This window comes from Nelumbo nucifera, chromosome 1 (genome assembly GCF_055504915.1).
Source record: "Nelumbo nucifera cultivar China Antique chromosome 1, China Antique-T2T, whole genome shotgun sequence".
Lineage (NCBI taxonomy): Eukaryota > Viridiplantae > Streptophyta > Magnoliopsida > Proteales > Nelumbonaceae > Nelumbo > Nelumbo nucifera.
Window position 1 is genome coordinate 20,393,383 of NC_142649.1, and position 144,179 is coordinate 20,537,561.

The window sequence follows — 144,179 nt, forward strand, 5'->3', positions numbered from 1 at the left end:
TCCGCGGCAGGTTCTGATCGCTGCGAAATCTTGGTCACCGGGAGGTGACCCCTGCTATTACCGTTGAAGTCCAGTGGTGGCTCTATCCGCTGCCATTACCGCTGCAACTCTGGCAGTGGATTTATTAGAACTATCAACCCCACCGCGGACCCCGGGTGGTGGCTACTATTACTGTCGTTGCAACCCCACTGTGGACCCCGGGTGGTTGGCTACTATTACTGTCGTTGCAAGACCGACAGGTGCTCTGCTACAATCTCACCGCCCCATCGTGGTCGACGGTGCTACTACCGCTACAACCCGTTGATAATCATGTTTGATTCGGAAACCTCAGATCCGTTTGGAGAACAACGGCCTAATCCTACTCGCACTGAATTGACCACCAGAATGACTGAACTCCTGCACAGACCGATCTCAACTGCAGAAACCTCCGCCACTCAGATCGGTATCAAGTTGGACGGCACCAACTATGCCCTTTGGTCCCAAGTTGTTGAGATGTATATATCTGGCAGAGACAAACTGGGATATATTAATGGAGAACTTCCTTAGCCTCCACAAACTGACCCAACCTTTCGAAGGCGGCGCACCGACAACGCTATTGTCAAAGGTTGGTTAATTAACTCCATGGATGTATCCTTGATTGGTAACTTTATTCGATTCCCTACAGCAAAGATGGTGTGGGATTCTGTGGCTACCACGTACTCTTATGGCAGTGATACCTCGCAAGTATACGATCTCCGGCGCCGTGTGACCCACTTGCGCCAGTCTGGAGGGTCTCTTGAAAAGTACTATAATGATCTCCAGGGATTGTGGAGAGAAATTGATTTTCGTCATCCGAATCCGATGGAGTGTGCGGTGGATATTCAATGGTACAATACTCTCCTTCAAGAGGAGAGAGTGTATATTTTCCTGGATGGCCTTGATGACAGACTAGACAAGATTCGGGCAGATGTACTCCAAATGCATCCGTTTCCCACTATTGAACAGGCTTACGCACATGTTCGAAGAGAATCTATCCGACAGAGGGTCATGATAACTGGCAACCATATTGAAACTCCAAGAGCAGTTTTGGCCTCTAAAGGTGTTAAGATTGGGCAACCTACGCCCTCTTCAACGAGCTCTCTGCCTACAAGCAGTGAAAAATCTGGTACGTCCTCTAAATCTCAAGCATCTTCTGGTGGTACTAAATGCTCTCATTGTGGCAACTCAAAGCATACCCGGGAGAACTGCTTCAAGCTACATGGCTAACCCGACTGGTGGCATGAACTCCATGTTCGGAAACGCCAAGACAAGGCTGAAACTAGTGGTAAGGCTGCAACAGTTACAACAGAATCTCAACTCTCATTCGCACCACAGGGAAAAGTTCACCTCTCGGATTCAGGTAACAATCTTCCCAACAAGACCATTGACAACAAGGCATGGATACTTGACTCAAGAGCCACTGACCACATGACCTATGATGCTACTGATTTTTCAAAGACTTCACCACCAAGATGGACTATAATTGCTAATGCCAATGGGGCAATCTCTCAAGTCACAAGAGCAACCACTGTGACCTTGTCACCTGCTATATCCTTGAAAAACACCTTGCTTGTTCCCTCGCTCTCCCACAAATTACTATCTGTTAGTCAAATCTCCTCTGATCTGAATTGTGTTGTGCTCATTTATCCCACTTTCTGTCTTCTTCATGATATTCTCACCAAGGTGATAATTGGGCATGGTACTAGGCGAGGGGGGCTCTACTACATGGATGATCTTAGCACGGGTCAAGCGCATCATATACATCATCAAGGTAACACCAATGAACAACAGATTTGGATTTGGCATCGCCGGTTAGGACATCCATCATTCAGTTATATGAGACATTTATTTCCGGAGTTATTTTCAGATATACAGCCGCATGTTTTTCAATGTAACACTTGCATCCTAGCTAAGAGTCATAGAACAATCTATACCTTAAGTATGAATAAAAGTCAAGTTCCATTTGCTTTGATTCACTCGGACGTGTGGGGACCATCCCCGATGACTACAGTCTCTAGATTCCGATGGTTTGTAATATTTGTTGATGATTGCACTCGCATGACATGGTTATATCTGCTGAAACATAAAGATGGCGTGCTGACTGTCTTTCAATCCTTCCATATAATGGTGAAGACTCAATTCAAATCATAGATTCAGGTACTCCGGTCTGATAACGGTGGGGAATACATGAATCAACGGTTCCAAGATTATTTTCGGGTCCATGGATTACTTCATGAGACTTCATGCCCCCAAACTCCACAGCAGAATGGCATTGCTGAAAGGAAGAATCGACACATACTCGAAACTGCCCACGCCTTGTTACTTGGAGCACATGTACCTAACCGACATTGGGTTGATGTTGTTGCTACCGCCGTGCACCTCCTTAACCGAATGCCTCACGGGTCTTACAGTTTAAAACACCATTACAAGCTCTTCCATCTCATGTCTCATTGCCCTTTGTTTTGATGATTCCACCTCGAGTTTTTGGCTGTGTGGCGTTCGTACATCTACATCCAAATCAACGTACAAAACTGGATCCACGGGCAGCTCGATGTATATTCTTGGGGTATGCGCTACACCAGAAAGGGTACCGATGTTATGACCCAGTCACCCATCGTACCAATGTTACCATGGATGTCACCTTTCTGGAATCTGAAACCTTCTACTCTCGTTCTACAACCAATTCTTCTCTTTAGGGGGAGAGTCAGAGTGAAGAACAGAACTGGTTTTTACCCGACTGGCCGAATACGAGTGCTTCAACAGAAATGGTGGTCAATGAAGCAACCGGTAAGGCACCTACAGAGACTACACCAGAAGTATCTACAGAGACCTCAACATCGGCATCGCCTCTACCAGCAGAAGAAGTAGAGACCCCAACCTCGCCAGTACTGGAAAGCCCACCTCCTAAGGATATCCCAGAAGCATGTGAAAGCATCCCTGAGGTAACCTCCCCTACTACTCCTTCAAGCTCTAACGATACTTCGGCTGGCTACACCTTACCTTTCAGGCATAATCGTGGCAAACCGCCAAACAGATATTCTCCAGATGTTGAGGATAGGAGGACAAAGTATCCAATTGCCAACTATGTATCAATGAAGAGACTCACCAAACCTCTAAAATCATTTGTGCAAGAATTGTCTTCTAATCATATTCCCACTAGTGTCTAAGAAGCTTTGACAAACCCAAAATGGACTCGGGCCATACAAGAAGAGATGGAGGCACTACTGAAGAACAAGACATGGACTCTAGTCACCTTGCCTGAAGGGAAAAGACCAATAGGGTGTAAATGGGTATTTTCCGTCAAATACAATGCAGACGGGGCAGTCGAGAGATACAAAGCAAGGCTGGTCGCAAAAGGATATACCCAGACATAAGGCGTAGATTATCAAGAGACTTTCTCCCCAGTAGCCAAGCTGAATACGATCAGAGTCTTATTATCTCTTGCCGCAAATCTTGATTGGCCACTACACCAGTTCGATGTGAAGAACGCCTTCCTCCATGGTGATCTTGAAGAGGAGGTATACGTGGACATCCCGCCTGGTTATATAGCGAACTCCAAGAACCAAATTGTGTGTAAGCTATAGCGAGCACTATATGGACTAAAGCAATCTCCACGGGCATGGTTTGGGAGGTTCAGTCTTGCGATGAAAAAATATGGCTTCCAGCAAAGCAATTCAGATCATACACTATTCTTAAAGCACCAACGAGGAAAGGTGGCAGCCCTAATAACATACGTGGATGACATGATTATCACAGGGAATGATTCGGGAGAAATAGCAACACTGCAGAAGCAATTGGCATCCAAGTTCGAGATGAAGAACTTAGGTGGGCTAAAGTACTTTCTAGGGATTGAAGTTGCTAGATCAAAGGAAGGCATATTTCTGTCCCAATGGAAGTACAGCTTGGACTTACTCTCCGAAGTGGGACAGTTGGAGTGCAAACCGGCAGACACACCTATCGTTCAGAACCATAGACTTGGAGAATACCCAGACCAAGTACCTACCAATAAGGAGAGATACCAAAGGCTGGTGGGTAAACTCATTTACCTTTCCCATACTCGCCCAGACATCGCCTACGCCGTCAGCGTAGTGAGTCAGTTCATGCACTGCCCAAGCGAAGATCACATGAATGTTGTAATGCGGATTCTTCAATACTTGAAGTCCTCACCCGGAAAAGGATTCATGTTCTCAAAAAATGATCATCTAAAGATAGAAGGGTACACAGATGCAGACTGGGCCGGAAATGTCTCAAATAGAAAATCCACCTCAGGGTACTTTACATTTGTCGAAGGAAATCTGGTCACATGGAGGAGTAAGAAACAGAAGGTCGTGGCCCTATCAAGTGCTGAAGCTGAGTTTCGAGGAATGGCTAAAGGGCTATGCGAGCTACTCTGGTTGAGAAGACTGATGACTGAAATTGGTTTTCCCCCAACCTTTGCAATGGACCTATTCTGCGACAACCAGGCTGCCATTGACATCTCGCAGAATCCCGTCCAACATGATCGAACAAAGCATGTGGAGGTGGACCGACATTTCATCAAACAAAATATCGAAGACAGAACCATTCGATTTCCCTTTGTCAAATCTAAAGACCAGTTGGCAGATATACTTACAAAGGTTGTATCCAGTAAAAACTTCTACAGCTCACTTGGCAAGTTGGGCATCCAAGATTTGTACGCACCAACGTGAGGGGGAGTATTGGCGTGAACTGTAAAACTAGGGGATATCCCTTGAATTCAAGGATAAATCTCATCCTAAGTTGTATGTAACTAGGAGAGGTAGAACCAGAATTTATGTATAATTAGGAGATGTTTGTATTATGAGTATATATATTTCTCAACCCCTACAAAGGACGAAATAAGAAAAACAGAGGAAGAGTTTCTCATTCAGTTTCTCATTCAATTTCTCATTCTACTTGAGTTATCACAATGAAATTAAAGATTTTTTTCTCTTTCCCATCCTCTTTGTAATGGGATTTATGAGTAGGGGTGCAAATGGTTCGAGTCATGATCTGATCTGATCCTATTAATTTGATCGAATTCGGATCACCCCTTGTCGGATCTTCGGATCGGATTTGGATCACCCCCTATCCGGCCTGATGTGTTATATATTTATAAACATATTATTTATATTGTATTCTTATAAATTTGTTATATTATTTATTTTTTTATAGAAAACATGTATATATATGATGAAAATAATTAAAAAATACTTGTATTTTTTGCTTTTTCATTGTTTAAATTGATATATATATATTTTTAAAGAAAACTAAATCAGATCAAATCAGATCCAAAGATCCAAAGGTCTGATAGGATTCAAATTCAGATTGAATCCTATCAGATTGGATCCGACCTGACATGAATAATGTTGGATCGGATTCGAATCCGATCCGTTTGCATCCCTATTAATGAGATCCTTAACCCACCTTATCTGAGAAGCATTCACCCTAGGGACCAAGGATTTGAAGTCAGGTCACTTATCTATTCAGGGGTCGTCCCAAATGCTAATCGATGAGCCGATTGCAATTTTCCAGTAGGCCCCATTTTTGAGTATCTCTCAACCTGCTAACAAAGTCTAAAACCCTAGGAGCATCTTCTGGGATTTCAGTTTGTATTCTGCTTTCAGTTGTAGTTTTGTGTCAACTTGATCGAAGGATTTATATCGAGTTATATCGGGTCCTTGGCTATGTTGCTGAAATTGGATTAGTTGAATGCTTTGGCTGTTCAGCAAGTTGTGGAACCGATCACGTCCTCAAGCCCTATGCCTTCCCAGTACTACAGCTTCACTTTCAGAATCCATATTTACCTAGATCATCCGCACCTAAATTTCTCTGATTGATTCATTCGGTTCTTGTTGTTTACAAACTGTAAGGAGGGAAGTTGTTAGAGAAAAAATGTGGGTGAGATACTCCGAGAAGGGTTTAAGACATGATTCAAGTCATAACATTTCGAAACCTCCAATGAACTCCTTGTTGGTGAGTTTTATTGTCCAAAAACTCACTTTCAGTTAGGCCACCATTGGTGAGCATTAATAGAAGTTGTCAATGTAAGCATCTAAATATTTTACATGACCAAACTATCCCTAAAATGATCAATCAACCTTATCAAATATTTTTATGATAAATTCTATTAATATATATTAAAACAACGATGGCCTGATGGCCACACCAGATGGCCTCTTCTTATTCCTTTACTCCAATCCTGCAATTCTAGAGGGTCTCCTTTATTCCCAATCACGTCTTTCTATATCCAAATTTTTCTCCATCCTTTCACATTGAAATTATTTCTCTTGTTATTTCCATTGTCCCTTAGTTCCCACTGTTCCTCATTGTTTTTTCCATTGGAGGAAATAAACAACATTTACTCTTTATATTCCTCTTCTCTCATCTTCCTTCACCATTTTGGACGAAAAAAAAATAGGGCGGATATGTTCACCATGAAGCAAGGGCGGAGCTGGTTCACTCACGTTTCAACACCTTGGTCTCCTCTCTTAATTATTAAGAAAAAACAAACCGTGAGGTATTCCTTTGCACCAATTTACAATCGTTCTGATGAAAATAATGACCAAACCATTATTTGGGTATATTTGGCAGCCAAGTTACAATGAAAAACGACCACTGTAGCCGAACAAAATTGTGTATAAAACTTGATATTTCAGGCTTTCTTCATGAAAATATTGGCCAACACATCCTTTGGACTTTGGGACTTGGGAGCCAAAACATTGTAAACAAATGGGTTTTTCTGCTAAAAACACAAGTTTGTTTTGCTATTGTGATCGCCTTGTCCAGTAATCACTATAGCTAAAAAGCGAGCGAGGAGGATGTTGTGTCTGGTTTAGACGATTCAAACTGGACCCGAAATCCATATCCATTTTTATATTAGTTATACTCGGTCTAGCCAAGCCCATTGGTTTGGACTGTTTTCTAGGCCCAAACAGCTCAGGCCCGAACAACCTGTCATTTTATCAACTCAGGCCCAATTAACAGTGGCTTAACCAAATCTATCATCTTAGGCCTAGTTAATTGTGGCCCAACAAACCCAAATTAGTATTTATAATTAATAACTAGCGGATGGGCCCTACTTCAAAGGGGCTGGAATGGAACCGTCGATCCGTTGTATCGGTTCCTGGCTAAAAATCGTTGAATCAGTTAACGACCCATTGCCCCAAGCGGTCGAACCGTCAACTCGTTGACCCGTTTAATGGTTTTTGATTGTTTTTTTAATTGGGAAAAAATTGTTGAATCGGTCAATGACCCATTGACCTAGGTGATCGAACCGTTGACCCATTCAATGGTTTTTGGTCATTTTTTATTAACTTTTGTTGTTAGAACAGGCCATCCGTTCGAACCGAATAGTCGAATTGTCGACCCGAAAACGAATGGCTAGAACAGTTTCGTTTTCAGGTCATATGAGTCACACACTCAAATGACATAACACGTATGGGAACCGTCCCTGGCCTGTAATTTTTTTTGTCAAAACAGGTTGTTTGTGTTTTTATTTATTTTTAATTGGGAACCATCCAAGCAACCAGTTCCGTTTTACTCCAACCCCGATCCCTAGCTAAAAACCATTGAATCGGTCAACGACCCAATGACCCGAGTGGTTGAACCGTTAACCCATTCAATGGTTTTTGGCCATTTTTGTTTTTTTAATTTTTGTTGTCAGAATGGGTCGTCCGTTCGAACTGGGTGGTCAAACCATTAAACTGAAAATCGGTGACCATAACGGTTCCATTTTCGGGTCGTATGAGTCACATGCTCGAATGACATAACACGTATGATAGTACTTAATAGACCCCACAAACTCAATTTTTTGCCTATAATTTTTGTTGTCAGAATAGAGTGTCCGTTTGAACTAGATGATTGAACCGTTGACCCAAAAATTGGTGGCCATAATGGTTCCGTAATTTTTTGCTTGTAATTTTTGTTGTCAGAACGGCCATCCATTTGAACCGAACGGTCAAATTGTTGATTGTCAGAATGTTATTAACAACACTTATCAATAATAGTAAGTAATTATACTATTTAATTAAATAATCATTAATGATGGTTTTAATAATATTATTTAGTTATATTTAATATAATAGTAAATATTAAATTTATGAATAAGATTTATTATCAGTATTTATTAGATTAATAATTACCAAAATTAAATTAAATTAACAATAATTATTAGTAATAGTTAGTAATTATAATATTTTATTAAATAATTAATAACAATACTTTTAATAACATTTTTAATTGTTTTTAATATAACAACAATTACTAAATTTATTAACATTATTTATTAATAACAATATTTCTAATTTTAATTTAAAGTAAATATCTATTTATTAACAATATTTATAACAACAGTAATTTATTAACAGTATCTTTTTAATAACAATATTTATAATTTTAAAGTAAATATCTAGTTATTAACAATATTTATAACAACAATAATTATTAATTATAATCACTAATTATATATTTATTAAATTACAATAATTAATTACTATAATAATCTGTAATGACTATTATTTATATGACAGTAATTACTGGGTTGCTCTCACGTGGGAATCTACTCGCACGATGAGTAGATTTCATTTCCTGCACGAAGAGAGCACCCCTATCCTATTGATATATATATAAGATTCTAGAAATACTATTAATAATTATCAAAAATTGTTAACATGAATGATTTACCATCATTTTTGAATAATATTTAGAAAAATGTTATTAACAAAACCATTATTATATAACTTTCTATAAATTATGGTAAATTACCCATACTAATTGTTTAATTAATTAATAAATATAAAAATCATCAAAACATGTGCGGCCATAAAGATTTGATCTCCATCACATGTGCGGCCCAAAAATTCAAGAAAAATTCACATAACAATTCTATAAATTTTAGAGAATAATAAAGATTTATTTTCCAGATCATTTGCCCATATCTGGGAACCAATTCCCAGAAAAAAGCGCTAACTGTGCAAATCGGGTAGAACGCCTTCTACCCATTTGCGCAGATCCAGATATATTCTAATTTGGTTCAAGACTTAAACCTGGCTCTGATACCACTGAAGGGATGGGAGATTCATCATATGGATGGCCGGACCCTACAGGAAGGTTGGGCAAAATTTCAAAAATTTCTTCTCCCATCCGGGAATCCTATTCCCAATTTAAAAAACTGCAATTTCAAGGTTCGCTCTTATAACCAAACTGAATTCACTACTGAATGCAATGAACCCCTGAGTCCATCGCTATGGGCTCATAATGAGCCCAACATTTACACTAAAAGGTCATTGGGTCCAACCATCTTATGAAGGACCAAGGACTGTGGGCAGATTCTAGATTAGCCCATCAGGTATAATCCTCAATGTTCTTACACTTAACCTCTTAGCCCATAATGATCAAACACTGCTTGACAAGAGAGGACCTCTCCCTCGGTTGCAAAGTGCAGTGCTACACTCTCTACTCACATGGATCCCAGGAATTAAAACCTTTTGCAAACATATGTATATCTCTATATATAAATATATTTTGCAAAACAAATTTCAACAGTTGAAATCAACTGCCGGCAATTTAGGTTTCCATCAGAGAGAGTGCATCCCCGATCATTCACTTTGTCCGGCAAATGGGCTGATCTTATCATTACGATCACCCAATCAGATGAATTCTTGGACTGTCCCAACATACCCAAGTTTTGACCCCCTCTAAGGATATCACTGATTGACTTATCAAAGACAACCCAATCCGACATATAGTACAGTATCATAATTGAGTCTAGGGATCAGGTGTAACATTCCAGTTTTTCCCATCTATCTCCAAGGTCCAGGGCAATATTGGAATTTAGGTCCGGTTCAGGGTTTCATGAATATCACATTGCATGTACCTCAGGTCTCACCCTAGCAGTTGAGACAAGCCACACCAACCAAGTTGGTGGTACATCAGTGTCAGCCTTGGCAGGATAAATCTCCCCAAATCTATTCAATAGTTGTGAAGATTCTAAACTAACACGAGTCTCATAAGTGTCCAGTTTAAGGTTTTACATAGAAACACACTATAATAACATGAATCAAATATGTACTTTATTCATTTACAATAAATGCCATAATGTACATAATGTTGATTGGAGCTAAGGGCATACACTGTCTAACACTTTTAAAGTGCGATAAATAATTATTCTAAACTTTCAAAATGAACACAAGTGTGACCGTTAGCATTTCATTAGTTATTTGTCTAGGGATGCAATTTCTACCATGGGTATTCGTCCTTACCATCTTCAATTGGTGGGTTTTTTTTTCTTGGCTTAAAAAATGGATTTTGTGGAGTAGATGGGTTTTGGCACAGGTATAGATACAGATAGGGTATTGTATTAGGCTAAACCCAAACCTTCTCGACTAGTATATTATTATAAGGTATATGAACTTATGTATTGGGTGTTGAATATAATAATGTTTTGAATTTTATGTGAAATTAATTAATTTGTGTTTTCTACATGTTTAAATCAAATAATTGGAAATTTGATGTTTGCTCATGCCATTTTACTTGTTTAGTGTTTATATATAAGAAGAAATTAGATGTGGGTTGTAGACCCAACTCAACAATCCGGCCCACCCCACCCATGAATGTGGGGAGGGTGGAGGGTAGGGTCAGGAAGGGTTTTGCATTTTCATGTGTGAGGAGGGTTTAGACTCTAAAAATCCAACCTACTATAGGTTTTGGGGAGAGAAAGGTCTAGAATTTTGAAAAAAAAAATCTCCCCAAACCTACCTTGATTTCTACCCTAGCAATATGTGATGTCATGTGCCACCTTTAAACATTTCAAAATCCTAAAACTACCCTTCACATGTTTCATAAGACTGTTTCATGAGGGGGCTCTTTCGAGTTCTACCAGAGTGACCTTGCACAAAATCTAACCATTCCTTGAAACTAGCTCAATAAATTCATTATCTAAACTGCATAAACAAATTAAATTAGGTAGTTTGGTAATTTTACCACTTAACATAATGCCCATTAATTAACAATGTTGGGCTTAAGTGTTGTTTTTGACTGCTTAAAATAGTTGGTTATTGCAATTGAAAATTGAAGCCCTTTAGTATCATTACCCCCAAAGTATGAATTTGGATTGGCTCCCCACATAGCCCATCCCATAACACATCCCAACTATGCATTGTGAACATCTCCCTTATGCACATTGAGATGCGCAGAGCCTGTGGTGTGCACTTTTGTTAGCCACTCATCCTAAGAGGGCATGGGTCAGGTTTACAAGTTTGAAATTTGGAGGTAGTAGAGTACAATTTGGCCCAATGCCACATCTATTTGGACTCTTGGAGGTCCAAGGCTCCTTGGTGCTATGAGATGAATGGTTATGGGCTTCATTGCACTAGTTGCAATTTTAGTTGGAGGTGGATCAAATTCATTAAAATAAATGGATTATTGCTTAAGAAAAAGGCATTCTATGAATAATGCCTCCATGCAAGTGATGGAACCAATTATGGGCCCAAGTTTTCAAAGTAAAATTAATTAAGCATGGAGAGTCCTTTTGGAATATGCACAAGAGAGACTCTATGTCTAGTATTTGTGCTACCATACTGGAATGCAGATATCTAGTTACAAGCAAGGATCTTCTTGACTTGTGGGGTCAGATTGGAACATTGATATAACCCATTTGTTAATTTGCCGGTAATTTAGTGGGGGTTGAGTTGGTTAACTAGTAGGTTAACTACAATACCTGCGTTTATTTGTTGCTATATTGAATCTCATGAAACTTCAGGATATCTGAGAATATTAGCTACCCGATCGAGTAACCGATACCCTCTTACAAGGTGGATAAACAATTTATCCACCTCCTTGTTAAAGCCGATAAGCGCTCTCTTCTTCTCACCTCTCTTTTACCTAACTAACTAATATCATACAAGAATTCTAGAAACTTGCTTATTTTGGCTAGTTTATATGAAAAACACTTGACTTGGGTAAACGTACTTAGTCATGTAGGTAAAAACTTGTATACGATGTTGAGCAATGATTAGTTGATTGAGGTACAGGCCGAACACACAATCATAGTGGATTGAACTCGGCCAGACCATAACGGGCCAAGGTTGCACATAGATCTTATACCAATTGTTATTACTTATTAGTATTAGACCTGGCAAAAAGTTGACCCAACCTGCAAACCTGCAAATCCGACCCAACCCGAAAAAACAGGGTTAGGGTCTCATATTTAGTTACCCGAATGTGAAAATGACATGACCCGACCCAACCCGGAAAAAACTGGGTTGGGTTGGGTCATGGGTCAATCCGCTTATCCAATTGTCAAGTCAAATTGGGATTATTTATGCATTATTAGAATTTTTCACTCTTTAGTTTTTCAATTTAATCTTTACATTTTATTGTTTACTCTTTAAATTGTTAAATGTTCAAGTTTTTTATTTTATATTTGAAATTTTAAGGTTAATTCTTTTTAATTTTGATATTTTTCATGTATTTTTTTTATTTTTTTAAATTTCAATTATTTTTTGAATGATCCAAATTGACCTATGGGTCAACCCTAACCTGAACATTTAGAATTAGGGTCTAGCATTTAACAACCCAGCCCGAAATTCAACCCGACCTGAAATCAACCTGAAATACCTTGACCCAACCCGAACCCGATCCATCCAACCCAATTGCCAGGTGTAATTAGTATGGGCATGGGCTACCCAAAACCTGAATAGAAATTCTCTTGGATGCAAAATGGGTTAGATAAAAGAATGGACTAATTGGATCAATTACTTCTAGAAGTTGTTGCCAACGCCAAGAAGGATTACCCCAATTAATGGACTAATTGACCTCGAAACGTTTCTTTCCGCAATTCTACTCAACAACCAATCTCTCTCTTTATAAATATATGTAGCTATAATACACGAAACTTTGTTAGTGTTAGCAATGGTATGCATGGGTTGATGATCAGAGTTGTAGGAAGCGAGGAAGGCCATGATGTTGAAGAGAGTGGGGAACAAAATTCCTATTCATCTCTACACCGTCATCGTCCTCCTCGCTTTCTACTCCTCTGGTATATTGTAAAGCTTGCCGGAAGTCCAGCCGGATGCATCAGCATTCATCAAGAAGAGAATAGGAGATAATACAGAGTAAGCAAATTAATTATCTTTTCTTTTTTTATGTCTCGTGTTCTTGCCTTTTCTTGGCTTACCGGAAACAGCTAACTCATCTTTTTCTTTACAGAGATTGCAAATTAACTAAAGAAAATTAACAGATTTCTTTTCTTTTTCTTTTGCAGGATGATTGCCATCACCGACGCTACAAGAACCTCTAACTCGAAACGATTACTAGTACTTCAGGTTTGCTTCGGATATACGTACGTTGATCTTACTTTGCTCCGTATCTGTCGAATCTCAAACTCATTTTAATAGAGTTTTTTTTTTTCCCGTTCATCTTTAGCGATATCCTTTTGTCGTTCCGGTTCCAATCTCAAATTTTAAATTGACAAAGTCTAATTGTAACTTCTTCAATCTTTCTAACCAAAAGCTTCAATGGACCGGGATCAATTTGCATCAGTTGGATGGACCAATAAGAAATATTGAATTGGACCAGAATGACTTTTTGGTAAATTACAAAATCTTTAAAAGCTCATCACCAACCAATATGGAATGCTGAAAAAGGATCAATTCTTACAAAGAACTTGATCACAATCAATAGGGTTTCAGACTAATAGGGTTTTAAAAAAACTAAAGAAAACCCTAAAAAAATTCAGGAGAAATCAGAAAAAAGCAACCGCTCCTCCCAGATCACTTTGATCAATTCTTGATTGGAGTCGATCTCAAGAAAAGATTGAAACTTGCCCAGAAAACACTAGATGCCACTTTCAATCCTTAGTTTGAACCCTAATCTTGAGTTTCTTTTCTTCTCTTTGATTCTTCTTGATCACCAGACTCTGTCCAATACCGCAAATAGTTCTTGAAAAGGTGTTGCACTCTGCCAATGATTTTCAAGAACCAGCCGATTACCAAATCTTACTAAAACTCTCAACCCTAGAAAGTTCTCATACAGTCAACTTGATTAGACTCTCACGAGAAACGGCTCTGATACCAACTTGTCTAGTAGAGACTGGGATCAGCTCTACTCTAGATGAGAATTCAAAATAGAGAATGGATTAGTGAGAGAGAGAAGAGAGAAGACGAAGAAAAAGATACCTTAGACGAGAGTGAAATAGGCTTGCCGCCTCACTCGGTTATATATATAATAACTTAAAAGAAGTACACTTACAATATTGCCCCTACTAACTAAACATGTCAGCAACTTAAAATAACAACAAAAATAACTAACTTAACTTACTTACCCTAACAACAATGACATTAACAACAATATAAATAAAATAAAGACATTACTGCCCTACAACTCTACAAGTTCGTTAGAATCATAGGCTAACAAATTAAATGGAAATGATGCCAAGTGGATTGAAGATTGTGGAGTTCTTAAAATGGAGATGCGTGACATCAATGATAAGGTATTCTGATAACTTTGGGCAACAAATGTTTGGGCTTAAGTGGGAGAAAGGATTTGTTCAAATGAATTTGAACGAATTCAGCTGGGGATCCCCTCTTTTATTAGAATGAGAGTGGTTTGACGGTTATGGTTGTAGCTACTAGTTAGGGCTTTTTCGTCAGCAAAAATGAGGGAAATTGGGAGATGTTGCTCGATTGAGGGCAAATATGGTATTTTATGATTTCTTTTGTAGGGAAAATTCCCAATTAGTATCTTATACTTTGGGTCTAGTGCCACTATGGTTCCCGTACTTTAAAATGCAACAATTCAATACCCAAACTTTCAAAATGTGTCAATCCAGTACTTGTCATTCACCAATTCGTTAATTAGCCATTAAGTGACATTTGAAAAGACACAAATACCCTTTGATTGTCATCTAATTTTTTTATCAACCATCTATATGTTGATAAAAAATGAATAGTCTCAAATCCTTGCCTCTTCTATTCATAAATATTGGGGTTACGTCTAAATGGACATTCTGGTGACCCCAACTTTCTTGAACAGAAGAGGTAAGGACTTGAGACCATTATTTTTTTGTCAACATTTGGATGGTAGATAAAGAGAATTAGATGACACTTGAAGGGTATTTATGTCTTTTATAATATCATTTAATGGCTGATTAACGGGTTTGTTAATGGCAGGTACTCGATTGGCACGTTTTAAAAATTTGAGTACTAAATTATCACATTTTAAAGTTTGAAGACCAAAGTGGCACTAGACCCAAAGTACGAAAGGTTTTTATAATTGTCAGAAATTTCAGGGAGGTTTTTATATTTTACCCATTTTTTTTAACAAAATCAAACTGACCTGGGAACAACTTAACAAGAGGATCCCAACCAGTCAGAGCCAGAGGCCTCATCAAATGGTAGAAGATCCGAACTCATAAAATGGACATCCAAATTTCAAATCCGAATAAAGCGGGGAAACGAGAAAACCCCATCTGACCCATTACCCCAAAACCAAAACGCAACAGCTACACAAAAGAAGTTGAGAACCTACACCTTTCTTACACACTACGTTTCCATTTCTTCTGTCGCTTTGGCGCAGTGGATCCTCCCGCTACAATGGCGGAGAAGAAACCTCTGAGTCTCAACGAGCGACACAACCGCCTCCTCGAAGATATGTACCCCCAGAGCCGATCAGCCAAAACTTCTTCACTCCCAGAGCAGCCGCGCAAGGTCAAGCTAGAAGGTCGACGCCGTCTCTGCAAGCTCTCGTCCGGAGACGACGACGATGTCGCCGGATTCGATGCCCCTAGTTACTCGGGAATCACTGATTTTGTTTCTCCACCTTCAAAGGACTCCATCGATAGCGTCTTCGGCGGTGGTAACGAAATTGCGGACTTCAATTCTCCACCTGCAAAGCCTGTCATCGAGAGCGTTGCCAGTGGAGGTAACGAGATAAGGGATATACTTAACGAGTTAAGCTCGAGACTCGAATATTTATCCATCGAGAAGAGAAGACCAGTCCCTAAAACGGTTGAGCCAATTGAAGGGTGTACTCCGCTGTTTACAGATGAAGTGCCCAAGAAACAGGTTGCTCCCGTTCCTGAATATGCCAGTGCTTCTTCCTCCTTTTCTCTCTCATCGGATCCCTCTAGTTCCTCTTCGGACTCTGCAACTCAGTTTAAGGACGCCGAGGATGTTGAGATCAATGCGGAGAAACACATAGAGAATCCGAGTAAGTCATTGGATATACGAAGTGAATGTGAAGGTGATAACTTTGGTGGGGTAAAATTTGTAGAAAATGCTAGTAAAGGACATGGGTACAATGATGCGAAGACAAACAACGCTGTTTCAGTGCGACATTCTGTAGTTCCCTATGGTGACGGTGACGACGATGACAGTGTAGCTTTAAGCAGTAACGAGGCCAGTAAAAGTGTAAAGCATGAATCTCGTAATGTTGTAGAAGAAGTTCGTAATGCCGTCTCCGAAAATTATACCGATGATTCGGTTGAGGATGATGAGAAGGATACAATTACTTTGAATGGGCCCATGTCGAACTACAAATTGCCTGGTAAAATTGCAAAAATGCTTTACCCGCATCAGCGTGATGGGTTGAAATGGTTGTGGTCTCTTCATTGTCGTCGTACCGGAGGAATTTTAGGGGATGACATGGGTTTGGGCAAAACAATGCAGGTTTGTGGAAATTGTTTACACTGACTATTATTGCTTTCCTTTTGGTGATTTATTTGGTTAGATTTATTTTTTGGGTTTTCCATAACGCTTCATAGAATATATAACATTAGTTTTGGTTTGAACTTGGAAATAAGTGGCATGTTATAAATCATGAAATAGCCTCTACATTTCTTTTATTTTAGATCAGTTTTTTAAAGCTGAAAAAGAAAAAAAAGGAAATGGTACAGAACTACCATTGATCTGGTTATTACACCAGAAAAAAAAAAGACTACACAGGAACTCGGTTTTAAATTTTAGAAAATTTGTCCTTTCCCGACCTTTGATCCAAAATGGAAGCTTTTGTAATCTTGGAATATCAAATGCTTTTTTTGATGATTTTAAATGTTTGAATTATTTTATCAATGTTTTATATTGTTTCATAGTATTTTATACATTATTTGTTTTTTCATTATCTTTAGTAGTATATCTGATAGTTTGGGCAAAATTAGTTTCCATCGTCCTGAAATATTGGATGAAGTTTTGAATTTTGGACTGAAATGATTCCCTCTAATATATTTTCATATTATCTTTTGGTTGATGTGTCTGAAACTGAAGTTTTGCAAAATTCACAAACATGTAAAACTATGCTCAGGAAGGGATGGGCTACAATAGAATCATTATTGTCTATATCACTCTCAGGTCTCAGCCAACAGATATGCTAGCTGACTGGCTAATCCCATAACCCCAGCAAAACAAGATGTTTCTGCTAGCACCTAAGCTCTTGCCTTCCTTAAAACATACTGGAAGCGTCAAGAACTATATGCAAATATGCTTTCCACTGTGAATACATATTGCCATTACCTTTTCAAACAGGGATTTTTAATTAAATTTTGCATGGCGAGGTGCCCACCTAGGTGACTAGGTGACAAGGTGCCCCCTGTTGCCAAGCCTCACCTTGACGCCTTGATAACTATGCACAGACATTTTAAAATTTCAATTATTTAATGACTTGAGTGGTTTCATGAAACCAGGACTGGTTCACCGGTTCTCTGGTAAATTGGCCAGTCAGCTGGTTTTCCCTGGGTTTTTCACAATTATTGTTCTTGGGGTGTAACCAAACCGGCCAAGATCCCGGTCACGGTTCAATCGGTTCAACTGACCAGTCTGGTTCGATTTCCTAAACAGTGTTATTGCAAGGTGGTAGTAAGCTAGTTTCAATCAAAGACTGAATGTCCTTGGACTCTATGACATTGAATAGGAGAAGCTTTGAATTCAGTAACAAATCTTAATTTCTCTTTCATATAGATACCGGGGGAAACCAACAACAATATGCTGAGAGTCCAGCCAAGTGGTGGTGAATAAGAGGGATATGAAATGGGGCATTCCAGGCCCTGGGGCAGAACCCAGAGAAGTGTATTATATTGCATTTTGATTAGGGTCAGATGCAACTGAATCTTGAATGTCCACTTTTTTTGTTTGGAGTATGGGCATTATGTACTTTTTTTTTGATACTACATTATGTACTTCACTACCTGATTCTGATAATGCATTAAATTAATCTATTTGTTATGTATTGTTAAATTATAAGTGCTGGTCATAGGGGTAATTTTTTTGATAAGTGATCATAGGGGTATTTTAACTGTTAGCATAGGGGTATTTCTGTCTTTATACCTAGATTAATGTTGCTGATCTGTAATGTTGTGTTGGAACCAGTGCTCCTAATTTAAATAAGGGCACATATTGTCTTTTCAATTAATTTTAATAATATAAATACTGCTTGGCCGACTGGGAGATGTTATGTTGAGTCTTCCGGTTCAAACCAGAATTTCTTCCTTCTCTCTTTCTCTCTTTCTTCCACCTTTCTCTTTCTACATAACTGATCTCAGACAGACAGAACTCTAAGGCAGAACCGAATCATAACATGGTATCAGAGCAACTTGAATCTGCCTATATTTCTGCTTGCGTAGGTTTCTATTCTCTACGCACCCTATCTAGGGTTTTTCCTTTTTTTTCTGCATTCGATTGGAGGTAAGGGAAAGGGCTGAAAATGAGTGATCGCCCTCTTCCCTTGGAGGTTTCTATGCCTCCAGTCAGGTTGTATGTGGTCGGTTGCTGTGGTTTCTGAGATTGCCCTCTCTTGGTAGAGGAAGAATAGAGGGCCGAACTGTGTGTGCAGTGGCTGTCGTGTGTGGACTGATTTCTTGCTCGTATGGTTGTTACTTCAGTGATAAGGTAAGAGATCTCAGTGCATGATATCTGTTATGGATTAAATAGGAAGTGTGTTTCAGACCACATGCTAGGGTTTCAGACAGTAATGTGCTAGGGTTTATGCTGGTTTCTTTGTGCATTTCGAAGGAAGAGATATGATCATATAGTGGTGAGATTTCAGGTAGTTGTAGGAGTAGGGTTTGTAGTGTAAAGAGCACACTTTTCAGCAACAAGTGCTGAAATCAGTGTGATAGGTGTGATCTAGGGTTTGTGGTGTAAAGAGCAAACATTTCAGCAACAATAAGTGCTGCAATCAGTGTGACAGGTGTGACCTAGTGGTGTGCAGTGCAGATCTCAGTGGTAATAGAATTCAGCAAGTGTGCAGAATCGGTGATAACATAATGGGGGATAATAGTGATTATAAACCTAGTGTGATGGTGCCTACAGAATACCTGAATGTTCAGATGACCTCCATTAAAGTAAATGGAGAGAATTATGTGCCTTGGGCTAAATCCGTTGAAGTCTTTCTGAAGGCAAAGAAGAAGGTAAAACACATAAGAGAGGAGAAACCCTCATCTGACTTTCACGAGTATGAAGACTAGGAGCAAGAGGATGCTCAGATCATCACATGGTTGTGGAATAGTATGGAACCCAGGATTAGTGTGAACTTCATGTTTCTTGATACTGCCAAAGATGTGTGAGACCATGCGAAGAAATTGTATTCGGGGCAGGACAATACAATCAGAGTTTATCAACTGTATCAAGAGTACTTTAACCTACAACAGGGCAATCATAGTCTTGAGGAGTATTATGCCAACATGAGAAACATACGTAATGAGTTGAATGTCTATCATCCTCTCACTTCTATGTCAAGATTCAGCAACAACAGAGAGAACAACTTGATGTAACTAGATTTTTGGTGGGACTAAAGTCTGAATATGAACCAGTACGGGCTCAGATATTAGGAGGATTAGCTCTTCCCTCCTTAGAAAAGGTATTTGCTCGACTTCGGAGGATTTCTATCGGATATACTGAGAACTCTAATATCTCAGATTGATCTGCCTTTGCTGTATCGAGAGGCTGTGGTGCTAGAGGTGGAGCTAGGGGAGCTCAGTTTGGCCGTGGTGGTGGTAGTGGTTCTGCGTATGGCCGAAGTGGCAATGGTGGGCCTACTCATAATCGTGGTGGTGGTCGTACTGGGGGCAGAGATTCAGGGGGAGCCCGTGGTAGAGGACGTGGCTCAAGCCCGAGGAAGTGCACTCATTGTGGTATGGATGGACATAACATCAATTGTTGTTATGATCTACATGGTCCACCCTCAACCTGGGCTAATCATGCCGCGACCGGTGACTCAAGTTCTAGCTTTAGACAGGAGAATCATTCATCTGATCAGATGCCTCCTACACAGCAGAAGGAGATGATGAGTGTTCCCCGTGATGAATATGAGAGGTTTATCCAATCACAGCAGAACACGGCGACTTTTGCTCACTCAGGTATGGCTTGTCTGGCATCCACATCCAATCCCTGGATCATTGACTCTGGAGCCTCCGATCACATGACTGGAACTCCAGGTGTGTTTTCCTCCTTATCTCATTACTCAACATCACAATCTGTCACCCTTGCTAATGGTTTCACATCCTCAATTTGTGGTGTTGGTAATGTTGACCTAGATCCTGTATCCCTCTCCTCAGTTTTGTATGTTCCTAAATTGCCTTTTAATCTTATAGTAAGCTGACCAAATCACTTAACTGCTTCATTACCTTTTATCCTTCTATGTGTGTTTTTCAGGATCTCAAGACGGGGATGAAGATTGGTGGAGGGCATGAAGCAGGTGGACTGTATTAGCTTGACGGTGGTGGTGGTAGAACTTCAACAGCTCTCCAGTCATCCCTTTCTCCTCTCCAGTGGCACTGTCGATTTGGTCATCCGTCGCTAAAAGTCTTGAAGTCCTTGGTTCTGTCCTTGAGTCAGCTTTCTGTTTTGGATTGTGAGTCGTGTCAGTTTGGGAAACACCATCGTGTTCCCTTTAGTTCTAGGGTTGATAACCGTGTGTCGAGTCCTTTTTTTTTAGTTCATTCAGATGTTTGGGGTCCCTATAAAGTTATGTCATATAATGGATACAGATATTTTGTCATTTTTGTGGATGATTTTTCAAGGATGACGTGGCTCTATTTAATGAAAGAAAGAAGTGAATTGTTTACCATTTTTCATAAATTTTATGCTGAGATTCGTAACCAATTTGGTACCTACATCAAAGTTTTCCGTTTTGATAATGGCCGCGAATATTTATCCTCATCATTTTAGGAATACCTGGACCAACACGGCATTATACATCAGACCTCGTGTACCTACACCCCACAACAAAACGGGGTGGCTGAGAGAAAGAATCGCCATCTCCTTGAAACAACAAGATCCCTCATGCATCACATGCATGTTCCCAAACCTTTTTGGAGTGATGCAGTGCTTACCTCTTGTTTTCTGATTAATCGGATGCCCACGTTCATCCTTGATGGTCATTCTCCGTTTCAGGTCTTGTTTCCCACTTTGTCTCCGTTTCCTCTTACGCCGAGAGTTTTTTGGTGTGTCTGCTTCGTCCATAATCTGGGTCCTGGGAATGACAAGTTTGATGCCCGTTCTCTCAAATGCATCTTCCTTGGCTACTCTCGGACCCAAAAAGGTATAGGTGTTACCATCCTGGTTCTCGATGGTCCTTTGTGTGTGCTGATGTCACCTTCTTTGAGTCTACTCCGTTCTTTTTGGGGTTCGGTGATTCTTTTTCCTCATCATCACCTCCTCTTCCACTTCCCGTTATTGACCCTCCTTCCTTTGTTCCAGTCGTGGCCAAACCTTTGCCTCCGGTGCCACCACCTGTTGAACGCCCACCTATCCGTCATGTGTATACACATCGCTCGCGCGCACTAGTTATTACTCCTCCGGCTACATCTCCGTCGACGGATCTGGCACCAGACCCGCACTCAACACCTGAGCTTGATCTACCCATTGCTTTGTGGAAAGGTAAACGTACTTGCACCCTTCATCCCATTTCTAATTATGTTTCTCTTACTGACCTTTCCGCTTCCCATCGCCAGTTTGTCACCCTGTTATCATTAGTTGTTGTCCCTAAGGATGTCCAGGAAGCCCTTGCCTCTCTAGGGTGGTGCCGAGCCATGGAAGAAGAACTCTCAGAATCATACTTGGGACCTCACTGCTCTTCCTCCTGGGAAGCAAGTTGTTGGTTGTAAATGGGTTTATACGGTTAAGTATCTGCCTGATGGTAGTGTTGAACGCCTGAAAGTGCGGTTGGTTGCTAAAGGGTACTCCCAAACCTATGGTATTGACTACACAGAGACCTTCTCACCGGTTGCTAAGATAGGGTCAGTTCGTGTTGTGATCTCTCTTGCAGCCATGTATGAGTGGCCACCATATCAGCTTGATATCAAGAATGCCTTTCTACATTGTGACTTACTCGAGGAGGTCTACATGGAGCAACCAACAGGGTTTGTTGCTCAGGGGGAGGATGGTAAGGTGTGCAGACTAAGGAAGGCTATATATGGGCTTAAACAGTCTCCTCGAGCATGGTTTGGTAGGTTCAGTGAGGTGGTAAAGAAGTTTGGTATGAAACAGTGCAAAGTTGACCATTCTATATTTAGTCATGACTCTTCGGAAGGAAAAATACTGTTGGTGGTGTATGTAGATGATATCGTTATTACTAGGAATGATAACATGGGTATTGACAGGCTAAAGACTTATCTGCAGGATCATTTTCAGACAAAGGATCTTGGTAAGCTGAAATATTTCTTGGGGATAGAGGTAGCGAGATCCAAGTATGGTATTAACCTGTGCCAGAGAAAATATGTGCTTGATTTGCTGGAGGAAACAGGCTTGTTGGGTGCTAAACCAACTGAGACACCCATGGACACAAATACCAAGCTAAGCAGTGATATGGGTGAAGTGTTTGAAGACCCTGGCAGATACCGATGACTTGTGGGTAAACTGAACTACCTAACCATTACCAGACTAGACATCTCTTTTGCGGTTAGTGTGGTAAGCCAGTTCATGCAGAAACCTCTGATTCCTCATTGGAATGCAGTTTTGAGAATTGTGAGGTATCTAAAAGGGGGTCTGGGTCGCGGTTTGATATACAAGAGTGGCGGAAAACTTGAAATAGAAGGGTATTCTGATGCTGACTGGGCTGGTTCTATGTCTGATAGGCAGTCTACTACAGGCTATTGCACGTTTCTGGGAGGTAACCTGGTGACATGGAAAAGTAAGAAGCAGACGGTTGTGGCAAGGTGCTGAATGGAGAGCTAGACTGTAGTTCATATCTCCTCTAATCCAGTGTTTCATGAAAGAACCAAGCACATTGAGGTTGACTGTCACTTTGTGAGGGAGAAGGTGCTGAATGGAGAGCTAGACACTACACATGTTAATACAGGAAATCAGTGGGCTGACTTATTTACAAAATGCTTGAGTTGGGGAAGAGTGGACTACATAAGGGCACATGTCTGTCTTTATACCTAGATTAATGTTGAGGGGGAGTGTTAGCATAGGGGTATTTCTGTCTTTATACCTAGATTAATGTTGCTGATCTGTAATGTTGTGTTGGAACCAGTGCTCCTAACTTAAACAAGGGCACATATGTCTTTTCAATTAATTTTAATAATATAAATACTGCCTGGCTGACTGGGAGATGTTATGTTGAGTCTTCCAGTTCGAACCTGAATTTCTTCCTTCTCTCTTTCTCTCTTTCTTCCACCTTTCTCTTTTTACATAACTGATCTCAGATAGACAGAACTCTAAGGCAGAACCAAATCATAACATTAACAATAAAAAATAAAAAAACAACTCACTTCCAGACCAGAAAACCACCAAAAAATGAGTTCGTAATAGTCAGAGCGCACCAACAGGATAGACACAAACTATGAAAAAGCATAATAAATACCTTTTAACATCTAGCCAATCCGATCAACATGAATTGCAGATAAAAACCTCACACTTACACACTATTTCCACCCACCCTTTCAGTAGAAACAAGAAGAAAACATAATACTAACATGTACGATTTACCATCAAACCCTCTTTGAACTGCCAATTAGATGGAAACTAGAATACCACTGAAACCACCATAAACACTGCAATCTGAGGCATGAAGGCCTCCTGTAGTGGGCGATTAGTCCTTTTTGGTCACCTTTTCCCTTTGTCAAACTATGTGAGAGAAAAAACAAGTTGACCTCCGCTATAGTGTCCTTTCCTTGCTCTGATACCATGTTATTAGGACAAGAATAAATGAATAAAGATGGTAAAAACCTTAACAACAGTCCAGATTCAATCCAAACTGAAGTAGGAGAGAAGTTGAAGAATAAAGGCATGAAGCAAGCTGAAGTTGAACTAGAACTAATCTCAAATTGCCGCCCCACTTTTCTTTAATTACAATTGAACTAAAATTACATTATTACCCCTGAATTAAAAAGACAAATAAATAACAAAGATAAATAAATGGGAAAAATACTAAAATACCCTATGACCTACACTTGTAATTTAACAAGAGTGTTGTTCGAGATATAGTATATCTGTCCATGAATTGCAATGTGAAGCTTGTCAGCTTAGTAAACATCACCATGTCTCTTTTGTTCCAAGGGAAAACAATAGAGTTTCAAGTCTTTTTGAACTTATGCATTCAGATGTTTGGGGTCTTTGTCCACTTGAGTCTTAAAATGGTTTAAGTACTTCTTCATTTGTTGATGATTTCTCAAGAAAGACTTGGATTTATTTGATGAAGCCTCGTACATAAGTATTTGGTATCTTTTTTTTTCCTTTTATGCTGAAATCAAGAATTAATTTGGTGTTTTGATTTTTTTTCAATCTTATAATGCAAAAGAGTATTTTCAATGCCTGTTTCATACTTTCTTTGAGTCACATGGCATTATTATACATCAGTCTTCTTTACTCCACGGAAAAATGGGGTGGTTGAGTTGAAGAACATGCATCTACTTGACACTGCTCAGTCACTTTTGAATCAAATGCCCGTTCCTAAGAAATATTAGAGTGATGTTGTTCTTACTTCTTGCTTCCTCATTAATTGTATGCCCTCATCAGTTCTCTGTTCTCTATTGTTTTTTCTTCTTAGCTTTTGTTTCCTTTGCTTCCTTGGGTATTTGGCTGTGTATGTTTTGTTCATGGTTTGGGTTTGGGGTTGGATAATTTGGATTCTCGTGCTCTTAGATGTGTATTTTTGGGATATTTCAAGACCTAGAAGGGATGCAAGTGTTATCATCCTACTCTTTGCCACTCCTTTGTACTTCCAGATGTGTCATTTTTTGAGAATGTTCCTTATTTTTCTTTGGTTGAGTTGTTTTCTACTAGTTGGTGTCTTTACTAGCTCCTACTGTTGAGGAGCCCATGCGACCATCAATTCATGGAGCGTACACTTATGGTCCTCATCTAGTAATATTTTCAGCCTACTCTGGCTTCTCTTCAGCCATCTCTGGCTCCACCGTTGATGGGTCCTTTAGACCTAGACCCCTGTTGCTATTTGCAAAGGTAAACATGCTTGTATTGAACACCTATTTCTTGGTTTGTTTCTTTGTTCATTTATCTCCTTCCTTCATATCGGAACTTTGTGTCTTTTCTTTCATTTGTGACTGTTCTCAGGTTGGTTCATGATGCAGTTCTCTTACCAGAGTGGAAGAAGGTAATAGATGTTGAAATTCATGCTTTTCAGTCTAACTACACTTGGGACCTTACTTCTCTTCCTCCAGGGAAGAAAGTGGTTGGTTGTCCATGGGTTTATATTGTAAAACACTAAACAGATGGCAGTGTAGAGAGGTATAAGGCATTTTGGTGGTAGAAGGGTATACTTATTGAGTTTGACTATACTGATACCTTCTCACCTGTAGATAATATGGGTTTGGTTTGTATAATCATTTCTTTGGTTGCTTACTTTGAATGGCTGTTGTTCTAGTTGGATGAGAAAAATGCTTTCCTCCATGATGCCCTCAAAGAGGAAGGTGTGCAGATTAAGGAAAGCAATTTATGGGTTGAAACAATCTCCGAGAGCTTGGTTTGGAAGATTTAGTAGCGTTCTACAATAGTTCAGGATGAAACAATGTAGTGTTGATCACTCATTGTTTAATATGCATACTACTTCAAGGAAGATTTTTTTGGTGGTTTATGTTGATGACATTATTATTACCAAAAGTGATAAACAAGGTATTGAAGAGTTGAAACAATTTTTATAGAGCTAGTTTCAAACTAAGGACTTGGGGCACTTAAAAAGTATTTTTTGGGCATTGAAGTAGCATGGTTAAAGTGGGGAATCTCTCTCTCTCTCTCTCATACACACACACAAAGGAAATATGTGCTTGATTTGTTGGAAGAAACATGTCTATTGGAGGCAAACAATACACACCCCTGTAGATCTGAATATAAGGATATCTGATAGTGAGGGGGAGTTTTTAGCTGATCTTGGAGTACAGGAGGTTAGTAAGGAAATTAATTTATCTTACAAATATAAGATTAGATATCTCCTTTAGTGTTGGATTCAAGGTTTAAAATGTTGATGTCAGTGGAAATGTCGGTCATCCAAATATAAGAAACATGTCAGAAATGTTGAAAATATTGTAAAAATTATAGACATGGTGGAAACATTATAAAATATGCAAAATATAAAATGATAAAAGAAGCATAAACAACACCTTTTTAAATTATTATCTTGTTCCAAATCATTAATAAAAGCTAAGAAACTAAGGTTATAGACAAATGAATACGTTATGAAGTTGCCCTATAAACCTTAAGTTTCAGAGCTTCATGATAGAATGAGTTAAAGCAAAATTTCAACTCATAGAAAGTGTAAATAGTTATAATAGATCAACCAAATAATCTATTACACAAACAAAAACTAATATTTAACTTCATTTTTGAAATGAATATTGAGCTAGCTCAAAGTGGTAATCATGTAAGTTAGGTGGACAATAACATTGTTACTTCACATATCTACAATATCGTCACCAACTTATGTTATAAAACCATCTCTTGTACTCCACATATTACTAGTAGTGTTCATTGGGGAATATGTTCCAGTAAAATTTCATGTCGCTACCCATGGAAGTGGAAATGGAAATATAGAAATTATCTCTTGTATTCCACAGTGCTAGTAGTGTTCATTGGGGAAATGTTGATTCTGGTAAAATTTCGTGTCGCTACCCATGGAAATGGAAATATTTTGTGGAAATATTAGGAACATTAGGGACATTTTAAACTATGGTTGGATTGTTGAGCTAGTTTATGTAGAATCCGTGGTCGACCCAGGAATATCATTATAATGTTACGTTATTTAAAGGGAGCTCTAGGTGAAGGATTGTTTTTTTTTTCTTTTTTTTTGATGAATGCTCTAGGTCAAGGATTGTTGTATAAGAAAGGAGGAGAACTCTCTTTAGAGGGCTATACAGATGGGTCAGATGCTGATTGGGTAGGATCAATCACAGATTTGTAAGAAGCAGAGTGTAGTTGCTTGGATTAGTGTTGAGACAGTGAATAATGCCATGACTCATACTACTTGTGAGTTGATGTGGCTAAAACAACTATTACAAGAGATAGTATTAGCTGTTTTAACTCCCGTTAAGTTGTTTTGTGATAATCAAGCAACTATTTGCATTTCCTCCAATCTAGTGTTTCACGAGACAAATAATGGATCAAATTCTTATTGCCAATGAATGTGTAGAGTTTAGAAGGGAAAATCAAAAGGGATGTTCTATAAGTTGGATTTAGAAAAGGCTTATGACATGGTTGATTGGGAGTTCCTTATAGAAATTCTCAATCGAAGGGGCATTGGAGCAAGATGGTATAAATGGGTGAAGGGTTGCATCTCCTCTTGTCACTTTTCAATTTTGGTGAATGGAGTAGCAAGGGAGTTTTTTCCTGCTAAGAAAGAGATCCCTTGTTCTCCTTTCTCTTTACTTTAGTGGCCAATGTTTTGAGTGATATATTGTACAGGCAGATGTTAATAGTTTGCTTAGAGGTTGGAGAGTTGGGAGGAAGTGGTGGTCACACACCTACAATTTACAAATGACATTATTTTATTTTGTGAAGGAAAAAAAGAAGAGCTTGTAAACTTAAAGAGGCTTGTGAATAAATTTGAAAGAATTTCCAACCTTAAAGTGAATTGGGGCAAGAGCTGTGTGGCAGGGGTGGAATCTAGGGAGTGAAGAGGTGGATCTTCTAGTTAGGCTTTTGGGATTGTGTAGTGGGGGAATGGCCATTGCAATATTTGAGGCTACCATTGGGAGGGAATCCAAACTCAAATAGCTTTTGGTACCTAGTGATTGAAAGATTTACCAAACGAATGGCGAATTGGAAGAGAAACTACATTTCATTGGGGGTAGGATAACTCATGAAGTCAACATTGGCCAATTTACTAGTGTATTTCCTTTCTACCTTTAGAATACTAGTGAAAGTGGCAAACCAATTAAAGAGGATTACAAGGAATTTCTTATGGGAACCAAGGGGCATTAAGAAGGATCACCTAGTGAAGTGGGAGGTGGTTTCTAAAAGTAGAGATGAAGGAGGACTAGGAATAAGAAATGCCAAATTAAGAAATAAAGCACTCTAAAAGTGGACTAGAAGGTCAGCTTATGGACTAGCTCATACTTTAGCTAAACGGGGGACAATGAGGGAGAATCTATTCTGGGCAGAATTGTAAAAAGGATTATTGTGGGTTTAGCACCTTATTTCAGGGGCTTACAGTTGTATATGATATTTCTTTTAAGTTGCTTTAATGAAGTTACCATTTCCAGTAAGACTCCGGATCTCCTGCCCACGAGAACTCTGCCCATGCCTGCCCACAATACACTTCCCCCCGTGAATTGGGAACATCTCCCCCTGCATAATGCAGAGGATGAGATGTTCTCCATGTGTAGCTGCGATAAACGTGGGCAGAGTTCTCGTGGGCAGGAGATCTGGACTCTTCCAATAAAAAAATCTAGTGTTTCACGAGATGACCAAACGTATAGAAGTGGATTGTCACTTTGCAAGGGAGAAAGATGTTAGTGGAGAAATAGTTACACCCTACGTGAAGTCTGAAGATTAGCTAGCTGACCTCTTCACTAGGGCTGTACACGGGTCGGTTCAGTTCAGGTTCACTTAATTGTGTCTACTGAACCGATACTATTGGGTTGACCAGTGGGCCAACTGAAACTGACTGACAAGCACTAAGAACTGATGTTGGGATTTGTTTTGCATTTTGGTTGGTTTCATTGGTTAACAGAACCGAAATGATTCTTTGCAACAATAAAATTGTCATGAATGGCAAAAATCAAAAGAAAACATGTTTTAATTTCAATTTTCTTAAACTGGATGAAATTTTCATGCCACTTTTTTGTATTATATCCAATAAAAAGAAAAGGAACAAAATAATTTATCACACAAACAAATTTCATAGGTGGTATATCACCACCACAAGATATAATCCATCACATAAACAAGAAAATATGAGCAACATAACAAAAACAAAATATACAAATTGTTATTTTTATTTTATTATTTTTGATCAGCAAAGAAAAATTAATTTTATTAAGCAGCCAACCCCTTTCTTCAAGCCTCTAGCACCCAACTCCTGCCACCAAGACTTAATTTCTCCACAAAGGTGGTGGGATCTTCTAGCCACATATTTCGAACCTGAACAAATGGTCATTTTTATTCTAAAATTGTTTTAAAAAACCTAATAGACTAATAGTAATAACCTCAGTTAATGGCAATTAGAAAAAGAAAAAAAAAAGATGTGAAGGGGGTGCATCTTATGGAGGTGTTTGCAAGGACTGAGACATAAGGAGAAATCCCCATTTTCTCAAACCCCCATCGCCATTACTGCACCTAAAGGAAGGAAATGCAAGAAAACCTGATTCGTTTCCCCTTTTTCTTGGAATGAAATAAAAATAAAAATCATTGGAAACCAGAACAGATACCTGGTATGCTGGTAGAGTATAAGGAGATGGAAGCTTCGACCTTTAAACATGAGTTGTTGAGAGTTAAGCTGATCTCTGATGAGTTTTTGCTGTTGCTCAAGAAGGTCAAGGACGAAAGCAAATAAAGAGAATAAGGTTAGGGTTGTGGGGTTATATTTAGTCAGGGGTAGTTTGGGAATTGAAGTATTATAATATATATATTTTGATTCAGGTCAGTTTCGGTTTGGATACACAATCATAACTCGAGAACCGAACAGATTAATCGGGTTCTATACTTTTCTAAACAGAAACCGACCAACCTCTTTGAGAAACTGACCAACTCAGGTCAAGTCAGATCAGTTTGGTTGGTTTCTAAGGTTTTATGAACAGCCCTTCTCTTCACCAAAGGGTTAAATTAGGCATGGATGAAATACATTTATAACAAGTTGGAACTTTATGATGTATATGTGAAAATTTGAGAGAAAAATGAATTGATTGTATTGTCTTGGAAGGAGCATATGCACAACTTTATATAGAATTACAGAGCTAATTTACAGGGTGATAAAATAGGAAACTAACTTTTCCTAAAAAACTAATTTCTATATCAGTGGGATTCTCCAATTAATATCCCATGATTCTAGGATATCCCATGATTCTAGGAAATTAAGTTTCCTAAACTGATGGACCTAAAATTATGGAGAATCAATCAGAGTCAATCTTCTACTTTCCAACACTCCCCCACAAGCTGGTGAATATGCATCTTTCATTCCCAGCTTGGAGATAAGTCCTTGGAATGCCACACTGCAAAGCCCTTTTGTCAGCACATCTGCCAGTTGACCATTCGTTGAGACGTATGGAGTGCAAATTAATCCGCTATCCAGCTTTTCCTTTATGAAATGCCTATCTATCTCAATGTGCTTTGTCCTGTCATGTTGGACGGGATTGTGAGCAATGTTAATAGCTGACTGGTTGTCATAGAATAATCTCATTGGACCTTCCCATCTGATATTTAGGTCTTCCAAAATTATCTTGAGCCATAGTAATTCACATACTCCCTGAGCCATTGCCCTGAATTCTGCCTCCGCACTTGATCTAGCTACCACATTCTGCTTCTTACTCCTCCATGTCACAAGATTTCCTCCAAGGAACGTACAGTAACCTGTAGTGGACCGCCTATCCATGGGAGAGCCTACATAATCTGCATTGGTGTATACCTCTAGGGTTAATCCAGTATTTCTTTTAAACAAGATTCCTTTGCCAGGAGTAGCCTTTAGGTAATGTAGTATCCTATAGACCGCCTGTAGGTGAACCTCTTTCAGGTTGTGCATAAACTGGCTAGCCACGCTCACGGCATATGCTATGTCTGGCCTTGTATGGGCAAGATATATAAGTTTTCCTACTAATCTTTGGTACATTTCCCTATTCACGGCTGGATCTTCATTTGCTTCTCCCAATTTGTGATTTGGCTCAATCGGTGTGGAGGATGGTTTGCATGCTAACTTTCCTATCTCTCTTAAAATATCTGTTACATATTTCTATTGTGAGATAAAGATGCCTTCTCTGGAATGAGCTACTTCAATCCCTAGAAAATACTTCAATCTCCCAAGTTCTTTTATTTCGAATTCTTTGACTAGGCATCTTCTCAAGGCTTCCTTCTCCTTTTCATCATTTCCTGTCACAATTATGTCATCGACATATACCAGAAGAGCCGTGACTCCCCCTGCATCCGAATGCTTTATAAAGAGTGTGTGATCTCCCTGACTTTGTTTGTATCTGATGGCAAGCATAACTTTAGTAAATCTTCCAAACCACGCCCTAGGTGATTGTTTGAGACCATATAGTGCTTTCTTCAACCTGCAAACTTTATTTTCTTTTAGATTTCCTTTGAAGCCTGGAGGAATATCCATGTATATCTCCTCCTCTAAATTACCATGAAGAAAAGCATTCTTTACATCAAATTGGTCCAAGTACCAGTCGAAGTTAGCTGCTAGTGACAACAAAATTCTTACCGTATTCATCTTAGCCACTGAAGCGAATGTTTCCTGATAGTCAACACCATAGGTTTGTGTATATCCTTTTGCCACGAGTCTTGCCTTGTATCTTTCTAGAGAGCCGTCTGACTTGTACTTTACTGTGAAAATCCACTTGCAGCCCACGGGTTTCTTTCCTAGTGGTAGGTCAACAATTTCCCATGTTTGATTTTTATCTAGAGCCTGCATCTCTTCTCTCATAGCATCTTTCCATTTCTCATCAGATAATGCCTCAGATAAAGTATTAGGAATATGAATGGTGTTTAGACTAACTAGGAAACTCCTATGTGATGGTGAGAATTTTTTAAAGGACACAAAATTTGCTAAGGGATATAAGGGATGTTTAGTGCATTCTCTTGTGCCTTTCCTAAGAGCAATAGGAAGATCTTGGTCAGATGCTAATTTAGAAGAAATTTCTGGAACTGTATTTACCTCATTCTCAGGATTAGGAGTTGAATCTTGAACCTGCACAAGATTAGGATCCTGATTTCTTCTTCTTGAATATACCTGCAATCTCATAGAGTCACAAAGTTCATCATTCTCTGTCATGGGTCTGGTATGAATGGGTGAAGAAGTTGGTTTGGTTTGAGGTGGTTCGATAGGTGCAGATACGGATTGAACTGGTATAGATGCTGAGTTTGGGTGTTGAGAAACTGTAGGTAGACCAAGCGGGAACAATTCTCTGTCCTTATCTTCAATGAATGACAAAGACTCCCCCTGAAGATAAGGTTGAGTGAAATATGGTGTTTTTTCTTCAAAAGTGACATCAATAGAGACAAAATTTTTTAGTAGGTGGGTGGTAACACTTATAACCCTTTTGGGTGGACAAATAACCCACAAAAATACACTTGATGGCTCTTGGATCTAACTTCCCTCTATTATGGGTATGAACATGGACAAAAGCAGTGCATCCAAAGATTCTTGGGGTGAGATTATTTGTTGTACGTAGATCGGGATAAAATTGAGAAAGTGTTTGCATTGGTGTTTTAAATCCCAACACCCTCGAAGGTAATCAATTTATAATGTCTGCGGCTGTAAGCACAGCTTCCCCCCAATAGATTTTTGGAACATGCTGGTGGAAAAGTAAGGCTCGGGTTGCAGCTAGTAGATGACCATTCTTCCTTTCTGCTACTCCGTTTTGTTGTGGAGTATTAATGCAGGAGGATTCATGGATAATCCCTTCTTTTTGAAAATATGGGGATAAAGTTTGGTTGAAATAATCCCATGCATTATCCGATCTAAATCTTTGATTCTGACCCCAAACTGATTTTGGATCATGTTATGGAAATTTGGGAGTACACTACTTACATCTGATTTAGATTTAAGAAGAAAGATCCAAGAGACCCTAGTGGAATCATCAATAAAAGAAACGAACCATCGTGAGCCAGACACATTTGGAACTGTGGAAGGTCCCCATATATCACTATGGATCAAAAAGAATGGGACTGAACTTCTCTTGTTACTGATTGGAAAGGCCACACGCTTGTGTTTTGCAAATTCACACACATCACAATGAAAATATTCAACACTCAATCCTTTAAACAAGGAGGGAAACATAGTTTTCAGAATTCCAAAAGATGAATGTCCTAGTCTAAAGTGATGAAGCCAAATGGTGTCTTTGTTGGATGATGAAAGGAATGACAGAGATAACTTATCCTGGACAATATTTGATTTGCATGATTCTTCAAGATAGTAGAGTCCATTCTTCTCCTTAGCAAGTCCAATCCTCTTCCCCGAATCCTGGTCCTGAAATATACAGTAAGAAGGATAGAAAAGCACATTACAGTTCATGTCATGGGTGAGTTTTTGGATGGATATCAGGTTAGTGGACAATTTTGGAACATGAAGGAACCGTCTGCAATGGCTATTTTTCGATTGCTACGGTAGTAAGGGAACCGTCTGCAATGGCTATTTTTCGATTGCTTGGGCAGGGGGTGTAAGTGCTAAAATGTAGTGAGGAGTGAGTCATGTGATCTGTGGCTCCTGAGTCAATAACCCATAAATCCCTAATAGGTTCATCTGAGACATTTAGTCCGTGAGGAATAGAAAACTTACCTGAGATTGCAAGAGAGCCTGTACCACTAGGTTTCTCCAACGATCCCAGAAGCCCCCTTAACTTTTCGATCTCCTCCTTATTGAACTCGGTCTTGTCCGGAGGCTTTTCTTGGCTCGACTGGTTTGTGGTGAAGTTAGCTTGACTTCGACTCTTCTGTTGTCCTCCTCGGTAGCCCCATTCCCTATTCAATGGTTTACCATTCAGCTTCCAACTCTTCTCCTTGGTGTGCCTTGGTTTCTTGCAATAGGTACACCAAAGAGACTCCTTGTTGTCCCGTGCAGAGGACAAATCTGTCTTCATTCCTTCCAGTATTTTCGGTTGTTCCATCCTTGTAGTCATGGCTGAACCTTCTAGTACTTGGGGTTCAAGCATAACCCCCCTACGGCTTTCTTTAGCACGAATCAGAGAAATAGTCTCATTTAGAGATGGTACCTCTTCTTTGCCGAGAATCTGGACCCTAACTTGATCAAATTCTGTGTTGAGTCCTACAAGAAAGTCATAAACGCGATCTTTTTCGATAAAACTCTTTAGGATTGCTGCATCCGCTGCACATTTAGTCTCAATGCACCGATAATGATCGAGTTCTTGCCACAGGTTTTGCAGTAAATTTGCATACTCGGTAACTGTCTTGCTGCCTTGTTTAGTTGCTCCAGTCTTGACTTTGATTTCAACACTTGTGCTGCATCACGTGCTTTTGAATATGTTTGTCGGACGGCGTCCCAGATCTCTTTAGCTGTGGATAAAAACATACACGTGTCGCTGATTTCAGGGTTCATTGAATTCCATAACCATGACATGATCATAGAGTCAGCTTTGTTCCATGCATCAAATCTTGGATCTCCTTCCTTCGGTCCCGTCCCTAAGAGATGGCTAAGCTTTCCTTTTCCATTTAAATATGTTCGAACAAATTGAGACCACTTCAAATAATTTTTCCCGTTCAACCTATATGCTGCCTGAATGTTTTGCAGGTCGCCAGATGCTTGATGTGAGGAAACTTCTTCCGATTGTGCAGTGGTATTTGATACGGTGGCTTTTGACATATTGGGTGGGCTTCAAGAAAGAGAGAAAAACAAACAATGAAGGTTTGAAAAACTTAGTAAGGGTTGGCGATGAAGGCCTAAAGAATCATTCAGCCAATGTAAAAAAAAAGGTAACTGTAATGCTCCACCAAACTGAAGAGTGGATCGAAACCACTCAAAATCAAAACTGATCCAAATGAAACCAAAGGGATTCAGTAAATCTGCTCTGGGCAACACCAGATCTAAGATTTCAGACTGATCTGATGTCTCTACAAAGAGATCCAAGAAAAAAGGATGAATCCGATGGCGCAACAGTCCAGAAGAAGCAAAAATGTAGAGTTCAGATCTGTAAAAATGTAGAGTTCAGATCTGTAGCCGATCTCGAAGAAGAATCAAGGACACTCAAGAACCTCCCAAATACTGTTTGAGAGTTCTTGAACCAGCAGCAGAGATGACCAAAGAGATACTATGTGTGGATTAGGTCGTAACCTGGCTTTGATACCATGTGAAAATTTGAGAGAAAAATGATATTGTCTTGGAAGGAGCATATACACAACTTTATATAGAATTACAGAGCTAATTTACAGGGTGATAAAATAGGAAACTAACTTTTCTTAAAAAACTAATTTCTATATCAGTGGGATTCTCCAATTAATATCCCATGATTCTAGGATATCCCATGATTCTAGGAAATTAAGATTCCTAAACTGATGGACCTAAAATTATGGGGAATCAATCAGAGAGTCAATCTTTTACTTTCCAACAGTATATGCTCTAACTTGAGGGGGAGAGTTAAATTATAAGTGCTGGTCATAGGGGTATTTTAGCCTTTCTCCATTAATTTTTATTTGTTATTTATTTGCCTTTTTAATTCAAGGGTAATAATGTAATTTTAGTTCAATTATAATTAAAGAAAAGTGGAGCGGCAGTTTGAAATTGGTTCTAGTTCAATCTCAGCTTACTTCGTGCCTTCGCTCTTCAACTTCTTCTCTACTTCTCTCCTACTTCAGTCTAGATTGAATCTGGACTGTTTCTAGGTTTTCTACCATCTTTATTTATTTATTCTTATTCTGATAACATCTGTAATCATTCATGGAGAGAGAGAGACGAGAGAGAGAAAGAGAAGAAGAGGAAGATATGATTGAAAGAAAAAGAAAAACCACTTCTGGCTGCCGCCAGTTCATTATTTAATTAACTTAATATAAAAAGAATGGAGATTACAAGTATGCCCCTGGCGGCACTCCCTAGAAACAAACTATTAAGAAAGAAAGAAAATAACTAACTGACAACATCTTAAGCTAACAACCCACTAACAACAACAATAAAATAACAATTAAATGATCCTCACAACACTCCCCCTCAAGTTGGGCTGAATATGTCTATCATGCCTAGCTTGTCACATAACTCATTGTGCCGCAAGTATGGAAGCCCTTTTTTGAGGACATCAGCGAGTTGTTCCTTGGAGTTGACATAAGGGATGCAAATTTCCCTTTTTTCCAATTTTTCCCTTATGAAGTGTTTGTCCACCTCAATGTGCTTCGTCCTCTCATGTAGGACAGGGTTGCTAGCGATGTTTATGGCTGCTTTGTTGTCACAGTAAAGAGACATAGGATTATGAACAACAACTCCAAGCTCCCCTAGAAGATTTTTTAGCCAAAGGACTTCAGCCACCCCATGTGCCAGAGCTCTATATTTAGCTTCAACACTTGACCTTGCTACCACACTTTGTTTCTTGCTTTTCCAGGTCACTAGGTTTCCTCCCACAAATGTGCAATACCCACTCGTGGATTTTCTGTCATCCACAACACCTGCCCAATCAGCATCTGTAAAGACTTCCACCTTTAGGTGATTATGTTTACTGAATAGTAGACCTGTTCCGGGATACTTTTTCAAGTATCTAAGAACTCTCTCTACTGCCTCCATGTGTGGTTTCTTAGGAGAGTGCATGAATTGGCTTAGAACCCCAACTAAATAGGCAATGTCTGGATGGGTCATGGAAAAATAAATCAGTTTTCCCACTAACCTTTGGAACTGTTTCACATCTTTCAGAGGTTCACTATCACAGTCACCCAACTTGTGGTCAACATCCATGGGAGTATCTGCTGGCCTTGCACCTAATTTGCTTGTCCTGTAATAGATCAAGGGTGTATTTCCTTGAGAAATGAAGATACCTTTTTCTGAGCGGGCGACTTCAATTCCACGGAAGTACTTCAGGGGACCTAAATTTTTCACTTCAAATTTAGATGCAAGGAATTGTTTCAATTTTTGTATTTCTGAACTCCAATTTTCTGTAATGATGATATCATTCACATACACTATCAATACAACAACCTGTTCCTAACATCTCTTCACAAAGAGTGTATGATTAGACTGACATTGTTTGAAACCCACCTGCCGAACTACCATGTGAAACTTACTGAACCAAGCTCTGGGAGATTGTTTTAAACCATAAGGAGACTTTCTCAGCTTGCACACATTATTTTCACTTCCCTTGGCACATAATCCAGGGGGTTGAACCATGTATACTTCTTTCTCTAAGTCACCATTCAAAAAAGCATTCTTTATGTCCAGTTGATGCAATTCCTAGTCAAAGTTAGCAGCTAATGACAGGAGAACCCTAATTAAGTTAATCTTAGCTACTGGAGCAAAAGTCTCATCATAGTCAACCCCGTACACTTGAGTGTACCCTTTGGCTACTAATCTTGCTTTATACCTTTCAACTGTTCTGTCTGCCTTGTGTTTAACTGTAAACACCCACTTACACCCCACGGGGTCTTTCCCCTTTGGAAGATCCACCAATTCCCAAGTTTGATTTTTATGAAGAGCATTAATCTCCTCCTTCATGGCATCTGTCCATTTGGGGCATTTTAAGGCTTCTGCAACATTTCTGGGAACAGGGATGCAATCAACTACGGATAGAAAGGCTCGGTATGAGGGGGAAATGTGATCATAGGAGACAAACTGGGTAATGGGGTGTTTGGTAGTGCATGACCTAACTCCCTTTCTTTGAGCAATAGGAATGTCAAGGTCATCCACAGTAGGAGTAGGGGTATCAGTAGGTGCAACAGGGATTGGACTTACCTCCTGGGAGTCTAATGGTGTCGGTTGCTCAATGTTTGGCTGCTCCACATCTCTATCACATTGCTTATCTCTACGACGTGTATGTTGGAAGACACGAAAGGGAGCAAGGTTTGGAATAGAAGGAAGAGAGACTTGGCGGACCTGAACCTGCTTCTCCTCTTCCACACTATTACTCTCCCCCTAAGGAGAAGCAGGGAAGAATGGCTCAAACTCAAAGAAGGACACATCCATAGACACAAAAAACTTATGACTAACGGGATCAAAGCACCGATACCCTTTTTGAGAGGAGGGATACCCCAGGAAGATACAAGGAATGGACCAAGGGTCTAACTTATCTCGAGACGGAGACAAATCATGGACAAAGGCATGACAACCAAAAACTCTCATGGGAATGGAAAATAAAGGGGACTGAGGGAACAACAACTGATGAGGGGCCATGTAGTTCAGCACTTTGGAGGGCATGTGATTGATGACATAAGCAGCTGCAAGTATAGCATCCATCCAAAACCTTTTGGAACATTCATGTGTAACATCATCCCGCGAGCTACCTCAAGGAGGTGTCCGTTTTTTCTTTCTGTAACACCATTTTGTTGTGGTGTTCTGGTGCATGAGTTCTTATGAATAGATCCGTGAGAGGCAAAGAACTCATTGTGCTCACCATGGAAGTATTCTTTTGCATTGTCGGATCAGAAGATCTGTATTTCAACATGGAATTGCGTAAATACCATCCTTTGGAAGTCTTTCACAATCTTTGGAACTTCGTCTCTACTACGCATAGGGAATACCCATGTATAGCGAGAGTAGTCATCGATCAATGTGATAAAATACTTATATCCGCCCTCAGAGATTAAAGTAGTAGGCCTCCATACATCAGAATACACAACATGAAAAGGAACACTTGATCTTTTATTATTTGAGTGAAAAGTTGTTCTACATTGTTTGCTCAATTGACACGTTTGACATTGGAACTCTGACACTGAACATGACTTATATAAAACCGGTAACAAAGACTTTACTATTTCAAAAGATACATGACCTAACCGACTATGCCACAAAAAAATTTGACTCTTATTTGACTGACTATGTGACTCTGAGGATGACACCAAGAGACCAGCTTTGTTGTCGAGAATGTAGAGACCATCCACTAGGCTCCCTCTACCAATCGTCCTCCCAGAAGTTAGATCCTGAAAAACACATGAACTAGGGAAAAAGGTTACACTACAGTTTAAAGAGCTTGTGATACTACTAATTGAAAGCAAATTTATAGGAAGTTGAGGGATATGCAATACACAATTCAGGTTAAGGCCATGGGGAAGAGATATTGATCCTTGGCCTACAATGGAGGGGAATGAGCCATCTGCAAGCCTCACTTTATTCCTTCCTGACAAAAGACTATAGGTCTGAAACAAGTTCGGCTTATCGGTCATGTGGTTAGAGGCCCCTGAGTCAATGATCCAAGGGGAACCAGTGGGAGTGACATGGAATGTAGAAGCCATATTACCTGATGTAGATGCAAATGAAGTAGGAGTACCAGTGATTGAGCTATCCATCTTTCGCAAAGCCCTACCATATGACTCCAAGTGGTCTCTGAAGGAATTCATTATATCTTCCTTGGGGTCAGAATTATTAAGGTGGTCCCAGGTAGTACCGGCAACCTGAGTATCTTGGGTTGCCACATGTGCTGCATTATGTGCTGTGTTCATCTTTTTCTGACCTTGCCCTTTACCCTGTTCTTGGTTCTTCACTGTCCACTTGGGTTTCTCGTGAATGTCCCAACATGTGTCACGTGTATGCCATGAGCGTCGACAGTGGGTACAAAACAACTTGTCTTTATCATCAGCCTTCTTGGTGTCACTTTTCTTCCCCATGTTGTTATTACTCATTGCAGCCAAAGCAACTTGTTGCTCCCCCTCGGTTGTAACCATCACACTCCGCCTACTTTCTTCCGATTGAACAAGGGAGTATGCCTCGTGAACCGACGACAACTCTTTGCTTCCTAAGATCTGAACTTTCAAGGGTTCATAAGCAGGGTTTAGTCTCAACAAGAAGGCAAACACACGCTGCTGAGAAATCAGCTTCTTGTAGGCCTTAGCATCGTCGTCATGTTTCCACTATATAGCTTGATAATGATCCAATTCTTTCCATATGGAAGTAAGGGCTGAATAATAGGAAGACAAACTATGATTTCCCTGTTTACAAGTTGAGGATTCAGCTTGCAACTGGTAAACCTTGGCACAATGCCTTTGCTCGGAATAGGTAGTTTTTCCTTGTTCCCAGATCTCACTTGCGGTGTCTGCCCACATAAAGTTCTTCTTCACATTCGGTTCCATGTCTGCAAGGAGCCAAGACATCTCCATACTGTTTTCTTGGTCCCACCTATCATGTTCAGCTGTCTCACTCTTGGGTTCTTTCACCCTTCCATTTATGTAACCAGCTTTTCCCCTTGCTGTTATATAAAGTTTTACACTTTTAGCCCACTCCAGGTAGTTTAGACCATTTAAAGGGGTAATGGGCATGGGAAACATCATGTTTTCACCTCCCATACCAGCTGTGCTGCGGGTCGGTGTAACCCCCGATGAAGTTGAATCATAGTTTGCCATAGAGTACTGCTGAAATCAGACCAAATCCCACACTACTACACAACAACCACAAACAGAATACCAACCCTCAAGAAATTTACTTCTGGGATGTGGAAAAGAAAACAAAAAAATTGCTGAAATCAACTCTGTGATGGTTCAGTCATTATAACAGCTCAGTAATTAGTCCAACACCATCCAAGGCAAACTTTAGAGTAGTATACTATCAATCCGACTACAACCCATACAGTCTAACAATCCAGCATCCAAACGAATGTATAGAACCAAGGAATAAGGCCTTCACACCATTGGCCAAAAAACAAAAAAAAACAAGAACACATACCCTGTCCAGCACCTGTACGAAGGTGCCAACCAGAAACTGACTTCACAGCATCAAACAGAGAAGAAAGGGAGTCTCTTTTTGCATCGCCCTTCTTCGACTAGGGTTTCCTTGATATTACGACCAAGGAAGAACCCAAAGGAAGAGCTGCAAGTAGTTTGCTAGGGTTTCTCTGTCTTCCACGTCCAAGAAATCAAAGAAGGAAAAGAGGACGAAGCAGGTTCAAATAGGAGAGACCGACATTCTTTTATAGCCCAAAACCACTTCTGGCTGCCGCCGGTTCATTATTTATATTAACTTAATATAAAAAGAATGGAGATTACAAGTATGTCCCTGGCGGCACTCCCTAGAAACAAACTAATAAGAAAGAAAGAAAATAACTAACTGACAGCATCTTAAGCTGACAACCCACTAACAGCAACTATAAAATAGCAATTAAATGATCCTCACAACAACATCTATCAAAAAAATTTGTAAGGTGCCAGCCAGCTGGTTGATAAGGTCTCTTGCTGGTCATAGCGGAGACTTGGGATCAAATCCCGCCTGCACCTGGGTTGGGGGGGGGGGCGGAGTTATGGGTTGGGGGATGGGCTACCCCCCGTTATGTAGCCCTTTCAAATGATACAAAAAAAAACTTAAAAAAAACAAAAAAAGTTGTTGCATTAGTGTTTTATGAGACCTTTGGTGGGCCGCTTTGTTTTGGCAATTTTTTTGGATAAACTTCATTCATTGGTAACCATGTGCTAACTTGTTTTCTGTTTGATGGTTGTATTGGAATATTGACATGATGACTTCTGTACATAGCCACACAAGTTCCACCCATGGTTGTGTGGAGAAGCCATCTTGAATAATTTGTGGTTTGATAATAGATGGTTGGATTATGTATTGTATTCTTAAATTCCACAATGTTCCATATATAAATCTAATTGTTTTCTCTCTCTCTCTCTAATTACTCAGAACCTTCTCAGATATGCAGCTTTTTGGCTGGACTTTTTTACTCGTGCTTGATTAAGAGGGTGTTGGTTGTAGCTCCCAAAACACTTCTCTCTCATTGGATCAAAGAGCTATCATCTGTGGGGCTTGCTCAGAAAACAAGAGAGTAATGCTATTTTACTTTAACTTGTCTTCCTCTTGCTGATATATATTGCTAGATCTTATAGAATTTTTTCTATCATCTGTATTCATTTATTGATTGCTTGCCCTTTTCATGCAGGTACTTTGGAGCTTGTGCAAAGCTGCGTGAATACGAGCTTCAATATATACTGCAGGTTTTAATTTTCTTCCTAGCAGACTCAAAGATAAAAGTTGATAAATAATAATAGCATCAAGTCATCTCTGCCATAGTCCTAACTTTGGGATCGGCTACATGAATCCATTCCTGCCTTTGTATCCTATACATGAGAATAGTAAAGTACTTGTGAAAATATGTGCTATTGTCTCTTTTATATCCTGTGGAAGGCTAACTGTTGCTTGTGCAAGTGATTCTACTTATGCTGTTGGCGTCATTTATTCTGCATGCTTGTATGAATTTAATGTTAAGCATGCTATTTTGATTTTCAATTCCTTGTATCATGCTTGTTAATTTCTCCAGTCCAATTTTAGGATGACACTCACCAAATCTGCTTGCCTCTCTTATAGGACAAAGGTGTTCTTCTGACAACATATGATATTGTGAGGAATAATACAAAATCCTTAATTGGGGACAACCACTTTCATGATGACAGAAGTGAGGACAACATTACATGGGACTACATTATACTTGATGAGGTAGCTACCAGATGTATGTGGCAGTTTGGTAGCCAGCCATAGTCACATGCTCTATTTTTTTATCTAATTTCTTTACTTTTGCATATCTTGAGTAACTATTTCTATATGTACAACAAGGTTCAAAATTTTGATATGATACACCCTATATCAGGCGTATCTTATTGTATCTCCAATACACCTATTTAAAGATGTTTTTACTAAACTGTGTTTTTTTAATGATTAAAAATATAAAGTTTCTTCACTAGGGCCATTCACTGGTTGAGAACAGTGGACTTCTTTCATACTTTTTCCTTTGATGATATTTGGAGAAACTGGATAGCAGTGGCTAACAGCCATACAAGGAAGGACAGGGAATCTGCAATGTGGATCCCTCTGCCTGAAGGATGGGTAAAGCTGAACTTTGATGGCAGCAGCCAAGGAAACCCAGGCCCATCGGGGATAGGAGGGGTGCTGAGAGATACGGAGAGAAACATCTTAGCCTTGTTTTCAGGCCCTGTGGGAATAGGAGACTCTAATAGAGCTGAGATTTTAGCGGCGGAACAAGGTATTCAGATTGCAGAAGAACTAGGAGTTCAGCAATTGGTAGTTGAAGGAGACTGTAAGATTGTCGTGGGATGGCTGACAGACCCAGCTTCAGCTATGTGGTGACACAAATTTATTGAGGAAAGTCAACTGGCTCACAAGAAACATGACTGTTACCTCTCTTTGGGTGGGAAGATCAGCAAATACCTTAGTGGATGGGTTAGCTAAGCAGGGGGCTTCAAGGGAACATTTATTTTGGTCTGCTCTGTAATTTTACTTCGGGCTATTTCTGTTTTAATTTGATGTAATACTTTATTAGAAGAGGTAACAGCTCGTGCCTCTTTCTGGGTTTCCTGTATTGCCTTATTATTTCTGGTTTAATAATTTGTTTTCATGTATAAAAAAATGATTAAAAATATAAAATAGGTGAAATCCTGAATTTTTGAAAGAAGACCAATAAAAAATACAAGGTTCATAGTGTCAATACACCCTTTCTGCCATGTTGGGGTGTATCGATATTTTGAACTTCGATGTAGACAACTTTATCTACTTTTTGCCTTTTTTAGTATATAATACAATAAGTGGTTGTATATGCCAATGAACTTTTTATTCTCTATCCTTGTTAGGTTGTCATGGTGGTCAATGGAGGTTTTTTATAATTGTGTTTCAGTTTCACTTTTACATTCTAATATCATTGGAATTTTTTCATCTACGTCTAGGTGAATATTTGGAAGGACCATAATTTTCTTTTATATTTAATCAAATGAAACTTTATTGGTTATTTTTATTGATTTGATTTTCCCTTCTCCTTGATTTATTTACCACATAAGGGACATCTGATAAAGAACCCCAGTACCCAAAGGGCCAGAAGTTTGCTTGAGATACCTAGTGCTCACCGTATCATTATTAGTGGGACACCGCTGCAAAACAATCTGAAGGTGCTTTTATTTTTACACTTTTATATTATGATTTATGAAACCCATATATACAATGCTACAGATTCTTTGATGCTTTTTATTGCTATCAAGTAGGAACTTTGGGCTTTGTTCAACTTCTGTTGCCCTGAACTTTTGGGTGATAAGAAAGAGTAAGTTCTATATCATGCTTGGTTATCTTTTGCTGACATAGTACTTTCATGGCATTGAATTTTGAAGTCTTTTCAGGTTTAAGGAAAGATATGAACAAAAAATTCTTCGTGGGAATGAAAAAAATGCTTCTAGTAGGGAAAAACGTATTGGTTCTACAGTTGCAAAGGTATTGATTTATTATTAGGAAGTTGGCTTATTTGGAGCTGGGTGGCATGATATTGTGTTAATGAATTTGTTGATCAACAGTTTCTTCTGTTTTGTTTGTATTTATTAAGGTGGTGTTTGGAACTGTAGTATTGCACTCCCATTTTGACTCAATGTAAATGCAACATAGGTGATTTGACTTAAAGTATGAAATATGCATTTGGTTGGGCAGATTTAACTTCAAATGGTTACACCACATTTTGCACTGGGTTATGTGCATGGGCAATAGGAATGGCATCGGGGTGGGGATCATGCTACCGGTCCCCGATCCTGATTTTGAAATAAATCCTCGTCCATGACCCCGATCCCTGACGGGGATAAAAGTTGTCCTCCATCCTCATCCCCAATGGAGATGGGTTCCTCGTGGGGACCTAAATCCCCCAAAATTGTTAATTAACAGTATTTTTTGAAAAATAAATTTACTTACAATAAAGGAAAATTTTAAAATATAAATAATATTCTAAATTTATTTCGATATATATATGTATATATATATATATATAATATAAATAATATCATATATAAAGAAATAAATAATATATATCGGGGTTAAGCTGAGGCAAGGGCTTCATTCCCCCTCCCCAACCCCAACCCCGGCTGGGGATCCCTATTAATTCCCATCCGCAACCCCATTGGGCTGGGGAAGTCGGGTACACAACGAGGATGGGGAAAATTGCCATTGCTAATGGGCAAGTGGGGGAAAACGTTAGAAAGATATTTCTAGTATTTGGGGGGCATTCCCACTTCATCCTATCCTATGTGGTGCCTAATTGTCACAAGTGACTCCCTCACTGCACCAACAAGCACCTTCCACTAGGGGTGTCAATTGGATTGGATTTGGTCCAATCTGATCCAAGTCCAATGTGAGTCCATTACAAATGGACCAGGTCCAATCCAATCCATTGAATTATTTTGGACCATTTTGAACCGGTTCAATTCAATGTCTAGACTGTCCAATTTGTTCAAATTCGTTTTAATTTAGATTGGTTTCAACCCAAACCCAGTCCATTGACACCTATAATCTTATATTATATCAATGGATTGGATATTGGCTCAATCCAACCAAATCCAATATAAATTTATTATGGACCGACCAAGTCCACTCCAATCTAATAAATATTTTGGATTGGATTGGTCCATCCAATGTCTTATTGGTCCGCCCAATCCGTCTCCATCCAAATTGATTTTTGACTGGACGGAGTCCAATCCAAAACTGGTCCATTGACACCCTTACCTTCCACCGTGCCCTCAACATGCCTTCGGAGTGTCATCATGTGTGTCATGGGTGGACTATGCATGTATTTTGTATGAGAGGAATGGTAATGGCATTATTATAATTATCCAATATGATTTTTCACCATTTTGATGTTTCCTTCTGTCACTCCCCCAAAAGCTTAACTTGCTCTTTGAGGGGTAGGTAGTTGAGTGGTGCCAAGACTGTCTAAAGGTTAAGCACAAGGTTCCTTCAACACAAATTTGTGTGCTTGTCCTTGCCATTTTAATGCAATATAAAGTGCCTTTTTGACTAATTGGTGCACCTCCTTGTTGCCTTTTGTGTGGTGTTGCTTACTTTCATAGGCTTACTCGATCCAATTAGCGATGCACGGGGTATTGAAGCACATATTACAGTCAAGAATGGGAAAATGGAAAAAGATTCAAAGAAAAGTGGGGTAAAAAGGAGGGTGGAAAGCCTACAGGTTGAGACAAAACAAAATGAAGTCACAAAGGATGATGAAGACGTAAGATTTGATGCAAGCAACAAAGTGCTGAAGATGTGGGTGGAACATTTTAAAGACTGAAGGGATGAGAGATCCAACATATGGCGAAATTTCAAAAATTTCTCTCCCATGTGGGAATCACATTCAGAAAACTGCATTTTCAATGATCAATCTTGAACCCTAAACCAGACCAGATCTGAAACCAAAAGGTAGGAGAGGGATATACCTAATACAAAGTAGTAGTAACTCCCAATGAAGGTGTTCACGCCCAAGGAGATCTCCAAAGACTGCTCCCACTGAAGATGACACAATGTAGGGTGGAGCAGAATCAGCAGGGTGGTCCTTTAGCAAGAACCTGATTCTTCACCAAGAATCTGATGGAGGGCGAGTGAGCACGACTTCAGATAAGTTTTTCTCCAAAAACTAATATCAAGAACCTTTCTTGATCGCTCCTACAGGTGGAGATTGAACTGGCCATGGCGGCAGCAACAAGAGAAGGCAAGAGCAGAAGATGGTGTCAGTCCAACTGTAGCTGTCTTCTCTCTTGTATCAGTAATCTGATTGGGTGAATTGGGGTTCACCCTCCTCTATTTATAGCCATTAAGAGAGGTTCTCCTAATCCCATTAGGAGTTTCCTAATCCAAATCTTGTATTTGGATCTGGACTCTCTTTAAGAGATAAGGATAAACCCTTATCTTATTTGCAGATAAAGATCAACCCTCCTAATCTTATTACGAGTTTCCTAATCCAAATCTTTATTTGGATCTAGACTCTCTGAGTGGATAGGGATAACTCCTTATCCTATCTGCTGATCTAAATCCCAGAACCACCCATTCTTTAGTTAATCATATTAAATAAGTTCGAATTGGGCTTTAGGCCCATTAAGTCCATGTGCTCACCTATCCTCCAAATTGCTGCCTAGTTGGGTATCCTTGTATGGCGTGGGACCCAAACATTGATCTACACATCAGCCACATGGGTTCAGCCTAGCCTCTGTTACAAGGCCTGGCCGAATTCATTGTAGGAAACATTGAACCCCTAAGTCCATCACCATAGGGTCTTAATGGGCCCAACATTTACACTAAATGGTTCTTGGGTCAAGCCACCTTATAAAAACCCAAGGACTGTGGGCAGATGCAAGATTAACCCATCAGGTATTACCCTCAATGGTCTTACACTTAACCTCTCGGCCCATAATGATCAAACACTACCCGACAAGAGATGACCTCTTCCTCGGTTGCAAGGTACAATGCTGCACTATCTATTCACATGGATCTCGGGAATTAAAACCTTTTGCAAACATTTTGAAACCATAATATATATGTATATCTCTATATAAATATATTTTGCAATACAAATTTCAACGGTTGAAATCGGTTGCCGATAACTTTGGTTTCCATAAGAGAAAGTGCATCCCTGGTCATTCACTTTGTCCGACAAAGGGGCTGATCCTGTCATTATGATCACCTACTCAGATGAATTCTCGGATTGTCCCAACATACCCAGGTTTTGACCCCCTCTAAGGATCTCACCGATTGGCATATGAAAGACAGCCCAATCCGACACCTAGTGCAGTATCATAATCGAGTCTAGGGGTCAGGTGTAACATTCCAGTTTTGCCCATCTATCTCCAAGGTCCAGGGCAATATTGGAATTCTGGTCCGGTTCAGGGTTTCAAGAAAACCCACAGTGCATGTACCTCAGGTCTCACCCTGGTAACTGAGACAAGGTAGGTCAAACTGAACCGGATCCAATCCCAAAAAGAACGACCCAGGCCCATACCGACTCACTCAGAATGCTCTTGGGTGGTAAGAAGGACACACCTGCTCGTGACTATTCAAGTAACCACGTGACCTTAGAGAAGAGGGGCAAGCTAGTGGGTCGAACTTGTGGTCTATCATCTTCAAGTTCGCTCCCTCCTATTCTATTGAGAAGGAAACAAGTTTCAGGGGAGCAAACTTCATCTTTGCAGTGGCGACCTTGAAAAGACTATAGTGCGTCCAATGGTGACAGACCAAATCCTAGGTACTCTAGGGATAAAGTGGAAGATTCTGACGTTGAAGACGAAGGATGGGTTGACTACAGTGGTTCAGACGATGGAGACTCCATCGAAAATTCTTCGATAGGTAGTATTAATGACTACCAAAGAGAAAGGGGTGTGGTTTCAGAGGACCTGAACACAGGCATACTATTTTTGGAGGAAGAAGGCTCCAGAGATACAGATGGTTATGCACAGGGAAATTTCGGTGGTGAAGACATTGTAGACCTATGAGGAGAGAGTGTAGAAGTAGGAGAGAAAGCCTTTAACTTCATTAAAGGAAATCCAAACCTAAACCCACAACTCGAACAAGTGTTAAATGAAGGAATTGCCAAGTGTATCTGTAAGTTTGCTAAGACTACTCCAGTTGAGGAAGGGCTAAAAGGAATCCCTAGCGGTCAAAGAAAACAAAATGGTATTATAGCACCCATTGGCCACAATACGTCTATGAGAGTAGGCTTAAACCTACACTCTGAGCAGGAAAATATTGCTTCAGAAAAGCCTTTCACCTTGTTTCAACCCTTCCACTCCCCCCCCAAGTATGACAGTCAATTTGGTTTTTGATACTAATAAGGTGTCTGTGCCTTTAGCAGGTGTTCAAGCGTCCAACATCGGAACCGAGCCAAGAGCCTGTGTATATGACAATCAATTTGGTTTTTTATACTAATAAGGTGTCTGTGCCTTTAGTAGGTGTTCAAGCGTCCAACATCGGAACCGAGCCAAGAGCCTGTGTAAGCAAAGTTGGGGCAGTAGTAGATGATAAGGTAATTGTAAATGCTGTAGGAGAAGATGAGGAAGAGCAAGAGAGGCTAAGAGGAGAGATAATCTGGGAGCAAATAAGTGCTAGTTTTGAGCAGCTAAAGAGGAAGGAGGAACAACTGCCGCTAGGTATAGGGGAGGACAAAGAAAATGGAGAGGAAGGAAAGGGTAAGGAGTTACCAGACTTGGAACAAGAATACAGGAAGGAGATCCAAGATATAACAGGAGAAAAGATAGAAACCGTAGCATGATTTGTGGAGAAATTAGGCTGCAAACTGAAAAACCTGAATGTTCTAAAGGCCCTCATTAGAAATTCAGATGGTCCTAAAAAAACTAGAAAGAAAAAAAATTAAATGAATTTGAGAGACTGAAACTAGATGTGAAGGGGGATAAGGAATTTAGTGAGAGGGGGGAGAGAAGAAAAGGTAATAAGTAAGGTCTTCCAGCTTGGGCTTAATTTGAGGTGATTTCAAATGAAAATTCTGAGCTGGAATGTTAAAGGCTTGGGGAGTGCGAGGAAAAGAGTAGTAATAAAGGAGGTCATTAGGAAAGAAAACCTTGACATAGTAATAATACAGGAATCTAAGTTGGCAGAATTTGATAATAAATGGGCTAGAAGTCTTTGGAGATCTAGAGGTCTGAGTTGGGCCTGGTCACCCTCATGGGGAGCTTCAGGAGGGATTATAATTTTGTGGAGAAATGAGGTAGTACAAGGCAAGGAGGAACTAATAGGCAGATTCACAACTTCAATTAAATTCTGATAAGTAGAGGATGACTTTGAATGGGTCTTGACAAATGTCTATGGACCAAATGGCTATAGGGAAAGAAATGAGATGTGGGAAGAATTAGGTGACATAAGAGGGGTTATGGGAAGGGCCCTGGTGTATTGGAGGAGATTTTAATGTAATAAGATTCATAGGAGAGACAAATAACCAGAGACAGAGAATTAATACTAGCATGAGGAAGTTTAACCAATTTATCAATACCTTTGAGCTTAAGGAAATTCCTCTAGTACACCATAACTTCACCTAGTCCAATTTGCAAGTAAACCCAATTTGTTCTAAACTAGATAGATTCTTGTTTACCTTGGATTGGGAAGAACATTGGGGAGGACTAGTGTCCCGAGCATTACCTAGACTCACCTCTGACCACTGGCCAATTACCATCTGTAAGGAAGGAAGCTTCAGCCTAGGACCTACACCCTTTAGTTTTGAGAACATGTGGTTGTCCCATCCAGGGTTCCTAAAAAATGTGGAGGAGTAGTGGAGAGAAGGTAGGCCTAGAGCCAATTGGAAAGGAATGAGAGTACATAGGAAGTTATAGATACTAAAAGGAAAAATTAAGGAGTGGAACTTGACAGAGTTTGGGAGAATAGAAGAGAAGAAACAAGAAATGATTGATAGAATTGAAGGGCTAGATGAGAAGGAAACTCAAGGCACTTTGGAGGAGAGAGGCAGAGGACAGAGATGGGAGCTAAAAAAGCAGTTGGAAGACATTTTGTACAAAGAAGAAGTCAATTGGAGACAAAAATCCCGACACAAATGGATTAGAGAAGGGGATGGGAACACAATTTTTTCATGCCCTAGCTAATGGGAGAAGAAGCAAGGATCTTTGCAAATTGGAAATCGGAGGGGAAGTTATAGAGGATCAAAGAGAGATTGCAAGGAACTTTGCAGAGCACTTCAGAGTTGTGTTTCAAAGACCCCAAGGTGATAGAAGGATTGGACTGGCCAACCATTTGAGATGATTGCAAGAATTGGTTAGAAAGGAGGTTCGTTGGTTAGAAGGGGGCAGTGTTTTCTATGGATAGAACAAAAGCATCGGGGCGAGATGGATTCACCATGGCATTTTATCAGGACTGTTGGGACATATTAGAAGATGACCTTAAAGAAGTTTTCGATGAATTTTTTGACAGAGGAGTAATAAATCCTAGTATGAATGCCACATTCATTGCATTGGTGCCAAAAAGAGTTGGAGTGGTCCATCCAAAGGACTTCAGACCCATAAGCTTGGTGAATAGTCTGTATAAAGTCATAGCTAAGGTGTTATCTTTGAGGATAAAGAAATTGCTCCCTTCCATCATCTCTTCTAACCAAGGGGCTTTTGTTCAAAATAGACAAATAACAAATCAAGTTTTGATAGCAAATGAGTGCCTTGAAGAAATGAAAAGAATTGGAAGAAAGGGCATAGTTTGTAAATTGGATCTAAAAAAAGCCTATGATTTGGTGGATTGTTCCTTTTTGATGGAGGTTTTAAGTCACTTTGGATTCGGGGAGAGGTGGTGCAAATGGATCTGGGGTTGTATCCAAACATGTCATTACTCGATGCTCGTAAATGGATCGGTGGTGGATTTTTTTGAAGCAGAGCGTGGTATTAGACAAGGAGACCCTTTTTCTCCCTTTCTCTTCACCCTCATTGCAAATGTCTTGAGTAGTTTAATAACAAAAGCTGATACAAGTTAGCTACTAAGAGGTTGGAGAGTGGGGAGGGATAGGGTGTCGGTTACCCATTTACAATTTGCAGATGACACCCTTCTGTTTTGTGAAGGGGATGATGTGACATGGATTAGGAACCTAAAGTAGACAGTGCAGCTCTTTGCAAATTTATCCAACTTAAAAGTGAATTTCGAGAAGAGTTGCATTGCTGGTGTAAACATGGAGGATAGAGTTAGAAGTTTGTGCTGAAATCCTGGGATGCAATATCTCTCAATGGCCCTTAAGCTACCTAGGATTACCCTTAGGAGCCAACCCGAAGGACTCAAGCTTTTGGAATCCAGTTGTAGAAAAGGTGTCAAAGAAACTGGCATGTTGGAAAAAGGGCTACATCTCCCTAGGAGTAGGAGGTAGGATCGCCCTAATAAAGTCAACCCTAGCAAACCTCCCTGTGTACTATTATATGCCAGTTTTCAAGATGCCGGTGGGAGTAAGCAGGAGCATTGAGAAATTAATACGGGATTTCTTGTGGGAGCTAGGTGAAGAGAAAAGAGATCATAAGGTGTGCTGGGAGATAGTTAGTAGAGATATAAAGTATGGGGGTCTTGGAATAGGAAATATCCAAAAAAGAAATTTATCTCTACCAGGGAACTGGTTATGGAGAATGCCGAAAGAAGAGAAACTCTGGGCAAGGGTGGTGGTGAGCATACACGGGCTATTGGACAATGGATGGGATGCTGGTTCACTGCAACGGGCTACCAGAACTTCACCTTGGAAGGCCATACAAGCGATTCTACCTTGTTTCTTGCCTCTTGTAAGGTATGAACTCAATTCTGGCAACCTAATCAAATTCTGGGATCAAATTTGGTATGGGAATTCCCCTTTGAAGGACTTACCTCTTTGTATTCTTTATCATGTTTCAAGAATGAGCCCATTTCTACTTTCTTAGTCCCTTCTAACTCAACCAATGGCTCTGATTGGAACCTTGGCTTTAGAAGGGGATTAAGGGATTCAGAAATTGATAGTGTGCTCTCTTTAATCCAAAACCTTGAAGGAATTTTCTTTGATCCTGATAAGTTTGATGAAAGAATTTGGACACCTTCCTCTTTGGGTTTGTTCTCCTGTAACTCTTTCTTCAAAGTTTTAACCCAACCTCCCCTTAGTCCCCTTCAATCTTTTCCTGTTAAGGAGGTACGGTGCAAGCCTATCCCACCTAGGATTGTAGCTTTTTGTTGGGAAGTTATTCACAAAAGAAGAAATACTTTTGACTAGCTACGAAGGAAGAGGAAAAAGTGGTGCCTGACCCCACATTGGTGTGTTCTTTGTAAGGCTAATAGTGAGACTTGCTTTTATTTATTTATTGCTTGTTCATTTGTTGTTGGCATTTGGGAATGGCTTTTTTCCTTATTTGAATGCAGGTGGACACCTCCGGCTGACATTAAAAGTCTCTTTGACTCAACTTCCTGTCCATGCCTGAGGAAGATAGGTAACATAATGTGGAAGAGTGCTAGGGCGGCAATAATCTAGGTAGTGTGGGAAGAAAGAAACACAAGAATTTTTAGAGAAAAGGAAAGAACAAAAGAGGCATTGATTGAATCAATTCTGATTAGAGTGGCTCAATGGCTGAAATCCTTAGAAAGCTTTTCATATATATATCCATTGATGACATCATTAGAAACTGGACTCAAGGTAGTGGAAGACTCAAATGTCAACAAGCAGCCTGTTATTCCTATCTGGGCCCCTCCTGAAAGAGGATTCATAAAGCTTAACTTTGACAGAAGTAGCATGGGAAATCCAGGAAGGTCAGGAATTGGAGGTGTATTTAGGGATGAGGAGGGTAAAATGTGCGCATTATTCTCAGGCCCAGCAGGTGAAGGAGACTCACTAAGAGCGGAAGTAAGGGCAGTTATGGAAGGGGTGCAAAGGGCTAGAACCATGAATGTTAGAAAGCTAATCATTGAAGGAGATTCCAAACTGGTAGTGGCTTGGCTACTGGATGAGGAAAGTAGCATGTGGAAATACAATAATGAGAAGAAAAAATTCAGATGGATCACAAAGGACATGGAACTGAGAATACAATGGGTGAAAAGAACAGCTAATTCGATGGCTGATGCACTAGCCAAGCAAGGGGTTGGGAGAATTCAAACATTTTGGGTACAAATGTAATTTTTAATTATAATTAAAGTCTAAAGGGAGAGATAAGAGGGATTGTCTCTTTCCCACTTTGTCTTGTACACTTTCTTTTAAATTCAATGAAGTAATCAGTTATTCATAAAAAAAAATGAAGCACAACATGGGCTTGCCCATGCCCAGGAGACCAATGAAGCACTAGGCGATGAAACCATCGTAGAGAAAGCCCCGAAGAGCTGCACATCCAAATCAAGCAAGCATGACAAGTCGGTTGACAAGCTTGCTGCTTGCTACACGCATTCTTCGTTGCAAGGTAACAATTAGGGAGATGCATGATCGAGCGGAAGAGATCCATCTTAATGTTGAAACCATCGAGAGCTCCATGGTGGAGCTAGAAGCCTGCTTGAATGTCATCTTGAATGATGTCTAAGACGTCCTAAATGACATCATCAAGGAAGTCCTTGGCATGTCACCCTGGCAAGAGGGGAGCTCCTATCGATCTAACATACAAGACCAGGTTGACAAGATGAGAGCCGAGTGGTCAACATGGAAGAGAGCCATGCCTATGCTCATAGCCATTTAAGCATCAAGAGAGAGTGGATGGCCATGAAAGCTGCTATGGCCACCCCTACAGATATACAAGCAGAACTAGACGACATGAGAGGAGATATGATCCTTCTAAAGAGAGCAATGGCCAGCACACCTAGCCCTTCCACATCATTTGCCCCTGCTTGTGTGAAGGTTCGGGAGCCTACACCTTATGTCGACTCCTGAGATGTTTGAGAACCTGACAACTTCTTGTGGTAAATGGAGCAATATTGCCTTGTTGCTGGCATTGATGACACAACTCATGTTCGCATTGCAACTAGAGGTGTAAAATGGGCCGTGATGGGCCGGCACGACACGGCTTGCCTGCAACCCGCGCAAAGTGTGGGCCGTGCTGGGTCGGGCCACAGGTTCGACCTCGGGCGTGGGCCGAACCGGGCCAGACTTTTTTTTTTGTTTTGTTGTTTTTTTTGACATTTTTGAATTTTTTTTTATATTTCTTTTCTAAGTAAAACTAAAATATTTAACTTTCCTTTGGGAACTATTTGAAAAAATAAGAAATCTAACAAAGAAATGAAAAACATACTTAACCAAATAAGAAGTCAAAGAGACAGACTCAAAGTGAATAACAAATTGGAAAAATAGGAATTTTATTTCAATTAAATTTGAATGATACAAAGCATACAATGGTTGGATGAATGAAATATGAAAATTGGAGAATAGAATAAATTAATAAAATATAAAAAATACAATATAGTTACAAATTGAAAATAAAAAATTGTTATTAAAAATATCAAATAAATTAAATAAAATTAAAACAATATTTATAATAATTTGAAAAAATGCTATACAACTATCAAGTATACAAAAATATTGACTTCATCATTTTCTCCTATTCTTCTTGACTTTGATCATCTCTTTCAGGTGAAACATTAGGTGTAGTGTCATGCCTTCCTTTGTCTTGTAATCTATCTTCCGCATCTAGCCAATCTTTAAAGTAGATACACATCTCTAGACTTTCATCATTCATACAACTTCTCTTGTCGTTCAATACCCTAGTACCTACACCAAAACAAGAATTCGATGAATTGCAAACATTGGAGGGGTTATTAGATCACATGCCATGGTGGCGAGAATTGGATAATTTTTTGCCTGTTCACTCCACTAGGCTAAAATATCAAAATTATTTGTTCCCTCCGAAGTGAAGGAAGAATCACCTAAAGTAGAAAAATTTGCTTATAAATAAAAATTAAGTTCAGTAAATGAACTTGTTGTTGAGGCAATGGATTTCTACCTCTTATTAAATAAAAAAGTTTTTCTCTTCCACTACTGGACTCAAGTTAAGAAGTGGAAGATGCAGCTGTACAAGTTGTACAATTTTTATTATTCCCTGTTACTTCAAATTCATATAAATTATTCATTTCAAATAATAAATTATTAATTTCTTCTTTTTTATATCCAATTTTAATATTCATATTTTCACAATATGTTTCAAGTAAAATATCTAAACCATCTTTTCTAATCCTAGGATCTAATATTGTAACTAAGCAATAAAGAGGAGAAATATTCTCCCAATATTTTTTAAATTTATTTTCCATTATTTCAACAATACTTTTAAATTGTGGATTCTTTCTATATTTTGCAAAACAATCACTAATCATCATTAATTGATAAGTTCAATTGAACAACTAGTTGGGTAATAAATACCCGATAATTCATTAGTTGCATCATAAAAATGTTTTAAAAAACCTCTTATACAAATTGCCATTTCATGGTCTTCCTCAAATATAATATTAGGAGGCATTTTTTGCATTATAAAAATCACTAAGAATTTGTTTGTAAGAAATACAACTTTCTAATATAGCATAGGTAGAATTCCATCTATGTTTAACATCTAATATAAAATGTTTATATTTTAAACCATAATTTTAACATAAATATTTAAATTCTTGTTTTCTTGCTTCAGATAATACAATTTCTAATTTTAGAAATATGAGTAGAAGTAATATTTAAAGCCATCCTGAATACATAAATTTAAGATGTGACATGCACATCTGTTATGAAATAATTTACCATTTAAACATGGTTTTAATTGAGATTTTAAGATAATTATTGTTGAATCATTATTACTAGCATTATCAAAACTAATAGAAAATAATTTATTGTCAATTCTATAGGCATGTAAAGTATTTAAAATACTTGTAGCAAGTGCTGGGCCAGTATGTTGCCATTGAATCCTAGTAAAACTTAAAATTCTTTTATTTAAAAGCCAATTTTCATTAATAAAATGACTGGTAAACAAATATAATTTATGTTAAATTTATAAGTTCAAATATCAGAAGTAATTGCAACTTTAGAATTAAGATTTGATAATATATAAATTAAATTTTATTCATACGAATAAAAAATTTTTAAAGCATTTGATGTAATATTATTCCTAGAAACTTTTTTAAATTGTGGATTTATAGAATTACGTAACCGTTTTTCATGTTTAGTATCTTCAGTTTACAAAAATGGTTGTTCAACATGTACAATGTATTTTGCTAATTCTTACCTCATTTTTTCTCAAGAATAATTAAAAGTACCAAAACCCCCTGCCCAATTTGTGTGTGTGTTGTTTCACTCCCTTCTTCTTCTTCTTCTTCTTCTTTTCTTCTTTCTCATGGCTACGCAAATGTCTGCCCAAATGGCTAGTACCACCCTTGTTATAATAGCTAAAGTCTTTTCTACATTTTTGGAAAACAACTCTTTTTCCCTTGCCCTGAACCTTTTCTACTTCAAATATTTTCCAAATTGGGCTAATCAACTTAGTGACCTTCTTTTTCTTTCCCTTAGTATCAGTATTAGGGGTGGAAGTTCCATCAATATCAATAGCATCCATATCGATGCTAACACTATCATACTGTGACTGAATATCGTTGACATTGAACATGTTGGGGAATTGGTTTCAAGAGGAGCCAACCATTTTTTTTTAAATTCTAGAAAAAAATAAAGATTTATTTAATTGCACTTAACCTAGGTTGCCAGTTCGAAATCCTAACTTGATTTCAATGGTTGAAGCCTTTCAACTCCAAGAGTCCAAGCCTCCCAAATTGCTAACTTGAAATAGTTGAGCTGTTGAGCAAGCCTTCCTGTTGAAACTTCAATAAAGTTGAGAATTGGAGAATCAATGAATGTATGGGAGATTGAGAGATTGAGAGTTGAGAGAGTATGAGAACTAGAGAAGAGATTAAAGAGAGTTGTTGAACTGGTGTGATGAGAATGGTGGGGGATAGAGAGCTTTTTATAGTAATTGAAAATAATTCAATTGCCCAAAATAGCCTAAAAACTAGCCATTTTTTAGTTGTTGGGAGGGGTAATTTGGTCATTGTAAAGTTATTTATCACTTTACCCAAAATGCCCCCCAAACTAGCTATTATATAGCTGTTGGGGGGCATTTGTGTCATTCTTTCTCCCCCCAAAACCAAAATACATAAATGCCTCCTATATAGTTGTTTATACCCCCCCCAAAAAAAGAAAAAAAGCTGAATCGGGTGGGCCGAGTGTGGCTGTAGGCTGTGTTGCAGGCGACATGACATGTGCCGTGCCGTGTCGGCTCGTGGACCTGGAACCCTAGGCATAGCATGACCCAAACCATTGTGTCGAGCCTGGCATGGCCCATGTGTCATGCCGTACCGTGCTGTGCTGGGTTGCGGGCGGCACAACCTGATTTACACCTCTAATTGCAACCATGTATTTGACTGATATTGCTATACTATGGTGGTGTAGGCGATACCAAGACATGGAATGAGGCATGTGCACCATTAGCACATGGGCTGATTTCAAGAGAGAACTGAAGCGACAATTCTATTCGGAGAACGTGGAATACCTAGCCCAAAAAAAGTTGAAGTGACTCAACCACGGAGACTCACTCCCTGGAGATCTCGGACATGTTTGACAAGGAATTACTATTCAACTTCATGGATGGACTGAATTGGAGCTCCAATGCCGCAATGTGCTAGACCTTGCCATGGCAATGGCAGTGGCAAAGCAATTCACTGAGACAAGCTTGTCAGATTTAGAACCCCCAAGCCAATCAGCCCATGTGCCTCAAATTTGAGTGGGGGAGCAAATCAATCATGCCTTCCTTATGATTGCATGCCCAAGGAAGGATCCAAAGACTGCTCCCACTGAAGATGGCGCAGTGCAGGATGGAGCAAAATCAGCAGTGTTCTTCTCCAAGAACTCTGTCCTTCGCAAGAAACAACAGGATGGCACGTGAGCACAGCTTCCTATCAATTCTTTCTCAAAGAACTGATGTCAAGATCGAATCTTGACATCTACCACAACTGGAGATCGAACTGGCAAACAGGGCGGCAAGAACAAGGAGGCGGCAAGAAAGAATTCTGCAGGGTTGCTTAATTCTTTCATCCGTGATTTCAGCACTAAAGAGGATGTGAATATCTCATACTAAAGGCTGCTGCCTCCTTCCTTCTTTTGTAAACCCAAAGGATCAGCTCCTAATCCAATTAGGAGCTGCTTATCCAAATCATATTTGGATCAGATCTCTCTTTAGGTGATAAGGATAAACCCTTATCTTATCTGCAGATTAGATTAGCTTTCTCCTAATCTCATTAGGAGGATTCTAGATCTGAATGTGATTCAGATCTGGATTCTCTGAGTGGATTGGGTCAAGACCCTATCCTATCTGCTAATCCATCCCAAAATTCGCCCCATAATTAACTAACTAAATAGCCCAGTTCGAAATGGGTTTTAGGCCCATTAAGCTTATGTGCTCACTTAACCTTCCTAAATGCTGCCTAGTTGGGTTTCCTTGTATGGTGTGGGACCCAAGCATTGATCTACACATCAGCCACATGGGTTCGGCCCAACCTTTGTTACAAGGCCTGGCCGAATACACTGTTATAGACAGTGCACCCCCTAAAACCCATCAAATGGGCTCTATGGGCCCAACACTTTCCCTAAGTGGTTCCTGGGCCAAGCCACCTTGTAACACCTAGGGACTGTGGGCAGATGCAAGATTAGCCCATCAGGCATTATCCTCAATGGTCTTACACTTAACCTTTCAGCCCATAATGACCATACACTGCCCGACAAGAGAGGACCTCTCCCTCGGCTGCAAGGAACAGTGTTGCACTCTCTGCTTATATGGATCCTGGGAATTAAAACCTTTTTGCAAACCTTTTAGAAACCATAATATATATACTTTTATATCTTATATAAAATATATTTTGCAAAACAAATCTCAACGATTGAAATCGGCTGCCGGCAGTCTTGGTTTCCATTAGTAAGTGCATCCCCGAACATTACCTTTGTCCGACAAAGGGGCTGATCCTGTCATTATGATCACCCACTCAGATGAATTCTCAGACTGTCCCAACATACCCAAGTTTTGACCCCCGCTAAGGATTTCACTGATTGGTACATCAAAGACAACCCAATCCAACACCTAGTGTAGTATCATAATCGAGTCTAGGGGTCGGGTGTAACATTCCAGTTTTGCCCATTAATCTCCAAGGTCCAGGGCAATACTAGAAATCTGGTCCAGTTCAAAGATTCAATTTATCCTACACTGTATGTGCCTAAGGTCTCACCCTGACAGCTGAGACAGGCCACCCCAACCGACTTGGTGGCAACATAGTGTCAGCCGTATCAGGATAGGTCTCCCCAGACCGACCCACTGGTGTGAACATTCTAAACTAACACGAGTCTCTGTAAGTGTCCAGTTTAAGGGTATTACACAGAAACATACCAAGGGAACATGAATCAAATATGTACTTTTATTCATTTACAATAAACTCATAAAGTACATCATTCTGATTGAAGCTAAGGGCATACAAAACTGTCTAACAGACGCCGGCATGAAGCAACTACCCATCAAGCCGTCCTTAGCATTCCAGTAGCAACGGTCATTGTGCCTACCATCAACACTTAAGCAAAGTAGAAGACCCAAGGCTCTCTCCAACTACAACCACACCTACTACCTTAGCCATCGGGAGAGCAAGTGCCACCCAATCCATGTAGGGACCACTTTCACATCTTTCCTCAAGCCAAACCCTTGGGCAAAAATGCATTGGAACAAATCCCCCAACAATCCAAAACAACATTTTGACCTTGACTTGGCTCGAACCTTGCCCACAACCAAGCTGAATCATCCATTGTCATACTTAGAAGCAGCTAGGAAAGGACCTAGCCATAGGACTCCCCAACCTAACAAGCCATTTCAACCATACCACCCAAGTATACCCCCAGGACTTGGATGACAACATGTTTGTGGAATAGCTGAAGAATCCTCCTTCTGTTTCAGTAGCTCCAAGGGACCAGTCGAAGCCGATCTCCGAGGATGCAGATCGAATTGAGTGGGGGAGATGTCACAAGTGACTCCTTCATCGCACCAACAAGCACCTTCAACCATGCCTTCGGAGTGTCATCATGTGTCATGGGTGGGCTATATATGTATTTTGTATGGGGGCAATGCCAATGGTTTTATTGTAATTAGTCAGTATAATTTTTTGCCATTTTGATGTTTCCTTCTATCACTCCCCCAAAAGCTTAACTTACTTTTTGAGGGGAGGTAGGTAGTTGAGTGGTGCCAAGACTGTGTAAAGGTTAAGCACGAGGTTCCCTCGACACAAACTTGTGGGCTTGTGCTTGCCATCTTAATGCAATATAAAGTTCCTTTTTGATCAATTCGTGTGCCTTTTTGTTGCTTTTTGTGTGTTGCTTGCTTTCGTAGGCTTACTCAATCTAATCGAGCACTGTACGGGGCTCATCGACTAGCCCCATGAGGCCATGACATAATGGCGCCTACATGTTTGAAACTATAATAACATATTTTGTTGTGTTTTCTAGCAAAATATCTTACTGCTCCGATTCCCAATGTGATTTAAGTTAAACCATTGAGATTGGTATTTTTAAAACCTACTTGGAAATAGCGCCACTTATCTATCTAGGTGATGGGTTATTTGTTCAATCATTTGGCTCAAATGGGTCAACTCATTATGTCATAATTAACTAATAACTATAAAAAATAAAAAATACAAAAATTCCATAAATGCAAATAAAGTTGTTTAAAAAGTGGGCATTATCTCTAATGTAATGCATTCATCATATTAAAGGAAAATAAGTGGGATAAATGGGATTCATTTTTATTGGTGGACATGGATAAAAATACAAAAATAGAAGAAAGATAATTAAAGTTTGACCTGTGATCTATTGACTTGGTCCAATGGTTTGGCATTGGGTTGTTAATTGAGTTAATGGTTTTTGCAGGCAAGCGGTTCTGTAGTGAAACAAACTCAAAATTTTGCTGGGTGATAGGTTGACTGGTCTGATTAACTGCTTTGACCTTGGGTTGAAAACAGTAGTTGCGAGTTAACCTTGTACCAACTACTGTTCTTGTGCTCCATGTTACCCAAACATTGGATTACCTATCCATGTTATATGCTTTAAATTGTAATATAAGTTTTTTATAAAAAATTGTAATATAAATTATATATCCATGCACTGTGCTTTCTATATTTTGAGAACAAGTTTGTGCTCGACATGCAATTTTATTAGAATCTACAACAATTGTAAATAGAAAGAAGATTAGGTTTTAGGAAACCTTTGTTTGGGAGACTATCCTTTGGAAGATTGTTATTGTTCCTTTTACGTCTCTCTTGAAAAACCAATCAATCTCCTTTGTGGTCTCCATCTAGCTTTGAGGTGTCTTGGAATCTTTGTTAAAGAAGAGGCTCAAGGGATTTAGAGTATGATGAAGTTCTCAACCTCCTGTCCTCCTTGGATGATGTTTACCATTGACAAGTTTATTCCTGACTCTGATTGTTCTATCTCTTCTTTAGGTTCATTTTCTTGTGCTTCCTTTTTTGATTTGGGTTAGCCTTTCCTCTCCCTCTTTAGGTCTTTATATTCAAGTCCATTTGGTTGAGACCTACCCCTCCTAAAAATTAGAGTTCTTTGTTGGGAAGTCTATCATCTGAAAATCAAAGACCAAAATGTTGCTTGTCATAAATGTTTTCATTTTGATTTAAGTGGGGAATCTACGTTTTTTTTTTTGATAATTGAAGTATAATTGCATTAATGAGAGAATTAAGGTGTTACAAATATCCCTTGGAGAGGTGCGAGGTGCAGCCTCTCCTAGATTTACAGTGAAACAAGAAAAACCAGAAAAAAGGTACATACTTGCCCAAAATAGCTCTTCCCTAGATACCCGTTGTTTGGCAAGGGAGTCAATGAAAGCATTTGCTGACCTGCCCACCCAGTGGACTCTATTTATCATGTGTCTTGTTAAGTTGTTAACCATTTAATTTTTTTTTTCATGTGATCCCTGTATCTCCAAGTAGCTGAATCAGGGTTCTGCAACCAATCCACAATCACCTTAGAGTTCCCTTCAATTAGTAATTTCTCTATCCCAAGTTGGTTGGCAATCTGAATTCCTTGTACAATGGCCAACAACTCAGCCCCTGTAGAATACCTACTCCCATTGGGCCTGAAAACAGAGATAAGATCTTGCTTTCCTCAGTTATCAAGACTCCTCCAATCCCTAACAAATCTAGATTGCCTCGATTGCTCCTGTCAAAATTCAGTTTAATAAAACCTTCCGGAGGAGGTACCAAACTGTTGCAGAGTTGTTTTTCTGAGAGGTCATGTTAGCTATTACAACTCAGTTCTCCAAAAGTCATCAAAGGAAAAAGGAGTAAAGGAGTCTAGGGTTCTCAACCAGTGTAGAAGCTCTTGTTAATATACACTCCATTGCTGGAAGAGTTCTCTCATTGTCTAGAAAGATTCTAGAATTCCTTTCTTCCCAAATAGTCCACAGTGTAGTTGCTCTAATGCATCTCCACATGCGTTTCCCGTTTTTTGTTGGCCAAACAAGGGTAGATGAGCTAAACAACAATTTTACTTCTGATGGCAAAATCCACCTGCAACCAAACAAATCAGAAATCCATTCCTACAGAGCTGTAGCAAAGGGGCGGGAAATCAGTAAGTGGTAGTAGTCCTCACTATGGGTTTTGCACAATATACACCAATTTGGGGATGGACACAGAAAAGGTCTTTTCTTTTGCAAGTTTTCCAAAGTATTAATCTTACCATGGTACACTTCCTAGCAAAAGACAACTAGTTTAGGGGGAATAGGCTTGGTCCAAACTTCTCGCACAGGGAAAGACCCAGGCACATTATTAGAACACTTGAAATTAAAGAAAGAAAGCACAAGAAAAAGAGCCTTGGGGAGCAGGGGCCCACACTCTCTTTTCAAAAGAAGGGTCCAAACAAACTTTACCAAGAGAAGAAAGCAACTCAATGATGCAAGGAAGTTCAACCTCCCGCAAACCTCTGCGAAATCCGAAGTTCCAGTTCAAAGAAAGAGGGAGGACTAGAGGGGAGAGAAACGAGGAAATAAGCTCTTTTTTTATAAAGGGAAAGAGAGTAAAGGGAGGGGGAAAGGTCTTTGAGAGGCAAGGTACCCACCCAAGAATCTTTCCAAAAAAGAACAAGATTGCCTACACAAACATCATACCTTACACATTGGATAAATTTGGGAGGAATGACATGTATTGCCTTCTAAGGTGTTGATAGGGTAGCCTGACGAGATACTTTGGCATAACCTAAATCAGAACAGTGATGAATATTATCAACCACCATATGCTACAAAATCTCTCTCTCTCTCCATCGGCCATCTCCACGGCCATTTTCCCAACAAGGTTCATTTTTAAGAACTGAATTCCCTAAACCGAGTCCCCTCTCTTTACTGTGGTTAACAATCTCCCAACTAATTAAATCATCCTTTTTTTCACCCCCTAGTTCCCACAGAAAACCCCTCATCGACTTTTCCAAATTTCTAGCCTCCCTAGAGGGATCTTGAAAACAGAAAGGAAGTACACCGGGAGATTGGTAAGCCTGGCCCTGATCAAAGTTACTCATCCCCTCAAGGAGATGTAATTCTTTTTCCATGTTGCCAATCTATTTTCAAATTTCTCCACAATTGGATTCCAGAAACTGCTTTCCTTAGGATTCCCACCCAAAGGTAAAACCCAAATAAGTTAAATGTCAGGAGGCAATAGAGCATCCCAAGTAAGCTGCAATAGACTCAACCTCACTATCCTCCAGATGAACACCTACCACACAACTCTTTTCAACTAATTTCCTGCAATTTGCATCTTGTGTTTGAGATTGGTTTTGTGGTTTTTTTATAAGGTGCATTTTATAAAACTGTAATATTAGGTAATAAACGGGCATGAGTATGTCATAAACTGATGGCTACTATTTGGTATCTAATGTTGTAGCTGCTATACCAATCTAGAGGTGTGCTATCCATATGAAATAGTCTCAATGTGTTTCAATTATATGATGTTTAGAGATGGATTGCATTTATTAGTCAAAATAAGTGTATCTTATAGATTGTTGGCAAAAGAACAATCTGTTGGAGTTGAATGGGAGAATGAAGATTCTCCTATACCTCTGGTATTGTCTGTTCACAACAACTCTCCATTAATGTACCTTTCTTTTCTTTTTGATATGTAATGGTAAACTGAATTAATTAATGCAAAGTATGCATAGTGTAAAGAGACTGGGACGAATGGGCCCTAATAGCCTCTCTTGTAATATTTTTTATTTTATGTTGATGGGCCACACTTACTGGGCCTGTTATTTATTCTTGTTTTATTTTTCTTTATGTAACTGCCAAGCTGGCCGCCCACTTAAGGGCATTCTTGTCATCATCAAGTTTTTAGATCTTAATAAAATAGTGTTAGAGGAGAATGGAGAATTATTCGACTCCTTCTCTTACCTCTTCTCTTCGCCATCTTCTTCTCTTGTATAGTTATTCAGACCTGTTTTATTTTGCTAATCACTAAGTTTAATCTTGATATTAAAGGACTGATTTACATTTTGGTATCAGAGCGGGTTTAGTTCCTCTTCCTTCTTTTTCTTCGTTCCTGTACACTCTAAAATCAAGAGAGTGTATGGAGAGATAGGTTCTCTATAGTGTAGAGAATCACTTGCCTAGTTGGTGGAAGGGTTTGGAGAGTTTAGTTCTTGCTAGATTTTGCCAAGAAGTGATGTTGTTCTGCTGCTGCCCGAAACCCTAGCCGACTAGAGATTTTCGAGGTTACCAGGAAAGGTGAAGCTCGGGTGCGGCGCTCTATGCTTGGAAGGTGTCTTGTGACTTTTAAAGGAGGGAGGTTCAGGTTTGGAAGAGTTTGGGTTAGTCTGGTAGGTGCGACAACATCTTCTCTCTTCCTTCCATCTGCTGGATGGAGCAAGACCCTAGTTTTTCAAGCACCCGAGTTCTAGTTTGACTTCAAGTAAGTTTACATAGTCAAAATTTCTGTTCTTTGATTTCCATTTGATTAATGGAGACATAGGGAAGTGAGTTCAAGCAAGTGCCGGTTTCTGGACCTGCCTTAGTAGATTCCGTTTTGAACCCGAAGAGACAAACCCTGAATTTGAAAAATGGATGCAAGAGAACTATATTGTTATAGGATGGTTTGTCAACTCTATGCAACCCAATATAAGCCAACACTATCTCTGGATGTCTTCGGCTAAGGAGATATGGGACAGTGTAATTGAGACTTATTCACAGAAACTGAATGTAGCTAGAGCGTACAAATTGAAAAGTGATGTGAAAAACCTGAGATAGGGGGAGAAGAGTGTAGCAATCTACTACTCTATACTAAAATCCCTATGGTAGGAAATTGATGTTATGGAGACAGTGGTATGGGAGAGTAAAAATGATGTTGAAATGTATAGAAAGCTAGTGGAGAGAAATAAGGTGTTTGAGTTTCTCAATGGACTCAACCATGAGTTTGATATTATCAGACAATATTTTGGCCAGGGATGAGGTTTCTCTTTCATAGGCATATGCTATGATAAGTAGTGAGGAGAGTAGGCGGCAGGTTCAGTTGCAAAGTCCACCTATAGAACATTTTGCACATGCGGGAATGAAACCAAAGGGCCCTACTGAGAAAAGAGAGTAGGTGTGTGAATATTGCAAGAAACCACGACATACAAAGGACACTTGCTGGAAGCTTCATCCTGGACTTCTCCCTGATAGATTTAAGAACAATAATAACCCTAAGAAGGGCAGTCAGGTGGGAAAACCCAAGACTGCTGATGCTGCTACAGTATCTGAAGGGGGAAGTAAGGAGAGTGAAGAGAAATCAACCATTGAGCAGTTGGCTGCAATGAAGCTGGATTTTGAGAAGTAAGGGAGGCTTCTAAATCATGTGGAAGCTACAGTTTCTTCAGCTCACACTTCCAATAGTACATCATTTTCATCGGCTTTTGCTCACTCAGGTACTCGTGCTTCTGCAAATCATGCTTCAATTTTAGGTAATCATAAAATCCCTTGGATTATCGATTCTGGTGCATCAGACCATATGACCAGTCTATTTAACCTTTTTTGCTCATATCACCTTCTATCTGGGAAAGAGAAAATATCCCTTGCCGATGGGTCCCTTGCCCCCATCTCTGGTAAAGGTGATATAAAGACCTCTGACACCCTGTTCTTATCTTCTGTTCTTCATGTCCCGAAGCTTAACACAAACCTCTTATCTGTTAGTAGCTTTACAAAGTCCATGAATTGTAGCATAACCTTCTTTCCCACTCATTGTGTTTTTTAGGACCTGCAGTCTCGGAGGATGATTGGGAGTGGCCGTGAGGCGAACGGAATATACTTGCTGGACACACCAGATCAAGCCTTGGGACCACCTCATGGAGTTGCCTTAGAGTCAGTCGTGTCAGAGTCTGTTAACAAAATTTTATTATGTCTTTTTCGGTTTGGTCACTTGTCTTTTTCTGCTTTGAGTCATCTGTTCCTAGATATGTTTAAAGGAGTGTCTTTATTGAGTCTTCATTGTGAATCATGTGACCTAGCAAAGCATTGTAGACATTCCTATTCAATTAGCAATAAAAGATCACTTTCTCCTTTCCATATTGTTCACTTTGATGTGTGGGGGCCATATCACATGCCAACCTTTGGGGGTTATAGGTACTTTATCCTTTTTATTGATGATTATTCGCGTTACACTTGGATTTATCTCATGAAATCCAGGGATGAAGTACCAGCTATTGTGAAAAATTTTCATGAACTCATCCTCACCCAGTTTAATACTCGTATCATAATATTCCGCTCTGACAATACTAAGGAGTATTTTAAGAGAACCCTCTCCACCTATCTTGAAACTTTTGGGGTTATTCATCAAAGTTCTTGTTTCTACACTCCACAACAAAACGGGTGGCGGAAAGAAAGAACAGGCATGTGGTTGAGGTTGCCAGATCCCTTTTGTTTGCATCCCATGTTCCTGTAAAGTTTTGGGGAGATGCTGTTCTTACTGCTACCTTTCTGATCACTCGTATGCCCTCCCGGGTCCTTGGCTTTAAAACTCCTTTTAGTCTTCTCTTCCCGGATGAGGATCTCTTTTCTCTTCCTCTCCGTGTGTTTGGATGTACTTGCTATGTGCATATTCATAGTCACCAAAGGCACAAGTTTGAACCTAAGGCTCATAAGTGTGTTTCTGGGATATGCTTCCACATAGAAGGTTTATTGCTGTTTTGATCCAGTTCATGGCACCCGCTTTGTATCTCGCGATGTCACCTTTGCCGAGTTGACTCATTTCTTTAGTATTCCTCCTAAGGGGGAGAAATCTGGTGAGCCCTTTGCTATGTCTCCAGCTGTTCCTCTTCCCATCCCTAGTGAGTCCGATCATGGGGTGTCCACCTCTTCCACTGGACCTACCTCTGATATCCCTGCTCCTCCTTCTGCTCCTGCTCTCCAAAGGTGGTACCAAAGGTAGAGATTCAAACATGTGCAGGTTGTTTTCACTCCTTCAGAAGAGCATCTTGCCACTCCCATCATTCCTGAGGAAACAGGTCAGCCCTCTACTAACCCATCTCTGACTGTCCCAGTGAAGGGATGAGAGATCCATTGTATGGACGCCTAAATCTTGCAGAATAAGGTGGGCGAATTTCAAAAAAATTTCCCTCCCTTTCAATTGGGAATCAAATTCCCTATTTAGAAAATCATATTTTCAAGGATCAATCTTGAATCATAATCTGAACCAGATCTGAACCAAAAGGAGTAGGAGAGGATTATACCTGATACGGAGAAATAATATCTTCCAACGAAGGTGTTCACGCCCAAGGAAGGATCCAAAGACTGCTCCCACTGAAGATGGCGTAGTGCAGGATGGAGCAGAATCAACAGTTTTCTTCTCCAAGAACTCTGTCCTTCGCAAGAAACAGCAGGATGGCACGTGAGCATAGCTTCCTATCAATTCTTTCTCAAAGAACTGATGTCAAGATCGAATCTTGACTCTCCCACTGAACTGGAGATCGAACTGGCAAGGTAGGTGGCAAGAAGAATGAGGCGGCAAGAAAGAATTCTGCAGGGTTGCTTAATTCCTTCTTCTGTGATTTCAGCTCTAAAGAGGATGTGAATATGTGTCTTCTAAAGGCTGCCGCCCCTTCCTTCTTTTGTAACCCTAAAGGATCAGCTCCCAATCCAATTGGGTGTTGCTGATCCAAATCATATTTGGATCAGACATCCCTTTAGGTGATAAGGATAAACCCTTATCTTATTGCAGATTAGATCAGCCTTCTCCTAATCTCATTAGGAGGTTTCTAGATTTGAATCACATTCAGATCTGGACTCTCTGAGTGGATAGGGTTAAGACCCAATCTTATCTGCTAATCCAATCTCAGAATTTGCCCTTTATTTAACTGATCAAATCAGCCCAGTTCAAAATGGGCTTTAGGCCCAATAAGTTATGTGCTCACTTAGCCTTCCTAACTGCTGCCCAATTGGGCTTCCTTGTATGGCGTGGGACCCAAGCATTGATCTACACATCAGCCACATGGGTTCAGCCCGACCTTTGTTACAAGGCTTGGTCGAATACACTGTTATGGACAGTGCACCCCCTGAAACCCATCAAATGGGCTCTATGGGCCCAACACTTACCCTAAGTGGTCCCTGGGCCAAGCCACCTTTTAACACCCAGGGACTGTGGGCAGATGCAAGATTAGCCCATCAGGTATTATCCTCAATGGTCTTACACTCAACCTCTCAGCCCATAATGATCAAACACTACCCGACAAGAGAGGACTTCTCCCTCGGCTGCAAGGAACAGTGTTGCACTCTCTGCTTATATGGATCCCGGGAATTAAAACCTTTTGCAAACATTTCAGAAACCATAATATATATACTTTTATATCTCATATAAAATATATTTTGCAAAACAAATCTCAACAATTGAAATCGGCTGTCGGCAGTCTTGGTTTCCATTAGAGAGAGTGCATCTTCGATCATTACCTTTGTCCGAGAAAGGGGCTGATCCTGTCACTATGATCACCCACTCAGATGAATTCTCAGACTGTCCCAATATACCCAGGTTTTGACCCCCACTAAGGATCTCACTGATTGGTACATCAAAGACAGCCCAATCCGACACCTAGTGCAGTATCATAATCGAGTCTAGGGGTCGGGTGTAACATTCCAGTTTTGTCCATTAATCTCCAAGGTCCAGGGCAATACTGGAAATCTGGTCCAGTTCAAAGATTCAATTAATCCTACACTGTATGTGCCTAGGGTCTCACCCTGGCAGCTGAGATAGGCCACCCCAACCGACTTGGTGGCACAACAGTGTCAGCCTTATCAGGATAGGTCTCCCCAGACCGACCCACTGGCTGTGAACATTCTAAACTAACACGAGTCTCGTTAAGTGTCCAGTTTTAGGGTATTACATAGAAACATACCAAGGGAAATGAATCAAATATGTACTTTTATTCATTTACAATAAACTCATAATGTACATTCTGATTGAAGCTAAGGGTATACAAAACTGTCTAACACCCAGACCTTGACCTTCCTATTGCTCTTCGCAAGGGCAAGCAGAAGTGTACAATGCACTATATCTCCAAACACTTCTCTTACAGTCTTCTCTCCCCTTCTTACTACTTTCTTGCATCTGTTTCTTCCCATGTGATACCCAGGTCTGTACCGGAAGCATTATCTCAAGCTGAATGGAGGTATTGCATAAGAACCATACCTGGGATATTGTGGACTTGCCGGAAGGGAAGGAACTAGTGGGTTGTAAATGGGTGTTTAACATTAAGTATCAATCTGATGGCTCTGTTGAGAGGTTCAACCCAAATGTATGGCATTGACTATCTTGAGACATTTGCTCTTGTAGCTAAAATGACTTTAGTCAGGGTTTTACTATCTCTAGCAGCTACTTTTGATTGGCCCCTACACCAGTTTGACGTTAAAAATGCCTTCTTGAATAGAGACCTGCATGAAGAGGTCTATATGTCTCTACCTTTAGGAGTGTATGGGAAAGAAATGAAAGGCAAGGTGTGTAAACTACACAAATCTATTTATGGTCTCAAACAATCTCCTCGGGCTTGATTTTGAGAGATTTCGAGCTGCTCTTGTCTCCTTTGGCTACATTCAAACACAATCTGATCATACACTGTTCTTGAAGAGAAATGACTCTCTGGTGACCTTCTTGATCGTTTATGTTGATGACATTATGGTCATGGGTAATGGCATTGAAGAGGCCAGTAAACTAAAAGGATTTCTCAACTCTGAATTTGAAATCAAAGACTTGGGAGATCTTTGGTATTTCTTGGGCATTGAAGTTGTTCGGTCTATGGATGGTATCTTCATATCTCAACGCAAATATGTCCTTGATCTTCTTGCTGAAACTGGTAAACTTGGAGCTAAACCTATCTCCAATCCCATTGATCCTAATCGTAAGCTTTCTGCCACAGATGGTGAACCTTTGTTTGATAAGGGAGTGTTTCAGAGACTTCTTGGGAAGTTGTTATACCTTTGCATGACTCGGCCAGATATTTCCTATGTAGTAATTGTTATTAGTTAGTTTATGCATTCTCCCAGAGATACTCATCTAGCTGCTACAGAAAGGGTTCTGTGCTACTTGAAAGGTACTCCAGGGAAAGGTATTCTATTTTCTAAGCATGGTCACATGAAGCTGGAAGCCTTAACTGATGCAGATTGGGCAGGATGTATTGATGACAGAAGGTCCACCTCTGGTTATTGTGCTCTGGTTGCTGGGAATATTGTGTCTTCGAGGAGTAAGAAACAATCAGTAGTTGCTAGATCCTCAGCTGAAGCAGAATACAGGGCAATGGCTCATGGTGTGTCAGAATTACTATGGCTACGGTCCCTTCTAGAGGAATTGAGGGTGGACTACGAGAAACCAATGATGCTCTATTGTGACAACCAAGCTGCTATCAACATTGCACATAATCCTGTTCAACATGACAGAACTAAGCACATTGAGGTTGATAGGCATTTCATAAGGGAAAGAGTCTCTTCAGGAGAAGTTTGCTTACCATTCATCACATCAGAAGAGCAAGTGGCTGATATCTTGACCAAGGGAGTTCCAAGGGGGAAATTGACACACTATATAAGCAAGTTGGGCATGATTGACATCTATGCTCAGCTTGAGGGGGAGTGTAAAGTATGGCATATTTCCTTTCTTTTCTTTTTGATATGTAATGGTAAACTGAATTAATTAATGCAAAGTATGCATAGTGTAAAGAGACTGGCCGAATGGGCCCTAATAGCCTCTCTTGTAATATCTTTTATTTTATGTTGATGGGCCACACTTATTGGGCCTATTATTTATTCTTGTTTTATTTTTCTTTATGTAACTGCCAAGCTGGCCGCCCACTTAAGGGCATTCTTGTCATCATCAAATTTTTAGATCTTAATAAAATAGGGTTAGAGGAGAATGGAGAATTATTCGACTCCTTCTTCTCTTACCTCTTCTCTTCGCCATCTTCTTCTCTTGTACAGTTATTCAGACCTGTTTTATTCTGCTAATCACTAAGTTTAATCTTGGTATTAAAGGACTGATTTACATCTCATAGTAGTAATTACATAGATTACATCCATTATATTTTCTTTTCTTTTTCAATCAATCCATTCTTTACTTTGCTCGTTGTTCATTGTTTAATTTCTTATTTCAATTATTTGTCTATTCAACTGTTCATTTATTTTGATTTTTATTTGTCTTAACATGAAAGCTTGTTTTGAACTTTTTGCATTTAGCTTTGATTCGCATTCATCTCAATCACTATCAGATAGTACTCCAAGATTCTAGAACGTGAAGTACAAGTCTGAATTTTTTTTCAGGAGCTAAGAGAACGCATTGAACCATATTTCTTGCGTCGTTTAAAAAGTGAAGTTTTTTGTGAAAATGAAGCATCGACAAGTGCCAAGCTTTCTAAAAAAGCTGAGCTCATTGTGTGGTTGAGATTAGCCCCTTGCCAGGTTTTGGTCTAATTTTTTGACAGTTAACTTATTCCATCTTAACACCTTAACTTTGAATTGATGTGATAATTTCATAACTGTTCTTTCACTTGTGTAGAGACAACTATATGAAGCTTTCTTGAACAGTGAGCTGGTTCTTTCATCATTTGATGGGTCACCATTGGCTGCATTGATGGTACTGATATGTTCAATGTCTGTTATCTCTTTGATTGCTTTTAATGTATATGAATGGAAGTATCTACTTTTAGAATTTTCTATTATAAATGCACCAATATCTGTACATGCATACATATATCCATACATATGGTATTTTAACTATATATAGTTGTTGATACTTGGTGTCATTACTTAAATGTAATGAGTTTTGATTAATGAAAAATCTATATTGAGGTTAATTAGAATACCACTTGTTGAGTTTGATTTCTTTATTTGTATGAAGAAATTTTATACAAAATAATACACTCAATTAAATTATAGAGTTTTTGTTATTTTGTGTAAGACCCATTTGTGGTATTCTATGGATGGCCCCCTTAATTACATTTTTGCAATTTGTTGAGAAAATGTTTTGATTCTGACTTGAAGCAATAGATGAACTGAATTAAAACCAATATATATATATATGTGTGTGTGTGTGTGTGTCAACAATAAAAGAATTCTTTTGATTGGATCATTGGATACCAGTTGTATTTCTTTCAATATCTGAATTTTACAAAATTGAGAAATACAAGTAGGGGCCTGATCTCAGAAGGGGCTGCCAAATCTCTTATCTCCTAAATCATTAGTTGGAATGTAAGGGGGCTGGGGAGTGCTAGGAAAAGAAGGCTAATTGAGGAGTTACTTTGATTGGCAGCTTGCCTTTATACTTCTTGTCAGCTTGGAAAAATTCCAAGCTTGGAAGAGAAACTATATGTCCAAGGGGGGTAGAGTTACTTTGGTTAAAGCAACTTTAGCCAATTTGCCTTTATACTTCTTGTCAGACTTTAGAATTCCTAAAAGGGAGGCAAAGAGGTTGGAAAAACTGATGAGGGATTTCTTATGGGAACCTGGTGAAGAGAAAAAAGATCACTTGATTAGGTGGGAGGTGGTGTGTCGAAGCAAAGAAGGAGGCCTAGGCTTAGGGAATGTGGTGAGTAAGAATGAGGCTCTTTTAGGTAAGTGGCTTTGGAGGTGGCCCCTGGAGAGGGAGAGGTTGTGGCATGAAGTAGTAAAAAGAGTCTAGTCCCTAACCCCGGTTGGCTCATTCACTTGTGCTTCTTTCTTTAAAGCCCTTTGCTCCAACCCCTCCTCTCAGGTCTTCCCTGTTAAAGAGGTTTGGTCAAAGCCAATTCCCCCCAAAATAGCAATGTTCTGTTGGGAAGCCTATTATGGTAAGATCAATACTGTGGAAAACTTGCAAAAGAAGAAACCTTTTATGTGTTTGTCCCCTAATTGGTGCTTTCTGTGTAAAGTGAAGGGTGAGGATTGTAACCATTTGTTGAGATCATGCTCCTTTGCTGCCAATATTTGGAACTGGGTTGTTTCATTATTTGGGTGCAGGTGGAACTTGCCCTCTGAAGTAAAGCTGCTGTTCACTCCAGCTGCTTTTGGGAGATTGACAAAAAGAGGGAAGCTAATGTGGAAATGTATCAAAGCTGCTATGTTGTGGACTGTATGGGAGGAGAGAAATGCTAGAATGTTTCAAGAATAGGAAAGAAGTCTTGTTGAAATCAAGGAATGCATATTGACAAGGACTATCTCATGGTTAAAATCTTCACACTTGTTGGCAGATTACTCCTTTGATGACTTAAGGAGAAATTGGGCTGCAGTGGCTTCTACAGTCTCCACCAAGATCAATTCACAAGTTGAATGGAAATCCCCACCAGATGGTGTGGTAAAATTGAAATTTGATGGAACCTGCCAAGGTAATCTAGGGCCATCCGGAATTGGTGGGATTCTGAGAGACAAAGACAGCAATATGTTGTCTCTATTTTCAGGACCAGTGGGTGAAGGTGATTCAGTAAAGGCAGAGCTACTAGCAGCGGTACAAGGTATACAGATGGCTAGTCAAATTGGAGTGAACAACCTGTTAGTAGAAGGGGATTCCAAGGTAGTAGTAGGCTGGCTGATTAGCCTAGAAACAGCTTGTTGGGGCTATAGGGATCTGTTAAAGAAAGTTAAATGGAGGACAAGGAATGTTAGGGACTGCCTAACTCAGGGACTCTTTCGAGGGAGCCTGCCTCTTGAATGAGAGAGAGAGAGAGAGAAAGAAAGAGAGATTGTATTCCCCTCCTAACTTCCTTTCCTTATTTATATACTGCTGTTACAATTCTGTTATACCAACCTCTCCACTTGTCCAGTCCACTTGTCTAGTTTGTTATTTAGTTTGTTCTAGTGGTTGGCTCTTAGTTACATTCTTTAAAGGCTGGCGTGGCCTTTTCTTGTACACTTGTATTCCCTTTATTTGTGTCTCAACAGTCCCTCCTCCCTTGAAAGCGAAGATGTGGGAATCTATTCTGTAAATTCAAGTAAGGTTCCCAAGTTGCATCCTCAATTGGGAGACCTGACCATACCACCAATGCCTCTGGTTCGATGTGATTCTCTTTGCGTATCCACCTAAAATCTGTTATCCGAGTGGGCTCAGTTTGAGCTTGGCCATCTTCCGAGAATGATGGGAGGTTGGTTGTTGTTATTGCTCCTATTTTTGGCCATTTCTTCAATAGGGATACATGGAATACAGGGTGTAATTTTGATGTTGCTGGGAGGTCAAGCCTGTATGCCACTGACCCAATGCGTTCCACAATCCGAAATGGGCCGAAGTACCTAGGGCTCAGTTTGTTCCACCGGTGGCCTGCTACTGAAACTTGCTTGTATGGTTGTAATTTAAGGAAGACTTGCTCCCCAATCTGGTGCTGGACAGGCCTATGCCTTCTGTTGTAGGAGTCTGCCATCCATTGTTGGGCTCGATGGAGGTGGGATTTGAGATCTTGTAACACCCTATCTCGCTGGAGGAGTTGGTCTTCTGCTGCTGCTACTGCTGTAGACCCTTTCTCATATGGGAGTAGGGGAGGTGGGTCCCGTCCATATAGAGTCCGGAAGGGAGTCATTCCTACTGCACTATGATACGTGGTATTGTACCGTCATTCTGCCCAATGAAGCCACTTGAACCACAGACGTGGCCTATCCCTTGCATAGCACCTTAGATAGGATTCCAAACTCCGGTTGACCACCTCAGTCTGCCCATCTGTTTGAGGGTGGTAGCTGGTAGATTTGAAGAGTTTTACTCTTTGTAGTCGAAAAAGTTCTGCCCAGAAACGACTCATAAAAAAGGGGTTGCGGTCTGAGACAATAGAGTTAGGGGTACCATGCAGTCATGCCACCTCCTTAGTAAAAATCTCAGCCACCATGGAGGCTGTAAAGGGGTGGTCCGGTTCAAGGATTCAAGTAATCCCATACTGCATGTGCCTTGGGTCTTACCCTGGTGGCCGAGACAGGCCATCCCAACAGTTTAACAGCCAATGCAGCGGTGGATGAACACCTCACTACTTGTGATGCTATTCTTAATGTACTATTTGGAGCGGGCCTAGCAATACATGAAACATTATTATGATTAGAAGCATCGGCCCTTGGAATTCCAAGCATGCAAACTTTAAACACTCTCGTAGGTATTTCGGTCTCTACAAGGTCTTACAACGCATTGGCCTATTGGCATATAAACTAGAACTGCCAACCTCATCACGTCTTCACCCCATATTTCATGTATCTTTTCTCAAGAAATCAGTAGGGTCCCAATCTTTCAGATTACAATGTCACCATCATTACCAGATTTTACAGAAGATGGGTTAGTCTACCTCCAACCAAAGGAAATTGTGGATACTTGTTGGATCAAATCAGGCCAGAAATTTATTAAGGAAGTCCTTGTTCGGTGAGATGGGCTGGCAAGTGAGGAAGCTACTCAGAAACCTCACATTGAACTGATACGGTAGTTTCCATACCCTGTCCTTGACAACAAGGTCCAACTTGATGAGGAGGGAGCTGTTAGGGACTCTTTAGGGAGCCAACCTAAGCCGGTGGTAAACACCTATTTCAGGAAGGGGAAAAAGAGGCCATGTGAGAAGCCATCAACCGAAGAAGATTCTGGAACCAAGAACTTAACCAAGGATGCAAGTTGTAACAATCTGTTGCAAATCTGTTATAGTGTAGTCATAAAAGTATAAAAGGATTGTAAGAGATTACCTGAAGCTGAAGGAATAAGAAAAATCTTGTTTCTCATTCTCTAACTCCCAAATTTTTTGTTGGAGGAACTTTCCCTCAAAGAAGAGTCTGAGTTGGGCAGAATCCCAACGGTGCCCAAAATTCAAAAGATCTCTTTTTGATTGGGAAATATGGAAATTTTTGTGGAATTATTCTCAAAACTACAATCAGCTGAAGTACAAGCGGAAAGAAAAGATTCGAGATGGTGGAAAGAATCCAGAAATGGTTTATTTTCTGTTAAATCTTTCTAGAAAGCTTTGCTAAGGAATGAAGGAGAAAAATCTGAGTTAAAGGGGATTTGGGGAAATCCTGTTCCTCCAAGGGTAGAAGCTTTTGCATGGTTAGTGGTGTTGGACAGCATTCTGACTTTATACCATATTCAAAGTAGAGGCTTTCACTTGGCTGGTAGATGCAATTTACGTGAGAATGCAGAGGAGAATGTTCTTCACTTGTTCATTGGCTGTGCCTACAGTAGATTTGTTAGGGGTTTCTTCTTTGGTCTCTTTAACACTAGTTGGATGGAACCTAGATTGACAGAAGAAATTTTTGCTCGATAGCCAACTATGAGAGGAAATATCAAGGCAAAGATTGCTTGGAGCTGCATCCCTTTTGTTGTTTGCTTTGAAATTTGGAAAGAAAGAAATATGAGAGTTTTCAGAAATAAGTCTCGTTCAAGAGACCGAATTACTCTTATTTGCTGGAGAAGGATCATGGTCTAGATCTTTTGTATTTCTTCTTTTTGTGTTTTTTTCCTCTTCTTGTGCATCTCTTTTGAGGTGCTTTCTTCCTTTAATAGTGACCTCTCATCACCTTTCAGTTGTACCTTCCTCTTTTAGTAATAATATTTTTCTTTTTTATTTATTACAAAAAAAGTGAGGGTGGGCTTTGGTGCAATGGTTAGGTTGCTTCATTGCGACCTGGGTGATCAATTCAGGATCTGTTCTTCCCCAGACGCCGAATTGGTGGGAGCATTGTGCACTGCACTGCCTTCATTTATTATTAAAAAAGGTCTCATCCTGACTATATGGGGTTGGCTGCATGATTCCTGTTTTGCTATTTCGATCTGTTTATTCCATATCCATTATTAAATTATGAGTTATTAAATCATTTCATACTGCTTCAACCCAAGTCCTATTTGGTTGGCCCCTAGCCCTTCTAGCCCTTGATGTATCTTATAACTTTCATTTTCAACACCATTGTATGCCATATGGATCCTGATTGTTGGAATTAGTTTTCGTGCATAATGAGTTTGCTTTTTCTATGCATGGTAGATGTTTGGGGCAGGACCATTTGATCTATTCAATTTTGAGACTGTGTACACCAAGTATGGCAATGGACTAGTTTGTTAAAAACAAATGCAGAACAAATTCACATATTTGAGGGGAAAAGGGGAAAAGGAATGCAGCTTTTTTGGGTGATGGGGGAGACAGACGGGGAAAAAGACAGGAAGAGAGGGAGGATCCTTGGATTCTGTTTGTTCTGGATCTTAAACTCTTAATTCTTGTACACAGAACCCTGACTCAGTTGTCGGTTATTTGCTTTATTTTATTTTTTGAGCTTATTATTATTTGAGTAGTCCTTCAATCCCATATAGCCTTGTTCAATTAGATTTACTTCCAGTTAGTAAGTTCATCATATCTGATTATATTCAACGACTAGCTACTAATGTACAATGTTGTCTCATATGTTACTGTTTGGTGCTCTAACAATATTCTCTGGTAAAGTAATTTGCTATTTTAAAATTTGAAGATGTTATTTTGGTTGGTTCTTGTTGCTCATTTGAACTTCTCAAATTCTTTGAATGCATTGATGCTTTGTTGAGCATTATTTCTTCCTAAACATGGTCTTAATTGAAACTATATTTATTTGAATCAGATCATGAAAAAAATATGTGATCATCCATTTCTTTTGACAAAAAGAGCTGCTGAAGATGTATTAGAGGGGATGGATTCAATGCTTAACCAGGAAGAACTTGGTGTGGTGAAAAGAATGTCATTACATTTAGAAAAAGTCACTGAAAATGGCAATTCTCAAAATATGCATTACAACGTCTCATGCAAGATAACTTTTATATTATCTTTATTGGTTTGATATCCAGACCTTTTCATATTGATTCTCTTGGTGCTTCATTTGACAAATTGAATTTGATATTTGTAATACTTTGTTGTAGGATAACTTGATTCCTGAAGGGCATGATGTATTGATCTTTTCTCAGACTCGCAAGATGCTAAACCTTATTCAGGTAATCTTGGATGCCTTTGTTTTTTCTTGTTTTATTAGAATTATTACGTTTCTGGTTCTGTTTTGATTTTCACTGGCCTTACTGTGTATTTTACTTACCACATATGCATTAGTGCATTCTCTTTGTATCCCTTATTTCTCTAACTTTATGATTATCGGCATTTACTTATCAAAGAAAATGTACCGGTATTTCCAATTAAGAAAAGAAGTTAATTGTTGCAACTAATCTAACTAAGGTAGGTTATGTTTTCTTTGAAAGCACACTGGAAGCATTAAATTAAGCTTATTGGGCCTAGATTAATCATTAAATTAAGGGGCTATTGCTTGGTGTGATGGTAAAATCTCAGGATAAGTGTAAAAACACTGGTTCGAGTCTGAGAGTGGTCAGAATGTCACTTTGTGCAAAAAATGCCAAAGTTTGGTCTTTATCAAATCCATCCCTCCCAATACACTAGATAGCTGGATATGTGAAATGGTATATTTTAACAAAATATGCTATTAAGATATGCACATCTTAGAAATTTAATTAAACTTGGCTAGACACAAGTCTCAAGAAATGATATAATATGCATTATAAGCTTATTATATGGGATTAGGGCTGTCAATTGATTCCAAAAGTCTGAAACCTGATGTGACATCTGATCTGATTAAGTTCCAACTATGATTAAATTATGTATATAATATTATATTATAGAATTTATAATAATAAATTGAACATTTCATATTTATTTAAATTTATATAATATACGAGGTTTAAAATGTCGGTGTTGGTGGAAATGTTGGTCATCCAAAAATAGGAAACATGTCAGAAATGTTAGAAATTTCAAATATGCAAACGTATAGAATGATATTTTGTGAAATGATAAAAGAAATGTAGGCACACCTTTTAAAATTATTATCTTGTTCCAAATAATTTAACAATGCTAAGAAACTAAGTTGTAGACAAAATAATATGTTGTGAAGTTGTCCGGTAAACCTTAAGAGTCAAAAGTACATGATAGAATGAGGTCAAACAAAATTTAAATTTATAGAAAATGCAAATAGTTCTAATAGATCAACCAAAAATCTTTCAGACTAACAAAAATCAATATTATCTTCATGTTTGGCAAGAATATCAAGCTGGCTCAAAGTGGTAATCATGTCCATTAGGTGGGCAATAAGATTGCTACTCCATGTGTTTACAATATTGTCACCAATATACATTATAATACTATCTCTTGTACTCCACTTAGTTCCAATAGTATTCATTGGGAAATATGTCGATTTTAGTAAAATTTTGTGTTTGTACCCGTGGAAAAATATGCCGTGGAAATAGTAGGAAATTTTTGGACATTTTAAACCATGATTATATTATAAGGTAAAAATAATTTCATTTTTTAAAGCTTTTTCTTTATTTTAAAGAAATACAAAGTGGACTTGTATTAAATGAACACAATCCGAGTTCCCTAGATCTGATTGGATTTGTAATTCAATGTCCAGTTGTCAGATTGGATTTGGATTTTGGATGTGGTCAGATACAATCTGAATCCAGCCCAATTACAGCACTACATGGGATACCCTGTGTCCCTACCCATATCTATGTCAAGGATTTTAAGAAATGGAGACTTGTATCCCCATTTCCTATATCCATGCATGTGTGCCATATACTTATCTGGGCTTAATAGTTGTACTGCACTATGGAGCATAGTAATGGTATACCTGAGATCCCTTCAGGTGTTTTTAGGTCACTTATAGTTACAGCTATTCTGCATTGCTTGTAATTTGACTAGTTCATGCGAAAATGTCCCATGTCTAAATAGGAATATACTTTTTTTTTATCAATTAAATATGAATATACTTTGTTTTATATCATTATATGTATTAAAAGCATCCTGTGCATGTTTGAGGATGAGTAATTATTTTTTTTGTTATTAGGCTCCGGTTTATTAGTTTCACTACATCAAAGATTCAAATAATGGTATTCATTTTATAATTGAAATGTTGCTTCAATATTCTTAGTTGATGAAGTTAGTTCTTAGACATACACATTTTAAACTTGTTTTGTATGCTTTGACCTTTTCAATTGTCCTGGTTTGATATGAAAAAATGTTCTTCTATGGTTGTTTTCTTTTTCCAGGAATCCATAACATCAAAGGGTTACAGGTTCTTACGCATTGATGGGACCACAAAAGCTAGTGATCGAGAGAAGATTGTGAATGTTAGTTATCTGTAACTTAACTAGGGAGCAGTTTGCTTATTTTTCTCTTGGAACTTTCTTTCTTATTTGTGCCATTCATGTACAGGATTTCCAAGAAGGTAAAGGTGCTCCTATTTTTTTGTTGACATCTCAAGTTGGTGATCTTGGTCTTACACTTACAAAAGCTGACCGTGTCATTGTGGTTGATCCAGCATGGAATCCAAGGTAATATTGATGCAAATAGTGTAGTTTCTTATCTTTACTTGTTTGTTTTCCTTTTTTTTAATTATTTCTTCAAGCATTTGTTTGATATAGAGTGGATGTTGTGAAGTACTCTTTCCTTTTTTTCTTGAACCTGAAATTGTTTGTTGTTATCAACACAAGTTATTCTGTACCAGTTTTTGATGTGAATCAAAGAGCAAGAATAGTAATTGATTATAAAGGAAAGGAAGAGACAAATATATTTGCATCCTCAGTCCCTTACTAAAGGTGAGAATGTAACTTTGGTTGTTTGGGACAAGCAGCTACTGTTTTTAGGGACAATACAAATCCAAAATTTACTTTGTTATTAAAAGGAAACAAATCCTTTCATGCTGTATTGCTGCTACAATTACAATATTATGTGAACTGCTTTGAAGCTTTAATCATATTTTGGTACTATGCTCTCCTTACCTTTCACATAGTATTGCATTGGTAGAGATTTAGACTATGTCTTTGAGCGAATCTGGAATCCCAAGTCTTCTGATGTTTGAAAAAGCCAGCTTGGAGGGATCATAACTTATATTGGTACACGGAAATGCAAACAACTAGGTATCTTCATCACTCTGTCCCTTTTTCATGATCTTGGGCCTTTCTCAACTCAATATACTCATTGTACAGTTGTCTTTTAAGTACCCCACAAATCAAACTTATTCCCATAATAAACTTCTAGCCCTTGGAACACTTTAGATTAAATGAACCCCAAATACATATTAAATTTAAAATTTAAACTTTTGCAAATTCCACTTTGTGGAAACATGTTTTGCAGTTCTGATACTAAGAAGGCACTGTTGGATGTAAATGTTGCATGTATGAGACTGTAATATTTAAGTGTACTATGGCCATATGTTTTTTAGTGAGTGAATCTAAACCTTCACTGCCCTATTGAAGAGCTCGTTCAGGTGGATCATGGTCAGCTCATGCTCTTGCTGATGCTCTAGCTAGAGTGGTGGCAAGAGAACCCATGCGGAGTTCCTGATCCAAGGGGACAGCAGTGTGTGTATCCTACCACAGCAGGGCTTTTCCTTCCTTTTACAGAAAATGGTCATTAACCAATGTTGGTCCTGGCTACCTGAGAAATCAGATCTATTATAACTGTGGGAAATTTTTTGTTCCAATGGATTAGGACATTGGAAAAAGAGGTTGTGGACTCCTAGCATGAGGAGTCCAAAGGGAAGGGCTATACTTGAATTCAACATTGCCACCTTAGAGGTGAGATGTGTATGAGGGACTGTTGTATGCAGTCCAGGTGTCTTGGGAAGGGTGGACTGAATGCAGACCTAACTTTTGGAATTTCTTGCAAAAAAGTGGTTGTTTTCAGACTGAAACCTGGATTCCCATGCTTGCCAGTCTGGGATTTTTCTATTGCAGCAAGAAATTGCTCCTGGTCTTCCTTTTTCATCTTTTAGTAAAATTCATTTGGTTGTTACTGATAAAAAAATCATGTTCCAATCTTCCATTGTGATATTTATCTTTACCATAAAATATTTTTCCCTGTAAATGCAAGTAAGTTATGGGGCAGGCATCAAATCATAATCATTTGTTTGATGACGATGGCTTTGGCCTTTCAGTCTGTGTTGCACGGATATGACACAAACCAGAATTTGATGCTTTTCAAGGAGTTTGACCTGGCAAGATGAAGACACAAATACTTTGATGTGGTTCAGCCCTCAAGAGCAATAGAAATTACAGAAAATCAAATTGTAGAGAGATTTGATCATACCAAAGTTACTACACCCCTGTTTGGGAACACTTAAAATGAGTACTTATTCGAATAATTACTTTTTTGAAGTGCTGGGACCACACAATTAGTGGAAAATAAGTACTCATTTGTGTTTGGCAAATAAGTGCTTATTTTGAAAATAAACACTTAAAAAGTAAACCAGAGTTGGGTGGCTTTTTTTTTAAGTGCTTATTCAATAAGCACTTGTTTCTTTTTTTTGGGAAAAGTCTGTCCCCAATGTTATGTTTGTTTTCTAGGGGCTGGCCATCTTCAGAAGGCCGATAGAATCCTATCTTTTTCTCTTCCTCAAATGTTAACTTGCAGTGGCAGTGACATTATTTTCTCTACATCATGTCAATATATTATCCATAAATATCAAATCAATGTTTTAAAATGCGGAGGCGTTCCACTACCTAGAGGCATGAGGCATAGTTTAGAATGTAAGAGGCATATGCCTCCTTAAGAGGAGGGGGGGGATGAGGAGGAAGAAGAATCTCATTTTTCTTTATTTTTTATAAAAATCTTTTATATTAAGAAGAATGAAGATGCATAGCACTATTTGAAGGGGGGGGGGGGGTGTCTTTCCCCCGGCCCACTTTCTTTCCCCCTATTTTTTCTTCCCTTCCCTTTTCCTTTCCTTGTCTTTTCTTTCTTTTTTCTCTTTTTTTTTTTCTTCTCTTTCATTCTTTTTACATGAGGCGCATGAGGTGTACGCCTCTAGCACGCCTCATGAAAAAAGCGTCTGAGGCGTACGCCTCAGAGGTGTCAGTGCCTCTGGCATATGCATCTGGGCATTTTCGGGGCGCCTCACCTGTATCAAATAAATGTGTGTGTATGTTAAGTTAGGGCTATAATTTCTATTTCTGCAAATATAAGTACTTATGGGATAAGCAACACAAATGAGTACTTAAAACAAGTGTAAGCAGTTTGAGAAAAGATCTCCCAAACACTATAAGTACTCAATAGTAAGAACTTGTTGAATAAGTACTTATTCAAATGGGCACTTATTTCCCAAAGATAGTCCAAAACATGTGAGAGCAGGAACCAATGGTTGCACCCAGATTTAGAAGCTGCAGCAGCTTCTAAATTTGTAACTTCTATTTTTTAACCAGCTGTTATTTTTGGGGGTGTCCTATATTTTTTTAGATCTGCGATTAGTAGTTTCCTTTTTTTTGTTTAGGGAACTATTAGTTTAAGTCAACTATTATTTTTCTGTGCTTTTCTGAGTTTCTATTTCTGAATTTTCTAGTCTTATCAGCTTCTAGGATTCTAATTAGAACTCAGCTGCAGTTTTAATGTATACCAAATTTCTCAGGGTGAGGAGTTCTATATATACATGTAAATTTGTCCAGAACAGCAGAATTGAATGAGAGTTGAGTGAGTTAATCTCATTTCTTCTCTATAACTGCTTTTCTTCACCTTTTGAAATCAGTGTTGGAGAAACATGTAATTTTTTTAATGAAAATTTCAGTTATTGATCAGAAAAAAAAGAAACATGTAATCTTTTTTTTTGTTATTTTCTATTAGTTCTCTGCTATCAGAAGAAAACCAACTACGATTCCCTGGATTTTCTCCTAGATTGAAAGCCTACTTTGTTGAAATTTGAAGCAAGGCATTGACCCTGCATTCTATCTACCAGCTCCTACGTTGCCCAATGTTGGTCCCAGCTATCTGGGGTTTTGGGTTCTCTGCTATTAGAAAAAAATTTCTCTTGATTTTCTCCTAGATTCAGGGCTCTACTTTGTTGAAGTTTGAAAGCAAGGGCTCAAGGCTACCCACTAACCTTGCATTCTCTCAACCAGCTCCTACGTTATACTTGTAGACACAAATATAAACTATTTAAGTCTTTTTCTGAATTCTTGCATTATATCCATACTATATATAAAAGTGTGGATATAGTGTGAAACTTTCTTTCAGACTAAAATTATCCTCTATTTCTTTGTTTCAGAAAGGGTATAAAAGTCATTTTATTATAGCTTTAATGTCAGCTTTAATGGATACTAAAATGCCCATATTTATGTATTTAGTCCATCTCTAATTGTAAGGGTAAAAAATGTAACTTTAATTATTACTTTCCACCTCATTTAATCCCTTCTCATTAAGTCTTATACTTAAGGTATTAAATCCCATTTTCTTTTATTAAATCCTATATTTAAGTTATTTTTCACTAATAAATGCTACTATTTAGATCTATGTCAATATTTTTAACAATATAAACCAATATATTTTAAAACAGGCTCAAAAACAAAACCACTATTTATCCAAGTGGTGGCTAAGAAATTCAACCATCCAAATCAAATTGATCAAGCTATGGAGTTATAGTTAGGTAATAGTTTTTTTAAACAAATTCATCAAAAAATAATAATTTTTTAAACAGAAATAAATATAAAAAATTAAAAAATATAGAAAAAATTAGGCACATTTATGATATTTTTATTAATCAAATTGAAAAATAAGTGTAATAAACAAGAATTCTTTTATTGATAATGAAAATAAAATACATAATTTAGAACTTGTCATAAATGAAATATAAAAATTAATAATAAATAGTTCAACTTTTGGGTTAAATGTGTTAACCTTTAATGTCATAAATAAATAAGAAAAAATAATAAAATATAGAAATAAAAAAACATAAATATTGCAAAAAAGCATTCAAGCACATGCATAATAGCATATATTTATCATATTAAACAAAAAGTAAGTGCTACATATCAGAATTATTTTTACACACAAAAATAGAAAAAGATTATAAAAAAATTGAACACATTTATAATTCTATATTAACACTACTATTAAAAATATGATTAAGATTGTGGAACTTTCTTTTGACTAAAATACTCATTTTTGAATTTAGTTCCCTCTATTGCTTTTCACTTCATTTTTAAATTGTAACTTGAACTATAACTTTTCACCTCATTCATATCCCTCTATTAAATCTTACATTTTTTTGATAAATGAACGAAAAAAAAAGAGATACACCAAAAAGATAAAACATTATAAAAAGAAGAGTCTAGCCGAGCAGATAGGCCTGTCAATGATACTTGAAACTTCACAACATGATCTGATTATCACATATTTGGATGAGGTGTTTATGTAATTAGATTTAGATTTTGCAATCAGCACCCAATTAGTAATAAAAAACAAAAAATAGAAAATACATAAAATTTATAGAAAATTTGGGTATATTATTACTATCATTATCATCATCTAGAATTGCCACGTGCAAAGCACGTGCCCACTTACTAGTACCTCAAAAAGAGTTAACAATTTATTCTATCTTTTTTGCAAAATGGCATTTATTGTGTACATTAGCTCTGAAATAGGCAAAGAGAGAATGGAGCATCTTACCTTGGAAGTATCCCTCAAAAGTCAATGGGGTGTTAGAATTTGATTCGTGTCTGATATGGACACTTGGTTCAAATGGGAGGGTCTGAGCAACACTGCTTCTAGGATTAGAGCTGAGGTTGCATGGCAGTAGTTGTTTGGACAGTCTGGGAGGAAAGAAACTCTAGAATTTTTGGGGAAAAGGAAAGAACAAAGGAAGCATTGATTGAGGCCATAACCCTTCGAGTGGATAATTGGGTTAAGTCCTTGAGCTTGTTCTCATTTCAGATTGATGATTTCTTCATTGCTTAGGGGATTATAGTTGCTTCATCTTCTAGAAGACAAGTTGAAACAGTGGTCTGGTCTCCTCCGCCTGGTGGCTGGTTCAAATTGAACTTTGGTGGGAGCAGTGTGGGCAATCCAGGCCCTACAGGTATTGGAGGAGCTATCAGGGAAGGCAACATTTGTGCCTTATTCTCGGGTCCAGCTGGGCATAGTGATGTGGCATCTATAGAGTTCTTAGTTGCTATATTTGGGTTTGAGAAAGCTAAGGAATTAGGCCTGGAAAGGCTAGTTATTGAAGGTGAGTCCAAAACAGTTGTGGACTGGTTAAGGGAAGGAGAAAGAGTCTCTTGGCACCTAAGGAATGGCCTTAGGAGATTCAAATGGCTCTCAAGGGATATGCTGATTCAACTTAATTGGGTTAGAAGATCAGCCAACACTTTAGCAGATAGTTTGGCTAAACAAGGGGTACAAAGGTAGTCTATGTTTTGGGTCTATATGTAATTTTAGGGGGTTTGGACATTCGGTGCCCTCTTTGTTTCCTTCATAACTTCTGGTTGTACTGCTTTATTTAATTCTAATGAAATCGATTTCCTGAGTTATTGATAAAAAAATGATGTGTCAGTGAGTTTGATGCAGCAAGGTGAAAAAGCATAGATTTAGGGGCATTTTCAAAATCAGTATTCATATTAAAGAATTTCCATATCTTGTGAATAGACCTATTCAGCTCGTTGGGCTCAGATCTACACTGCTTCAGGCTTGGTCTTTGGGTTGAGCCTATTTAAATTTTGGCAAAACCTGAGCCTGGCCCATGAACAGGTATACTTGTGAATTCTGTCATCATTTACCTATATATACTTTGTATGAGAATCTTGAATTTAAAACTATTGAATGGCTAATAGACAGCACATGACAAAGGGATAGATGGCCCACGTCTTTTATGAATTATTTAGTAGTACCAATCTTTGCAAATGAATCCACACTAGAATTGCAGATGAGCAGTTCTTGGCCTCCATTTGGTTTTGATTGGTGGTATTACAGAATTCAAAACAATTTAAGAAAGAATGGTTAGATTTGTGTTGGTTATTCAGGATAATCCTTATTTTTTTGTAAAGGTGGTGGGGGGGAGTGGGGGTGAACATTGAGGGAATTAGACCATGGAATACAGGAATAGGAGTATTCTCCCAGTCTCCCACTATTTGCCCACTCACAATTTAACAATTTCCCTCTACCCATGTTGCACCTAGTGACAGTCAAGCATAAATGGTGTGTTCTACCTATCTACTTTCCTTGAACATCTAGCTGAAAAATGTTTAGCAATCTGTGAATCCTAAGTCCCAAGTCCCAACTGTCTAAATGCAGCTTGTACTTATGACAGATCAGTAGTGGAAAACATGAAGACTCCCTTGGGCATAGGCATATACATTTGGTGAGGAAAAACAATATTTCTTCTCCTTGTATCCTCCTAAACCTGCACTTCTATTGACACTGAGTTTTCCAAGCAATACCCTTGCAATAATATTATCTTTCGTGGCACTCCCTGTTTCCAAGAAAATTTCCTCTTGGTCTGCCCAGTCATGTAGGTAATCTCTAACAGAATATATTAATATCAGGCGGATTTATGTTGGTATTTTCTAACCTAACATGTGTACTCTTTGTGGCAAGTTTTAGGATCTACAGACATGTAATTTATTTGCATGTAAATTTTATTGATCTTTTCCCTTGATATAAGTACAATGCCCTTTGTTTGAATAAGTTGTTTTTAAATTTATAAGAAATGTAGAACATAATTCCAGTTGAAATTTACTATTAGTTGTTTATCTGGACATGGTTTTGGTATATGTAACACTGCATTACCACTGTTTCTTACATATAGTTTCTTTCAACTAGTCAATTCTCTTGTACAAGGAAAAGAGAATAATCCATCTGTTTGTGGCTTATTTTGTAGTACGGATAACCAAAGTGTTGACCGTGCATATCGAATTGGGCAAAAGAAGGATGTTATTATTTATCGATTGATGACATGTGGTACTATTGAAGAGAAGATTTATAAAATGCAGGTTGACACTTTTTCTCAACAAAAATCTAGTCATGTGGTCCTAGATATCATTTTCCTACATGTGATCCATTATTCTTGCTATTTTTGTATTTTCTTACTATGAGTTAATTTGTGTGCTATAAATCATGCATTCACATATATATTACAGCATCAATTTTTAAGGCAGGCATGCTTGCCTGCAGAGAGGCCTTGCATCTATTTATCATTAATTAGGAATCAAGTGTCCTGGTGGACTTTGGAAGTTAATATAAATTCTGCCATTATGCTTTCTGCTTGTGATCCAGGTATTTAAGGGAGGCTTGTTTAAATCTGCAACTGAGCACAAAGAGCAAACACGGTACTTTAGCCAGCAGGTATATATACCTATGACCAGTGTGTATGTGTAATTGTTGCCTGACCTGCGAAGTTTGTAAATATTTATAGACTTTTATTAGGGATCAACATGGGTTAGCCTGTGCTGAGCTAAGGGTGGTCATTGTTGGCTGGGCCAGGTGCAGAACTGTCAATGGGTCGGGTCAGATCGATAGAACTCAACTGACCGAACCAATTATTATTGGTTCTGGTTCTGAGTTGTCTTGATTATAATTGGGTTGGACCAGTTTTGGCTGTTCTGAACTGATTAAGACCCAAACTGATTATGTAATTTATAGTATGTAAAGGCCTCCTATTTTGGTAATTTTTTGTTATATTTTGTCTAAATGTATAGATTCCTTTTACCAAAAGGGTATATTTCATAGACAGTATATAAGACAATATTGGTTATAAACACTGTTTTATTGACATATAAACGGCTTACTATTTATTGCCTTTTTCATCAAGGTTATATTATCAAAATGAAGTTCAAGTTGTTATTATCACAGGTAATTATAGATGTCAAGTATGATTGGTTCAGACCTGATTAATAATTTGTTAAGTTCTGGGTCTACTTGATAGAACTGATCAGTAATTGGTTTGGGACTGCCCAACTCTTTGACAGCTCTAGCCATGTCAGGGCCAGGCTTAATATGATAAGGGCTGTAGCCTGGGCCTATGGCTATGAATATCAACTATTAAACATACAGGTGTATTTGAGAGAGCCGAGTGAAAGTATTGGGCCCAGGCCCATCCTGTCCCAGAAAATTCTTGGCCTGATGTGGGCTCGGTCCCAGGAAAGGGTACAAATGATCATCCCTCGGGTGAGCATTCATTAGAATTTGAAGGGGCCTGGGGCCAATGCATTGTAAATTCTTCAAGTTGGCTACTCAGTTTGCATCCCTAGCTTTTATCCTTTATTGGACTTGGCTTTAAGTATTTCATGGTTACTTTTTAGGACATTATGTCAAGGATTTCTATTGTTAACTTCCCAAATCTTTCAGGATCTACGGGAACTTTTCAGTCTCCCTAAACAAGGATTTGATGTTTCGCTCACTCAACAACAATTACACGAGGAGCATGATCAGCAGTACACTATGTAATGTCTCTATACCATTCAAGTTATTTATTTACAAATTGCTTTCACAGAACTAGGTCATGACTCATGCTTGTAACTTCATGTTGAGGTTGACACAAATTCCATGCATACATCTTTAGGAAAGTGGGGTGAATTTGTTTCTCATTGGGATTTTATGGTTGTGCAGCCTTGCTATTTAGTCTTCAGGTTGGTTTAAAAGATTGTATGGCTGTGCATCGGTGATGTTTAATCTTCAGGGCTGCTTTGAAATGTGCAATGCTTCTTAAAATGGAAGGTTAACATCTAAAATCAATGATACCTGGATATGGATACGGATATGCACATGGATATGGGAAATGGTGATATAGACCCTCCACTTCCTATCTTGGACATGGGTATGGGTATCCCATGTAATATGCTTGTATTATGTGTTTATATCTATTTTTTTGCTAAATTCCATTTCTCAAGACTTTATGCCTTGCCAAATTTAATTAAGACTTTAACTTATGTAGATATTTCATAGTATAAAATTAGTGATGTAGGATGGGGTAAGGGCTCTACAAATTCCAGATCTGGTGGTGGGCTTTATTGGGTGAAGGAGGCTTTGGTTGATTAAGGATGAAGAACATGGATGGAAAAGCCATTAGATGGCTTGCTGTGCACCATAGAATGAGTAAGAAATTAGAAAGAAAGTGCACCAAAGAATGAGTTCAGATGTCTCTTTACAGACTCGAATTTAGACTAGGAAACTGACAAATCAACTTCTAATTGCTTTATAACTAAGACAAATCCATAGGGAACCTGTAAGAATACTCAAACAAAGTCTCTTAACTCCTAAACAACTCTTATAACAATTTACCAATACCACTGAAACTAGTTAATGTAAAGACCCCATAGATCACTACTAATTAGTTGTTGCATTTTCTCATAAATGGTATAGGCATTATTTTACATGGTAAATTCAAAAATTACCATAACTAGTAATTTTGAAATAACAGTAAATTTCTAGAAAATTTATAACCCTATTCTTAAGAGTTAAGACTTAAGACACTAATGACTAGAAAATAAATTTAAGAAACTCGAGCAATACCAAATTAGTAATATCCTATTTGAAACTGGTATAGGCAGTAGAAATTGGGAAAATGATGTACTTCCTCATAAATTCTTTCCTTGCTTCAGTTATGCATCAAATAGTCAGACTGTCTAAAACCAAAAACATTCCTGTTGATACAAAACATCTATATTTGGTGTTCATTTTGTTTCTGTCTGCGCCAGCTGAGAAATGTAGGTAAAGGAAAATTATCTAATTTTTTTTATGCTATTCCACTGACTATTGAGTTATATGCCTCCATTATACTTTAACCAGTGTTCTAAAAGTGCAAGGCGCCAAAAAAGCGCAAGCGACAATTTGCGCCTGAGGTGCCTTTTTGAAGCAAGGTGCAAAAATGCAAAAAAAAAAATTTAAAAGTAAAAAAAAAACTAAAATAATATTAATTAAAATTATAAATTTAAAATAAATGTTATTTGGACCCAGCCATTTTGTTTTTGTAAGGTTGGCAGGGAAGGAGCAATCAGAACTATTTCTTGTAAAGATTTGATGTACATGGTTATACTTGTAATGGCCTTTTTTGAATGAATACAATCAATACTTTACCTTTACTTCAAAAAAATTTAAAATAGTTTTAAAAAAACCTATTATCTAAAAATTAAAATACATAAACATATTGTGTAAAACATATTCAAATGAAAATTTAAAAATAAAATCAAATATATAAAACAGTTTTCTTGTTCTAATAGTTAATGTGATGTAAAACACCTTCAATCTCTTTTTTTACCCAACTGCATTACTTCAAATAGCTAATGTGATGTAAAACAGTTTTCTTGTTCTATGAGTCGCCTTTGTACCAAGCCCCTTGTGGCAAGGCCAAAAAAGTCCATGTTAGGGTCTTAAGTTCTTAATCTGTACACAAAATGATATTTTATTAGGAAAAATGAATGAACAATATTAGCAAATAGGGGGTTCTACTCCACTCTAGTGAACGGCAATTAAAATTATAAAATCATTTTCTTTTGTGTAGTGATTAAGAATTTAAGACCCTAACTGGGGTTTTGGGAGCGGAGCCCCCGGCTGATCTTCTAGGTTGAAAAAAGGACAAAAAGCACAAAAAATAAAAAAGGTCATGACTGAGCTGATGCACAAGGTGCACTAGGCGCACCAGGTGTGTGCTTTTTGAAAGTGCTGTGCTTGGGGCCTAGGCGAGGTACATACCTTAAAATGTGCCTCGCCTTTTGAAAGTGCTGCACCTAGGACCTAGGTGAGGTACATTGTCAAGACTGCTGGAACAGACCAACAAAAGGCAGTTAAGCAGTTTTACAAGAGGAAGCCACGTCAGCACAACTAACCATCCACTTGTAACAACTGCCATCCACTTGTAACAACTTCCTTGTAACAACTGTAACAATCAAGATTGTAAAACTATAAGTACTAGAGCAGGAAAGGGATTAGGACATTGATTCTTTCAGCATTAAACCCTCTCTCTCTCTCTCTCTCTTTCTCTCTTTCTTTCTCTCTCTTCTTCCAAGAATTCAGGAGGTTGGCCCCTCGAAGAGCCCTGAGTTAGGCAAGTTCCTAACAATTTGGTATCAGAGCCAACATGACCAACATAAGAAACACGTCAGTAGACACCCGAATGGATCAGATGGAGGTAGAAATCCATTGAATGTCTTCAGATCTTAAAGAAATGAAGGAAGGCTTCACTGCTCTCCTCCTTCGACTGGAGCAGGGGGCAACGAACACTGATAGAGGAAGCCAAGAAGAATGCAGCAATGAAAACAGCCGCAGAACAGGGGCGGCAACAAGAATAGCCAAAATCGACTTCCCCATCTTCTCAGGCGGCAACCCAACTCCCTGGATTCTTAGAGCCGAAAGGTATTTCGATTACCATGAAACACCGGGGCAAGATAGGGTAGCTCTGGCTTCTGCGCGTCTTGAAGGGGAAGCTATCCTCTGGTTTCAATGGTACAGAAGGAGGCACCCTCCTCAAACCTGGGCAGACTTCATGGACGCCATGACTGTCCGTTTTGGATCATCTGGATTCGAAGATCTTGATGAAAATTTGGCAAAGCTGCGGCAGGTGGGATCAATAAAAGAATACCAGATGGAGTTCGAAAGGCTAGCCGTGAGAGTCCAAGGGTGGACGGAGAAGGCATTGGTGGGAAGCTTCGTCAGCGGCCTAAATGAAGAACTGCGACTGGAAGTGAAAGCGATGCAGCCCACTTCGGTCATCAGTGCGGCAGCACTAGCCAGATTGTACGAGGACAAGTTCAGTCGAGAAAGAAAGGTGCAGCGACCATGGGGTCCCGGAGCAGGAAGGGAGCAAGAAAGGACGACAACACCAAACAAGGAGGAAGAAGTATTGGGCCCAGGCCCACTGGTTTCTTTCAAATGGCTGACCTGGGCAGAGATGCAAGCCCACAGAGACAAAGGTCTCTGTTACAACTGCGAAGAGAAATTTGGGCTGGGACATCGCTGCAAGAAACAACAAGCGTTTCTCCTCCAAACAGATGCCGAAGAGGAAGACGACATCACCGGTTGCGGAGAGTCTAACCCAGGGTGGGAAATACAATCCAATGGCATGCCTGAAATATCCTTACAAGCCCTTACGGGACTTGCGTCCCCTCAGACAATGAGAGTTGCAGGGCTGATCCTAGGACGCCAAGTGTCAATCCTCATAGACAGTGGCAACTCCCTTCATAACTCAAGTCTTGGTGGATAAAATGGGACTTCCGGTTCAACCCACAACGGCCTTTACGGTTCATGTGGCCAACGGTAACAACCTATCTTGCAATAGCATTTGCATGGGCCTACCACTAAAGATTCAAGGTCATCAGTTTGCGGTGGACCTATATTCTCTCCATCTCAGTGGAGCAGACGTGGTGCTAGGCATTCAATGGTTAAGACAACTAGGACCCATGGTCTGTGACTGGGCCCGTCTCACCATGGACTTCACATCAGGAAACTCTACAGTCCATCTACAAGGGAAAACATGCAAGGGCCCAAGGCCCATCAGTCTTGCAACACTGACAAAGCAAAGAGGAGATCCAGATCAGCCCATATTCATGCACATGGACTCAAATTGGACCAGGCCATCCTTAGCTAACAGCAGCCCAGATGGGCCTAGAGACTTCCAAAGCCGCCTACAACAACTCCTTCAACACTATGGCAACATGTTCAGAGAACCCCAAGGACTGCCACCATGCCGGGAGCATGACCACTGCATCCCCCTCATGCCGGGATCAGCCCCGACCAATGTAAGACCCTACCGATACCCTTACTTTCAGAAATTTGAAATTGAGAAGCAAGTTCAAGATATGCTTAAGCAAGGGATAATACAGCCCAGTCACAGCCCATTCTCGTCATCGGTACTATTAGTCAAGAAAAAGGATGGGACGTGGCGGTTTTTGTATTGATTACAGAGCCCTTAACAGCATCACCATTAAAGACCGATTCCCGATACCAGTCATTGATGAGCTGCTTGATGAACTCAGTCAAGCCACCATATTCTCAAAACTGGATTTACGAGCGGGGTATCATCAAATAAGGGTACATAGGGAGGATGTTCAGAAAACGGCTTTCAGGACACATGATGGCCACTATGAGTTCCGGGTCATGCCATTTGGACTGATCAATGCTCCAGCCACATTTCAAGCCTTGATGAATTACATATTCCGGCCATATTTACGTAATTTCATCCTTGTTTTCTTTGACGACATATTGGTCTACAGCCCCAATTGGGAGGAACATCTGAACCATCTACAGGTCACCCTTGCAACACTTGAGGCCCACCAGCTGTTCACTAAAGAGCCCAAGTGCTCCTTTGGACAAAACCAAGTTCACTACTTGGGACATGTAGAAAAGGGGACTGTAACGGCTGACCCAGATGAAATCTCCAGTATACTGGGCTGGCCGCAACCCAAATGTGTGAAAGAATTGAGGGCCTTCTTGGGACTGTCCGGGTACTACCGCCACTTCATCAAAAACTACGACCTAATACACTCCTGGATCGAGTGGCAGATGCCCTCTCACGGCACCCACAGTCATTTCAGTTACTAGTATCTTCCCCAACTTCTCCACTCCTGGATCTACTGCGAAAAGAAGCCCAATCCCATAAGGAGTTACAGTAGTTGAAGGCCCAAGTATTGGCAAATCCCTCACTGCACCCCGGGTACACAATTAAGAATGATCTACTCTTCTTCAAAGGACGCCTGGAAATCCCGGCAGCCTCTTCTCATCTCAGAAAGCTCCTGGAATTATTCCATGCCTCACCCACGGGTGGCCACTCTGGCATCCTACGAACACAAAAGCGCATCGCCACACAATTTCATAGGAAAGGCATGCGTACATCTATCCATAACTTCATAGTCGAGTGTGCAGTATGCCAACAAAACAAGTCAGCCACTACAACACCAGCAGGCCTCTTGCAACCACTCCCAATACCAACCCGTTTCTGCCGGGTTGCCCGTTTCTGCCGGCAAAACAGTTATCCTTGTGGTAGTAGATAGACTGACAAAATACAGTCATTTCCTACCTCTGTTACACCCATTTACAGCAGCCACAGTTGCTGTATTATTCCTCCGGGAAATTGCGCACCTACATGGGCTCCCCAACTCAATTGTATCAGACAGGGACCCTATCTTTATGAGCCGTTTCTGGGCTGAACTTTTCCGCCTACATGGAGTTAAACTATTCAAGTCAACTAGCTACCACCCCCAATCTAATGGACAGACAGAGGCGGTTAACAAGAGTCCCGAAACATATCTGAGATGCTTCGCGGGAGATCGACCAAGACAATGGGTGAAGTGGATCCACTGGGCCGAATGGTGGTACAACACCACTTTCCATAGCGCCGCGGGGATGACACCCTTCAGAGCTTTATATGGTTGGGACCCTCCCCCTCTACTTCCTTATGAAAAAGGAACCACCACAGTAGCGGCCGTTGAAGAACAGCTAACGCAACGGGATGAGGTGCTAAGGGAACTGAGACATCATCTCTTACAGGCACAGCAATGGATGAAGCACACCTATGATAAACACCACAAGAATGTCCAATATGAAGTAGGTGATTGGGTGTTTCTCAAATTACAACCCTTTAGGCAGATTTCGGTTGCAAGCCGACAGCGGAACAAACTCAGCCCGCGCTATTTTGGCCCATTTAAAATCCTGGAGAGAATAGGATCAGTGGCCTACAAACTGGACCTTCTGGAAACATCCAAACTGCACCCTGTATTCCATATCTCCTTACTGAAGAAGGGGCCGAAGTCAGGAGTCATTACAAGTGCGATCCTTCCCATATTTTCAGAAGGACAAGTGCAGACTGAACCAGCCCGCATCATTGATTTCAAATGGGTGCGCCAGGGAGGCAAAGTCATACCAGAGGCATTAGTTGTTTGGTCTAGCCTTCCGGAAGAGGATGCAACCTGGGAATCCTACTTATATCTGCAATCTAATTTGGGGGATTGTCAAGACTGCTGGAACAGACCAACAGAAGGCAGTTAAGCAGTTTTACAAGAGGAGGCCACGTCAGCACAACTAACCATCCACTTGTAACAACTTCCTTGTAACAACTGTAACAATCAAGATTGTAAAACTATAAGTAGTAGAGCAGGAAAGGGAATAGGACATTGATTCTTTCAGCATTAAACTCTCTCTCTCTCTCTCTCTCTCTTTCTTTCTCTCTCCTTCCAAGAATTCAGGAGGTTGGCCCCTCGAAGAGCCCTGAGTTAGGCAGGTTCATGACATACATACCTTAAATGGGATTTAACTGGGATTTAACTTATATAAACAAGTGGGAAGAGATGGGCTTCGCATTTGGTATTATTAGTTAGAAAAGATAAGAGTTTCACTTTATGTAGATTTCCTGTATGCGCTCTCCCATCAGTGTTATGGGGTACCTGTTTTATATAGTAAAATATTAATGCTGGCATTCTATTGTTAATTTGTGATATTTATTGTTTTTTTTTTAATTTTTGGTTGAAATCCTGAATGTCTTCTTTTACAATAGGGATGACTCTTTAAGAGACCATATAAAGTTTTTGGAACATCAAGGTATAGCAGGGGTCAGTCATCACAGTTTGCTCTTCTCCAAAACAGAACCTGTACCATTAGTAGAAGACGATGAAGGAACATTACGGTGAGAACTCAATTTTAACCATCAATGATATTTAGATGTTAAAATTCATGATTGTATATACATGGGTGGTTTTCCTAACATAAAGAAAACTTTTCATTTTCCTGTTGATCTAGATATATCAAACCTTTTTATTTGAACTATAATTCCATTCCATCAATGGTTTCACAGGAACTTGTGATTGAACATGGCTGGGCTGCTCATTCTTGTTATGTATGACCAACCACTTAGGTTGCAATATGAATATTAACATTAAAAGATCTAGTTATATATGTAATATTTTGAAAACAAAAGAAGTATATTAGGTGAGGAGAAAAATGTCCGTAAAGCAGCACAAGATGAAAAAATCTAGCGATGTACAAAAAACAAATGATTGCTTTTGCACGTAAAAACCTATTTGAATATACAAGGAGAGAAACAATTAGATCTTGAATAAAATCAAGATGGAAATTACTTCAATTTTATGAAGTTGCTTCTTGGTATTGCTGCCCCAATAATGTGGGACATTGTAGCTTTTCTTTCAACAAGATTAAATTTGAGGAATTCTAGTATGTGTTTATGCAACTTTTGGATAACTTGCCCCATTCATGATGAGACTTTTGGAAAGGTGTGGTACAAAACAAAATTAGGCACTGGTCCCATGTTATCTGTAGCATGCAGTAATGAGGAGTTCCATAAACATATTGTTTACTAGCATTCATCATTATATTTTGTTCATGTTTTGACTTCACAAAATGTTAGACTGCCCCATGGATCATCCGGATTGTTTCCTAAAGTTGGTTACATTGGAGTTATTTATTTTGGAAAAGAAACATAACTTTCATAATTTATGATAAAATAGATCGAGTACAAAGGCTGGAAAAGTCCAGTCATCTATACAATACAGCTCCATTACAATTTAACTGAAGATAATAATCTTTTTTGTTGACACTGAGCAGAAGAAAGCAAATTACTTTTGTGGGAAGATCATCTTCAAGATATTCAGTTGAACCCAATGTTGATGGGTGAGGCCCCTGAATAACATATCAATGATGTTCTCTGTAATCTCATATCTTGCAGTGGTAAAACAATATAGAATATATACCTTACAATTGACATCTATCGCAGGGCTCAGTATGCATTCAAACCAAAAGATGTCAGCATACACAGAAAAAGTGCTGCCTCTGGTGGTCCTGGCAAACTAAAAGTTGCAGATATAAAAGAGAGAATTGAACGGCTCTCTCATATTTTGGCAAACAAGGTATTGTGACACTTCAAAACTTAAGTTCAAAGAGTAAAGGCCTGGCAAGTTCACTTGATCTACTTTTATAGTTGGGTAAAGTTTATGGTCGAGAACTCCATAGTTTTTTTTTCCTTTTTAAGTATTTATACATATCGGATCATACAGGCAGATACATATTGTTTTTAAGGTTATTGGTATGTGGCATTGGTGGAATGGAAGAAACTCAACTTTATTCCACCTGTATCCACAGTATCAACTGATACTTTCATGGTATGATCTGTACCTGATCCATATTAGCCAACAGGGCCCAATATTATTGATATATTGGCCAAGATGTTCCACTTTTTTTAATATATCATGTCCTCACTCTGATGATTACTCATTAACTCCTAAATTCAAGCCTTATCTCATAATGAACTCCTGTATTTAAGGCAACTATTCAAATTCCAATTTGGTTGGTTGACTTTCTCACACGCAATTAAATTCCCCTAATTACTTTAGTTCATTTTCCCTGGGTATGAAAACTACAAGTATGAAGATTTTAACCTTGCTCTTTAAGTTGAAAGACAACAAATCTTACACTATGCTCTGCTATGATTACTTGTCATATTTACATTTATTTTGAATCTTAACATTTAGACATCCTCTTCTTACTAGATGCTTTTCAATAAAAGTTAAAAAATTGATAATGGAAATTTATATATATATATATATATATAAGTATAAACACTATTCTATTTATTTTTCTGAAAATTGAGATTCACTCGTATATTTATATTTATATTTATATTTCAGTTCTTCCATCAATTATACTGTTTACCAAGTTGGTCCAAATTGTTCAACCTCACACTTCACACTTCACATAAACTATTAAAGTACATGTTTCTTATTTGTATTTAGCTTATTTATAGTCAAATAAAACTTACATTTAATGTTATTGATATATTTTTTGGGATTTGTTTAAGCTTTTCTAGTGTATCCATGAACATCTTAATTTTTTCATCATATCCATGTGTATCTAATGCACATTGTGATATATTGCTTAAAATTGCTTTTCCAATAATCTTTGTGCTTTTGATACTTAGAATTTTGGTTTCGTCACATTATATCCTCAAAAAAAAATATTTGAATTAATCATTTGTTGCATTTTTTGGATGAAGACGCAGCTAGCCAAATGTTGAACTTGCTACAACTAACATGTTGCTGAAAATGTATATTTGGTCTGGTCTAAAAATAACCCAAATAAGATGATCTCCAAATCACATAATTTAATTTTGTTAATATTTCTCCAAATAACATGATCTGTTGTATTTGAAACAATGTGTTTCAGACCACAATTTCAAGGTTACCAGATAAGGGAGAGAGAATTCGAAGGCAAATTGCTGAACTAAATTTAGAGCTTGATCAGCTTAATATGATGGAAGAGAGAACTGAGAAAGAAGTTGATTTGGATGACATCTCTGGGGACCTTCAGCGGGTGTTGACTGTATAAAGTTTGTTCCTTTTTTTTCCCTGTATAGCAACTCTTGTTGTCATCAATATTAAAGTGAAGTATCTTATTGAACCAAGTAGCTTTGTAAGAATGTTAGTTTGCTCTGGACTTGTTTGTGACACGAGATCTTGTTAGAACCATGTCAACATCAAGTGCAAGTCCATTGTGGATGATGAATGTATGCTCTTAAGTGCTAACAATTTACAAAAGTAGAATTGAAGTCGTTTACAGTTTCAAGAGATGAATACCATTTATACTTTATTAACATCCAATAATTGGTCTCTTGATGCCTTAATTCTAGTTGTGACTTACTCCATGGCCTGCCCTGAACCAAGTAGTGAAGAACTTGAAAGGGTAGATTTCAAAACCACTAAGCCTCCATGCCATTGACCCAACCTGTTTTCTGTATACAGATCCGGCCCAAATATGAACTTTGATAGTTGTTTCTTGCGCGTGTGTGTATCTTGTGCTGCAAGCTATTTATCTTGGGCACCAACAAAATAAAAAGAGCGTGGGAGTGTTGAGACAATTGAGAGAGTGCTTTAGGAGTATTGGAAGGTAGGGTTTAGTTCTCTATTCTATTATTTCTATAGTGGATTTCTTCTTTGATGCCCATGGATGTAAGTCATAAGCCAAATCAGGTAAACTTTTGTTATTGTTCTTTATTGTTATTGTTATTGTTCTTTGATGTTCACCTGCTTTATTGTTATTGTTCTTTCTCCTGCTCTGTTTATTTATCCTTGGGTTATGAATTGCAATTCTGTGCTTTTTAATTGGGGCATTGTGATTTTAGTGTTCTTGAAGGATTTGCATTGTGATTTTGGGATTCACTACAATAATTGATTGGTATTACTAATGAGTTTATGCATTCAAATGCCAAGAAACTCAAAATGAGATGATTGAAGTGTGTATAAGAATGGTTTCATATACAACAAGCTGATAATGAATGACATTTTTAAATCCTACAACCATCATAATCCATATTGCCTGATACCCAGGTTGGTGTTCAGTGTTGAATGAATGTGATGAAACAATATAATGTAGTTTTGCTTAGATTTGTTTCATGCATTTGTGAACTCTATTTATGAATTGTCACATTTAAGGTGTACTCTAATTATGAATTGTCACTGACAAAAAACATATTATTGAATTTTTGGTTTTAGAAACATGTTTTTTGAGATTTGTTTGTTTGATTGATTACATAATTGTATACATACACCTTTTTTGACTTTGAAAAAGCTTTTTTTTTCACAATAAGGCATTTATATTCCTTAAAAAGTATGGAGAGGAGAGTAGAGATACACTATTACATAATGCATATGCACGTGTGAAACAATGATGTACTTTAAGAGGCACACTTGTTCATACATTGTGTGCATCCGCATAGGGCCGTTATAAGTATTCTTCGATTTCCATAATAGTGGTGTTAATCTATGTTCAATTCTAATTATGGTTTTGGTTGTGAAGCTAGATTTAAATGTGAATCTGGTGTCGACTTTATGGGTTTTGATGATAATAAATACATTAAGAGTACTAATGGTGTATTTAAGTGTACAACATCTTTAATGAGTTTTTCTGTTCTTAATTGGTATGCAAAGATAGAATGCTACATATGATCAAGTAGAAGCTCTACTAAATAGCTATATATGCTTCAATGTGAATTTACACCACCATCATCTTTTCTCCAACTAAAGAAGTTCAAAGAAATCAAGCATCAAAGTTGTTTAAGAACTTGAAAGGCTTGGAGCTAGTGAAGATTGATCTACTACAACAATTCATTAAAGAGTCAAGATTTATACATCAAGTTGTATTTATTTGTTTTTTATCTTTTCTAGAAATGATGTAAATTAGTTGCATGATATACTTTATAGACGTTGAACAAGATTGGACTCTCTTAGATATCATGATCTTTTTAGGTTTGATTCCTTGGCTTTCTTGAGCATGAACAAGTGTTTGGGCTATTTATTAGGCAAATTAGACTTGACAGTGAGAAGTAGTCAACTAAGATAAATGCATTGTCTAACTATGATAACCGAGGCATCCAAATTGCCCAACTTGAGATGTATCGACTACTTAGTAAACATGTGTTAACTACACGTACTGATTGAATTCACAAGCTTACCAGTTGACTGTTAAGGAGGAACCAGTCAACTAAAGAAGAAAAAGAAATTTCTCCCTTTGCGTTGTAGTTGGCAATCAGAGCAGTGTAGTCGTCCACCACAGAAAATTTTACCATTTGTAGGCTCCAACGACTATTATTAAATATGGAAATCTTCTCTAGCGGTTCTCATTATTATTACTGTACTTAATTGTTGACTGCCACTCCTACAACTCCTACTACTATCTTGTTATAGCTATAGGTTTCTTAGTTCAGTAGTTTGTTTGCTTCAAATGTATCATCTTGAATAACTGTTGAACCTAATTGACAAAGCCTTCAATATTTTGCTGCACGTTATATGTTGTAAAGCTTAGATTCAATCTGAGGCGAAGGATCCTAAGCTTGATTGTCCAGAGTCCATGAATTCAGATTGAATTCCAACATAATTAGAGTTTTTAAAGCTCTACCCAATTCACCCTTTCTTGGGTAAGGCCATCGGTCCCAACATCTAGGTGGGGATCCTACTACAATTTTCACAATAGAATTTGCAAAAATTTGTGTAGAAATTATATGCAACATCATGCGGTGGTTGAATTATGACCATTGATGCTTAATTTTTAATGTAATGATGTTGACTTGATTGGGTGTGATCAAGAGACTTCATATATATGTTTAACATTTATTAACTATTAGCTAATTGTGAATAGTCACTTCATTTAAATTCGTGACTATACAGAGAGCCTCTTCAAATAGACTTGAAACTTTCCATGTGATTTTTCAAAATTAGTAAAATGACTATAAGTCAAGCCGTTTTTACACATGGTTTATTACATAGAATTTTTGTCTCTCCAAATGTTTCATATTGTTGTTTTTACACATGATTTTTCAATTTTTGGTTATGGTTTATCATCCGAGGCTCTATTGTATCTTAGAAACAAAATTGCCTACAATCAAACGATAAGCTAAGTCAATTAAGTGGGGACAAATAACATTTCCAGCAATGTTTTGATCTTGTTATTTAATATTAGGTTCAATGAATCACATAATTTTTACACTATTTTTTTTGTTTTAAATACCATTATTTTGATGGTTACAAAATCATGTATTGTTTTTTGAAACAAAACCAACTTGTTTCTCTTTGAAAACATAAGTCTGTTTAAAAACATGTCTTTTTCCCTGCTAATGTGGCAAGTTCAAAAACAAATGAAAACAAAAGCATTCATGTTGTAGAAAACCTCCTCAAGGCTCAGTTTGGAAAGAGTACAAGTACAAATATGTACAGTGCAAATACATAGAAAAATAATACAAAATACAAAGTTTTGTATTCTATATATTTGTATTTATACTCCTTCCAAATTGCCTAATGTTTTAAATACTAATAAGCATTGTATTGGTTTTAAAGCTGGTGTGGTATTAGGGGTGCAACTTGAACGGGCCCAACCTGAGCTTGAGCAGGCCCAGCCCACAATTTTACACAAGGTGGGCTTAAATTTTCGGTCCTTCGGCTGGGCCTGGTTCCAAAAGTTCAGACTCTTAAATTTTTTAGGCTAAGTTTGGGCCTAGCCTGAGACTGGCCTGAGACTAATTAGACCTTATCCCAACCCAATTATATACATGTATATATGTGCATAAGTAGATGCATATTTGCATACATGTATATGTGCATGCATACATGTATGCATGTATATGTGCATAAGTAGATGCATATTTGCATGCATACATGCACATATTTTAGCCCTTGGTTGCCCAAACCTGGCCTGAGACTAATTAGACCTTATCCCAACCCAATTATATACATGTATATGTGCATAAGTAGATGCATATTAACATGCACATATTTTTAATAAACTATACATATATGCATACATGCATGCATATACACACATGTATATCAATTTTTAGTGTGGGCTAATTGACCAATCTTAACCTGACCCGGGTTCAATCCCAACTCAAATTCATCAATTTTAGTGTGGGCTGAGTTCAGGCTGAATAATTGGAACTTGACCTCGAGCACAGGCTTTAGACCCAATTCTTAGGGTTGGACTTGGGTTGAGCTAAAACCTGACCTAGCCCACCCGACTTGCACCTCTAGGTGGTATGCGTGGAACGCCCCAACTTTTGAGTCATCACGCCTATACTTTTTGGTAGGCTCATTTATCATTGAATTTGATTTTTTGAATTTCGATATTTCTTGTCTAACCAATTTGAATTTTAGTTGTTCATTTGGTCTAATTATGGTGCATTTTAAATATTTTCTCCATGAATCAAATTTTAAGCAATCATGTTAAAATTTCTCTAGATCTCTTTACTTTTCTTTGGCTCACGTTTCACAAAGAAGGGATGAGAAGAACTTTCAAAATGAAAGCCAACTGAACACCAAACCAAACTGGGAAAGAGGTTACTGAAATAAATTAAAAAGTGCTCAAGGGTTTCATCATTTTGTTCACACACCCGACACTAAATGCCATTAAGCCCATTCAAAGCTTATAAATAAGACGCCTATTCAAAGGCCATTTAAAGCATTATATATATATATATATATATTAATTATTAAAAACACTTCTATAGTCCTTTTTTAAAGTTGTCTATAAAATTATATTATATGTATTCTACATCCATCCTAATATTTTTTTTGAAGGCTAAAGGAGGGCTACAATTGAATCAAGTTTTAATCGAATAGTTTGGGCTTGAGTTTAATTAGGCTCGGTTCAAGTTAGAATTGATTTTAAATTTCAAGACAAGCTTGATTAGTTATTCAAACATGATTTCAACTAATAAAAAATTTGGCTCAAAAGCTCATGAATCTGGCTAAATGAGAATACACACACATATATATACCTTTTCGAGCTTAATAATATTTTAGTTAAACAGAGCCAAGACATAGAGAAATTTGACTCAGCTTGGCATGACTGCACCTCTAGGCCAAAGGCTGGAAAATTCATTCAATAACCAAATTTTAATGAAATTTGATGAAATTTCAATCACATAATATTTAATTTAATGCTTATTAAGACATCTAAATAAATAACAATAGTTCTAAATTTTAACGTTTCTAATCACTTTTTTTAATGAAATTTCTCTTGTCGACATAATATCATCGACTACAAAATTAAAAATAAAGAAAATAATCAATTTATCACTAAATGTAGTTTTCTTAAATATTAATGATATGCAAAATAAAAATATTTTAAATGTTGATGAGATTTATTTTGGTTTTGTAAAATGTAAAGTATACATGCATGTTTTAATTCTTTTACGAAATTCCAAGTGTTACTTAAGTAGGTCCACTGATAATACCACGATAGCTAAGATGGTCATTCCATGTGCCACAGAATATGGAGGTTCAGGACCGAAAGGCTCTCTGTGGTAAGACCAATGGACTTCATGGCTTATGTGTGCACCTTGCTCTATCGCCATGTAATGTGTAACATGTAATGCATGGGAGTGCAAGTAGGTGGTTTATTTGTGTTTCAGATAAGTAAAATAGGAAATAAAATGCTATGGTCTTAACATATATGCAAATAATGAAAGTAGAAGGGTTATTTGTTTGGGAGTGAGCTAAGAAGAAAGATGATATATATGGTCTTGCCTTTATATGAGATAGAATTGAGATAGGAGGAAGGTAATGCAGTAGTGCAAATTTAGGCTCAGTTTGGAAGGAGTACAAATTGTACAAATAATGTATTTGTACTCCTTCCAAACTGAGCCTTAGCATCAATCTATGAGATGAAAATTTTACACCACTAGTTAGTACAAATCTATACTATATATAAAAGTCTTGATGTAGAGTGGAAACTTGTTTTGGACTAAAATAACTCTATATTTCTTTGTGTGAGAAAGTGTATAAAAGTCATTTTATTACAATTTTAATGACAGCTTTAATGGATACTAAAATGCCTATATTCGTGTATTTAATCAATCTCTAATTGTAAGGGTTGAAAGTGTAACTTCAATTATTAATTTCCACATCATTTAATCCCCTCTCATTGAGTCTTGTATTTAAGGTATTAACTCCCATTTTCTCTTATTAAATCTTATATTTAAGTTACTTTACACTAATAAATGCTATTGATTAGATCTATGCCAATATAGTTAATAATATAAACTCATATATTTTAAAAATGACTAAAAAACAAAACCATTCTTTATCCAAGTGGTGGTTAAACTATTCAACAATCATAATCAAATTGATCAATCTAAGAAGTCATAGTTAGGTAATAAAATTTTTAAAATAGAAGTAAATATATAAAATTATAAAAATGAAGAAAAAATAGACATATGATATTTTTATTAATCAAATTAAAAATAAGTGTAATAAACAAGAATTATTTTTATCAATACTAAAAATAATGAAGTCATAGTTAGGTAATAAAATTTTTAAAATAGAAGTAAATATATAAAATTACAAAAATGAAGAAAAAATAGACACATTTATGATATTTTTATTAATCAAATTAAAAAATAAGTGTAATAAACAAGAATTATTTTTATTGATACTGAAAATGAAATACATAATTTAGAACTGACCAAAAATGAAAATATTTTACTATTTGGCAAAGACCAATAGTTCAAGTTTTGGGTCAAATGTGTTAACATTTAATGTCATATATAAATAATAAAAATTAATATAATATAAAAAAACAAAAAATGAAAAAATTACATAAATTTTACAAAACAAATTAATGTAGATGTATAATATCATATAATTATAATATTATACAAAAAGTAAGTGTAACTTATCAAGATTATTTTTACACACAAAAACACAAATATATATATAGAAAAAATTGAACGCATATAATTCTATAATTACACTACTATTAAAAAATATGTATAAGATTGTGGAATTTTCTTTTGACTAAAATACTCATTTTTGAACGTACTCCATATTTAATTGTGAGGTTTAAATTGTACATTAAACTACTACTTCTCACCTCATTTAATTATCTCTATTTAAATCTTACATTTCTTTGATAAATGAACAAAAAAACATACACCAAGAAGATAAAACATTACAAAAATAAGAACCTAACCAAATAGGTAGGCCTGTTAATGATACTTGAAGCTTCACAACTCGATCTGATTATCACATATTTGGATGAAGTGTTTATATAATTTGCAACATATGACTAATACCAAAAAACAAAAAAAAATGCATATTTATAAAAATTTTTGGATACATTATTACTATCATTATCATAATCTAGAATTGCCATGTGCAAAGTATGTGCATGCTTACTAACGAGACAAAAAGTACAAATTTTATCAGGTAGGAGTGCAAATCATAATCACAAACAAGTAGGTGCAAAACTGAATTCAGTGCAAAATTTGCATTTAATTAAGATTTACACCACAATCAAACGCAGCCTTAAGATTTAATTTGTATTCAGATCATTTGCATCCATGCATATTTGAAGCATTTGGCAATATGTATCCTAAAATCAACTTACCAATACACTTCATTGTGATACCAATGTTTCGAACCTTGGTCACAATTCATGTATGTGTGTTTGTGAAAAGTAGTGATAAAAGGAAGAGATCGTAAGAGATTTACAATCTCTAGTAAATAGTTTGAAAGAGTTTCACTTGTTTTGTTTGATACTTCTTGTTATAGTTCTAGTTCGTTGGGAGAGAAGGCAACAGGGTTGTCCATAAGCAATCAAGTTTGATGAGGGGTGATTTGGCCCGACCTAATGAGTAAGGGATACGTAGATGCGACCTGTCAGCCAGATGACAGGTCAACGTGTGGTGCCACGATAGCAAATCGTAGGACATCGGGAACCAGAGCACTTCGAAACTGGGGCACCTTGGTACCCACGCGCGCCAAGGTGGCACATAATCGAACCTAGAAGTTTGCCAGTCATCTCCAAACTTCTTGGAATCACGCCATGTAACTATAGGCCTTATCCTCATCCCACCCGAATCGGAAGGAAACGGTGAGCCTTAATAATTGGTATGTCACCCACCTCCAAAGTGGAATGGATCCCTACGTTACGAGCTGAAGATTCTAAGAGCATTTCGTGAGACCCACAGCGTCCTAGCTATATAAGGGCATCAACCCCCAAGACTCAACTACGCGCGATTATTTGCTCACTAGTATTCTAGCACTCAAGCTTTCAACTCGTAACCATAATACAGTACTGACTTAAGCATCGAAGCGACCTCACCGAGTTAGACGCCCCGAGTTCTCTAATCCTCTGTCTTGCAGCTTGGTCTAGCTCGCCACACGACTAAGGTCTAGGTCATCTTCCATCTAGGAGCTTCCAGATCGCGCACAATCAATTGGCGCCATCTGTGGGAAACAATCAAAAGGTCAGCACTACATTTCATCAATGGCTTCTTCCAGCAACACTGGTAAGGGCATTGACATGAATGTCACTGGGGGACAGCATCACCAAACGTCACTCCCTCAAGGCCTCTCAATGACTATTGGGCAGTTTACTATTCCCCTAACTGCTTCAGGGATCCCCTCTCCATCAGTGCTTCAGACAACTCAGCAAATGAATGTCTCGTTGCCCCAAGTGAACACCACCTTTTCAGAGCCTTTGGTGATTCCTCCTGGGGTTGGACATTCTCAGTTTGGCGACCTGATTCAGAGTGTCAGGACAATGCAGATCCAGATGCAGCAGATCCACCAATTTCAGTAGTTCTAATAGTATTATTTTTACCAACAATACCAATAGCAATTCCCACCACTGTAGCCAAGCCAACAGCAGATTCCACCCCAGCATACAAGATAGTACCAAGGATAGAACCAGAACCAAAACCAGCACAGGGCCAATCAGAATGTCCACCGATCTCCCCATTGGGGTGAAGGTACCTCGCAGGTATCGGTCCCTCCTAGGGGTCGGACCCCACCTCGGGGTAGGATGGACAAATAGCACACCTCCCAGCCTCTCAAAGGGGGAACCTGAAGGATAGGCCTGAAGTCAGCCAGCCCGAGAAGGCTAGTCAGCAACAACATTCACGGTCGGAGAACAATGGATCACGATGCGATGATCGTTAGCTTGGGGCCCGAGGTGCGGGCTCAAGACAAGACCCCTTGGCCGCAACTGTCAACACTAGTCTCGAGCCCAAGAAGAAGCAGTAGAAAGGAACATTGATCCACCTCACGACAGTGTTCAGGAGCGAGAGCGGACTAGAATTGAAGTGCTTGACCATATAGAAGTCAACAGCACAAACGTTGAGCCAGTAAAGAAGCAACAGCGGTAGTGTCTCAAGACTTGTTGTTCCTCAGCCAGGAATAGCCTGCCAGCGAAGAATAACTAACCGTTGGAACAAAGCAAGGAAAGGGAAGAGGTAAGTTCGGTAGCTATAAGAATGCCCCGGCTCTATTGAGTCGACCATCCCCCTATCACCCTAGCTACTAGCGGTTCCAATGCCGAAGGTTTTCAAGGTACCTCCGCTGGACAAGTACGATGGATCCTACGACCCCAGCGATCATGTAGACATGTTCTAGTCTCAAATGCATCTCGCCGAGGCAGACGAAGCATGCATGTGTATAGCTTTTTCCACCACTTTCAAAGGATTGGCCCAGGCTTGGTATAGGAACCTCGCGCCAGGCTCCATCAGAAGTTGGGGACAGTTCGTGGACATGTTCACAACCCACTTCATCACTAATAAGAACTGTCCAAAGTCACAAGAGAGCCTTCTGAACATGATGCAAAGAGAAGGCGAGTCGATCCGGAGCTACATCAAACACTTCAATGAAACGTGCTTATAGATATTGGAGCTCGACCCAGTAGTACGCCTCACTGCAGCTCGAAAAGGAGTTACACACAAGGATTTCAAGTGGAATGTCGAAGTGAATCGACCGAAGACCATTACAGAGTTTCTCGTGTTAGCCGAGAGATTCACAAGCACCAAAGAAGAGCTCAGTCAAAAATCGAAAAACCAACAAGGCAAGAAGAGAAAGAGAAGAAGAAGGTATGAACAGCAAACACAAAAGGAAGAAGAGCAAGTCACCAAGGAGAAGAAGTAAGCCACCTCGCTCGAGGAGTAACTCCCCCTCTTGAAGCTACAGGTCAGGTCAGCGATCCAAGACCCCTCCTCTAGAAAGAACCAACTACACCCCCCTCAATGCAAAGCAAGGAGAGATCTTGATGACAATTAAGGATGACTCCTTTGTCAAATGGCCACCCGAACTATGTGGAGACCCAACGACCAGAAACCCGAATGTGTACTCTGTCACTTTCATCGGGACCATGGCCACAACACAGAGAACTACTAGAACCTTCACGACGAAATCGAAGAGCTCATTCGCCATGGATACCTGAAGAACTACATCTTGCGTGAAGAGAAAGGACAGGGAGACTGGAAAGGAAATCAAAGGAGAGACACTCCAAAGTCAAGCAAATAGAATGAGCAACCACCTCGGCAACTACCAGAAGAAAAATCGATCCGTGGGTGATCAACATGATCATCAATGGGTCCATTGTAGCGAGGTGCACTTCAGCAGCGGGGAAGACCTCAGTCAGAGAACTGGAGCATGAAGCAGAAAATCCACTAAAATGAGCTTGGGTAGAAGAGCTCATTTACTTCACCGAGGACAATGCACGTGGGATACAATATCCTTATGATGATACCCTTGTTGTGAAGCTCATCATCAACGACTTCGAAGTGAAGCGAATCTTGGTGGACTCAGGCAGTTCGGCTGACATCCTATTCAGAGGAACCTTCGACAGGCTATAGCTACAACAAAGCGAATTGAAACCGGCAGATGCGCCCTTGGTGGGGGTTCAACGGTGAAGAAGTTAGATCTCTTGGTCGGGTCACAGTACCAGTTGAGGCAGGCACATGGCCAAACATCATGCAATTCGAGCACACCTTTCTGGTGGTCGCGACTCCATGCCCCTACAATGCGATCATAGGTCGGTCCATCACGCACGTCTTACGTGCAATAGTATCAATGCACTATCTAGCAATGAAGTTCTCAACAGATTATGGAGTAGGAGTTGTGCGGGGCGATCATCTCGAGTCGTGTAAGTGCTACGTGGCTGCCTTGAAAGGAAAGACAAAACTGGTGGAAAACGTCGAGCTAGAGCAACCAGCGGACTACACCAAGGAGCGAGCAACCCCGATGGAGGAGACAATCCACATATCGGTTTCCAAGACCGAGCTGACTAAGACTCCAGATCGGTACCCTAATAAGTGAACCACTTCGAACACAACTAGTAAGTTTCCTACTTAATAATTTAGATGTTTTTTCCTGTTCTGTGGCAGAAATGCCCGACATTGACCCTAATGTGATTACTCACAAATTAAATGTGGACCCTTTAGTCAGGCCAATTAGACAAAGAAAACGCAACCTTGCCCTGGAGCAGTGGAGGGTAGTCGATGATGAGGTCGAGAAGCTCCTCGCCACAGACTTCGTCAGGGAGCTCCATTACCCAAGCTGGGTCGCCAACCCCGTGCTGGTGAAGAAGGCCAACGGTAAGTGGCGCATGTGCGTCGACTACACCGACCTAAACAGAGTCTGATCAAAGGATTGCTTCCCCCTTCCCAGAATAGACCACCTGGTAGACGTGACCTCAGGGTATGAGTTGCTGAACTTCATGGATGCCTACTCTGGCTATAACCAGATTAGGATGGGCATAGCCAATCAGGAAAAGACTGCCTTTGTAACTGAGCTCGGGTTGTACTTTTATAAAGTCATGCCCTTTGGTTTAAAGAATGCTGAAGCAACTTTCCAGTGACTTGTAAATAAAATTTTTGAGCCTTTGATTGGTAATAAAATAGAGTGCTATGTTGAAGACATGGTCGTGAAGACCCAGTTCTTTAATTGATGATTTAAATACGGTTTTTCAAATTCAAGGAAATTTAATGTGAAACTTAACCCAAACAAGTGTGTCTTCAGGGTCATGTTGGGCAAGTTCCTCGGTTACATAGTAAACCGACCTGGCATCGAAGCCAACCCAGATAAAATTAAGGCCATTTTAGATATAAGACCCCCCCAAAAAATAAAGGAGGTTCAAAGACTCACTGGCCGGGTAACCACTCTCAGCCGGTTTATGTCTAAATCGGCGGGTCGGTGCCTGCCTTTCTTTAAGGCAATAAAAAAGAATGAAGACTTTGCATGGACCGAAGAGTGTCAGCTCGTATTTGATGAGCTGAAAAAGTACCTAAGTACCGCCTCAATTTTGACCCAACCTGAAGAAGGAGACGAACTAAAGTTGTACCTCTCCGCAAGTGACGAGGTGGTCAGCTCGGTACTAATCAGAGAAGTACATTGGGTTCAACGACCAATCTACTACGTAAGTAAAGTTTTGTAGGACGCGAAAACCAGATATCCCAACATTGAGAAACTAGCGTATGCGCTAGTAGTAGCATCCCGGAAACTACGTCCATACTTCCATGCCCACACCATTGTCATCCTCACCAACAAACCTCTGAGGCACATTTTGCTTAAGCCCGAGGTGTTAGGGAGGCTGACGAAATGGTCCATTGAGTTGAGCGAATACGACATCCGGTTCGAGCCACGTCTAGCGATCAAAGCTCAAGTCTTGGCGGACTTTGTAGCAGAGTGTACGTTCATCACGCTGGCCCCTGAACTGATTGAGCCCGCTAACACGTCAGAGGCGTCAACCAGCGCGGCACCGGTCCCAGTCAGGGTAGGACCAACTTGAGATGAGGAGCCATGGATCCTCCACGTAGACAGCTTGTCTAACTAGCGAGGAAGTGGTGTTGGACTGATACTGTACGGCCCGAGCGAGGTAAAGTTGGAGTATGCACTCTAGTTCGGATTCAAGGCATCAAAAAATGAGGTGAAGTATGAGGCACTAATTCTCGGGCTAAACTTAGCGAAGGAAATGGGTGTCAAACACCTCGTCGTGTGCAACGACTCTCAGTTTGTAGTAAACTAAGTCAACGGTGACTACGAAGTTCGCGATTCAATCATGGTAGCTTACCTGGCCAAGGTCAGAGAAATCCTACCAGGCTTTCGTTCTTGCTTCATCAGGCAGATACTAAGGTTCGAGAACACTAAGGCCGATGCCCTATTACGCTTAGCAAGTACCAGCGACAACACAATGCGAATTGTATATATAGAAGGCCTGCCTCGGCCCGGCATCCTTAGGGGGCAGAAGATATCGCTCCCATGTTGCAAGTGGAACCGAGCTGCATTGACCTGCTTGTTGATTATCTGCTCCACGGGACCCTACCAGTAGAACGCAATGCAACTCGAAGGGTAGAGTGTCAACTAGCTCGGTACGTCCTTGTAGACGAACGGTTGTATAGGAGGTCCTTCACGCTCCCCTACATACCTTTAGAAGCCAAACTAGTACTTCGCGACATCCATGAAGGACTATGCAGAGGACACTTGGGGGGCAAAGCACTCGCCCAAAAAACACTAAGGCAAGGTTACTACTAGCTTACTATGAAGGCGAACGCACTCGAGTTCGTCAAGAAATGCGGTAAATGTCAGAGGCACACTAACATCCTTCATCAACCTGCTACTGATCTGAAGTACCTAACCAGCCCGTGGCCCTTCGCGCAATGGGGGATCGACATCCTTGGTCCATTTCCACCAGCAACCAGGTAGAGGAAATTCTTGGTCATAGCAGTAGACTTCTTCGCAAAGCGGGTGGAGGCCAAACCATTGGTGAACATTACAGCTCGAAACGTGCAAAACTTCTTCCGGAAGAACATTGTGTGCAGTTTCGGACTACCCAAGGTGTTGATATCGGACAACAGAAAGCAGTTCAAAGACATCAAATTCCAAAATTGGTGTGCCGAGATAGGGATTCAACAAAATTTCCCTTCGGTGGGACAACCACAAGGGAATGGATAGGTTGAAGAGACGAATAGGGCTATCCTCCGTGGACTGAAAGCTCGCCTGGCGTGAGCTAAAGGGTTGTGGGTGGACGAGTTGCCCAGTGTCCTTTGGACCTATAGGACGACCATCAAGACTTCGACCAATGAAATGCCCTTCAACCTCACGTATGGAACAGAGGTCGTGATTTCGGCAGAGATCGAAGTACCAACGTTGCGGCTTGAAGCATACAATGAAAAGGCAAACAACGATGAGCTTCAGACTAACTTGGATCTAATCGAAGAAGTATGAGACCTGGCTTATATCCGGATTGCAACTTACCAACAGTGAGTAGCTCAGTACTACAATGCTCGGGTTAAGAAACAGCAGTTTCGAGTCGGTGACTTGGTGCTCCGCAAAGTAATGGTACCTGAGCCTGGCGTGGGTTAACTCGGACCAAATTGGGAAGGTCCATACCGAGTGAGACGAGTGTTTGAAAAAGGCACTGAAGGGATGAGAAATCCATCCTATGGACGCCCAAAGATTGCGGAATAAGGGGCGAATTTCAAAAATTTTTCTCTCCCTTCAACTGGGAATCGTATTCCCTATTTAGAAAATCATATTTTCAAGGATCAATCTTGAACCATAAACTGAACCAGATCTGAACCAAAAGGAGTGGGAGAGGATTATACCTGATACGGAGAAATACTTTCTCCCAATGGAGGTGTTCACGCCCAAGGAAGGATCCAAAATCTGCTCCCACTGAAGATGGCGCAGTGAAGGATGGAGCAGAATCAGCAATGTTCTTCAAAAGAACTTGACCCTTCACAAGAATCAACTGGACGACTTGAGTACAGCTCCAACCAATCTTTTCCCTAAAAGATTGAAATCAAGATCCAATCTTGATTGCTCCCAAGAACTGGAGATCGAACTGAAGGAATGGCAAAAGCAGGAAGGTGGCGGCAGGAGAGAATTCGCAGTATACAGGAAATCTCTCAATCTCTCTTTCTTCAAAGAGAAGAATGCTATGGATGTTGTTGTGTAGTAGGCTGCCGCCCCCTTCCCCTTTTATAATCTCAAAAGGGATCAGCTCCTAATCAGATTAGGAGCTGCTAATCCAAATCATATTTGGGTTAGAAGTCCCTTAGTGATAAGGGATAACCCTTATCTTATCTGCAGATAAGATCAGCTGTTTCCTAATCTAATTAGGAGGTTTCCAGATCTAAATCCCATTTAGATCTTGGACTCTCTGAGTGGATAGGGTCTAAGCCCAATCCTTTCAGCTGACCCTCTTTTGAATTCGCCCCCTTTAAATGACTGATCAAATCAGCCCAGTTCGAAATGGGCTTAAGGCCCATTTAAGGTTATGTACTCAAAAGGCTTCCAAATTGCTGCCCAGTTGGGCTTCCTTGTATGGCGTGGGACCCAAGCATTGATCTACACATCAGCCACATGGGTTCGGCCCAGCCTTTGTTACAAGGCCTAGCCGAATACATTGTTAATGATAGTGCACCCCCTGAAACCCATCAAATGGGCTCTATGGGCCCAACACTTACACTAAGTGGTCCCTGGGCCAAGCCACCTTGTAACACCCAGGGACTGTGGGCAGATGCAAGATTAGCCCATCAGGTATTATCCTCAATGGTCTTACACTTAACCTCTCAGCTCATAATGATCATACACTGCCCGACAAGAGAGGACCTCTCCCTCGGCTGCAAGGAACAGTGTTGCACTCTCCACTTATATGGATCCCGGGAATTAAAACCTTCTTGCAAACATTTTAGAAACCATATATATACTTTTATATCTTATATAAAATATATTTTGCAAAACAAATCTCAACGGTTGAAATCGGCTGCCGACAGTCTTGGTTTCCATCAGTGAGAGTGCATCCCCGATCATTACCTTTGTCCGACAAAGGGGCTGATCCTGTCACTATGATCACCCACTCAGATGAATTCTCGGACTGTCCCAACATACCCAGGTTTTGACCCCCGCTAAGGATCTCACTGATTGGTACATCAAAGACAGCCCAATCCGACACCTAGTGTAGTATCATAATCGAGTCTAGGGGTCGGGTGTAACTTTCCTGTTTTGCCCATCAATCTCCAAGGTCCAGGGCAATACTAGAAATCTGGTCCAGTTCAAAGATTCAATTAATCCTACACTGTATGTGCCTAGGGTCTCACCCTGGCTGCTGAGACAGGCCACCCCAACCGACTTGGTGGCACCACAGTGTCAGCCTTGTCAGGATAGGTCTCCCCAGACCGACCCACTGGCTGTGAACATTCTAAACTAACACGAGTCTCATTAAGTGTCCAGTTTAAGGGTATTACACAGAAACATACCAAGGGAACATGAATCAAATATGTATCTTTATTCATTTACAATAAACTCATAAAGTACATCATTCTGATTGAAGCTAAGGGCATACAAAATTGTCTAACAGGCACATACGACCTCGAGACTATGGAAGGAAAACAAGTACCTCGAGCTTGGAACATTGATAACTTGAGGAGATATTATCTATGAGCTCACGATTCCAAATCCAATACAACCAAAAAATTTACTGTCCATAAGACCACCGAGCTGGAGAGAGGACTATAAGTCACTGCCAGAGCCTAAGGGCTATGGTGTCGAGCTGGCAAAAGACCTCAGCACAATATAAGACCCAGTCGCCTCTTTGGCATGGGCAAATAAGTCCTAGTCACCTCTTTGGCATAGGCGTGTTGAGACCCAGTCGCCTCTCCGATATGGGCAACCTAAGACCTAATCGCTTCGACATAGGCAACCAAAAACCCAGTTGCTTCAGCATGGATAAATAAAGTAGCCCGTGCACAGACAGGTCGAGCATATACCCTACAGTGTCTGTTCACTTCGACATACAACAAAATCGGGTTATTCCTACTCGGGCCTAGATCGTCAGATCGATACTTTGGGAGTAATCTATACTTAGAAAATTTTGCACAACAAAGAGTTTTGAAACTATTGCATTGCATTAATAAAGTGAAGTTTGAAGTACATGACAAAAAAAAAGAAAGAAGAGACTACAACTACTCAATTGAGCTCGGAGGCTCTGGACATCTAGTATGTATGGGGGTCCAAGAAAAGAGGCAGACGGTTATCAGTCGACGTGGGGCTCCTCGTCCCCAACAGTAGCACCAACAGGTAAGTCAGTCTCCATGTGATCCTCAACAGCACTGTCTCCATTCCCCTTCTCTATTGTCTCGTCACCGAGGAGGTCGTCGTCGCTCTCCTCTTCGGCGTCTGGGTCTTTGGCAGCCGACGCGGCCATCTCCTTGGTGACCCTGAACGTTGTGATAGCACTGAGGTCGAGCTTGAGGAATTCGCACCGAATCAACCACCTACTAAGTTTGAAGCCCTTGCGATAGCCCATTGTGCCGATCTCGATCAACAATTTGTTCTGCTCCTCCGAAGACTTGTATTCCTCGATGACCTTGACCTTGGCCTCCTTCAGCGCTTCGATGAAAATATTTGTGTGCTCCTTCACGAGCTCCTCGAGGTTCTCCTTTTCCCTCTAAAGGGCCTCCCTCTCCTCCTTGAGCCTTTTCTTCTCCTCCCTTAGTAGCACAATCAGCTCCTTTTGAGCTCGTGCATCCTTCTCCAGCTTATAAATCTTGCCACGAGCTAAGTCCAGTTCACGCTAAGGGTTTTGGGAGGTTTCTTCAGCCTGGAGGGCTCGCTTCAGCTGCACTTCGGATTGATAAGAAAGAGCATGATTGTGGAGTTCACCTGCCAAAGAAGAAACAAAATCTAAGTACCGAAGGAGAGCAACAAAGAGTACAATCCAAGGATCAGATACGTACCACCATGCAATGAGTCGCCGCTCTGGCCCCGAGCTGAGCCACTGGTAGATCGGCCCAATGCGTGACCTCGGAAAAAACCGCATCCTTACTCTTGAAGAGACCAAACTTTGGAGTCAAAATGCTCTGAGCTACCCGGGATGTGCCATCTCTCGAAGGGGTGGGTGCTTGAGTGGGCTAGGGCTCGGACACCGGGACCTCCTCGGGTAGGTGAGACGGAGAAGCCCTACCTTGGTCTTCCTTGACCAAGTCGATAACCGCAGGGTGCTCAGCAACCAGAGGATGCTCGGGGGCGGCAGTGTTGACACTAGAAGTGGTGGCGGCCTCATGGAGACGTGCCTTCTTGGAGGCCTTCCTCTTCTTCCCCTTCTTCATGCTTCCAAAGAGCTCGATAGTAGGGATATCAACCATGGCTCCTGCAAAAAGTAACGAACAAGTTAAATCACAAGATCAAGAAAAACCATGAAAACAAGCACGACAATCATGATGGCGACCTACCAGGAGGACTAGCCCAGCTTGTATGAGCTTCTCTTTGGTCACGAAGTTTTCGAACTTCAGCCCGAGTTGCGCCCAAGATTGGACTTCCTCTTGTGTTTGTTTGTCCAACCTGATGTCGGGGTTCTAAATGGCATGCCTCCAATGAGTTGGAAACGGCCACCCTGCAGTGTTACAAACTTTGAAGTAGTGCCTCTTCTTGGTCGGGACTTTGTTTGGGAGGTCGTGCAAGATTTTGTAGCTAGGATGGGGAGACATGACTTCGCTTATGCTCCGGGAGAACACAGGCGGAATTCTTTTTAATGGAGCAAATCGAAGAAAAGATGTCGAGGTTGAAAGGCCGGTTATAGTCGTGGAAAAGGGAGATGGTACCTATAATGTTACAAATCGAGTTGGGATGGAGTTGATCTATAGTGATGTCAAAAAATTTGACGACCTCAATGATGAAAGGGTGAAGTGGGAATCGCAGCCCGGCTACGAGCTGCTCCTTGAACACCACAATCTCGTCATGATAGTGATCCCAAGGAAAACTACCTAAAGGAATGTTGTATACAAGGCTATCTGGTCCCCGAGCTCGATGCGAAGTGGAGGCCCCCTTGCCGGAATGCTTGCGCTCCTGCCGAGGTAAGTCCACCTTGGATGGGTTGGAGTCCAAACCCCACGTTGAGGCATTCACCCCGACTGAGTGTGACTCTACAGCCTGCGCTGAGTGCCCACCTTAGCTTCGGCAGACTCTTCACTCCTGTCAAAAAGACTACCTAAGCTGACGCTAGACATACCAAAATAGAGGAACAAGACAAGGAAACAGAAACAAAGAGAGATGAACTCACCAAGAAGACCGAAGAAAGCGAAAGACCTCGGATGCAAAAGGCAACTAACGCCGACCTGGAAGATTGAAGCGCGACCTCAACAAACTCGAGCACGCAATATGTGGTGAGAAAAAGGGGTCCCCTCTGGCCCTTATTTATAGCCACCACGACCAGAACTCAACGGTTGAGATCTATGTGATCCGATGGCTCCCATGAAAACCGGTTGCATGCTACCCGAGGTCGAAATCGGTTGAGCACGTGTTTTGACGTCCGCGAAGTTTATAAATAGCGTGACGTCTGCGCATACCCGGTATGCAATTTGGGTATTCCCTAGTCGAGCCAACGGGCTATGCAGGTCCGACAGAAGAGCCACCTCCCGAACCGCCTGAAATTCGTGCTAAACCCACTTGGGCTTGCCATGAACTCCCTGCACCGAGTCGGGACCCCTAGCACGAGGAGTGGGGGGTAATTGATGAGGGATGATTTGGCCCGACCTAATGAGTAAGGGACATGTGGATGTAGCCTGCTAGTCAGACGACAGATCAGCATGTGGTGCCACGACAGCTGATTGCAAGACCTCAAGAACCAGAGCACTTCGAAACCGGGGCACCTCGGTATCCACGCGCGCCGAGGTGCCACATAATCGAACCTAGAAGTTCGCTAGTCATCTTCAAACTTCTTGGAATCACACCGCGTAACTGTAGGCCTTATCCTCATCTCGCACGAATCGGAAGGAAATGGTGAGCCTTATTAATTGGTACGTTACCTACCTTCCAAAGCAGAACGGATCCCTACGTCACGAGCCGGAGATTCCGAGAGCGTTTCGCAAGACCCACGACATCCCAGCTATATAAGGGCATCAACCCCCAAGACTCAGGTACGCGGGATTATTTGCTAACTAGTATTCTAGCACTGAAGCTTTTAGCTCGCAACCATTATACAATATTGACTTAAGCTTCTGAGCGACCTTGTCGGGTTTGCCGCCCTGGGTTCTCTAATCCTCTGTCTTGCAGCTTGGTCCAGCTCGCCATGCGACTAAGGTCCAGGTCATCTTCCAGCTAGGAGCTTCCAGATCGCACATAATCAAAGTTCATACAAGCTAGGCTTTATTGGTGACATGAATATATAGTAGCAAGGTTCAAAATATTCATATGCTAGTAGAGGTGTATCGGGCAATATCGGTTATTTTTTTTAGTTTTTTTTTCAAATCCGATTCAAAGGGGCCAGTTTAAGGTTCATCCACCCCCTAAGCCGGTCAAAACCCCGATACACCCTCTGTAGGGGTGTATTGGAAAGCTCCCAATACGATATATATCAGCCAATACGGGCTGATACGTGTCAATTTTTTGAACCTTAGATAGCAGAATTTTTCAACCTCCATTATTGTGGTTTTTTAATTTCCTGAGTACAGTATTTCCAACATGATGTGAAACTATACATCTCATACAATCTTAAATTCGTACTTTTATAGTGGTTCTCAATCTCATGATGAAATGTACAATGTCAAATCATATTGAAAGCGCGTATTTTGTTAGAAACATATTGGGACTCATATACTGTACCAGTCCCAAACTGATCAATCAGTTTATAACTTTATGTTTCGATAATATAACCTTAGTAAAATTGATTATATTGATAAAACAAGTATTTTGACCAAAATTATTTTATATACAATCTATAAAATTTGTCCATTTGAATATAACCTATAATAAAAATTTCAAATAAACTGAGCGGCCTTTATATATTATTAACAATATAATTGGTTTGGGTCTGAATCGATTTAGAATAACAATAACCAATTCCAACCCAATTATTAATCAGGACAAACTCTCAAAACTAAAACTGATATAATCGGTTTGGTTGGTTCAGGTAGACCCGGACCATTAATATCTCTGTTGAAAGCATGGTGTTAAAAAATGATTTGAAAATGGAATCATTTTGATCATCGGTTTCTGGGTCAACGGTTTGACTGTTCGATTCGAATGGATGGTCCGCTCTGACAATAAAAATTAAAAATAATTAAAAAATAAAAAACAGTCAAAACCGTTGAACAGGTCAATAGTTTGACCGCCCAAGTCAACAGATCATTGCCCGATTCAACGGTTTTGACCAGGGACCGGATTTGGGATAAAACAGAACCGGTTGCCTAAACAGATCCCAAGCTGAACGGCCTGACTGTCTAGGTCAACGACGGTTCAAAAACCATAGTTCAAAGCTTATGTTACACATCTCTAATAATTTTCACTTCCCATATTTTATTTTTCGTCATTGGATTTGAGAGGCCATTATTTAGTTTGATTAGCTTCAGGCGGTTTGTCAATCTACATCATCATGCCATTCCTATTGGGCCCCACTTAGTTAATAGGGGTTCTCTTTCAAACACCTGACTAGCCTCATACTTATTACAAGGGGTATCTATGGTGACAGACAACGTCCAATTTGGGGGGTGTTCCATGTTGTGGACAAATTAAGCCTTAGATGGTTTGTTATGGTCCATACAAAACCCTTATTGGCCTTCCTTCTTAATTTGAGGCTATAGAATGGACCGATCCACACTATCTGTAAAATTTCATCCACATTTGAATATTATGGATCATTTCAACCAAGATATGTATTTAAAACATGCAATAAATGACCAATATTTGTTTGTCCACAGGCATCCACACCATTTACATCACAGTGACGAGTACTTACAAAAATCAACCACACCACGATAGCTAGGGCCCAATGAATCAATCCACACCATCTAATTTTTCATCCACAATATCAAACACCCCCTTAGTTTTGAATCTTTTGATAACAGTTGAAGTGGCTGAACTGAATAGATTATGTTTTGTATTGCTGTAGAAGTGATTAAGGAGGTTGAAGCTAAATTGGTTTGATTTATATACTCTGGAATATCTTGTTATTTAATTCTTTTATCCACTTTAAATAGAAAGAAGTCGTTCGGTTCAGCCACTTCAGCCATTCTACATTGAAAATACCTCATAGCAAGTTGTATAGCCTTATTGGCGCAATCTGTATTACTTATGTGATTCTAATCACTCATCAATCTGGTATCTATTGGTGCAATCTGTATAACCTCTGCCTTGTTATAACCAAGGCTGGACAGTGAACCATTCAATTGGATCACCATGATCCTCAGACTAGTGTTGAGAGACTGATTCTATCACCTTCTATGTTTGGGAGAATTAGTGCCCGTTTGGATGGTTTTCACACAGTTGCTTCTGACTTTGCAAAGTGGGTGTGGATCTCATCCAAACAGCCTATAAGTCATGTGTGGTGAAATTCCTAGTGAGTCAGAAATTGTTTGAAAGCTGAAAACATGGCTATTGACTAAGCAGCTTAACCAATGCTGTGCTTCAGCTCTCCCAAATGGGCTTTTAATTCCACTGGATAACCTTTTACTTTTAACTTAAGTAGAAAACAAAATTGAGCCAAAAAAATGTTTTTGATAAAAATTATTTTAAAAATATTAGAAAAATCTAAAGCCAAAACATTGTTAAGCTCTGAAAACACAAATCCTTAAGCTTATCCAAACGCCCGAAAAGAATTCCAAAGGCAAATGAACATAAAGCCCAAAAAAATGGAACTCAAGTGGCAGAAAAATGAAGAAAAAAAAAAGAATTGTTTCAGCACTTCTGCATCCTTCAAAATGGGGATTATAACATTTCCTCATGAATCATGATAGCTCTCACATCCTTAGCCATTGGGCTGCCATGCCAAGGTGGGAAAAGAATGTGCCATATTCGATTATAAACCATGATGTGGAGTGGTTTAAAAAGCTTATCAACATCATCAAATAGTAACTCTGTCCAGGGTCACTCTCGAGGTTGCTTGCAAATCAGGTTCATAATCGTTTGAGCAACCCATAACTGCAAATTGTGGATCCTCTTACAATCTCTTTGTCTAGGTTGCTTGCAAATCACGAGTTCACATGTGTGCCTCACAACGTCCTACAGCACATTCTTGCGTGTATTAAAAGCATCTTTTAATGATAGTATCAGAATCGATGATGTCATTATCGGAAGATGTTCCCAATACACGACAGGGATATTCAATGGGACATTGTGGGGCACAAATGTTAACTGGCAACTCAGGTTCATAATCCTTTTATCCTTCATCAACCCAAAACTGCAATTGTGGGTCATATAGTTATTGGTCTTCGATCAATTAAATTGTATAACAAATTATTTTTCTAACATTGTTTCTCTTCAAGTAATTATTAAATATATACCATATTACTTGTATTAGTATAATAATTAATTTTCTTATGTAGTTATTTACTAATTTGCTCTCAAAAAGACTATGAGAGCAAAGGCTTATATATGTATATATGTACCACAACTATCTCTCTGCAGCTAAGGAAATTGTCACTTAATTTATGTCAAGTATGAAAGAGTCATACATTTTTGGGAGAATAACGGTTCAGCCCAGGGTCAGAATTTTTAGGCCCAAAGTACAGTTGGGGTGGATGCCAGATCGATGCCAATTCACGGACGGGCATTTTGAATGTCAGTGAAATTCAGAAATCTGCATTATGTTGTTCTTACTTTTCCGTACATTTTTCCTATGGGTGTTTTATTTTTTACTTTCGCTTTATTTATTTTTTCTAAAAGTATAAATGTTACATGAGGGCATATGACAAATTAGAGCTATATAAATAAAACTTAGCATAGCCCTAAGGTTCATAGTATGGCAATGTGTTGGTGCATATTATATGAAATATATCAGTTTTTAATGTCATCGATATATTGAATACTTTGAATTGGATGATTTTATTAACTTAAAATAATATATTAGTAATAATGAAACCAATGAAATTAAAAAAAGGAATATTCCACTGTTTCCATGCTTTTTTTTTGTTAAATACCTACTATTTTTACACTTGATACTTAACTTTGAATATCCTAGCGTTTTAAGACTTATTTTAACCTTGCATGCACAACCCTTATACAAAGATGACAAGTAGAGAATGAAAGGTGGTTGAAGATTTTTAGTTCTAGCCAAGTCATTAATAAATAGGAAGAAGAAATCATCCTTGTTCAGGATATTGAGCTATCTAGTATGTCTTTCATGGACAACTCATAAGCATGTAATGCAACTTGGTGTTCATTCATGTCTAAGAGTCTTAGAGCATGGGAGAATTTAATGTCTTTCCAAGAAAAATAATTTGTCTTACATTTCAAATTTCAAAATCTAAGATTAGTATTTAAAATTAAGTGTTTATTCGAATAATTACTTATTTTGGGCCAATGTCACACTATTAAGCACTTATCGGTATTTGGAAAATAAGACTAAAATAAGTGTTTATTAGATAAGCTCAAAATTATAGCTTATTTTTAAGTTCTTAATTCAATAAGCACATATTTGATTTTTTTCTTCCAAAATTATCCCCACTTAACTTTTATAATTTCTTGTTTTGTCTTTTGAATGTAGAAAGCTAGGGTTCACTTATCGAGCTTCTCTTCTCCTCTGTTGTCTCCAACCAACAGCGGCACCCTCTCCTTGGCCAATAACCAGGTAAGGTTTCTTCTCATTTCATTTTCTTCTCTCATTTTAGGATCAATCCTCTTTGTTTTTTATTTTTCATATACTCTATTTAGATCAATCCTCCTTTCCTCTATTTCATATATAGTTAACTTTTAAGTTCTTATTCAATAAGCACATATTTGATTTTTTTTCTTCCAAAATTATCCCCACTTAATTATTATAATTTCTTTTTGCCCTTCGAATGTAAAAGGCTAGGGTTCTCTTATTGATCTTCTCTTCTCTGTCTTCTCCAACCAATAGCAGCACCTTCTCCTTGGCCAATAACCAGGTAAGGTTTCTTCTCATTTCACTTTGTTTTTCTCTTGTTTTTTCAGCCAAGAACGATCGATCCTCTTTGTTTTTTTTTTCATATACTCTGTTTCGATCAGTCCTCTTTTCCTCTATTTTGTATCCTCTTTGGTTTCTTCTCAGTTTGTTCTCTTCTCCTCCATCTTCTCCAACCAGCAGCAAAATTATTTTTTCTATCATTTTTTCAATCCAGAACAATCAATCTTCCTTGGTCGATAACCAGGTAATGTCTCTTCTCCTGTCATTTTTTCACAATCATTAAAGTTGTCTTCTTGAAAAAATAAGTGCTTATTGGAGAAAAAGACCACTAAACACCCAATATGAAATAAATGCTTATTTTTTTTAAATAATCACTTGAAAAAGCTGGATGTCGAATGCAAATAAATGTTTATTCGAATAAGCACTTGTTTTTAAGCACTTATTTTTAATATAAGCACTCCCAAACTTGGCCCAAGTCAATATCCCATTTGTGCATCCCTCTAACCAAAGCTCAATTGGGTGATATAAGGAAAAATATGAAAATTTTGTATTATTTTAAAGTTCAACTATGGTACACTTACTAATATTGGTTGCACGTTAAATCTATATCTCATCAATCACCTTAAAGTCTACTTTTCATTAGTCCACAACTTCATATTTTACAAAGTGTATCTTCACATTTAACAAGGTATACTTACTAACATGTTCAATCAATTATGTCTTGTAATATATGGTGCAGCTAGGGGTGTCAATTGGACTGGATTTGATCCAATCCGATCCAGTCCAATGTGAGTCCATTATAAAGGGACTAGGTCCAATCCAATCCAATCCAATGAATATTTTGGACTGGTCCAATTCAATGTCTGGACCATCCAATCTATTCAAATTCATTTTGATTTAGATTGGTTTCAACCCAAACCTAGTCCATTGGCACCTATATTCTTATCTTATATCAATGGACTAGAAATTGGCTTAATCCAACCCAATCCAATATAAATTTATTATGGATGGACCAGGTCCAATCCAATCTAATAAATATTTTTTACTAGGTTGGTCCAATCCAATGGCAAGACATATATCACTCTAGAAGAAATTTGCCTAAAATTATTGACATACATGCATAGATAACGTCCAGTCCGTCCAAATTAATTTTAGACTGGAAAGGGTCTAATCCAAAATCGGTCCATTGACACCCTTAGGTGCAGCAGATACACCTTAGATTTTATAATTATTTTAAGCTCTAGAAAATGACATTGCATTTATACCACTAAGAAACTGGAATTTTCAAGCTGAAGTCATATTCAAGTATTCATTTGTATGATGTTATGATGGCTCATGGGTTATTCTTCTTGTTTTCTTAATGTGAAAAACCGATCTGAATTTAAATTCAGGGGTTGTGCATTTATAACAACAACCAACTGAATTGACAAATAACAAATGGTTAAGTGATGATTTGTTAGACAGTCTGGACAAGGGAGACTGCTGAAGTAACTCTGGTCTCACAAAGGATGTGGTTGTGAGTGAATGACATTTGAGGTGCAGCGTGTATGGATGTAATAGAAGGGTCACATCGGCATGTATTTTCCATGAGAATTAAGGCCTATGGACTTAGTTATGATGGGTTTATTGAGATTGTTCAGCCACCCAATAGAAAACTGAACCAGTTAATTCATGGATCCTTTGTGTGATTCAGTATGAATGGTTGGTTACCTGCTAATATAAATGACAATTAAGATGATAAGATCTTGTGCTACTAAATCCCCAAGGAGCAGTTGGATTAATTAGGGCTGCAATTTGGGCTGGGCTGGTAAGCCCAAACCTAATCCTAGTTTATCCTAAAATGTTGGGTTGAAATTCAGGTCAGGATTAGGATTAAAAAGTATGAATTTTGAATTGGGTTGTGATTGAGGCCTTGACCAATCAGACTCAATCCAAATCTGACTTATATATGAATATTATACAAACATGTTAGTATGCATATATTTATGCATTGTATATATGCAACTATGTATCCATAAATGTCTGTCTGTATTTATTTATCTATGCATGTATGTCAATAATTTTAGGTAAATTTCTTCTAGAGCGATATGTGTCTTGCCTTAGTTTTGAACCTTTTGGTGCAGGTCATAAAAGTTAAATGTGATTATATAATATCTTTATTTATTTTTTATTTAGGCTGTATTTGGAAACGATGCAAATATGTAGAGTGTAAAACAGTTCATATAAATTGTAAAATCGGATTAGTTTTACACTGACAAATTTACTTTCTTACCAAACATGCTTTTAGCAATAACTGATGTAAACACAAATTCCAATAAAGTATATGCCTTTTCTTATCAAAAGCCCATTTACTCTTTTTTTATTGATGTACTTTTACATCTTATTATTAATGTAAATATGCATTGAAAAATGTATTTTTTAACATTTGTCAATACATAAATGTAATGTTGCCAAATAAATGCAAAAGTAAACAAGAGTGTAAATTTACCCTGAATCGAGATTTACACTCCATTTGCATTGTTTCCAAACACAGCCTTAATTGCACACATGCATAGCAAAATCTAAATTGAGCTCAACCGCATTAACCTTTTAAATCTAGAAAATAAGAACATTTTCAAAAAGAAGTTGAAAGGTTGGGCGAACCTAAACCCAACCCAACCTGAAATAGAGTTTGGAGTTCACAGCTTGTATAGGGATTTTATTAGTGTTGACCGCAACCCGACTTAACTTGGCCCCGGTCAAGGGGTGCAAGTGGGTTCAAGAACTAGATGAAATTATAGAATTAATTTCAAGGTTTGTAACAACAATCCAAAGGAACTAGAAAGAAATCTGAAAGGTAGTAGCAGAAATAAAGTAGCACAAATTCTTATGTTGATTTTTCTTCTACACATTTGGGTAAAATTCATTTCTTCTGAACTGTGTTTGGATTGACCGGTGCAAGAGGAAAAAGCAGGATGGAAAGGTGAATCTGGGGTTCTCCGGTGTCTGGTACTTAATCGAGGAAGGTATAACCCTTTTGTCCACCATTGCACAATGCTGCCTTTTTTTGTTTTTTGGTTCAAGAGCTCCTTTCGACATGCCCTCTTCTGTTTTTTCAGTCATACCCAGTAAACCTGCCATGAAGTATCAAACCCACCAATTGTTTTGTGATTAAGTAAAGAAACAACCAAGTTGTTTGCTGGTCTGAATCCTGAAGCTCAATTCCAACTCCCAAAAACCCAATTAGAAGAGCCAAGAGCTAGCGACCAGACCTCCTTCAGAACAATTAGAGCAACTGTGTATAGCTACAGGAAGCAATTAGAGTTGTTTCTTGTTTGATTGGAATATCTGTGAAGCAACAATCGGGTGTCAGACCCAGATGGGGCTTTCTTGCATGTGAGCAGCTGACATGACAGCCCAAAAGGGTTCCATGAATTTTACCCACTCACCTCAACCACCCATGTGGTAGGTTACTGGGTTTCCGCCTTTTTCTTTATTTGGAACAGATCGAAAATAAAATGGTTGCCGTTCAGAAGCCCAGAACATGGTCTGTTCAGGGGCTGAGGTGGACAAGAACATGTACACTTGGCCAATCAGATGCTGACATTTGATGGGCATTCGGATTGGCCACATCAGCTCTTCACATGGTTAGGCAGAGAATGGTTGGGCTAGCGTCATTCAGCAGGAGATGGGATCGGCTGCCCACATAATGCGCCCTTTACAAGCTCAGGAGATGTTCTCAATGCACGGAGGGGATGGATTGGGGCACTCTTTGTGAGCAGCCGATTCAATCACATTTAATGAGATGGGATCAGTTGTCCACATAGTATGTATTTGGTTCTATGAACATTTATGGATAAATCATTTATTTGTACTTTTTCACTTTAAATGCTTAATTATATTTTTTCATTTTAAATGTTTCCTAATTTTATTGTTTGGTTACTTTAAGTGATTTTACTCTCCACTTCAGATTAATACCAATTAAAGTGTGTCACGTCAATATTTGGTTTCAAAAAACACTAAGGTATTAGGGAAACAAGAATTTCACATTTTCCCAAATGCCCCATGCACAAAAATCAAATTGTTTCAGTTTTCTATCATTTATTTGATAAAGGGTGAAACTAAACAATTGTTTCATTTTACTTTATCTGCAATAAACACCAATGCCTATATAACGTTGATGTGACAGTATTTTTTCAATAAACGCTCACAAAACCAAATTGTTACTATTGAAAAGTCCAAAACATGGTTTATTCAGGGAATTTGGCTTCCATCAGGGCAATACCCGTTCAAGCAGCCTATACAGCCTTGACCGAAGCCGTTCTCCTGCTCAGGGAGTTCAGATCTGCGCCCCACAATGGGGTGCCCCACAACGTCCCACAGTGCATCTCTGCCTTGTATTGGGAACATGTCCCGATGATGACATCATCATCTCCCAATACATGGCGGAGATGCACTGTGGGACATTGTGGGGCGCCCCGTCGTGGGGCACAGATCTGAACATATGTACAGATTGAAAATAAAATGATCACACCATTGGGAAGTCCAGAACATGGTCTGTTCAGGGGCCGAGGTGGACAAGAACATGAACACTTGGCCAACCTGATGCTGACATTTGACGGGCAATTCGGATCAGCCACATCAGCCCTTTACGTGGTTAGGCAGAGACTGGTTGGGCTAGCGTCATTCAGCAGCACATGTACACAGTGAAGGTGCTTCAAATCTCAGTCACCCAGTTCTATTCGGTGCTCTAGGTTTTCTCGTTACTTTGGCCCCCAATTTGGGGGACTAAGTTCAATGCATCTGGTTTACAGTTTTAGCCTTTCTTACAATATCAGAAACAGATAGGTCATTAAATTGGGGACAAGATGATAAGGTCAATATGCTCTATTTTATTTTATTTTACTTATTTATTTATCTTTTGGTGAAGAATATGCTCTAAGATTTCGGTTAATAGATATCTTGACCTGCCAATTTCGTTTTGGGTGGATTGCTGATGCTGACTTGAGTGCCCATTTGTTGAAAATTCTATTTCTAAAAGCAACTTTTGCAGTGGTTTGTGTTGTGTTGAATGGACTGGTATTCTAAATATTCCTTTCTCATCCAGTTGTAGAATCAATTGTTTGCTGATTGATTTGATTCAACGTTAACTTTTGCTTGGATAGCAGACAAAGTAGTTTCCTACAGTGGTTTTCTTTGGTATAAAAGAGATAGTTGACTTGACACTTGACCTTAAAAAGGTTGAGGAAAGTAGGATGAAGCTGGGCTTTTGAAGGGAGGCAATGGAATTGCACACCCAATTCAACAATAGTAATCAAGCATCTGACATCAAGCACGTTTGCAAGCAACTGGGTTTTGTTTACAGTTTTTTTTTTTCTATTATCTTAGAGTTTATAGTTTGTGATCAACTCATATTGATGTCTAAGATTTTAGGGAATGGAGAGTCATATCCTTCTTTCCCATATACACGTCTGTGTGTCCATATCAGTATTTGGGTATCATAGCTAGAAAGTAGAAACTACCTAGGCAGTTCAAAAGGATGAAACAAGAAATGTTCACAGTTGATAACATAAGAAGCATCATATTCATGAAAGAAAACCAACGGTCATGCAAGTATGCTTTTATTATCCTTCAAATCTTCAGATATCACATATTGAGCAGTGGTTAACTTGTACTCATGTTTACAGAGAATTTCAAGTACATTGAGCTCTTGATCTTTCTGATGAAGAATGATCAAACAGAGCTGACATAAAGGTTCCTAAAACCAGCCCAAACAAATGGGGACTGAGATAAAACTACAACAAAGGCAAGGAGGAGGGAACACCTTCTCAACAACCTCTCATCCAAGACCCACTTCTAAGCAATGAAAAAAAAAGCATAGAAAGGGCAAAAGACAAACAACCAAACCGGCAAGACTATACAGAAAGAATTGAACAAGCAAAAGATGGCTTCTATCTTTACTTGCTGAAACTGTAAGTTAATCGAAACTTGATGAGCGGCTCCATCTTCCCTGCAAGTAGTCCTCCAATGAGACACTTTGCTCAATGCTGCTCACAGAGAGTGAATCATCCTCCACATCAAGCAATGCAACGTTAAGATGAGACTGGATGTTAGGAGGTGGAATTGCTTCATCATCCAGAGCATCAAACTCCCCTGAAGCATTCACCTGCATCCTTGCCCACTTGGTTACCTCTGCATCACCTTGAAGGAGCTTTAATACCTGTGAGCCAATAAAGAGAAAATATAATTTTAATGATGAGAGAAAATTAACTCCAATGCTTCATTTATCACATCATAGAAGAGGAAGAAAATTTTCGACTCCAATTATATATACAGTTAGGTCCATTTTACAGCAAAAGGTTTGTTTTTAACCCCCTTAATATTGAAACAGTCTAAGGGGAGAGAGAGAGAGAGAGAGAGAGAGAGAGATGGCTTACGAGGCTCATTCGAGGACGAGACCTAGGTGAACGTCTGATGCAGAGAGTAGCAGCTAAAACCATCCACTCCATCTGATCATGGTTATAACTACCAATCAAGCATGGATCTAATAATTGGATGGTCTTTCCACCATTAAGAATTGGCTTTGCCTGGATATAATCACCCATTTCCCATTATCAGTTGATATGAAGAGGAAAATTCTGAGCCAAGGAACACCATGAGGATTACAGGGGAGGACCTACCCACAAAACTAGGCTCTCTTGGCCCTTTGGACAGTCATTGCTGATGGGCTTCCTTCCAGAAAGTAGTTCTAGGAGTACGACACCAAACGCATATACATCGACTTTGTCATTTACATTGCCATACATGAAGTATTCAGGAGCCAAATATCTGCCACAAAAGAATTTGACAACTTAATCTCAACTCAGTAAAACCCAAAAAGTAATCAGAGCAAGAAAAGATGCATACCCAAAAGTTCCTGCAACATCATTGCAAGTTATATGGGATGACAAGGATGAAGCCCACTTAGCAAGTCCAAAATCTGAGATCTGATGAAGAAAAACCCAAGGGAAACATGAAAAATTAATGCCATATACAAATAAAGTTACTCCAGATAATTGATGAACAGATCTTAAAAGAAAATCACCTGTGGCTCAAAATCATCAGAAAGAAGAATATTAGATGATTTTACATCCCTATGAATCACGGGTTGATCACTTAGATTGTGCAGATATTCCAATGCCTCAGCCACACCCAGGGCCACCTTATATCTCTCTTTCCAACCAAATGCTGAATTGTCCTTCTTATTACCTGATAGAAACCAGGGAGAAGACAGTAGATCAGAGAAGAAGAACATAACAGGAGCTGGCAATTTAATGGTAAGCCAAACAAAGAGGTTATGTACCATGAAGGTTCTCCTCTAGGCTTCCTCTCGGTAGGAAATCATAAACCAAGAGAAGATTGTTGTCCTCAAAACAGAACCCAAAGAGAGAGATGATGTTCTTATGATGTAAAGCAGTAATGATCTCAATTTCCAAAACAAATTCCTTCAACGCATCATCAGATGGCTTCAATATTTTCACTGCAAGTTCCTTGCCATCGGGAAGATGCCCTCTGTAAACACGGCTACTACCTCCTTTTCCAATCAAATTTTCTGGAATTAGAGAGAAGACCATTAGAGAGAAACGCCATTGAACATAATAGGAATAAAAGAGAATTTATAAATATAAACACAAAACTGGTAAGTAAAATAAACCTGGCTTGAAGTTAGAAGTAGCAGAGAGGAGATCCTGGTAGCCAAACAATCTGCAAGTTGCTGAGTATTTCTCATGAAGCCCTTCCAACTCTTTGGGAAGTTTCTTCAGTCCATAGCGGGGGGAAGATGGAGGTACACTAGCATCAGTTCCTACTGGAACAATCGCACCACTTTCTCCATTCAGACTGGATAAACGATCTTCAGATTGATCGCGAGTAGTGTGTTTGCTGTCAGGATGCACAACTGCCGAAAGATTCCTATTGGGTAGTCGCATTGCCCATTGGACTACAGAGATCTGCCTTACTGATGATTTCCCAAAAGTTTTAGCTTTCTCATTACGTAAAATGGCACGGTGAAGCAGTGGCCAACCGGGCTTTAGCTCAGGTAATTCCCGCAGGGAAATTGAACTTGATGATGTAACCTGTGAAGTCTTTACTGGTACCAACGCCAAAGATTTATCTTCAGCATTGCCACCATTAGATTCCTCTGAAATTGTGGAACCATGGGTATCCCTTGAAACAGGGTCTGGTGTACAAATTGAACAATTCCGTTTCATGGAAACTGGGTCAAAATCCCTGGCTTTCAGGGCATCTGCCTCAGAATTTCGCCGACCTTCCTCGCTAATTTTCCCTTCCACTACAGCAGAGGAGACTTCATTTAGTACTTTGGAGCTCTTGCTGAACGACCGGTGAATTGAACTAATAAGTTTTTTCGTTGGACGATCATTCACTCCTGTAACAAAAGAAGAAATTAAGTAAGAATTTCATTAAAAATCAAGTCCAGAATGAATGTTACAGAAACACTTTCTCTGCAAAAAAAAAAAAAAAGAACCCATAGAAAAGAAATAAATACCAACCTCGTGAGTCACCGATGGACTCTGAACTTGATTCCCTTTCAAACACGACTTTGCCATTATTAACGGCAAGCACCAAACAGTCCTTCGAGAGCTTCTTCGCACAGTACTTCGCAACCGAAACCGGTGACCCAATTGCATGGTGGTGCGTAGCAGTCCCGACAATGACCTTAGTAGCAAGGTAAGATTTCGCTTCCCGCACCAGGACCCGGCGGATCGAGGACCCTCTACAGATCTTAAGCTTAAGATCCACCTTCAACATTTCCACCAAATTAGTCTCTTTTTGCAACGAAATTAAAAAACAAACTAAAGAGATCAAATGAACTAATAAATTAAACCTGTTTCAGGTTGCAGAATCCTTCATAAACTGCGAGCACTGAATCAAACGCCTTAACAAGCGAGAGAAGCGATGATTTACCATCTTTGTCAAGAATTTCTAACCAAAAAGACAAAACCCACAAACCAAAATCAACACTTAACAATCAGTAAACGAAAACAAAAACCAAAAACAATTAATTTCGCAACTGCCTCACCAGTATTGCTGAGAACATGCAGAGCAATCACTCTGTCTCCAGGCTGAGCCACTTTGACGAGAGCCCATGTCAGTAACTCTCTGCTTTGCTGATCCAACTTCATTCCCACCACAACCGTCGGGCAATCCCCACCATCGCCACCGCCGGTTACCCCTCCGGTGAGAAGTGTTCTCATCATTGTCATCTTGCTTCTTCAACTCCGTCAATCAGATCCCAACGATTTTCTCTTTCTCGCCGTTGCTCTTCGGTCCCTCCATTCGTCCATGCATTTTGCCTGAAAATAACTGATTTATACATCATTGCCCAACATGGCTTTTAACTGCCATTGCTTAGCTTTGATTTGCTTTTCTCGACAGCAAACCAAAAGTGAGAGAGAAAGGAAGAAAGCAGTATACGGTAAGCCAGACCCATTATATTATCATACAACATCTCTTCATATCAATCTCAACCGTTCATTTGGGAAAGGCCAGTGGGCCCACTGTAGTAAATAAATTTGGATTATTTTATATTATTATTAAATCATGATGAAGAGATGATACTTATGGTATGATTACTATGGCCCAAGCCCATCTGGTCTTGATAGAATAGGCATGGGTACAGCGTTGTTGGGCCCACAATTTGGATTTTGCTTGATGGGTTGAACCAAGCACCACACCAGTTTACTCTAAGATGGAATGAATGCAAGTGCCCAGTTGATGTGGATGGTTGTGGGCCCTGACCAATTGAAAGGGGAAAAGAATCAACACACGGCAACATGGGTATCCCATTGTTGACACGGATGGTGGTGGGCCCATTATGTGTCCCCTTAGGTGACGTAGATGGTGATAAGGCCATTGATGCCTTAAAAATGTAGGATCAAATCTACAGTTGTAGCACCCAAGGATAATGCTTTGCTTGCCTTTTGAGACCTGGCTGACTTTATTGTGCCCTAAGATAAGGGTATCCTGGTACTTTTATGCTCCACCAAGTAAGCACTGCAATAGAAAATAAAACGGGAGGGTTAAAAGATGATAATCCAAGGTTAAAAGGTGATACTTTGTATGACAAAAATGCCCTCAAAATAAATTCCAATTAGATATTTCTTTTGGGTTCTGATTCTGTGAGGGTTCCCTCACGTTAAGGAAGACTTCTTGCCCTCTGATCAGAATCTACTTGATACACATACCCAACTCTAATTTTACTGTAAACCCTAAAAAAACCCTAAACATAACCATATGTTGTTAATTGGGTCCACAACTTTGAGGGGTGGAGTTTCAACTCCATCAATATATTAAAAAAAAAAGATTCCAATCCATGAACCATATTCAATTCCTCCATCTATCAGACAAAAGAAAAAAAAAACTCATTTAGATCTTTCATGGGGCCCACAGATTATGTTTGTAACCATCTATTTAAAATCTTAAACCATATCAGTGATCCCCATGTTCTTGGGTTCTGATTCAATGAAGGTCCCCTCGCATTAGGGAAGACTCTTTGCCCTCTGATCGGAATCTACTTGATATGGGATGGGGGGGGGTTCAACTACTCCAATCCAAGAGAACCAAATTGACCACTTATTTAGATCATTCATGGGGCCCAACAGACTGTGATCTATAACGGGGAATGGAGTGTGATGTTTGTAAACATCCATTTAAACCATATTAATGGTTAGTTCCGTGAGAGTATCAGAAGTGGGGCCAGGGTTACCAGTGGGACCAAGGCATGGACCATCCTCTCACTCTCTCTCTCTCTGTATTATGATATTCCGAGCTTTGGCATGAACCATTTGTACACGGACCCGTTTGCGTGCTTTTGGGAGGGCATGAAGCAGGTGGTTCGTGGCAAGGTGTCTACTGCTTTTGTGAATTTATTTATTGGAGTTAGCAACTGGTTCATACGTTTTTATTCAATTGCCTTTCCTAATGAAACAAGGCTCTGGTTGGTAATATCTTCATGCATGAAGTGAAGCTGATTGTTTTGATTGATGGGGACCTTGATGAGATCATAATGGTAAAAAAAAAAGTTTGGTTGTAGAGAAAAGAAGTCTAGGGGTGTGTCAAATGGGTCGGGTTAAGTGGTAAAATATTCCGATCCTATTTGGGTCGGGTCAAGATTAATTGGGTTTTGGATAGGGGTGGATTCGAACCGAGCCAAGCCGAATAGTATCAGGTTCGAGCTCATTCGAGACTATTCTACAAGGCTCAAGCTTGGTTCAAGCCAAAACCTTGAGCTCGAGCTCGGCTTGAGTCAAAAGTTCATAAGCTCGAATTTGGTTCAGTTCGGCTCGTTTTATATTTTATAAAAATATTTTATTATATATTTTGTAAATATTTTATTATAAAAATATTTAGAAAAAAAAATTATTTTATGAGCTTGAGCAGCTCGTGAAAAGCTCGGCTCGTTGTCACCCCTACTTTTGGGTTGGGGTTCAGATGATCCCGTGTTAAGTCTGATTCATTAATATTGCAACATTGAAATATTTGTATATATAAATTTGATTGACTATATGTTCTCATTGTGTATTGAGAACATCTCTCCCTAATAGGGGTGCAACTTGGATGAGCCCAATCCGAGCCTGAACTTGCCCAGCCCAAAATTGTACATGGGTTGGGCTTGGATTTTCAATCCTCGGGCTAGGCTCGGGCCCAAGAAATTGGGCTTTTCTACTTTTTGGGCCGAGTCCGGGCCTAGCCCTTAGGTAACCCAAACCTGGCACGAGTTATATATATATATGTGTGTGTATATGTGTATGTATATATGTATATATGTATAATTTTAGAGTGGGTTCTTTGACTAAGCCAAGCCAGCCCGGGCCTGAGCCTAAACCGAATTCATCAAATTATAATGCAGGCTGGACTTGGATTGGAAAAATTAGGTTTGGTCCGGGTTCCGGCCTTAAGCCCAAATTTTAAAACCGGGCCTAAGTTGACCATAAACCCAGCCGAACCCGCCGACTTACACCCCTACTCCCTAAGTGTCTTAAGAGATTTCGGAAGAATGAGGGTAGGAGATCCGAATTCTATGGGATGAGATGGATTTCGGTTGAGACAAATCTGTGCTGGACCCGATCCGTTTACATTCCCTAAACTCTTATCTCAAAAATTAAGCTACTTATCCACTACATCAAGGAACTATTTTGGTTCTGGGGCCCAAATAAGTTGCCGCATGTTGGATATCAAATAAGCAGGACCCACCAATTGATGGGCCCATCTGTCTAAGAAAGAGCATGCACAAGGCCATCGGGCTTGGGAATTATTTTCTAATATTTTTCAGTTACTTTTCTAGAACTCTACTTCACTGTTTCAACCTTTGTGAGAGAGGAGAGGAGTAGGTAGAATGAGGGAAGTAGACTGGAGTAAAATTTTGGTATGATTGTCTTGACGTGAAACCATAGTAAGTATTGGCAGTATAAAGTAAAGACAAGGCAGGAACAGTGAAATTGAGTCTTGAGTCTTGACTAAGTAATAAAATCCCCCGTCGCAAAAGTGGGTGGTTTGTTAAGAAGGCCCTTCACCATTTAAAACCTGTTTCAGCTTGTGCAATGTGGTTCATGTGAATACGGTGGAAAGAAAGCATTTAATTGTAGGGAAATTGCCGTTAATGCTTCTTAATAGAGGTGTTTAGATCAGTATAAATAACAATTTTCATGATCAAATTACCCTTGGGTGGCGAATTAAGAGAAAATGGTATTTTTCAGTTTTCAATTTTTATGTTTTTTTGCATTTTTAGTGTTTTGTTATAATTTTCAATGTTTTTATAATTTCTGTTTTTTTTTTATATTTTTCTATTTTCTACAATTTATAAATCTTCATGTATTTTTTGTTATTTATTTGCAATTTCTGTGTTTTTCTATAATTTTTTGTGTTTTTTCTACATTTTTTATTTTCTGATTTTGTTTTTCAATTTCTATAGTTTCTATAATTTGAAAAAATTCTTTATTTTGTTTGAAATTTCTATAATTTTTTACATTTTTTGAAATTTCTGTGTTTTTATGTATTTTATATTTTAAAATATTTTTTTGAACTTTTTTTCTGTTTTTCATGTCTAATTATTAAAATATATGTATATATTTTATATTTTTCTATGAAGGTTAAAATGGTAATATATTAACACCCATTAGTTTGTTTAACGTCAAGTTAGTGGCATGGTGAGTTTTAGACATTTTGAAAAGTTGTAATGAGTTTAAGAGAAATGTTGAAAATTCAGGGTGAGTTTTAGACAATTTCCCTTAGTTGAATATTAGGAATATTTTCTGTACTTGTATGTTAAATAGATGGAAATATATATGTACCTGGTGTGTGGTTAGATGTCATGCTCATCCATGATGGGTGTCCTATTATGCATGTCATCTTTATACATATGTAATAGAACAGTTGGCACAGGCTAAATGCTAAGTGCATATAAGCTCAACCCAAATAAGTGCAGCAGATCGGAATTCATCTTCTTATAGCATGGACAGTGAGCCTCACTTGCACCCTACTCTATCTCATCTCAATTCGTCTCTCTATGGTATAACTAGTGCCTAGTGGGCCTCATATGCACCCTGCTCTATCTCATGCTTGAGTCTCTAATAAAATCTACTTACCATTTAGGAGTCTGGATCTTCTGTCCACACAAACTCTGCCCACGTTTACCCACATATCATCGCAGCCACACATGGAGAACATCTCATCCTTCTACATAGCATTATGCAAAGGGAGATGTTCCCAATTCATGGGGGTAGTGTCATGTGGGTAGACGTGGGCAGGTGATCCGGAGTCACCAATTGGTCTGACCCAACAATTGTGATACCAAAAGATCTTGTACAATGTGGTGAATTGCTATTTGAAATTTGGATTAGTAGGGGTGTTCACCAATTTCAAAAAATCTCGTATAATGTGAAATTTGAAAATAAAATCATTCACATTGACGAACACTCCTTTAGATTTGTATTCTAGAAAAACAAAACAGGGTTCTAAAAACCATCATCATCATCCAACCCTTATCACAACTAAATGGGGTCAATTACATGAATCATATTTCTTGATTTCTGTTCAATATCGTATCTATTATCAAATTATGAGTGCTTAAATCATTTCTTATTATCTTCATTCAAGTCTCTTTTGTCTGCTTGACTCTTCGTAGTCCCTTCAACTTATAATATATCACTTCTTACAAAAAAAAAAGTAATTCTAAATATCTACAAACATATTCTCCGTCTAAGTCATGCTTGATAAGTTCTAAGTTCTAACCCCACCGACGATGACGCCTGAACCCATGAAAAAAACAAGCAATATTGACAAAATAGGTTAGTCGAAAGAGAACAAAGCAACAAAACCGCTTTGTCTTTCTTTCTTTTGAGACTTAGAGAATCAAATTCTCTTTTGAGTTTTGACCAACTTGTATGTACAAAGTATAGTGATTAAATTCATATCTCCTTTTCATGAACAGAAATAAATGTTGTTTGGAACATTTCATCTTAAAGCCATGCTTTTCATAAAATAATTAGTTTTAAATAGAAGTTTTCTAATAATGATCATGATACCACAATTGGCCATTGGAATCAAATCCACAAAATTTCAAGACTGGCCATTAATTAATTAGCATAAACAAAAGATGGATTCCAATTTGATGGTTACTATAAACTCTTTTAATGGCTAGAATCCGGGCTGGATCAGTGTAGATTAGACCTTTTCACGGGCCAAGCTTCGGGCTTGGTTTTACATTGAAGCTCAGGCTTTGGGCCAGGTTTGGCGATGTAAATCGATCGGATCAGATTCGAATTAGGGTATATTTGAATTTGATCTGATATTGTCAACAGTCAATCCATTTGATCCGATATGATCCGAAGATTCGATCAGATTTCATAATTATGGATTTGAATTCAAATCCGATGAAGAAATCAGATTTTTGGATATGATCCAATTCAATTTAAATTTCTTAAAATATTAATAAATTACTAAAAGAAAAATTAAATATAATAATTTAAAAAAGGAAAAACAAAAAATACAAGTATCTTTTCAACTATTTTCATCATATATATATATATATATACATGTTTTTATAAAAAATAATTAATATAACAAATTTACAAAAATGCATATAAATAATATATTTATAAATATATAGCATATATGTGTTATATATATTTATATAAATAAATAACATATATATTGGATTGGATCAATATTTTTGAACCGTCGTTGACCCGGACGATCGGACCGTTCGGCCCAGAAACCGTCCAAGCAACTGGTCTTGTTTCACCCCTAACCCGTTCTTGGGTCAAAAACCGTTGACTTCGTCAAAAAACCGCTGACCCGGGCAGCCAAACCGTCGACTTGTTTGACCCAGACAGCAGTTCACAGTTTAAAAAAAAAAAATTGCAAGAGGAGAGAAACACAGGACCTCAGATCTGAGATCCAATCTGAGACACGAACTCAGATATGAGATCCAGGACAAAGAGAGAGAGAGAAGAAGAAGAAGAAGAAGAAGACTACAATACAGACGTTGCAAAGTGAGAAATCGATCTCAGATCTGAGATCCGAAAACTCAGATCTCAGATCTCAGATCTTAGATTTGTGTCTGTTGTCGTTGCTGTCGCCATTATCTTCGCGGGTGAGCATCAAATCATCCTCCTCCTCTTCCTTCTTCTTCTCTTCTTCCCTCCTTCCCTCCTTCCCTCCTTTCTTTCCTTTCTCTTCTTTTCTTTTTTTCCTTTCTCCTTCATTTCTTTCTTTCTTTCTTTCTTTCTTTTCTTTTTTATTTTTTTTCTTTCTCAACCGACAACAGTCTCTTCTCCATTTTCCTTTCTCATATAAACATATAAATATTTGCCCTAATGTAAAGTTGCAAACCGTCCGAATCGTTCAACCTGGACAGTTGAACCACTAACCTGAAAACTGGTAGCTAGAACTGTTCCCTTTCTGGGTCGGTTTTTAAAACCTTGGATTGGATAGGGGGCGATCCGAATCCATCCAATTTCTGATCAGATCCCATTTCCTGATTTAATCTGATCCGAAGATCCGAATAGAGGATATTTGAATCTAACAAAATAGGATTGGATCGGATCAGAATCCAATCCATTTTGCAACCCCTAGCCAGGCTCATTGAGATTTTGACAAAACTTAAGCCTGAGTCCACCTATGAAAAGGTCTAGTGTAGACGTAAACCCTTTTCTATCAAAAAAAACAAATCAACCTAAACCCTATAGGGTCAGGTAACAAGTTTAGAACAACCCTATTATAAATCAGCCACTAAATATTGCAATAGATAGGGATGTCAATGGATCAGGTTTGGCAGGGGTTTTCGGCTCAACTAATCAAGTAACTCCAACCCAAACTCGAACTGACCCATTACATATACAGTTACATAAAACAAGCCTGTATACACAAATATCTCAATGATGAAATATCGACATGTATGTCTTTATGTTTAAAATGGGTTCACCTCAACTCAAAACTCGACTAAGGCTGACCCGACCCTAACCCAGGTCAGTATGGCTTTATCACATAATTCGGCCCATTGTCATTTCTAACAATTGACCTTGTAGATATTATATATAATATAATATATTATATAAATTATAGATATTATATGACATAAAAAATGTGGAAAATGGTTTTCTAATTGATAAGTTAAGATCATGGTTTTTAAAATCGGACCAGAAAAATCAGGAATCGGTTAGGTGATCGGTTTTGTTTTTCCCCAAAACTGAATTTTCTCCAAAAACTGTTGATTTTGGTTAGTAAATCATTGACCCGGGCAATTAACCGTTCGAACGGTTTTGACCATTTTTTTTATTTTTTTATCAGGACAGGCCAATCATTCAGTTCGAATGATCAAACTGTTCAACCCAGTAATCGGGCCCCTGACCGATTTGCTCTCTGAATCGGTTTTAAAAACCATGGTTAAGACATTTGAAGAAGTATAGTAGTGAATGTTTATTTTTATGTCATATTCTCCTTAGATAAATGATATTATCCATTCTTTTTCTTTTTTTGAATTTTTAATACAAAACGTACTTGTAAAAGAAATCTTAATTTTTATAGGTGGCAAGATCTCTTGAGCTTCAATTATTCACCCTCTACGTCTCATTTCAACTGTCCTATTTTTTCTTGGGTTTTACTTTTACCATACCTTGTTAAAGTCACATTTCTCTCTATCTTTCCTACAAACTCACTTTCTAGATGCCCTTTTAGGGGGTGTTCCTCATCAATGGTTTGCTTTTCAAAATGAAAACAACTACCATATGAATTGTTTTTGTTTTTAATAGGGCTGTCAATTGGACTGGATTTGGTCCACACCGAATGCTTTAGATCAATTTGGACCGGTCCAATTCAATGTCTGGACTATCCAATCTATTCAAATTTATTTTGATTTAGATTGGTTTCAACCCTAACCTGGTGGGTTCATTGACACATGTATTCTTATCTTATATCAATGGACCAGATAGTGGCTTAATCCAATCCAATTCAATATAAATTTGTTACGGATGGACCAGGTCCAATCCAGTCCAATAAATATTTTGGACCGGATTGGTCCAATTCAATATATCCTATTGATCCGTCCAATCTGTCCAAATTGATTTTGGACTGTATGGGGTCCAATCCAAAACCGGTCCATTGACACCCTTAGTTTTGACTAATAAAATCATGCATACTAGCAAACATTAGGCCTGTCAATGGACTCCGAAAGTCTGAAACCCCATTCAACATCTGACCCAATTAAAATCCGAATCCAATTATATATAATTCAAATTATAAATTTATATATTATAAAGTGTATATATATACATATAACAAATTCAATATTTCATATTTATATAAACTTATTATACATGTGTGTGTATATATGTACAAGTTAAAATAATAAATTTTGTATTTATTTTAAAGAAATACGAAGTGGATTCTAATTACATAGAAATCTGATCCAAATTCGATAAGATTCGAATTCTATCCAAGATCCCTAAATTTAAGTGGGTTTTAGATTTCAATTTCATTGAATTCATAAATTGCCAGTTCCGAACTGAATCCACCCAATTACAACCCTAGCAAACAGAAACAGTCACCTACTCTTATTCAAGACAATTAATGCTTACCTACCTAAAAGCCCACCACAACCCATTGATATCTATCAATGGTAGAAAAGCTAAAGCTAAAAAGCAAAAATAGTACAGAACAATTCAAGACTCCCATCGTTATTAAACCCCACAAAGAAGATTCTATAGCAAGATTAGTGGATATGAACACAATGCCGACAATTCAATTACTCTCACCATTAATTCAAACTCCTATGGTAGGCAATAGATATTCCCTATAAAGCAATTTGGTTGGTCATCCACCAAAAACAAATTTTGACTATTTGGGTTACTAAAAGATCTTCCTAAAAATACTTGAAATTTCGAAATATGATTTGACACGCTCAATCTGATTAATTAATCCGATTATTTTATAAATATCGATTTAATATGTTAAATCCAAATCTGATCTGAGATCCTAGATCCAATCAAATTTCAGATCTCAGTCACTGTTAATTCATAGGGTGAATGTTGCTGAACCCAATCCAAATCCGACCCGATCACAGCTATAAGGAAGACCCGTTACCACACATCGTGCGATGTGGTGAATTGTGAAATTTTGGAGACTCTGAACTCTGAAGATCTAAGGAGCCTGTTTACCTCCAAAGTTATGGCTGCTAAGTTCTAATAACCTCACCGACACTCAACCCAGGTAAGAACAAGAGAACCACGTAATATCGACAAAATAGGTTAGATCAATCTTAGTCGGAAAGAGAATAAAGCAAAAAAGTCATTTTGTCTTTCATGTTTATACTTTCTTTAATGGGTCATTTCTTGTTATAATTGATAGTTAGTGACCAAGTCTTCTTTTTCTTTTGATCAATTTATATGCACAATGCATAATGATAACTTTGATATCTCCCTTTGAAAAAAAATTAATGACTTTAAAAAAATGGGAAATTTTCACTTTAGGGTATACTCTGAACTTTTGGGGTAATGTCAAGTTATCATCCGAACTTTCAAATGTTTCACTGCAATATTTAAATTTTTAAAAAGTGTTAAATTGGTCCAAAACGTGTCACTACATTATCCAAACTGATGGTGCGCAATCCGGCCACTCCTATCTGGTACTTGCGTGGCTCCTGAAAGGTACCTGAGATGGAGAAGATGAAGAATCCCCAGGGGCTTGTCCGGCGGGAACACTCCGATACTTAAGTTAGAATTCTGTGAAAGATGCAAAGAGAGGATGAAGGCTAAGAGTGCAAATAGTGCGAGTATGTGGAAGTTACCTATGTTCCTTGAGATTGAGCTTCTTATAA

The 144,179-nt window shown here is 39.0% G+C and overlaps 2 protein-coding genes across 3 annotated transcripts; one reads left to right on the forward strand and one right to left on the reverse strand.

Annotated features, from left to right (window-relative positions):
• Window positions 1-15,501: 15,501 nt before the first annotated feature.
• On the forward strand, window positions 15,502-100,270 carry LOC104605848 (protein CHROMATIN REMODELING 24-like). Of its 2 annotated transcripts, XM_010270783.3 has the most exons (20): window positions 15,502-16,682; window positions 41,877-42,007; window positions 42,122-42,176; window positions 42,547-42,675; window positions 44,028-44,135; window positions 44,229-44,284; window positions 44,361-44,451; window positions 72,273-72,410; window positions 72,508-72,585; window positions 78,516-78,725; window positions 78,811-78,882; window positions 80,998-81,078; window positions 81,164-81,282; window positions 88,593-88,704; window positions 88,988-89,056; window positions 90,059-90,153; window positions 97,194-97,322; window positions 98,258-98,323; window positions 98,427-98,559; window positions 99,872-100,270. In XM_010270783.3, exons 1-20 carry the CDS (start codon window positions 15,609-15,611, stop codon window positions 100,031-100,033), a joined length of 3,108 nt encoding a protein of 1,035 aa, XP_010269085.1. In that variant the 5' UTR covers window positions 15,502-15,608; the 3' UTR covers window positions 100,034-100,270. The 2 variants fall into 2 exon arrangements, with proteins under 2 accessions (XP_010269085.1, XP_010269086.1); XM_010270784.3 differs by lacking the exon at window positions 78,516-78,725.
• A 30,125-nt stretch (window positions 100,271-130,395) lies between these two features.
• LOC104605847 (protein kinase STUNTED) lies at window positions 130,396-134,254 on the reverse strand. The gene is made up of 10 exons (XM_010270782.3): window positions 133,887-134,254; window positions 133,692-133,789; window positions 133,357-133,606; window positions 132,501-133,232; window positions 132,150-132,398; window positions 131,892-132,055; window positions 131,714-131,793; window positions 131,488-131,635; window positions 131,245-131,394; window positions 130,396-131,027 (listed from the first exon to the last, which is right to left on the reverse strand). Exons 1-10 carry the CDS (start codon window positions 134,068-134,070, stop codon window positions 130,785-130,787), a joined length of 2,298 nt encoding a protein of 765 aa, XP_010269084.1. The 5' UTR covers window positions 134,071-134,254; the 3' UTR covers window positions 130,396-130,784.
• Between the last annotated feature and the right edge of the window lie 9,925 nt (window positions 134,255-144,179).

Excerpts from the sequence above, each read along its gene's own strand:
- LOC104605847 (XM_010270782.3), bottom strand. The coding sequence starts at position 134,070 with ATGACAATGATGAGAACACTTCTCACCGGAGGGGTAACCGGCGGTGGC. Across the intron at positions 133,790-133,886 it reads GCATGTTCTCAGCAATACTG|AAATTCTTGACAAAGATGGT; the intron begins GTGAGGCAGTTG and ends CTTTTTGGTTAG. Across the intron at positions 131,636-131,713 it reads GATGTTGCAGGAACTTTTGG|ATATTTGGCTCCTGAATACT; the intron begins GTATGCATCTTT and ends CTTTTGTGGCAG.
- LOC104605848 (XM_010270783.3), top strand. The coding sequence starts at position 15,609 with ATGGCGGAGAAGAAACCTCTGAGTCTCAACGAGCGACACAACCGCCTC. Across the intron at positions 78,883-80,997 it reads AGATGCTAAACCTTATTCAG|GAATCCATAACATCAAAGGG; the intron begins GTAATCTTGGAT and ends TTCTTTTTCCAG. Across the intron at positions 98,324-98,426 it reads GTTGAACCCAATGTTGATGG|GGCTCAGTATGCATTCAAAC; the intron begins GTGAGGCCCCTG and ends CATCTATCGCAG.